Source organism: Ascaphus truei, chromosome 2 (assembly GCF_040206685.1).
Source record: "Ascaphus truei isolate aAscTru1 chromosome 2, aAscTru1.hap1, whole genome shotgun sequence".
Lineage (NCBI taxonomy): Eukaryota > Metazoa > Chordata > Amphibia > Anura > Ascaphidae > Ascaphus > Ascaphus truei.
In genome coordinates this window covers 33,495,610-33,639,788 of record NC_134484.1, presented here as the reverse complement: position 1 = coordinate 33,639,788, position 144,179 = coordinate 33,495,610, and the positions used below count along the sequence as shown (strand labels likewise).

Genomic DNA, 144,179 nt, shown 5'->3' with positions numbered 1-144,179 from the left:
AGTGGTATTCAAGATAATTCAAGATCAGGACAATCCTCTTGATACCCCTTTATAGTATTATTGCCACTGAAGACCTTCAAAAATATTTAGAACCTCAATCTTTGAGATAAGAGGGTAGGAATATCACATATTCTTGTAAAAAATAATCAAGATATCCAGACACATTTGATGTAAGAGAATAAATACCTGAGATGATTTGCCTCCCAGGAGGTTTTTGTACATTTTTATTGATATTAGGTTAAAATATATATATATTGGTTATCAACAGATGCAGCGGACGTTATTCGAACATTTCCCGGATCCGTTTTCGTAAAGTCTGTTGTATTCCACCCGGGATTCACTCGCTATTCTTGGCGACCGCTTGCGTTAACGCAATCTTTCCAATCACACCTGTGTTTAGTGTTGTTGATTTCTTTGAATTTCCAGAATTCTGATTTGTTTGGGTGCAGTTCGTCACGTATCCACCAGGTGGCACAATGAATCCCTTTTGTGCTATAGCACAGTTACTGTATTGTACAATGTATCAATTTGCAGGTGTTTAAAACCCAGTTAAAAAGAGAGTCCACCACATTGATCCATTGTTAAATGACCTTGGTCGCTGAAGATGCTGAAGATGTTATAAAATGTAGGTATTTTCATAATTTAAGTATCTAAGCACAATGTTGGGTACATTATTCTCAATTGCTATGCCCGCACAATTGCCAAATAGACCGAACCTGTACACTCAACATCATGCCAAGTCTTTATTCAAAACCGAACGTCTGTTACGCATATCTAATATTTTCTGCAATTAATGCTGGAACAGATAAGAAGGCGACTTTAGCAGAGATATATCATCATATCATTGAGAACTACGATTTTTTCAAATTTTCACCTAACTATTGTGGGTGGAAGCATTTGATAATGCAAACGTTAGCTAATGAGGATTGTTTTTTTCGCACTGCCCCTCCTGAGGGAGATAGCAGGGGTTATTTGTCTGTGCTCCCAGGTTTTGCCAGTATGTTTGCTGATGGCAACTTCAAAAGGAGTAAGGTCGGGTTTAATCCATTTAGAATTCGTGTTTCTCGAACCCGCAATGTACCAACCCCAGCTTGCCAATACGATTGCAATAGCTGTATGACCGTCACTGAAAACCTAGTGAATGCGCCTGATTACAATCCTTGCTCAGCATTCAATAACAGTACCTTTAATATAAGGCTAACATTGAAACAGGTTATTGTCAGTACCATACTTACCTGAACTATACTTACTGTACTTACCTTAGTACAGTACAGTACTGTTAAAGCAGTAAATATGCTACAACAAAAATTCAGTTATCAAATGAGTTTATTTCAGGTGCACACAGCGGAGACAGCTTCAAAACAAAAAGCTCTCTCCCAGATAATACGGTATGAGATACATTTATACCCTAAAAACTAAAGCTCCACCCCTTTATGGGGGGGATTGCGCGTCGCTAAATATGACATCATTTTGTATTACATAACAATACTAAAACTGATGTATGTTTGTAATACATAACAAATTATGTAAGTGTGCGTCAACTAAAATGAAATAGGGGGTCCTGCACTAAGCTCCGTTAATTTTTCTAAGTCCAACATTGCTCGTTCGTTACCCTGTTTGCATTAAATTCTGCCCTTAAGCGGGATGCACTAAGCTACGTATCCTTAGCGTACGCGAAAGTTGCGTTCAACAGAACACGTCAGCTCAAGGTAGACGCAAAAAAAGCTGTACTTGGCGGATGGCATCAGATGCTGTTGGAGGCCTTCAAGGTACGTGAGCTTCCTGTTACCCTGGGAGTCGGAGGGCCACCGCTTGTAATGGTAAGTAATATATTGAATGTTTGTAAATGTCTCTTTTTACAGGTTTCTTCATTGGATGTGTTTTTTGATTTTTTTGGGGAGGCACATCGACTGATAATATATTAATCTGTACCACTTTAGGGTACAGATGAATACATTATTATGACAATATTTGGGGGGCATTTGTGGCTTGGTATTGCTGTTGGTTTTTTTAATTTCAATTTCTTTTGTGGATGTGATTGGTTTTTTTTCCTGCTTAATGGTAATAAAATGTTTGCGATTGGTGTTCGTTTGTTGTTAATGTTATACTGTATTATGTTAGCTAATGCGTTTTATGGTTATTTCAGATATTGTTTGAATTTATTTCTTTGTCTTTAAATGTTTACATTCATTAATTTTGTAGTAATTCATTGGTTTGATTGGTTAGTGTTACTATTCATTTTGAGTTGGTTTAGGAATTAATTGGTTTCATTGGTTAATGGTTTAATGAATTCATTGTTGATGTTGTTACTGCTTGTATTCATTGGATTAGCTGGCTACTGTTTTTATTTATTTTATTTAGGTATGCTATTGCATTGTTTAATAATGGGCAAATAATCTATTATCCATATCTGGATACTAGTAATTTTGCACATTATTGTACTGTATGTGTTAGGGCGGAGAGGGGGGGGGGATTGTGTATTGATGTTTGTTAAATCTTTTTTTAATATACATGTGTTTCATAGTGTAGATGTGCAAGGGGTCTCCGGAGCTGAACCGCATTGGTTTCAGGTCCGAGGACCCCCTAATTCAGGAGATACAGGCCCCGTTATGGGGTGCTGGCATCCCCTTCACTTTCAAGCGTCCGCGTCACGTGACCGGGACATTGAAATTCTGCAGGGGATACCGGCATCCAATTGCGGGCCTGTATCTCCTGAAGTACGGTGTCCTCGGACCTGAAACCAATGCTGTTCAGCTCCGGAGACCCCCTGCTCATATACAGTACACTATTATTCAAATGTATTTATTTAGTGTATGATCGCCTGTAACAGCCTTGCATGGAGATGGCAAATCTCCATGCAAATGTTACAAGTGGCTTTATTTCTAGCAGCTAGCATACGTGAAGTTTAAGAACGCTAGCAGGGGGAAAAAAAGCAACACGTACGCTGTGGGTGTTTTGAGCACGTATGTTAAAAAATAGGCTCAAGGCCTTGGTGAATCGCGTCCCCGGCCTCACTTTTTAACGGACGTGCTTTTTTTGAACATCAGAACGCAAACCCATTGAGCTTTGTGCATAGCCCCCATAATCTTGTAATACATAACAAAAAATGAAATGATACATACTTTCTTAAGGGGTTGAATGTGAGAAATGATTTCTATCTCTGAGTCCACCAGACACTCGAATGCTGAGAAGTTGGTTCTAATTCTGATCTCACTTCTCAAGACTTTACCTAGCTCTTAAATATGAGACATCTTCTCTAATTCTAATTTCACTCCTCAAGGCTGTATGCCCCCTCCCTCCTTCTGCAGCTTGGCTGGCCAGAGCTGGTAAACATTGTGAGCGAAAAATCTTTTAACCCACTATAACTTTCATGCAGCTTTCATACAGACAGAAGACAAAATGGATGACACAAACACAGCACATTACAACATAAATGACAGAAAAGGAATAGAACAATAACAAGATGGCTGACAAAAATAGTAAGACAAAATGGCTGCTTAGACCTTAATGCTGTTTACGTCAGACCCTCTAATGTCTCAACTTCATCAGTCCCTCCTCTGATTCTTTAAAACATTGTTTTTTGAGAATTATTGGCATGATTTTAGTCCAGATACACGTTGGGAGGCACAGATTGTATTTTGTGGTGCTCCATCATCTGATAATGCTTGAGGGTATAGGACAGTGCAAGAGGGTGCCTGCCAAATGTAATCATAGTTTTGTATGGCGTTGCGGCCAATTTCTTTTCCAGAGTTAGGACACTGTACTTGGCATCTTCTTTCTTTAAGGGACTGCTGTAAAGCTGTAAATTGGATCTGCAAACAATGGCATCATGTCTGCAGAGGGGGTAGCACATTTGTGGATCATAACATGACACAAACATAGATGACAACGAGTATCACAAGCACACATATACCTCATTCAAAAATTTCGCTCCCAGTGATCCTACCAATCCATCAAGTCCCAAAGGGTCCCAATCTGTGTCACCTTTCTTTCTAAGTCTTCCTTGAATTTCTTGTATTATGTCTAACTCAAACTGTACCTTGCCACTCTGATCTTGGATGAAAACACAACATTGTTCTTTAATTAGGGCACATACACCTCCTTTTGATGTCTAAAATATAATCTAAAGCCTTTCTGTTTTGTAAGTCCATAAGCCTGCTCTGGACTTGTTCTTGGTTTAGTGATGCAATGGCTGTAGTGGTGTAATTGAGCACATAATAATAATAATAATAATAATAATAATAATAATAATAATAATAATAATAATAATGATAATAATAATAATAATAACAACAATAATAATAATAATAATAATAATAATAGTAATAGTAATAGTAATAGTAATAATATTAATAATAATAATAATAATAATAATAATAATAATAATAATAATATAATAGCATGTTCTTGTATAGCGCTGCTAGTTGTAAGCAGCGCTTTACAGAGACATTATGCAGGCACAGTCCCTGCCCCGTACAGCTTATAATCTATGTTATCTAACACGTCTGTTAATGTATTAAGCCTGTCATATAGTAACCCAACTCTTACATTTGGAAATAAACTATCCCATAATTGTTCTTTCTGTAAACTACTTTTCAGCCCTGAAATATTTGGTGTTTTTCTCTTGTTTCTGGTTGTTGGAGGCACTTGACCCATAAATGATTGGTGTTGCTAGTGTGTAAAAATGGATACACAAAATGCCAAAACATTATTTGATGCAAGTAACCTTTCTGCTGCTAGCTAAAGAAAATGGCATCTATCTCTACCATCATATATTTTGAGAATTAGCACAACATTCTATTACTGAGAATTGAGGGGGGTTGGTATCTGTGGAAGTGAATGCATGATCATCACCCCTGCACGCATCATATACATCATTCACTCAGAAAATCAGAACAAAAAATGTCTGCGATGGTCAATATGGCTGACTTATGATCCTTTCCTTGTGGCTGACACAAGCCCCTTGGTGACCCCCTCCTCTCGGTGGGGGTGCAACACACTTCTGGATCAAAGTTTTGCTGCACATGACACATACATAGAGAGTGATGAGTACTGCCAAAACACATACAAGAGCATTCACAAGCCTCACTTCCAGGGAACTAATGGACTTTGTGATGTTTGTGGGTGAGATGGTGCTTAGTGTAGTGTTACCTTGACTATGGTGATAGATATCTGCGATGTATAAGGAACACAGGCAGGTGAGAATTGCTGACAAGGCTCCGCAGAGCACTCCCATGACAATCTTGTCATCTCTCTGTGGGTTATACCTTTGCAGACCCAATGGTGCATACATCTTAAAATTCTAACTTAAACACACTCTAAAAGAATTAAAATATTGAGTCCTTGAAACAAAAATGAAATGTTCTGATAAGACCGGGCCTCAACCTGGTATCTTATTTTCCTCGTGGGTTAATGGTCAGGGTGTTTAATATTACCCTTCAAAACGTTAACTTGATGCAGCTGTGCTTTAGGTGACTTTGGTCTTTGGTGGAGCAGGAATAAGTTTTAAGTGAGCCACGTGGATCCAGGAAGAAATCTCTGAAATCTATGAAATGTTCTGATAAGACCGGGCTTCAGCCTGGTATCTTATTTTCCTCGTGGGTTAATGGTCAGGGTGTTTAATATTACCCTTCAAAACGTTAACTTGATGCAGCTGTGCATTAGGTGACTTTGGTCTTTGGTGGAGCTGGAATAAGTTTAATGTGAGCCACGAGGATCCAGGAAGAAATTGCTTTTACTGTCTAGACACTTAAAGTAGACTATACCTAAAATTCTAAAGGTCATTGATACTGTAAACTGTACAGAATACAGTACAGTATTTACAAAATACAGTATAAAGCTAGAAAATGAAAGTGTTTGCTACTATTTAGATACACCAACAGCAGTAGTGCTACTACTGTCTAGCACAGGGGTGCGCAAACTAGGGGGTGCGCCCCCCAGGGGGTGAGATTTGTCTGGTGGTGTGGGCGGTTGCATAGGTCCCACGCTCTTCCCCCAGGCATTTAAATTAAATGCCAGGGATCACATAAAGCCTTGGTAACAAGAAAACGTACTGGGATTCAGACGTTGTGACGTACCTCCATGACAACGCGGCCTCAAATGATGCCGCGGGGTCATGTGACGTGACGTCACAGGCATCAAATGATGCCGTGGGTCACGTGACCCCGGAGCGTCATCTGATGTAAGTAGGGAGGGGATTGGTAACCGTGGTCACAGCACTCCACACAACCAACGCTTGAAAAAGTAAAAAACTTTATTTAAATGCTACAGTGAGCATACAAGCACCACTCTGACGCGTTTCGTCTGTAGAAAGACTTTTTCAAAGAGTGAATATCCCCACAAATACCGGAACTTATATAGGAAATGACGCATGTCATAGGTACCTCCCTAATTGGCAAGGTCCTCCCTTTAAACTGTAATATAAAAGTCAAACGTCATTCCCTTAAAGGAACCAGGTATTTAAACCCCACATATACTATTAAAAAATGCATAAATTACACGGATTACATAAACTAGGATTAAAAACAAAGAATTAGTAATGCTCACTGATATATATAATCAAATAATACATGAACAACATAGAAACAGACTTATTATTACTTACAGAAAAAGAGAATGATGTGGAACCACTGTCTCTGATTACCAATTAATTGTATCATATAATTATGCCATATGCACCACATATTATTGCACATATGTGCCAAGATTATAAAGTCTATAGTGTAGTATCATACCAAATGCAATATAGCGGATACAATATATGCAAATAGAAGTCCATACAAACATTAGTAGTCAGATGGCAATACATAATTATGACTGTAATGGCAAAATACACCCCGACACTCCCCATCCGCTCAGACAGCCAGGAAGTGTTTGAGTTCCCACTCCTGGTTGATACCGAGCGGGTGAAGAGTGCGTAAGGTGTATATCCAGTACATTTCACGCCGATTAAGCTTGCCTTCCCTATCTCCTCCCCGTACGCCTTGGGAGATGTGTTCAAGGGCCATGAATGAAAAATTTGCAATACCACCCCCACTACATCTCGTGAAGTGTCGGGGTACAGTATGTGTATCATCTTTCTTTTTTATAAAGCGGATGTGTTCAGCGATACGGGTCTTCAAGGTTCTTTTTGTGCGGCCCACATACCGCATAGAGCACCCGCACTGTAACAAGTAAATAGTAAAGGTAGTGTTGCAATTGTGCACAAATGATGATAGCTTTATTGCACAGTCAAAAGAATTAACAAATAGATTCCTGGCAAGAGGGTATACACCAAAAAAATATCCAGGATGCGTTTGAATCAGCTGAGTCTATGGACAGATCAGTATTCTCTGTGAAGAAAAAGAAAAAAAGAAATAATGTATCTTTAACATATGGCGACGAATGCCCATTATTTATTAGCACATATAGCTGCCAGGCGCAAAATATACGCAATATAATTAACAAACATTGGGCTACATTAGCCTTGGATAAGGATTTAACACAATTTGTAAAGAATGGCCCTAAGTTTACATATCGTAAGGCTCAGACATGGGGGTCACATCTGTCTCCCAGTTTATTTCACACAACATCTAAGTATACAAATATACGGGGGATACCCAAAGGTTTTTACTCATGTGGGAATTGCTCGATGTGCAAGTATGCATGCAATACTAAGGTTATAAAATATGAGGATGACAAAAAGAGTCATGTTATAAAAACATTTTTGAATTGCAATACTACCTTTACTATCTACCTGTTGCAGTGCGGGTGCTCTATGCGGTATGTGGGCCGCACAAAAAGAACCTTGAAGACCCGTATCGCTGAACACGTCTGCTTTATAAAAAGGAAAGATGATACACATCCTGTACCCCGACACTTCACGAGATGTAGTGGGGGTGGTATTGCAAATTTTTCATTCATGGCCCTTGAACACATCTCCCAAGGCGTACGGGGAGGAGATAGGGAAGGCACGCTTAATCGGCGTGAAATGTACTGGATATACACCTTACGCACTCTTCACCCGCTCGGTATCAACCAGGAGTGGGAACTCAAACACTTCCTGGCTGTCTGAGCGGATGGGGAGTGTCGGGGTGTATTTTGCCATTACAGTCATAATTATGTATTGCCATCTGACTACTAATGTTTGTATGGACTTCTATTTGCATATATTGTATCCGCTATATTGCATTTGGTATGATACTACACTATAGACTTTATAATCTTGGCACATATGTGCAATAATATGTGGTGCATATGGCATAATTATATGATACAATTAATTGGTAATCAGAGACAGTGGTTCCACATCATTCTCTTTTTCTGTAAGTAATAATAAGTCTGTTTCTATGTTGTTCATGTATTATTTGATTATATATATCAGTGAGCATTACTAATTCTTTGTTTTTAATCCTAGTTTATGTAATCCGTGTAATTTATGCATTTTTTAATAGTATATGTGGGGTTTAAATACCTGGTTCCTTTAAGGGAATGACGTTTGACTTTTATATTACAGTTTAAAGGGAGGACCTTGCCAATTAGGGAGGTACCTATGACATGCGTCATTTCCTATATAAGTTCCGGTATTTGTGGGGATATTCACTCTTTGAAAAAGTCTTTCTACAGACGAAACGCGTCAGAGTGGTGCTTGTATGCTCACTGTAGCATTTAAATAAAGTTTTTTACTTTTTCAAGCGTTGGTTGTGTGGAGTGCTGTGACCACGGTTACCAATCCCCTCCCTACTTACGTCACTTCCGGATAGGAGCACACCGACACCACGAGGAAGCAAAGATGGCCACCGGAGCATTCTGAGCAGCTTGCAGACCGGGTATCGTGAGTAACGAATTACACACTTAAAGCCATATTTTTATCAGGCAGCTTTGAGGCTAAACGGCACCGGTTTTTGACTTACCTCGGGGTCTTTTCTTTGAAGAGGCTCCGCTGTATCTCTAAGGATTGACCAGCCCACTGCTTGTATCATCATTGCTTTTCCTCCATCAATACTGCATAAGTTATTATTTTAGTGGTGTCAGCTCCAAAATATATTGGAAGATTGCAGATTCTGTACCTTTCTGTGGTTTGGAGACTCGGTACTCCAAGGGTTAATACCCATATGTTCCCGTCATCTGATGTAGCTGCAGTTAGGAGGGGGGCGAGAATCTGGAGTAGCCCAGACAGGGGGCGCAGCAGGAAAAGTTTGTGCTCCCCTGGTCTAACAGATACAGTATCTAGCGAAATGTGATGACACATATCCGTTTCAACAAGGTTCCAATTTGCCATACACGCATGCCCAGTAATATGATGACATGCATATGCGTTTCAAAAGGTTCCAATTAGCCATGCACGCATGCGCAGAATTGTGATGACATGCATATGCATTTCAGAAAGGTTCCAATTTGAGAAACACTCATTCACGGAATACATATTTTACATTCGGAAGAAGAGGCAATGTTGTATTGTTCTATTATTATTTTTCCCTTTATTATCCTGTCCAATAAAAAATTGTTCATTCTTTAAATATAATTTTGTGTGTTCATGTTTTTATGGTTACAACAAGGTTACAATTTGAGAAATATATAATTAATTTGCGGAAAACATATTTCACATACTGTACGGCAGAAGAGGGTGGCGATGTTGAATTCTTGTATTTTTGGCTAAGGACAGAGGTTAGTAAAGAGCTGCTCACCTATTAAACCGGAGGTCCTTAAAAAGGTAGGTGCAATGGGGGTCAGTACATATGTGAGAGAGAGTGAACGAAGAAGTTTAAAGGTACCCCTATGGATGCACTCTATACCAGGCGTATATGTTTCTTAGGCTATAAGGTAAAATCCCTTATACCAGAAACTAAAAGGGAAAGCGGCGCAAAAAACAATAACGTTTTAATACATATTAAATTATTACACTCAAATGGATAAAATGGGTATGAACTAAACCCCTTGGAGGAGCGATAGGAGTCAGAATGGGGAATTGGGTATATCAATGTAGTCACTAATGTCTGAGATTAACCCCTTCCACTCCTGCGTATTATTAGAACATATGCTGCTCATGGGTTAAACACATATCTTATGCATATTCAGTAACCAGCGTCAAGCAAAGGAATGATAGGATAGCAGTGTCATATATAGTGGTATACAATATTTATCAGCGGTATCTAAGTACTTGTAAGTGTCGCTTTGTATACATATATATCACAGTCTATGCTAATGACGCAAAGGAATGATAATAGTGTCTTATATAGCAGTATACAATGTTTATCAGCGGTATCTAAATACTATTAAGTGTCGCTTTGTATACATATATAGCACAGTCTATGCTAATGACAAGATGTCAAATTGTTGAACCGTATCCGTTAATTCAATCATAGCCCTTCCCTCATAAGTGTGTGAATACACGGGTGGTGGCTGTAAGGCAAGCCAGTGTATAATAGATGCTGTTTAGTAACAGCTTCCCAGTGCCGTGCCAGAATCTAAATACACAGCTGCGCACCAGTCAGGCGGCTGTAGTGTTATAATCAACAGCGCTGTATGTTGGTAAAAGGCCAAAAGCTTCCGACACTGAGATGTGAGAGGGGAAGGGAGAGAGAGCAGGCTACGGCGAGCCCTTGAGCGGATAGAGAGAGGCATACGACCCGTTCTAGCGTCTGGTACAGTCCTCACGGTCGCTCCTTCGGTGACGTCAACCTCGTGACGTCAGCAACACTCGACACGTGTTTCGCGCATGTGACGCGCTTCTTCAGGGGGAGGAGTCTGCCCTTCCTATTCGGTAACTGGTGTTTATAGTGGAATGTGGACTCCTATTTGTCCGTGAATCCTTATGACGTTTGCCTATATGCTGCTAATAGCAGACTTAACCCTGTCTGATCGGGTTAGTATCTGGAAACTGATAGTTTCAGGACTGATAAAGATTATTTGTAATTATAAATTCCTCATATATTAAAGCTAAAATTCCCAAATGGCTGCACATAAGTCTGACGAAATATGTGATATGTTCAGTGGAAAACCTCATACGACATGGATATGTATAGGTGTAGGAATGCATGATCTAATTATAGAGATCCGCCCATAAGGTCAATACGGATCTTGATAGATTTAATATACTTGATAATGTTAGACTGGAGATCTTATAACAATATACTAAATATATCACAGTGGATTACTTGAAAGGTCACATGGTTAATAATTGTGGTGATCATTGTAGAAATGTGTACATGTAGGAGTGTGTGGCCCACTTACGGTGATCCGCCCCTAAGGTCAATACGGATCTTGGCTTGTCTTAAATGCTGTATACCAAAACCCCCAGATATAAGAAGATGGCTATATTGGGAACAGTAAGTGCACATGCTATCGGATGGATGTGTGTACTGGCGTATATATGTTTACCTCGTGCTCTTTTCATAAACGTAGGCAATACGGATCGATACGGATCTTAACTTGTCTATGATACTATATACCAATACCCCCCAATGTAGGAGAATGGCTGTATTGAGAGCAATAAATACACATTATATCAAATGGATATATGTACTGGCGTATATATATATATGCCTTGTACCGTTTATAGTTGGAAGTTAATAGTGAAACAGTAGTTGTTAGCATAGGTTTATCGTAAAAACGCGGAGTACATGAATCCCTCATTCAGTCCTGAGGGTGACTGGGTCTGGAGGAGGTATATCCACCGACATTCACGCTGCAGCAGGATTTTATCCCAGTCACCCCCTCGAGGACTGGGGGGTACATGTTCAATTGCTGAAAAGGTCATGGCTTGTTGGTTACCCTCATGGCATTCAGTGATGTGTCTAGCAATGGGTGTATCAACAAGATTTCTCACATTGCCCAGATGTTCCAGTACACGTACTTTGAATGGTCGGTGGGTTTTACCCACGTACCTCATTCCGCATGTACATGTCATCAAGTATATGATCCCGCAAGTCTGACAGTTCATGAAATCGTTTATGATGTAATTAGTTGTACCATTTCTGTTCATGAATGATTTGATACTCTGCATATAGGGACAAGCTTTGCATCTTGTGCATTTAAAGAAACCCTTTGGTTTGTCTCCTAACCAGGTTTTCTTAGATTCGGATTGAAAGTGACTACGTACATGTCGATCTTTCACATTTCTGCTACGTCTGCAGCACATACTTGGTGTTTTAGGAAGTATTTTCTCAAGGTCAGTATCCTCCAGCAGGATATGCCAGAACTGGTTCAAGATACGTCTCACTTCCTGCCATTGGCTGCTATATTTGCTGCTATATTTGGTGTTATCTTCGTGTGTTGCTTTATTTTGTACAAGTAGTTCTGTTCCCTTTTAGTTTCTGGTATAAGGGATTTTACCTTATAGCCTAAGAAACATATACGCCTGGTATAGAGTGCATCCATAGGGGTACCTTTGAACTTCTTCGTTCACTCTCTCTCACATTTTTTGCTAAGGAGCATGTATACTGTATGAACACATAACGTTCATAACGTTATTCTTTAAATTACAATTACACACACTTGAAGGACTGTACAGCAATTAAAGACACGTTGAATTGCAATTACAGTACATCTTGAAGACAACAACTCGCGATCGCCCACTTCAGTTTCTCAATGGAATTGCAGATAACGCTAAAATGCTATTTTCTGCACTCGATCAAAACACTACTAATCTTGCGTCTTAACGCGGGTATATCTCGAGAAATTAAGCTCCATCACCCGGTAAGCAAAGGGATCCAATGCGTCAAATGTTCGAATAACGGCCGCTGCATCTGCAGGATGTCTATTGCACAAAATAGTGATTTGGGCTTGATCAAGAATTCCCAAATCTCTACCTTCTTTCTACTAAACTTCTAATTCTGATAAATATTGTCTTATCTGATCACTTTTGAATAGGGCATAAGTAGCCCTATCATTGAGTATTCTTGATGCTTCCTCCAAGTCATATTCTCTTGTCATAATGACTGTAAAGTACTTCCTCCCTTGTGAGCTTATTTCACTGTAATTTCTTTGGGATCCTCTTGTTGTTTTAATAATACATATTCTTTCTGATGAAGATTAGATCTAGACTTATTATCTTTAGTGGAAAGTTTCTCAAAATCATCAAACACTAAACTATGAAAAATTAGCAAAACATTCCCCCTGTCATAATAATTGTAAAACTTTAATTTGTTTTTTAAAATGAGTATGTCTAAAATCTTCTGTTTCTATTTGAGTGTAAGCCAGGGGTTATTTTGTGGCTCCATATTCCTTTAAAAAAAATATATATTTTGCATGTTAAATTCGTTAGGAATTTGTTAGCATCAATAAACAACTTAAATGTATTATGTATTATGTGTTTATCTGAATCTTTTTGGGGGGGATTTTCTCGCTCCTCTAATATTGTAACAAGCTTGGTCGTACATGACAAGATTGCAGAAAAAGGATGCAGGATTAGAAAAAAGTGGATCCAAATTTCCACTTTGCACATTCCTTATTTGTGTTTAAAGAATTAAATTCATATGGATTGGGATACGTTTTAATGCTGAATTAGAGAGCGATTTTATTGAATCACACTACAGCACCCTGTAGTTATTCCCACCACAACATGAAGTATAAACCCAACAACCCCTCTCTCTCTGAACTGTAACTACAGTTCTATGCAATTCACAAACATCTTATTTCAATTGAACTTTTACGTCTCTATTATTTTATATGCACAAAAATATTGTGAAACAAATCAGTTAAAATATTTAAAAAAGTGAATTAATGCATGTCATTTTTTAATGCATTATAAAACTGTACAATTTTTTGTGCAAGATGTACAGTAGTGGAATCCTTGGCCACATTCTCCACCGAGATGTGAATTATAAGCTGTTATGTATTTTTGGTCATATTTAATTATTTGGTTAATATCAGAAGGAAAAAAACAGTTTTAGTGCTGCGTGAACAAATTATTCCATGACTATTGAGTGAAATATCATATCTCTTTATATCATTGAATGATTTAAGTTTAAATATATCTGGAGAAATTAAGGAAAAATATTTGTTTTTGTTTCAATTCCCAGTTGTTTAATCATTGTCGAGAGTAATAAATATTTATCTTCAATGGCGATTGGCAATAAAATCATGTCTTTAGGCAATGTCAGTAATTAGAAAGTAGTTAGACTGTCCACAGACAGAACCAATGTAGAATTTTTTTAAGTACCACACAGTTTTTCAATGCAGACAATTTCGATTTTTAAAAGCAAGATAGCTGAGGCCACAGACATAGTGCGCGCCTGTCGCCTGAGTGGTGCCTTGTGGCACTTGATTTTTCATGCGACGGAGAGGCATGGCCATGATGTCACCAGGCTGGTTCGCTCTCATTGGTGGAAACGCTCACGTTACGTGGCCGTGATGTGGTAATCGCACGAAACATCAAATTTTTTTGCCGGTTCAAAATCCTGCCGCGCTTGTGCACGCATCACATATCATAAAGCATGGCTGGACTGGTGCACGTACATGAATTTGTCCGTGCTGCACGCACAATTGCGCACGTCGTTGCATGCACTATATCCGAGGCCTAATAGTGTAGATTTTTTATGTTTTTAGCTCTATATTGCTACAAAAGAAGGCATTTTTTATTTTACCATTTCTGCAAAAATATATTTTGGATACAAGTTGGAAAAAAAAAAGAGACGAAAACAGAACTGTGAAAAATAACATTTATTACAGTATATGAAACATAAACAGAAGTGAGTTTCCCCAAAACATAAAACCCCAGAGCGGGTACAATAAATAAACCAAAGTGATGTGTTTAACAGAGCTTATGGAGAAGAGGATGGAAGAGACATCACAAGGTTCTCGAGGGAAAGACCGGACTCGTCGTCAATTTGTGTGTGCTGGAAGCCTCAACAAAAGTCTCTGTTACTGTCAGAAACAAATCAGGTGAGGTTAATGAAAATTATGAAATAGCAGGGAGCAAAGGTGACACTGAAATCAGAGTTTCAAAGAAACAGTTCCCAAAAAATCTCAAATCAATGCTACTACCTGCAAACTCTAAAACAGGCCTATTTTTCACAGCAACCTGTTCCACAGTCACACCCTGAACATGCGCAGGAGCAGACGGTTTCGGAAGCAAGCATGTTCAAACCGGCCCAGTACTACGCATTCTGTACTCTGGCTCCTGGTACCAACAGGAATAGTTGCTGGTACATCAACCACTGCTAAGGCTCTTCTGCCCGCACTGCCAACTGAGCCTAAAACACTTGTTGAATCTGACCTCAGTCTCACAGGAAAGGCATAGTGATGTTGAGAGACCATCCTGTCCTTGGTGCCAAGGCTGCCATTCATAATAATATTTTTTTTTTAAAATGGAATAAATGCAAAAATAAGAAAATAATATATATATCATTTTTTTTTGCTTTTTACAGGTATATATTTTATTTCAAATAGTTTTTATTCGTTTGCCGCATAGTACAGATCAGACATTGGAGCTCCAACAATACTACCGAGCGAACATTCTTATACATTGAGTAGCAATAATATCAATGGAATACTATAAAATAATCATACAAACACTCTTAGCTATGTACTTAGCTTCTTGTTATGATTAAGTTGCAGATGATTAGACATTAAATTCACTTTAATACAGTTACTGTTGGAGGCTAGGTTCTATCAGGGTGATTTATACACTATATTGCGGGGTAATAAGAACAAAGAAGAAGAACACAGGAAGAAAGAGGAGAGAGGACAACCAAGAAGGACGTAGGGAGGAGGTGGAGGGAGGGGGGGGAGGAAAGGGGACCTCCTCCTCCCCACGACTGTTTCGATTTTCTGTATGACCGTTTTGTATTACATTTAGTGCCCCAGCCAAGGATCCCATGTTTTATAAATTTCAGCTGTAGAGTATCTTTGGAACGCAGTAATTTTTCCCCCCGCATCACCTCGGTTATTCTTTTTTCTACAGTTCACCTAGAGGGGGGCAATCTGCTTCCAGGAAACCCCCACGGCGCATCTAGCCGCCGTCAGTATAAATGGTACTAGCCTCGTCATAGGACGGCTGATATCTGCAAATGGTTTTGCCAGAAGAAAAGTGAAAGGGTCTATGGGCATTGAAAGATCTGTTACATCTTTAATAATAGTTTGGTTCGTGGTCCAATATTTCCGAATCGCTGGACATGACCACCAAATGTGTATGTATTTATGTCTTTATTTATATAGCACCATTAATGTACATAGCGCTGACATACCATGTCACCTCTTTGTCCACATCCCTTCCAGCACAGGTCTGATGTTGCCGGGTGGATCGGCTTCAGACGACTTGGGCTGAGAAACAAGTGATATAGAATTTGTAAATATTTTCTTTGATAGTTGTACAAATAGAGGTCTTTGCGGCAAACTCCCAAAATCTTCCCAGTCATCTCTATCGATTTCCAGATTTACTGTAGAACGACTGCCATTTGAGCATATACTGTAGTTGTGATCAGGGGTGTCCCCTGCGGCCTCCATACCTACATATATTTATGTGATCAGGCCTTTATGGTAAGTACCTCGTCTACAAAATACTTCCAAATTTGAGAGAGGGGGTGATTCTAATTTTGGGGACATTTTTTTCAGATAGTGCCGAATCTATAAGTATTTAAACATTGAGAGATCTGGGATCTTATATCTGGTTTGTAGCTCCTGAAAACGAAGGACTTTCCCGTTATGTAATAAGTCGGCAATTGTCTTAATATTTTAAACTTTGAATTGATCAAATTGTTTGGTAGAAAATACAATTTTAAAAGATTAGAACAAAACAAAACACTTTTTTGAGTGTTGTGTGTTCCACTCTGTCTCTGTATATTTCTCTCTTTCTCACACTCCCTGCTGCTGTTTCACCCTTTCCTCTCTCAAATGGTTCTGCAGATAGGTGGGCATGGATGGGGGCCACGTTGCATAATGTAGCTACGTTTTTGATTTTTACTGATGGCTTAATCTGCCCGCTGGTTTAAAAAAAGTCCTACTGTGGATTAATCCGTCGTACTTTTTTCTTACAAAGCGATGAAAGATTAGAAATAAACACATTCCATGGAATGGATTTATGTTAAGCTTGACATGGGGTTATTTTAAATCCCCATAATCGAGCCATGTATGGAGATTTTAAATAATCCGTGCAAATTGAAGCTGGAACAATTCCTCTGCAGATTTTGAATGGAGATCCCGGGAAATTAAGGAAAACAGATTTGGACTGATTTGCCCATCTCTACATGTGGCACACAGATAATAGCAGCAGTATCTTATCTCTTTAGCCCAGATTACCAAAACTGTGCTACAGTACGCTTTAGAACAGCTTTACGCTTATTCATATGAATTGGACCTCTGGCATGCTAAAGCTTAGCATCCTTTTTGTGGATCTAGGCTATTGAATGTACAAGCCAGAAATGGTCTTGTGGTTTAACATTAAGATCACATTCACCAGTCAGGGTTAAAATCAAGTTTGGAAAATAGCACACAGATAATAGCAACTCTATCTTATCTCTATTTGACTGCAACAGACAAGAATTGTCTGGAGGTTTAACTACAGCATCATATTCACCAGTTTGGGATACAAATTAAGTTTGGCAATGGGCACACTTATAACAAGTGTACTGTATACGGGGCTAGCAGACCATAGTACCATCTTGCCTCTGGGGTAATTTACTAGACACATATTTATTTTTTGTTTAACTTACCAAAAATAAAAACTGACTGTATCTGTATGCTGTGACAGTGATTCAATGCATCAGTTGGTTTTGCTCACACTGCTAGAGCTGTTGTTCTTAATAACAGAGGTTGTGTGGGTTCTGTACCTGTTAGGTCTGACACCATACCCCATTCCTAATAATGTGGCTTAGACTTGTTAACAAAAAACACTTTGTGCGCTGTGGCCTGGCTGCAAGAAGCCAATAGAATCCAATCCAGCATTTTGCAGAGTTTTCTTTATTTTAGTTTCAATTCTGTATGTGCCTGGCAAATAGACCAGTGAATATTTTTGCCCCTGGCCATGGTGGAGCTATTTAAAAGCTCAAGACAAGATAGGCTTGTGGAACTTTTTTTAATTTGAAATTGTGCTGCCAGTTGTAGGAGTGAAGAGCTTGTTCAGTTTGGTGGGTAGCTTGCCCAGAAAGTATTTGAAGGCATGAAAGGAAAAATCAGCTTTGCGCCTAGACTTAAGTGATGGCCAATTTAGTTCTTTGAGCATTTCACAGTGATGTGTGTTGTAGTTATATTGCAACTGCTAGACAGAGCTAATAGCGCTAAACAATGAAAATCAATGAAAAACGCCCGCGGCGCCTAAAATGGCCGGAACACGGCCTCATCTGCACGCAAGTTTAAATTTCGCGCCGAAACTGCCGCAGGAGGCTAAAGGTGGCCGCCACTGTAGTGACAGGGCTAAGATGATAATAGATTTGGTTCTGATCTGTAGCGCCATCATTGGCAGCTTTAGAAATTTAGCCTTGATCCCAAATACCATTTTTACAGTTTTGCTTGTGTTTAAAAACTTTTTTTTTTGGGAACTCTAGTTTTCAAGTCTCGAAAAAAAAGTATGTGTCCAAGGTCAGAGAGGAAAGGGCTGTGTGCATATAAGATTATGTCATCCACATACATGTGCATTGAAGCTCCCTTACAAGCTATAGGTACAGTAGATAATTGATGAAGACTAAAAAGAGTAGGGGCCCCTGAACAGAGCCTTTCAGGACACCCCAGTTGATATCCAAGGGGTTGGAGTTAGAACCTGAGATAGACACATGTTGAGATCTACCTTATAGGTAGGAGTGAAACCAGTTTAAAGTATGTTCCCCTATTTTAGAGCACTGAAGTTTGTTTAGCAAGCTAACAGGATCAACAGCATCAAAAGCCTTTGCAAAATCTAGGAATATTGCACAAGTGAGTGGTCTCAGTTCCATTCCACATTGGATCTCATTGCAAAATTTTTGGAAGGTAGTTACTGTGGAGTATTTTGGGTTAAAGCCAGATTGGAGTTGGCTAAGAAAATGTGTCTTGGTATAGTAATTGCTTAATTGGGAGTGGACATATTTTCCATGACTTGGGATAGTATTGGGAGAAGAGAGATTGGCCTGCAGTTTGAAACAGTGTTTTTGTCCCCACTTTTGAAGATTGGGACAACTCTGGCAGTTTTCAAGGTCTTAGGGATATGGCCTGCAGACAAAATAGAGTTGGTTAGGGAAGCAAGTGGTATGGCAATTGCTGGGACACCGAGTCATAATGTAGGAACTTTTATTGCAGTAGGTAAGGTCCACATTGGCTATTTAGTTTTAATTTGAGGAGCACTTGTGTAATCTCCTCTTCAGATACTGAGACAAATTGAACATTTTGGGCAGTGTTGAGACAGAGCTTCATGTTTGTAGTTCAGGTTGTGCTTTGCTAATAGGGAAGTAGAACACCGCACAGTATTCGTTGAATGTGTTTGCAATGTCAGTGGGATTTGTCAGAGTAATATCATCCTTTGATTTTAGATGGTTGTTGATGGCTAGAAATCTGCAATATATTGTTGATGACCATCCAAAAGTTAGCTGGGTTTGATGTACAGTATTCTGGTGAAGATTGTCAGAGTTATAATGGGCCGTTGTGTGTATTGTTTACCTTGTGCATGTATTCCACAGACAACTGTAGTTATTAAGATCCTTGGTAGTGTCAGTTGCTTTGTAGCTTTTCCACAAGGCATCCCTAAAATGGTAAAGCGCAACATGGTCGGTAGTAACCCATGGAAAATGGAACCCCCATACTCTTATTCTGTATGGTGGAGTATGGGTATCACAGTGTTTTATGAACTCTGTGCGGAAATAATAAAGTGCAGAATCGGGGTCAGGTGCCAAATCAATTCTGTACAAAGAGCAATTGGTAAGATCAGCCAGAAACTGTTGTTGGTTAAAGTTTCTAAATGTTCACGTGAGTAGAACTTTAGGGCTTGATTTGGGTGATCAATGTTACGCTGGTACTGCCCGCAGACCAGACCCGTCCCTTCTACTGAGGTGAGGAACGTATATGGGCACGCACCCGCAGCAAAAGGAGCGTGTCCGGAGTGTGGTGATTTTGGCGTTGCCAGGCCAGGTGACGTTTAGCTAGCAATACTTGCCGGTACCGGTGTAGAAGTGCCATCGTCGTTGCCATTTTAGCCAAGGTCAGGGATTAGAGAATTCCGGAAGGTCGTTGTCCAAGCAGGGGTCGAGAGCCAGAGAAGGACCTCCGCCAAGCCAAGTCGTAACCTGAGTGAATGAGAGAGAGAATGCCAGAATAGTGATCCTAGTGGAAACTATGTCGAGCAATGACTGAATGGCAGGACAGGCAATATAAAGCGTGGCTGACCAATAGGAAGAGGAGGCAGGCCTGGAGGAGTGCATGGAGCTGTCCTGGATAGGCTGTCCAAAGGAGGATACAGGTGAGCAGTCTTTATGCCTGATTGATCCTTGTGTGTGTGTTGGGGGCGGAGCCTCACTGCAGGAGCAGTGAATAAATTAAGAGAGTCCTGCGTGTGCTCTGTAACAGAGACGGGCGCGCGCTCGTAAACGGTAGCAGCCGCATGAGAGAGGGAAGATCCCGCAGGAGCGCGAGAATGCAGAGGACGGCGGGGAACCCCCAGAGCCGCCGGAGGTAAGTGACGCCAGCGAGGAGCGCGCGCCACGGCAGCGGGGGTTAATGAAGGTGAGGAGGGACCAGGGCGCGGGTGCCGCGATCCCAGAGTCCTCACAATCTGATTTTCTTTACACAGTACACTATTGCATGGTCACTGAAAATGGGAGTTACTGTAGGAAACAACAGAATTGGATTCTGTTGGGACTAGAGGATAGATTCCAGTTTAGCAAGGAATGGTTGTGAGATTTTAGGTTTATCCGTGTGGGTTGGGAAATTAGTTGGGTTAGGTTTAGTGACTTGAGTTGTGTCTGGATTTTGTTGTTTTTATGGTCATACCAATTGATGTTGAAATCCCCAAACTAACAGCTCACACTTCCCATTCAGAAAGGAAATTGAGACAAGAAACTGAGTGACATCAGTCAGGAATTGTAGTGAGGCTTTAGGGGGGCAGCAGATGCCAGCAAAAAGAATGGGCTCAGAGAAAGGGAGGCAAAGTTTGCCAACCAGGATTTCAAAGGAGGGTGGGCTTGGGGGACAATTTAGCAGCATAAATTGTAAGGAATCTTCAATATAAAGTAACACCTCTGCTCCTCTCTTTAACCTACAGTAGCTTTCCTAGATATAGAGCATCCGTGAATGCCAATATTTGCATAATGGGTTTTAGGAGTTATCCTTGTTTCTGTGAAAATTATGGCTGTGGGTTTATTCATAAGCCACCATACTGTACCCTTAGATCATCAAGTTTGGGCAACAAGCTACTGTATAGATATTAATATGGGCGACAGATAGTCCTTTTTGGAACTTGAAAGGGTTATTCTCAAGGGCATTGGACATAGTTGGAAAGGGAGGGCCTGGGTTCAGTTAAATATCCCCTGCAAGAGAATAACAGTATAAATAAACATCTGGGTAATGGTTTGCAGGCTGTAAGTTTGTGATGTTTGCCATTTGAATGATTGTGCTTGGTGTACCGGTTTTCGGAGCTCTCCATCAACATTCAGTAGATAGTGTATGGCTTTGAGTGGTCCAAGGTGTATGATGATATTGGATGTGGGCCTGGAAGGCGGAGTTTGTAGTGGATAGAGAGAGTAACATTTCCTTGAGGCCATAGTAAATAGCAGACTTGAGGTAAGTAACAGGTTCATTATTACAATGTTAGGTATCTTTGTATGAATCTGTGGTAATTCCATATTGTGAGTGTATTGAGCAAACAGCAGAAGTGTGCCTTTTACCTGCCGCTGAAAGTGTGCAGCATTTGCAATACTAGGGTCTGTTCAGGGATTGCAGAGGGATTTGGGGGATGGGAGATGCAGTTGTGTGCAGACAAGTGTTGGGAGAGACTGTAGTAAATAAAATGTACAGGGGGTTTAATTGTGCAGGCTAACTAGCATGGAATAATATTGTACTGTGGTCAAACAAGCTCACCGTTTTCTGCTTTGTAACATCCTTGTGTAGAAGAATTTGCTGAAGGATCCAATTCCCAGTTCACCTCTTGTCCAACTACATATTTAGTTAAAGATTCTTACTACAGTCTAACTACATATTCACTTACAGATTCTCACTTTAAGATGCTATGCTATCCCTGCTATGCATCAGTTGACTGCTTTGAAATTTCAATATTTAAACAGTCACATGACTTCACCCCCCAAAAAGATCTGCCTGTTACTGGCTGGCCAATTAACAGATAATGCAATTAACAATCAAGTTTTCTTACCCTACTATACCCGAGATCACAAATACTCAAAGGAGCAATCCATGCAATATCTTATATGTGTTTAAAAAAAAAAATCAGTTCTATAATATTAGATTATACTTTCTGCATATTTGTTTTTAAATTCCTCTCTTAAGGCCAATTTTAATGAGTTTTAATATGCTGAGGATCGATTGATTTCTATAGCAGGTTTAAGCCCACCTTCCCAGCACTGCAAGTTCTTTGCAACCCTTTCCTATTTGTGATAATTTGTTGCAAATGTTCACAGCAGTTTGAGCTGCACACTGTAACAATGGTTCAATGTTACCTCAGTAATATCAGGATACAGTGTAGCTGCTGAGTTGCACTGACAGAAGAATTGATTGAAACTGAAAGGTGGTGATTACGTGAGCCCTGGGAAGCAGGATCTTTTCTGATCGATCGCAGGATAATGAATCGATCGGCAGCTTAGGAAATTCATTTCAATCAAGGTAATCAAAGGCTGCATATATGAAAAAAAAATATATTATTTTATAAGTGCCACGTGGACTGCCTCTTTAAAGGATGTATTTAGTATTACCAATTAAGGCAAACGAAGCAGCCTTACAATATCACTGTTTTACGGGAATAAATATTTGCTGCAGTATTATTATTCAAATAAATTCCAATTATTATTCATGAAATAGTCATTGTTTTTTTTTTTCATTTATATTTTTGAATATGAAGTCCATGAAGGATCAGCTGAAAGCTATTTTTCTTGGTCCATTGAACAAGTGTCATTTTGGTTAATGTTTCCAATCTCCAGGCTGTACTTCGTTATGAGGGATGTTTTAACACCGAAAAGAAAGTCATGCAAATTGATCTTTGGAGTATAACTGATTAATAAAGCAAAACATGTTTCATCAAATGCTTAATTTAGAAAACAGCTTTCATTTAGAGATGTGCATAACTACTAAATATTGGACTTTCGCTGCTTGTGAAACTTTATACGAAACATCAACATCAACTGAAGCTTTAAGCATATTCTCAATAGTTATCAACATACCTGTTTAGTTTGGCAATACATTGACAAATTATTGGCAAATGTTGATGTTTCGTATAAAGTTTCACAAGCAGCGAAAGTCCAATATGTACAGTATAACTTTGCATCATAATTTAACGGGTTGTGTCAGCTCATCATTTTTCTATTGTAATTTGTCACTTGTCTGTGACTGTTATTAATATGTCAATAACAAATTGAGATTTTGTTCCGTCAGATTACTCTGTTCATCCGATAGATATTCTTGCTGGAACTTGTGTAACATTTATTACATGCCGTCAATCAGAAGTGAGAGCAGATTAACTTTTTAAAAAGTGTCAAATGAGGGAAATATTGTGCTCTAATATATAAAGTAATCATCTTACTGTATGTAAAGAAAATACTTGCAAAATGGTAAATACATGCATGAATAAAAATATTATTGACAATGGCAGCTTCAATAATCTATTATACTAAAAAATAAATGATGCTTATTTACCCATGGCCTGCTTTATCATCACAAAGATCTTCACAGAGAAGGGTCATAATAAGGTACCACTGAATATTGCACTTATTATGTATTTATACAAAATCATAACATTACATACTGCACTGTATATATTTTATTTTGTGTTACTTGTTACCGTACAGTACAGTATGTGCAATCCATTATTGTTCCTTCATTATGATTGCTTCTAATTTGCTGCAAAAAAGAAACCTTTCCACACAATCTTCTAAGTATAATACATTTTTATGTTCATGTTACCTTACGTGAAACATTTTTACCTACATCGGCCATCACACTGTAGGTAGCATATTTATATTTGTGCAGGTATGTTCTGTGCAATTGTCACTAAAGGATCTCTGAACACTCAATTAGTCAATACACAGGTTGGGCCACCGACAGGGGGGTAGAGTTGGGACAGTGTCCCAGGCCCAGAGGCTGGAAGATCAACTTCTGCGACCAACTGCTGACCTTTATTTGCCGGCTCTTCTGAGCTGCTGCCTGCCTCTTCCAATGCCGTCCTCTCTCTCCCGCCAGTACGTGCCGGAAGCTGGGTGGAGCTGGAAGTCAGTCCCAGCATTTGGCACACACCGGTGGGAGAGAGAGGCAGGCCCTGCGTGGGAAGAGACAGGAAGCAGCAGCAAGGAGCTGCTATCAAAGGTAAGTGGTAATTGTATTTGTGGGGGTGGTGGTGGTAATTGTATTTGGGGGGGGTTGTAATTGCATTTAAGGGGGTAGGGGTAATTGTATCTGGGGTAGTGATTATTGTTTCTGGGGGTGGGTTATTGCACCTGGGGGTGGGGTGGTAGTGTTGCTTGTATCTGGGGGGTGTAGTGGTGTTTATATCTTATGGGGGGCTATGTCTTGGAGGGTGTGTAATGCTGTTTGTATTCTGGGGGTAGTGGTGTTTGTATCGGGGGGTAATGATGTCTGTTTTTGGGGGGTAATGGTATTGTATTTGGGGGGTGCGTAGTGGTTTCTGGATTTGGGGGGGTAGTGTTATTTTGTATTTTGAGGTGTGGTGTATATTGGGGGTTGTAATTATAGTGTGGGAGGATTGTATTGGTATTGGGGAGAATTGTGTGTGTGGCCAGAAGAGGAGCGGGAAACAAGTGTGAGGAGGGGGGACTGAGGGAGCGGAATTGAGTGAGAGGAGGTAATTAAATGAGAGGAGAGAGGGTGTGTAAGAGAAGGAGGGGAGACTGATTGAGGAAGAGAGGGCTTGCCAGTCCGCTGGCACAGGAGGGTGGGAGAAACTCTAGTTCTGGGTCCCAGGAAATCTGTCGGCAGCCCTGTACACAGTTCAGTGGATAGTTGTGAAATTCTGGCATACCAGCTCTGGAAACACTTCAAGTAACTTAGTAATTCCCCCAGTAATTAGAGGGTAATATCTCTATTTTACCAGTCATTCACATTAGGCATTCTCAGACACAACAGTTCGCAGTCACATCTGAAATACGTAACGGGCAGAATGTCACTGAAGTGGATTAGAACCACCAATATCATAGGCTCTATGTAAAGTAAATATCAGGTACAGGCAAGACAGAAGACATCTTTCCCAGGGCCCAGGACTAAAGTTTCTACTGCCACCCCCCACCCCCCAGTGTCATCAGCCTTGTGAGGCGCCCTCTATCTCTCACACCCACATCTGTCCCTTGCCTCTTAGCCTCTCCCTACCCCTTTTCCCCCACCTGTCTCTCTCCCTCATGCCCTTGCATCTCCCACACCTCCACCTCTCTCTCCTTCTCTTTCCCACACCCCTACCTCTCCTCCCTCCCCCAAAACAAATAATACCCCCCCCCCATACAAATAATATTTCCACAATAGACATAATAACCCTCCCATCCATACATAACCCTTTTTTACCTTACCTTAAGGGGAGGCCTCCGGTGCTGCTCGGATTAATTGGGCCGAACTTCTGGGTGGGCTCAACTTCTGGCATGTGTGTGATGGTGGGGCCTACATAGTGGTTTAGGCCGCAGCACAGGAAAAAGGCCCACTGTAGGGAGGGAGAGCTGGGGCCAGCCAGCTAGGCCTCCTGCAGTTACCAGGCCTGAGACAGCGTCCCAGCTCTACCCCCTGTCATCGGCCCTGGGTTGAGCTAGTGGTCTAAACACAATGAATGGCACAAATGAAAGGCTAATACTATACTTATAGTTATAATATACTATAACCTTGCCCTTCTGCAGCTTCCTTCTGCTGCTGCCACCATTGCTGTACTGTGTTGTTTAGGGCATTTTCAAGGAGTCACCTCTTCTGGGATTTGAGCTTTATACTGCCCTCCTCACTGGAGTCGGCTTCTCTCTTTCCTCCTCTTTCATGACACTATGATATACAAAATATCTCAAGAGCAAGGGCAGGAATATCTGCAAGGCATGGTTGCTGCTGACATTCGTGTGCTTAAAAGGTTAATTAAAACAGATGAAAATATACAAATGCAGTGCTATCTAAGTTCTTGTTGGGCAAGCTGCTGATGAATGGATCCCAACTGCAGCCTGATCGCAGCTACCCCACGCCCAAAAGCCTAGTAATGCTGGTTGTCTTGAAGGGATTAATGTAGCAGGGTCCCTGCTTCTCAATGGGACTCCCGCTGCATTATCCTACCAGGTCACCACCAGCCTAAGAGCTGCGCAGAGAGATCAAAGAGAAGCAGTCCCTCTGTGTCTCTCCCACACAGCTCTTACAGCAGATCGCACTATTTGTATTATTATTTTTAGTACATAGGATTGAAGCAGGGGATCTCCGGAGCTAAACAGCAGTAATTTCAGGTTCGGGGATCCCTGCTTCCCATGGTACTGGCCTCTGTATATAACTAAGATCAAGCTTATTGGGCTACTGAGTTTTGAGTAATTACAAATTAGATGCCGCTGTATTTTGTACATTGATTGTACCATGCAATAATTTCTATGGACACCTGGTATTTCGGCAAAGCCTTTCTGTTTGCTACAAGGCGTTATTTAATGTGTGCCGACAGCTTCCAAACGTGACCCCTGACAAAGCGTGTAGTGTACAGTAGTGCAAAACGCATAGAGGTCACGTGAGGCTTTCTGGCAAACTCTCTCATTGGCTGGTGGAGAGTACCCAGGAACTTTGGGCTGGCGTTCCATCAGCTGTCGAAGATTGCGGTATGGACACAACAACAGCAGATCATGGCAGTAGCCATGCTTCCACTATCTGGTTAGCACATCCCCCTTTGTGTTTTTTTTTATTGTATTGTACTATTCACTTTATGTTTTACTATAAGTATTTAGTTGATTGTTTTAGTACACATCACCTATATGTTTTATTGTCATAAAACATTATTGTTTGTGTGTCATTGTGTTTTTAACTGTTTTATTATTGGTATTTTTTATTTCAAGATCACAGTATTTACCATTTACCATTTCGCTCTCAAATCACACTTTCCTCCTTTTCCACATGCACAATATACAGTACGCTAAGAGAGAGAGCAAACCCCGCATCCACAAGAGTGATAAGGGTAACTAAATACTGACTGCAATAATATAGATACTTAATAGAGTAGTATGTCAGTGGTGCTACATGGGCCTAGTAATGTCTAAACAAAAGAAGAGAAAGGAGCCCAAAATTATAGCACTCTAGTATACCATATGAATTTACAAAAATACACAATTTATTTATTAACTGTCACAGAACAAATGTAAAAGAAAGCATAGAATATTTAAAATCAGGCTTAGATCCCCTGTACGTAAAACATAGCAATCGCTCGCTAGCATGCAAATCAATTAAGACACAATACAGTATCTCAAATGAGAAAATCACAACCATATAGGGTCTCAAGCAAAGGGGGAGGTTATACTACAGATTTAACTCATAGCTGCAGTATGGAGGAAATAGCTATAACCAACATATCAAATCACCCACTACACAATTCACGGGAAATGATATATACAGTAGTCCCTGGAAGGCTGAACACAGCTATACAACAATCAAAGCTGTGGGTGAAGGACTAGGTTAAGCACACTCCAGAAACTATCTAACATGAAACACATTCCACCTAAGCATAAAAAACACAGTGTCAATGAAAAGGCATGGAGCAACTGCTCAAAGTATAATTACGTGTCCCTAAGAGGGGACAGACCAGGGGATCCTGCCTACAGCACCCACTCCACAATATACAGTACATGCACAACTATTATACACTCTTGGACTCCAAAAAATAATTGTAGATCAGTATTGCTTGACTTGTGGAAGAAAGCATTTCTCTTCAAAATGTATATTTTCTGTGTCCCAATACAACAGATACTATCTGCTATTGAATTCCCCACTTTTTATGCAAGTCCCTGAGAATTAAAAACATTCCAGAAAACAAAATGACCCATGAGTCTATAATGTATTCATTTCCACAGCCTTCTTATCAGATTATTGTCTTAAGCGTATCACAGGTCAATACATCTGCAGTATTTTATTAACCCGATCTAATTCAACAAGTTATTTTTTCAGTGCTGTACGCTTAAGTCTTAATGTATTTTCCCCTATTCACTTATCATCATAATGTATTTTCACTTTTTTCCCATTTACAGAAATAGGTTCTTTGTATTATGAATGACATTGATCAACGAGTTTGTCATTGTTAATGCATTCATAATGCCCATATCATAAGTGACAGGTTGTTACAATGTTACAGTACTGTTTAATGTAATTGTCACATGCTTGTTTGAAGTCACATTCTGCTCATCAAAAATGTATCCATTAAAATAAAATAAAAGTTCTCAATGATGTCTTCATATCTGCTTTGCTTGACATAAGTTTGAGAAGGTTTAGTATTCAGAAGCTACTGTAATTTGTAATCATACAGTATGACTTATCGGTTGAAGATCTAAATCCTTTTGTAGTTTTACCATAAAAATATGTTTTATTTTCACATATTTACTATCCTAGCTTTATTCATGCATTTTACACCTCCGTTTTTTACGCTTGTTCTAATAAAATATTTTTTTTATTCTTCACCTGACCCACTCTCTTTGGCTGTGCACCATTATCTGTTTTTTTTGGTTTGGTTTTGTTATTCATGCATGACATTGTTGCATGGGAATTATGAGTATATTAGGTGTGTGTGGGTGTGTGTATGTGTGTGTGTGTGTGTGTGTGTGTGTGTGTGTGTGTGTGTGTGTGTGTGTGTGTGTGTGTGTGTGTGTGTGTGTGTGTGTGTGTGTGTGTGTGTGTGTGTGTGTGTGTGTGTGTGTGTGTGTGTCTGTGTGTCCAATAAAGAATATCCCATGTCTTAGACAGGTCTGCAACCATACCCTGCCTTTCAACCATTATCACCTACAATACAGTGCTTCCTCCTCAGCAAGGGATTCTGGGAAATGACACCCACCTTAACTTTAAATGTATATGGTAAACCTACCCGGCCTAGAAATATTGCAAAGCAAATATAGCCTGGAGCTCCCGTGGCTCCTGGAGACCCCCCTCCCCTTGGTGAGCTCTTTTGCGGGTGCCGAAAACCCCGACGGCTACTTCCAAGGGTGGGGGCTGGAGCAGGGAGCAGCGCGGCTTTTCCTGCCTGCGGCCGGTTGCCGGGGACGCGATCGGGCCGTTGCTAAAGCCGCGATCGCGTCTCTAAGGTCCCGGCGGCCGCACGAGCAGGGCGCCGCCATTAGGATGCAGGTTGCGCATGCGCAGGGACGCGTAGGCGCAGGGAAAGCCCCGAGAGTAGGGATAGCTCGCGCAAGAGCTCAGAGAAGGGGCAGGCAGCCCGGGAAAGCTTGCGCACGCGCAGGGCAGGGGAGAGAAAGCCCGCGAACCCCTAGCCTACCAGGGAAGGCTCTGAGCTGGGACTACATATCCCATGAGCCTCTGTATGCCCCACGTGACACCAGGGAGCCAATAGGGCTTAGGGAGCTCCTGGGGAAAGAGATACATTTGGCGGGCTTACAGCAGTCAGAGCCAGCAGTCAGAGTGAGCAGGCAGAACACGTTAGCTGGCAGTCAGAAAAGTCAGAGAAGTGAGAGACCGGAGCAGCCCAAGGAAGGAGGTAGGGTACAGGAGTGGTGGACTCGCTGTACTAGGCCAGCACCCCCTGGGCTGAGGTAGCTTAGACTCTGAGATAGAGAGAGAGAGTGTTGCCAGGAATTACTCCAGAGAGAGGGACCCTGCCACTCAGGTTAACCAGTTGGAGCAGGGGATAGAGAGGGAAGGCAGGGCGCGGGGAGCGAGTACAGCTCCTGCGGCCCTATAGGAACCCACACCCCAGATAGGCCCCAACTCCCCAAGGTAGTGGGATAATTTCTGAGGGAGGCCCAAGATAGGGACGCTGCCCTTAGTTTAGAGTGCTGCCTTGTCAGGGCTGACAGGCAGGCACCTAGTTGACAGCACGTTGGCTGTCAGCATTAGTGAGGCTGTAGGGACGTGGGTAGTTAGGGGAGTGGGACAGGTCCTAACCCCTTCAGGCCCATAGGAGTTTCCCAAGCCACCTCAGGTTGCTGCACCATAGGGATGGCCTATAGTGTAGCACGTGCCCCTTAGGAAGGTAGGGACACAGTGAAGGTGGCTGTTCCGTGAAGCGGTTGGACCCACGTTGGGGTCCACAGAGACTGTTCCGGAATGGGACCGCTCGAACGGTCCACGTGCAAGGAGGATCAGAAGGAGGCATCGCCCGACTGATCCTTTGCAAAGCCAGTTGCTGACTCGAGTACCGGAGTGCTGCGGCAGGTCTCTGAATCATAAGTGCACCACCGGGCCCTTAGCTTAACTGTTACTGCGCAGTCACCCATTGACTCTCTGCAAGAGTGCGGGACATTGGGTGGGGTTTCTCTGGACACTGGGTGGGTTCACTTGGTGTTGGGGAAGCGTCCTGCGTAACGCAGTAGCTGTCTCCTCTAGAGAGGGACACAGGTTAGGTTATATCAATGTTATGCATGTGTTTGGTATTACATGTTAGTAAAGTCCTTAGTTGTTATCATCATTGTGTATGTGTTTATTGAGATTGTCCTGCGAGGAACCACTCCCCCTCTGGTGGGAGCCATCGCAGGTGGAGGCGCTGCATCGTTCGTTATTGTAAGTATTATCCCTAGTGTAATTGCCCCAGGTTTCCCCGTGGCGGAAGCTCAGCTCTCCTGTGAGCCAACAGGTATGCACCACACCGAGTAACAATATATGTTCCTGCACCCACACAGTAGAATCTGCGGTTGGGGGGGGGGGATAAACCCGTTACACAAGTATAAACCAACCTCACACTAATGAGACCCATTAAGGTTGAAACATGTCTGTGTGTGGTTTGCCTTACTTTGCTAGTCCCATGCTGTGCTGAAAAGCTGTGTGAACAGCGATGCATTTGCTTATATGGGCTCCATGTGAATGATGTTCCAGGCAAAAGGTGACACATTGTGTGCTCATTTGCATGTCATTTCCCAGAATCCCTTGCTGCAGTGGGAGCACTGTATGCTTGGTGATAATGGTTAAAGGGCAGGGTTGCAGACCTGTCTAAGACATGTGAATGTGCTCATAAGTGATATTCTTTATTGGCTATATGCTAACGGTGGAGGTTTTCTGTCGCCTTTTTCACCCATCAAAACATAAAATGTATATATGTGTGTATATATATATATATATATATATATATATATATATATATATATATATATATATATATATATACACACACACACATGCACACAGTACTGCCAAACATTATTAAAGTGCAAATATTAAAATGTACCAAAGATAACCTTTACAATGTCTGGGGTTATTATTGCTGGCTTCCAATGAATCTCCACAAAACAAGTAGTGAAATTTCCATCTAGTCCAGAGCTGGAAGTAGGAATTTTACTGGAGAAGAGAAGAATCCTTACTACATTTCTTCTGTACAGTAGGCATTGAAAGGTTAAATATGTGGTCTAAAAACACATCTGGTACATGCTAAATTTGCATCCTGGACACATTTCATGGGTGATCATGCATGAAACAGCTGTATCTGCTGGAAATAAATGAACATGAATCTAAACTATTTTGATTAATGTAAAATGTACCCATTTTTTTGTAAAGCACAGATATTCCCATTTAAAATGGGATCATCTGGCTGAAAAATTATCTTCAATTGGCACAAGGTTTTCCTGTTTATCTCTATATTGTTTAATGCTAATAATTTAAATCGTGTTTCTGCAATACACTTTGCAGAATAGCGGATCGGGTCGACAGATTGTTGGGGGGGGGGGGGCTGGGATTGACCCAGCAGTCTTGGTACACGTTGGCACCAATGACAAAGTTAGAGAAAGATGGAGGGTCCTAAAAAATGATTACAGGGATCTAGGCCAAAAGCTTAACGCAAGGACCTCCAAGGTAGTATTTTCTGAAATACTATCAGTGCCATGCGCTACCACAGGGAGACAGTCAGAGATCAGGGAGGTTAATGCATGGCTTAGAAAGTGGTGCAGGAAGGAGGGGTTTGGGGTTTTTAGAGCACTGGGACTCCTTTTCTGAGAGGTGCCATCTATATTCTAGGGACGGATTGCACCTCAATGAAGAGGCATCTTCTGTGCTAGGGGGGAGAATACTAAAAAGGTTGGAGGATATTTTAAACTAGGATGGAGGGGGGAGGGGAATGAAACAGATAATGAACTAAATGGAATAGATGAGGATACAAGGTGGTATGGAGGTAGAATGGGGGCAAGTGCGAGTTTGACAAGCAGTGAGACACCCATAGTAAATACAGATAATACTAGAAAACTTCTAAAGACTAAACCAAGTGGGAGCACAAAGGAAGGAGCAGATAAGATAATAGTACAGGCTGAAAAAAACTTAAATGTATGCTTGCTAATGCAAGAAGCCTGACAGATAAAATGGGGGAGCTTGAATTAATAGCTTGTCCTGTTTGTCCTGCATGTTGGTTTTTTGCATACTGCACTATGATATGTTTTCTTTGTCTGTTTTTTCTTCCATGCACATATATATGGAGTCCAATCATTGAAGACAAGCTGTGAAGATACTACTGCAGCCATCTACTATTCTAAGACTCTTTCAGTGCTGGACATTAGTATCACCTTGGACTAATTGGCGCCGGTCTGTATTGTTTATTATTTGAATTAATAGCTGCCAGGGAGCAGTATGATATCATAGGCATTACTGAAACATGGTGGGATGAAACTCATGACTGGACAGTTAATTTAGAGGGTTATTCTCTTTTTCGGAAGGATCGAACAAATAGAAGGGGAGGTGGAGTATGTTTATATGTTAAACTGGATCTAAAACCTATTATAAGGGATGATGTCTATGAAGGGAATGATGAAAATGTAGAGACTTTGTGGTTAGAAATTAGCAGTGGAGGTAAAAGTATAAAGAAAATGTTTGTGGGAATATGCTATAAACCACCAAATATCTGTGAGATTGAGGAAGCTAAAATACTTTTACAAATGGAGAAGCCATCAAAACTGGGTCATGTTTGCATAATGGGATTTTAATTATCCAGACATAGACTGGGGCAATGAGATTAGCGTTACAACAAAAGGAAACAGGTTTTTGGGGGTGCTTAAAGACAATTATATGACCCAAATTATTGAGGAACCAACCAGGAGAGGGGCAGTTCTGGATTTGGTCAAATCAAACAATGTAGAAGTAATAACAAATATTCAAGTCCTGGAACATTTGGGTAACAGTGATCATAACATGGTCTCATTTGAAATAACTAATCAAAAAACAGATTACTTCGGTTCAACAAAGACTTTAAAATTTAGAAAGGCAGATTTTAATAAACTGATGTCTAATCTAGTAGTAATACAATGGGATGATGTTTTTGCAGGGAAAAATGTAGAAGATAAATGGACAGTCATTAAAACATTGTTAGAAAAGCACACTTATCAGTGTATACCCTTGGGTAATAAGTATAAAAGAAATAAGTCAAAACCAATGTGGCTAAATAAACAGGTAGGGGAGGAAATGGACAAGAAGAGGAAGGCGTTTAAATGCTTTAAGTCAGAAGGGACAGAGACATCGTATCAGAATAATAAGGAATGCAACAAAAATTGCAAAAGGGCAATCAAATTAGCAAAAATGGATAATGAAAAAAGGATTGCAATAGAAAGTAAGGTCAACCCTAAAAAGTTCTTTAAGTACCTTAATAACAAAAAAATGAGAAAAGAAAATATAGGACCCTTTCAGTGTGAGATGGGCAGGCAGATTATTGGAGATAAGGAAAAACATGAGGTATTAAACAAATTCTTTGCCTCTGTGTTTACAAGGCAAGAATCAAGTTCAATAGTAGTGCCGCAGGAGGAAGCCACAACCTCCATATTAATGAACAATTGGTTAACTGAGGAACAAGTTCATAAGCCACTTGAAAAAATTAAAGTAAATAAGGCACCTGGCCCCGATGGCATACATACAAGAGTTCTCAAGGAGTAAAGCTCAGTAATAACAAAACCATTATATTTAATATTCAAGGACTCCATTTCCACAGGCTCATACCACAAGATTGGCGTAAAGCAGATGTGGTGCCTATATTTAAAAAGGGAGCTAGATCACAACCGGGAAATTACAGACCTGTAAGCCTGACTTCAATAGTAGGGAAACTACTTGAAGGTTTAATACGGATAATATTCAGGAATACCTAATGGAAAACAAAATTATTAGTAATAGTCAGCATGGATTTATGAAGGATAGATCTTGCCAAACTAACCTTATTTGTTTCTTTGAGGAGGTAAGTAGGAATTTAAACCAGGGTAAAACAGTTAATGTGGTCTACTTAGATTTTGCAAAGGCTTTTGATACGGTTTCACACAAGAGGTTGGTGTACAAAATAAAGAAAATTGGACTCAGTACTAGTATATGCACCTGGATTGAAAACTGGTTAAAGGACAGACAACAGAGGGTTGTCATAAATGGAACTTTTTCAGGTTGGGCTAAAGTCGTGAGTGGAGTACCTCAGGGATCGGTACTGGGACCCTCTGCTTTTTAACTTGTTTATTAATGACCTTGAGGTTGGGATCGAGAGCAAAGTCTCCATCTTTGCAGATGATACTAAATTGTGTAAAGGTAATAGAATCAGAGCAGGATATAATTTCTCTTCAGAAAGACTTGGAGAGACTGGAAACGTGGGCAGGTAAATGGCAAATGAGGTTTAATACAGATAAATGTAAGGTTATGCATTTGGGATGCAAGAATAAAAAGGCGACTTACAAATTAAATGGAGATATATTGGGGGAATCCTTGATGGAGAAGGATTTAGGAGTGCTTGTAGACAGCAGGCTTAGCAATAGTGCCCAATGTCATGTAGTAGCTGCAAAGGCAAACAAGATCTTATCTTGCATCAAACGGGCAATGAATGAAAGGGAAGTAAACATAATTATGCCCCTTTACAAAGCATTAGTAAGACCACACCTTGAATATGGAGTACAATTTTGGGCACCAATCCTAAGAAAAGACATTATGGAACTAGAGAGAGTGCAGAGAAGAGCCTCCAAATCAATAAAGGGGATGGACATTCTAATTTATGAGGAGAGGCTAGCTAAATTAGATTTATTTACATTAGAAAAGAGGCATCTAATAGGGGATATGATAACTATATGCAAATATATTCAGGGACAATACAAGGAGCTTTCAAAAGAACTATTCATCCCACGGGCAGTACAAAGGACTCGGGGCCATCCCTTAAGGTTGGAGGAAAGGAAATTTCACCAGCAACAAAGGAAAGAGTTCTTTACAGTAAGGGCAGTTAAAATGTGGAATTCATTACCCATGGAGACTGTGATGGCAGATACAATAGATTTGTTCAAAAAAAGGTTGGACATCTTTTTAGATGGGAAAGGTATACAGGGATATACCAAATATGTATACATGGGAAGGATGATGATCTAGGGATTAATCCGATTGCCAATTCTTGGAGTCAGGAAGAAATGCATTTTCCCCCCTTTTTTGTTTGCCTTCCTCTAGATCAATAAGTAAGTATAGATATAGGATTAAGTATCTGTTGTCTAAATTTAGCATAGGTTGAACTTGATGGACCTACGTCTTTTTTCAACCTCATCTACTATGTAACTATGTAACTTTTTAACTGTAGATACAATTTCTCAAGAATATAACGCCGGAATGCTTTTCCTGGTGATAGTTGACTAAAATATTTGAATATAACTTAAACATTGTCATTTTTTCAGGGACCTGTTCCTAATTCCTACTTTGTCCAATTGTAAATTTGCATTCAATTATTTTTTAACCTTTATACCAGGCATCAAATGTCACTTGTTTACATATGTTTATCTTCCTGTAATGTTTGTTGTAGATCTTGAATTTCTATTTAAGGTTTTCCAACCAAGGATGGTAGGTGGGTGTTATATAACGACTGGTGCTTTTTCTGTGAATATAATAGATATATTATGAATAAAGAAGGGCAAAACTTCCCCATAAGGTCACAAAATTAGTTTACACCCATTTTAGGGAAATAAAGCTGTGACCTACAGAAGTGAAAATGTTTTTAGGGTGAAGACCTTAGCAAAAAGTGGATAGGTGTTTGTATATGGAGATGGAAAACAGAAAGAGAACAGTGTCCCAAAATAACACGGCATGGAGTTAAAAATCTTCAGCAGGAGAAGTGTCTGGTCTTAGAGTTTGGCTACATTCATAAACATACTACACCGACACACTTTATTCGAGCAAATACCCGGTATGTACCTGGCAGATACCTGGAATGCGCCGCTCCTCACCTCTGACAAGCCCCGTTGCGTTTGCCTTCCCAGCCTGGGTTCATGCCTGGCTGATGGGCGGCTGATCTGTTAAATGATAATGATTAGGATTTAATAGGCTGCAATGCTTCGCGTGTCTACCAGATGGCATAAATTCATGAATTGTAATGCAGTATATATATATGTACTGTGCAGTATTGCAGCCAGCGGGAATAAAATGCTTCAATCCCTGCCGGAAAATAACTCAATGCACTCGGGCAGAAAACAGTCACAAACCTCAATACACCCGGGTATACCCGAATTCGTGGGACTAGCCGAGCTCGAATAAAGTGTGTCGCCAGTGTATACTCTAGGAACAGTCAAGAAAAAGACAGCACTCAATCTTAGAGCAAGCATACCATTCACAATTCGTAGCTTCTTCCGGATTTATATTGGTGATGCAAAAAGTTACCTTTATTCAGTAAAGGAACATACCACAAAGCAAGTGACATTTCAGGCCCATACACAGCTTTTCATCCGGTAAGTGTGACTAACAAGTGAACAACAGTGAAGCTTATATACCCCTCCGCCACAGTACATAATATATATACAGCTCAATCCCATTATAGCGTGGTCCACTATAACGGGGATCCGCTTATAACACGGTCTGTGCGTGGCTCCCGATTTAAAAACATTTCCAAGGGTTTTTTATTATTATTATTATTATTTTATATAATAATTTATAAATGATAAAATAAATAAAATAATTTATAAATTATACATTATAATTAAAATAAAAAAAATAATTTTACCATACCATTCAGGAATAGAACCCATGACCCTACATACACTGATAGCAATTCTCTATCTGCTACACCATAGGATTGGTGTGATGTCATTGACTCTATAAATGAACTTAACTTTGACTGCACAGTACTGAAAGTGTGTGTGTGTGTGTCACACACGTTGACGCAGCCTGATGAAGCAGAGAGAGGAGAGAGCTGCAGATGCCGGGTAAGTCCTCACATGGTGGCCATTTTGCAATCCCGGTTATAACGCGGTCTCTTTATGTGGACCCCGAGCACCGCGTTATAATGGGGTTCAGCTGTACTGTATATGTATAGGCATTCTTCAACCTCTCTATCATATATACACTCACCACAGCATCACATGCAGAACAACAGACAGTCCTGTCTGCGAACGATCTGAAGGTGGTCATACTCAAAGGTAATTTAAGAAAACTGAAATACAAATGTATGCAACTGTGCGGGACACTTAGTGGTGGCCTAAACCGAGACCGCAGCTTCCTGAGTGACTATTCTGAAACAAGAGAACTCTCTTCCCATGAGTGCTAAAAGACATGTCTATACATACTGCGCTATATGAATGCACACACAGATGTCTCTTACACATTGTCATGAGGGAGACTCCTTGAGCGGGTAGGGCCTCTATGGACAGAGCAGGCAAAGATTGTTTGGGTCGGCAACAGGAGGGCAGGGACTGAGACCAGGGATCAGGGATCAAACAGGAACAAACCAGATTACCAGCAAGTGCCTTTAATATAAGTACAGGATTCCAAACAGAACAGTTAGAGGAACAGAAGCTGCAGCAAAAGCATGGGCAAAGGCATTCAGTCTGACACAAAATAAAGGCAAAGGACAAACAGGATGCAGGAACTATAAGGACAGCAAACAGGCTAGATTATATTATTACTAGTAAAAGTGAGCAGGGCTGATATCATAATAAGTAGCCTGCTGAAACAAGCCTAGAAAAAGGCAGATTGTATCACAGGGGACAACAAGGAACATTACTGATATCATCAGTAGGCTAGCCATAGAAGCCCAGAGAGGAGTTAAGCCTCTCCTAAAACATGAGTCATCCAAGTGGGAGGCAAAAGAGCTGCTGTCGCCTGTGTCATGGGAGAACAGGACTATCACACCAGGGATCAATTCACCAGACAGAAAAACAGAGCTAATAAAAATGTATTTATTGGGAAAAGAAATATCCACAACTATTTACACACACACGCACGCACGCACGCACGCACACACACACTCACACACACACTTACAACTGGGAAACTGGGGTTACCCTGTAGACATGGGTGAATGAACCTCCCAAAAGAGATTTCCCCTGTTCTTTCTTCCTGCAGAATCATCTGCAGCTTCTCCCAGTTACTCACAGCTTCTTTCCAGCTGCCTCAGCTAAAGAAATCTGAGCTCACAGCTAAAGTTGAGCTGAACATATCTGATCTAGCTAGGGGTCTCCCTCCTCCCAGGTGTTTGCAATATGACCCAGCCCTGATTGGTGGGTGGAAATGCAACAACAAACACAGTTACATGCAAAGAGTTCCTTAGAAAAGCACAGACCAATTTGCAACATTCCAGCTGAACATAACATTAGCCCCTGGTTCCTGAAGTGCTGGAACTAGGTTTACAATACAGATTAGATAGATAGATAGACAAACATAATTCATATTTATTACTGACAGGTATGGGTAATGGCAGGCTTGACCTTTATTAAAAGCAGTCACATTTACCCCTACCGTCACAGCTTGTACGAGGTGAGTCCTGCCAGGAATCAGCAGAGACAGAATTGTGAGTGCGAAGTAACAACTGGTAATCCTATACAGTAGTTATATTTATATGATGAGTATCTCAGCCAATTAACAAAGGTTGAACTCAATAGACATATAGTATACATTTTACAACCTCAACCTCAGCCAGGTAGGCTGAATAGCTTTGGGGAAAATGTGTGTGGACAGAGCCCTGTTAAGCCCTGTATATGTAATGGGCTCACCTACTATCCTAATTCTGGTGCCGTAGTACTGTAGCTTGTTGTAGTGGTTCTTAAATCCTAGACGCAGAGGATAGGGTATGCAAATGCCAGTGAACTCAAGGAACCCAGCCAAAAGTGGACAACAACTGTTGTATTTGTTGTACATTTTATACCATTTTCCCTTCCATTTTATACAGATGTAGCTGCCTGTTCTCTACTGCATCACAGGATAAAAGCGTGGCCATCTTACCGAAAACTTAGTGAGATGGTCCACAGCAGGCTGTAATGGCCCATCGGATTAACACAGCGGGGGTCCCTGCGTTTGAATTGGACATGCGCTGTGTGAATCCTACTGGGTTCCACCTGTCTGTAATAGACGGGCATTAAGAGATAAATAGGTAGCTACATCTGTATTTAAAACATTAAGCATTTTAATATACCAGTTTCTGAGTCTGTTTTGTACAAGTAGGGCGAGACGAGCTCACGGTGTCTGTCAGGCATGCTTTACCATTAGGTCAAACAGGGAAAAGGGCAAGTCTGGTACATCATGAAAGCCTCTGCTGCTGTAGTAAGATGTGGTTCATGAGAGCTGCTTCCTTGAAATTGTATTCCCTCGCTTCTAATTTAATCTGAAGTGAAAATAAGTTGTCACTTTTCCTAAAAGCTGGATAGCTTTAACCTTTGTTGTTTGGTGATGGATGTGGTTACAGTATAATACTGTCTGTTTTTGAGTTTATTGGCCTAGACTTATGGTAATCATACTGATATAGCTATAAAAAAATGACTTGCAGTATCTTGATTTTTTTTTTTAACTCCTACCTGATTATACTGTTCAGAGGAAACTTACATTTGCAAGAAATACACTTTAATAAGATGAATAATAATGAAGAATAATATATGCACTACATATTCATTAAATCACATAGACATGTTATTGAGTTTCTACAGAATATGATAATAATTGTTTTTTTTTTTAATAGCACTGCTAGTGCATGTTGTGCTGTACAGAAATTTCAGGTACATTTCCCCGCCCCATAGAGCTTTTTGGTGCCTGAGGCATAGGGAGATAAAGTGATTTGCCCAAGTTTACAAGGAACTGACACCAGGATTTGAGCCAGGCTCCCCTGCTTCAAACTCGGTGTCACTGTTCTCAGTCAGTCTCTTTACTCACTGAGCTGCTCCTTCAGAATGCAAATTAGATCTTGAAATTCAAGATTCCATTCTGTTGTGCTTAGTTATTCCACACGACTGGTCAATTCTACATTTTTAAAGAATTCACATATAGAAAATAATAATAAATTCAATGAAATACAGCATTTTAGGGAGGTTTTAACAAAGTCTTAATACAAAAGTGAACGTTAAACAGATAATAGCATAATCCATAGAGGCATTGTTACCCTTTTGAATTTGTACTAAATATAGGAAAGAAGAGATTCTGTCAGTTTATTCCATGTATTAAATAATTTCTGTCTTTATTGCTTCACTTAAGAACATGATCCTTGTTTGCGTGTCTCCATCAAAATGAATAATTTATTGTTATCATGATGCTGTGGTTTCTTAATGTTTGCCCAGTGTAGCATAATTGACTTACTGACAGCACGTCATTTGATATAAATTACTTGGGATATGTTTGTATATATTTGTTACCTCAAAAGGGAATTGTCTGTGGTTATTCTGCCTTCTCTGTATAATAAAACTGTTTACAAAAAAAGAAAATGTGTCTTCCGCACCATGCTGTACATAAATAATCAATCAAAAAACGTGTGATGTGTGAAATATTCGCAGCACTCTGTGACTAATGCGAGATTGACCATTGTTTTAGAGCAAATTTTTGTTGACAGAGAAAGTCCTAGTTAGTAGAGTAGCAATTGACTTACATACAGTATCTACCAAAATAAAAAATCTCATTACAACATTTGGAGAGATACTACAGTATTTTTGTGAATACACTTGAGATACCTGGTAAATATGCCTATTTGCATGTTTAAATGTTATTATTTATAAATCACGATAGATCCATCAATAGCAATATCAAATATGACCATACATTCGATCTAAAATAAAACTAACTGAATACTGTATGCTGGAATGGATTTATCTCAGACAACATAAATCGACCCAGCATATTCATTAGTTTTGGCATACGATTAAATAAATGCTGCTGGAAAACAAAACACATTTCTGCCTCAAATTCGGATTTGGGTCCCTCCTCACACTCCTGACCATCTGATGGCCCCCCTGTGACTTGCTGGGGGCTCAAAGGCCTTTGATAGGGGGGTAGGGAACCTCCACTTCAAATATGGCATCTCAAAAATACCCCACTCTGCAGAAGCTGTAGGGAAGCTGTAGGGAAGCTGTCTGAGGCTTCCTGTTTGGCATTGGCCCTGTCTTCTCGGACACCGGGGTCCAAATCAGCAGAGGAAGCAGGGACAGGAGGACACACAGAACAGAATGGGATATTTGGTTGTGGCCATCTCGCCATGACCTAGTCCCCGCCAGCATAAGGTGACCATATTTTGAACTTGACAAACTGGGACAGAATACAACATCCTTTATTAGTCATCACTCACGCACCCAAAGGTAAAGTTTATGTGTGTATGTGTGGTTTGTTTCTTGGGGGGGGGCTGTGTGTATGATTCTTGGGGGTTATTGTGAAAATAGGGCCATTAAAATGTCCGCCAAGCTGGTGGCCAATGTATAGATATACTGTACATAGCAGCCGTTATTGAACCCACTAGCGAGTTTCAGCGTGACACACCCAATCCACCACTAGGAGCAGACACCACTTAATAACATTAGATGTGTGATAATAAGGGGAGGCTTCCAAGCTTTTGAACCTTTTAGCATGCACCAGCGGCTGAAATACCGCCTGCTATATCTGTAAATAGACAATGTTAGCATTTTCATAAACATCGAAGCTACATATCACTTGAAAATTTGTCATGTTGCTCATTCGGATGTAACCGTCCAGATTATGAAGTAAAGTATATTTGATAAAATTATTGTGTGAATAAAATGGCCACAAGAATGCTAGCCAATTGAAACAGGCAATATTAGAATTTGCATTAACATTGAAGCTAGATATTTCTGAAACAAGTGGAGCCAAGTCCCCTTGAACTATCATCCCCTGACACCGGTTAACCTGTAAGTCCCCATAATGTGTGTGGCAGTAGGGGCATGATTCCTATGGGGTCTGCTCTACGTTCAGTGTGTATTGTTTTATTGTTTGGCAGGCATGAACAATAAAGTTAAGAGCATACTGTCATTGAAATAAGGGGGGCCTATGACAAGAATAAGCCAGCTAACTAGCCACTCCCCACAGGAAGGAGGGGGGTGCTCTTCCCTATAGTGTAGAGTAAGGGGAGGAGGAGAGAGTTCTTGTGCTAACCTCTAAGGAGTGAGGAGTGCTTCTGGAAGAAAAGCCAGGGTATGCAGACCTTGAAAAGAGAGTCTTCTACTAGAGAAGTGAGGCCTAGTCCTTGATGGGACAGGGCATCGGTGCGCAAACTGGTGGGCGCACCTCCAGGGGGGGTGCAGGCGGTTACAGAGGCCCCACACTCTTCCCCACGGCATTTAAATTAAATGCCGGGGGAGGTGTGAGGCCCCTGTAACTCACTTACCTGCTACCAGCCGGGTCTTTGGCGATGCATTGCCATGGCAACGCGGCGTCAAATGACACGTGGGGTCACGTGGCATGATGTCAAATGACCCGCGACGTCATTTGATGCCGAGCAATCGGGAGAGGTGGCGCGAACGTTGCGGCTCCCAGGAAGGGGGCCGCAGCTCAAAAAGTTTGCACACTGCTGGGATAGGGTACAGTGATAAAAAATCCAGCAAATGTACTTCGTTACTGAATTAACCTCATTCATACCAGCACCTGGTGTAGTCTTTGAAGCATGAATAGTTAAAGAAGAGGAAGTGTCCATTGGTTCATCCTGAACCCTCAGGATCCTCTTGAACTGGAGGCACTGACCACTAAAGAATCATCGTGAACCTGTCCTGATGTCCTCCCCACACCATCGCAGAGATCTTCTGCCTCCTGTTTACCTCATAGGTATGAACAGCAGCTACAGAACACATTGGTAGCAGTACATTTCCCAGAGAGGGGGGAGAAAGAGGGCTACACAAGTGTAGCCTAGTGCCCCTGGCTATACCCTTTCCTTTGGCCCTAACACTATAAGTCATGATAAGAACAGGCAGTGTTGGGGTTAAACTTCTGCACAGGGCCTAGCTTGCAGTTGCAACCTGGATAGATACAATTTTAGCCAATCCAGGTGCAGGCCTAATGGCAGTTTGGATTGTCATGCTTGGAGGGTTCTGATTGGATCACATGCCAGTGGTGTGATGCCTGTCCGTACCTGGACCTGTCCAAGTTCTTACTATGTTCAATGCATGATGGCAAATGCTTAGAAAATATTAAGCATAATTTTAGCAAAAAATGTAAATGGTGAAATTGATGTAATTCTAATTGTTGTGATGTTATTGTTACGTCGGTGCTGCCCGCAGACCAGACCCGTACCCTGAGCTGAAGGGGGAAGTGGTAATACACGCACCCGCAGCAAAGGGAGCATGTCCGGAGTGTGGTATGAAGCGTTGCCAGGCCAGGTGTAATAAGGTAGACAATACTTGCCGGTACCAGTTGTAGAGATAGAGTGAAGGATGCCTCGCCGAAGTCAGGGAGTGGAGAGTGGAGATAGGTCATTGTCCAAGCCGTGTTCAAGGGGTTACCAGAGTGAGCGTTGTCCAAGGAGTGCCGAGATCAAGAGCCAGAGGGGGTTGTCGTACAAGCCGCGTCAGAACCTGTTAAAACACTGAGAGAACCCAGAAGTACTTCCATACAGAGACTATGTCGATCAAAGACTGAGAGCAAAGAGGAGCTAGATAAAGCAGGAAGGTCCAATTAGGAACGGAGGCGGGACAGGAAGAGCTACAGGGAGACACTGCAGATTGGTGCAGGCATAACAGGCCAGGTGAGTCTTGTTGGTAACCTGAGTATGCCCGTGGAGTGTGCGGGAGCGGAGCCTGAGGTCCAGGGGACGGGAAGAAGAGTGTGCAGACTGAGCGTGCTCCGTAACTCGTGTACGCGTGTGAAACGAGCCAGTGGATGGTGCAGGTGTGTGTGCAGGTGTGCGTGCAGGAGGGCGTGGGCGCGCCCGGCGCTGAGCAGAGGAATCGCCGAGGGGAGTGATCCCGCGACGGCGGCAGGAGCGAGGAGCCATGGAGGCCGGTAATGAAGGTTTGTTTTGTGTGTCCAGGGACTCCCTGCGGGAAGGGGTGCTTTGTGTGGGGAACGTGGAGAACGCCGATTCCTGACAGTACCCCCCTCTTCAGGAACGGCCTCAGGACGATCAAAGAACTGTTTCTCTGGAAACTTTTTCCTGAAGGACATAAGAAGGGCCTGGGCATGAATGTCCTTTGAAGGTACCAGGATCTCTCTTCAGGGCCAAAGCCCTTCTACTGCACCAAGAACTGGAGCTGACCCCTGGATAGGCGAGAATCCAAAAGAGAGTGAACTTCATATTCCTCGTTATTTTGTACAGTAATGGGATCCGGTTTACGAGTCTGATCCGGAAAGAAGTGACTGGAGATAAATGTTTTAAGAGGGACACATGAAAGACATTGGGAATCTTCATACTGGGTGGTAGTTGGAGCCGGAATGCCACGGGATTGATTTGTTCGCAAATAGGGAAGGGACCCAGGAACTTAGGTGCCAGTTTAGGAGATTGTACCTTGAGGTGGATATTCTTAGAGGAGAGCCATACCAAATCCCCTGGTTTGTAACTGGGCGCCGAACAACGACGACGATCGGCCTGTAGTTTCGATCTGCGGGAGGAGTTGAGAAGGGTAGACTGAATCCTGGACCATGCGGTTTGGAGGGAAGAAATGCGTTCATCTACGGCTGGTACTCCAGAAGGGATGTTGGGGATGGGAAGACAGGGAGGATGGAACCCATAATTTATAAAGAAGGGTGACTCCCGGGTGGACTCGTTTTTGGCAGAATTGACGGCATATTCTGCCCAAGAGAGTGTTACGATTGTGCTCGCCACAAACCAGGACCGGACCGCGGAGCTGAGGTGGGGTTATATAATCACCGACCTTAGTCCGCGCAGACTGATCCGGAGTGCGCAGTTCGTAGTCGTACGTAGCAGGGTCAGGATTGGAGAAGGCAGCATCGTCGTTATTCAAGCAGGAGTTCGACAACAGGTAGTCAGGAGTTCCCCGCTTCAGCTTAGCAGTGTGAGCGCGGGAGTGGCCTCTTCGTGAGGAGCGGCCTCGGCCAATGACGCCGGTCTCAGAAGGAGGAGACAGCAGGCTGGCCGAAGTACACCGCAGGGCAGCGTCGGGAAACCAACGCTTCAGCACAGAAGTCAGGAAAAGGCCCCCGCATGGGATTAGCAGGCGGCCTCAGAAAACAACGCTTCAGCAGAAAAGTCAGGAACGGGCCTCCGCATGGAACTAGCAGGCGGCCACAGGAAACAATGCTTCAGCAGAGAACTCAGCAACGGGCCCCCGCATGGAACTAGCAGGCAGCCTTAGGAACTAGGAACTAGGGATAAGAACTAGAGAAGTCAGTACACCAGGATACAAGCCAGAGCGGCTTGTGGCAGAGACTGTAACGTCCAGGGTAGGAATTATGCTCGGCACTGTTTCAGGGCCAACACCCAGGGTATAAAGGGCGGAGATCCAATCACAGGAGGAGGGTGTGTGAGCATTCCTCCAATGATAGGGCACAGAGCAGAAGCTGCAATGAGAGACAGCACATGTGCCATTAATTGCCAGAGGAAGCTTGCAACTGCAGATGTCTGCAAGGCTATAGTAAAAGCCATGAGTGGATTCCTTACAGAGAGGAGTTGAGCCCAATCATCCTGGAAATCGGATATGAAACATCTCAGGTACTTCTCCAGGGATTGATTGATTCTCTCCGTTTGTCCATTGGACTGAGGATGATAGGCGGAAGAGAAAGAAAAAGAGATGCCCAATCTCTTCGTGAAAGCTCTCCAAAATTTGGATACGAACTGAGAACCTCTGTCAGAAACAATGGACGAAGGGATCCCATGAATCCGGAAAATCTGCTCCGTAAAAATATCAGCAAGGGTGGGGGAGGTGGGTAATACTTTAAGTGGAATGAAATGGGACATTTTCGAGAACCTGTCCACGACCACCAAGATAGTGTTCATTCTTCTGGACCTGGGCGACTCCACGTTGAAGTCCATTGAAATGTGGGACCCGGGGCGTCGGGAACTGGAAGGGGTAACAGAAAACCCTGAGGCTTTTGACGGAGAGAATTGCTTTGAACGCACGTGGGGCAGGCGCGGGTAAACTCCAAAATATCTTGAGACATCCGTGGTCACCAGAAATTCCAACGTATGAGATAAGTAGTCTTCTTAAAACCTGGATGACCTGCAGATTTAGAGGAGTGACCCCAAGACAGGACCTCTGGAACAAATTTGGAAGGTACAAAGAGTTTGTTGTCGGGAACGAGCAAGTCCTTGGGAATGCGTCCTTGGGAGTGCAAAATCTTGTCAAGATTCTTGAAAGAAGACGTGGCGAGAATCCTCTCATGTGGAAGGATAGTCTCCAAAGATTCCTCTGGCCTCTCTTCAGAAGAATGTATACGGGAGAGTGCGCCTGCCTTTACGTTCTTGGTCCCGGGGATATACACTGGCGACACACTTTATTCGAGCTTGGCTAGTCCCACGAATTCGGGTATACCCGGGTGTATTGAGGTTTGTGACTGTTTTCTGCCCGAGTGCATTGAGTTATTTTCCAAGCAGGGATTGAAGCATTTTATTCCCGCTGGCTGCAATACTGCACAGTATATATATATATACTGCATTACAATTCATGAATTTATGCCATCTGGTAGACACGCGAAGCATTGCAGCCTATTAAATCCTAATAATTATCATTTAACAGATCAGCCGCCCATCAGCCAGGCATGAACCCAGGCTGGGAAGGCAAATGCAACGGGGCTTGTTAGAGGTGAGGAGTGGCGCATTCCAGGTATCTGCCAAGTACATACCGGGTATTTGCTCGAATAAAGTGTGTCGGTGCAGTAGGAAAGGTGAAATTCGAATCGAGAAAAAAAAAGAGCCCAACGAGCCTGTCGTGGACCAAGGCGTGGACCAAGGCGTCGAGCGTTCTCTATATAAAGAAGGTTCTTGTGGTCCATGAGAATAGTAAACAGCTCTTTAGACCCCTCCAGCAGGTGTCTCCCCTCTTGAAGAGCCATCTTCACGGCCAGAAGTTCCCTGTTACCCACGTCATAGTTCCTCTTTGGCAGACGAGAATTTTTTGGAAAAATATGCACAGGGATGTAACTTATCTTGGGTCGTGGGTCTCTGAGAAAGAACGGCACCAGCGCCGCAATCAGAAGCGTCAACCTCCAGGACGAAGGGAAGTTCAATGTTGGGATGACGGAGAATAGGTGCGGATATAAAGGCTTCCTTGAGTGTCTCGAAGGTGGAGATGGCTCCTTTTTTGGTGAGCGCAGCAAGGGGTGCCACAATGGTGGAAAAACTCTGTATAAACTTACGATAATAATTAGCGAACCCTAAAAAACGTTGTATGGCCTTGAGAGAGTTGGGTCTTGGCCATTCAGTGACTGCTTGAAGTTTACCGGAGTCCATCATAAAGCCCTCATCGGAAATGATGTACCCCAGGAACGGAGTAGAGGTCTGATGAAAAGTGCACTTCTCCAGTTTGGCGTACAAATGGTGTTCACGGAGACGGGAAAGGACGTAGGAGGTGTGGCGTATATGGTCCTGGAGATCTTTGGAAAAAATCAGGATATCATCCAAGTATACAATAACAAAAATATTGAGTACCTTACGAAAGACGTCGTTGATGAAATCCTGGAAGACAGCGGGAGCATTACATAAGCCGAAAGGCATTACCAGATATTCGTAGTGTCCACTACGCGTGTTGAAGGCCGTCTTCCATTCATCCCCCTTCCTGATGCGCACCAAGTTATAGGCACCACGCAGATCCAACTTGGAAAAAATCTTGGCCCCCTGTAATTTATCGAACAGTTCGGTAATAAGGGGAAGGGGTAACGATTTTTAATAGTTATGTGGTTTAAACCCCTGTAGTCGATGCAAGGCCTCAACGACCCGTCCTTTTTCTTGACGAAGAAAAACCCAGCCCCTGCTGGGGAATTGGAGTGACGAATAAAGCCTTTCTTGAGATTCTCCTGGATATATTCATCCATAGCTTGAGATTCTGGTAATGACAAGGGGTAGGTCTTGGACTTGGGTAGGGAGTAACCTGGAACTAGGTCGATCGGACAATCGTATGTCCTGTGTGGCGGCAAGAGGTCTGACTGTACCTTATTGAAAACGTCCCGGAATTTATGGTAAACGGAAGGTAGAATAACTTCGGGAACAGAGGTATTGGCCAGCAGTTGATGAGTCTCGCCCTGACCTTGGCCTCCAGGAAATGGGAGCAGAGGAAGTCCAGACAATGAGAGGATTGTTAAGCTGAAGCCAAGGAAGACCAAGGGTGATGAGTATCCCAGGAGCGTGAATGGCATCGAGAACTAAGGTCTCCTTGTGTACTGTAGATGTGAGGACAGAAGCAAAGGAGCCATCTCTAAGGAGATGTGGGCCGGGGTAAGAGGACGTCCATTGATACCGACGAGTGCGATGGGAACCTTCTTTCTCACGAGTGGTATGCGGTTTAACCTGGCGAATTCAAGATCCACGAAGTTTCCTCCAGCTCCTGAGTCAATGAAAGCGGCGGTAGAAGTCTTGAACTTATCACCTGAAAGGGAGACTGGAAATGTAAGTTTCTTAGGGAGTTCACCTTTAGAAAGGGGACGTGGAGACATTACACCCAGAGAGAGCCCCTCTGTACTCAGTGGGTGTTCCCGTTTCCCGGACGCAGTGGACACTCCCGAACCAGATGTTCCATGGATCCGCAGTAGAAACACAATCCCTCGGCGTGGCGGAACTGCAGTATCGGTGTGCGGATGCGTTGTACCCCCAATTGCATTGGCTCTGGCAACTCCAGTGCAGGACAAAGAGATATGGTAGCACTTGGGGGAGCAGGAGTGTTGCTGGGAGTACTGCAGAACGGAACTTGAAAGTTATGGAAGCGAGTGCGCTGACGCTCAGAGCAAGAGAGATCGTCCTTGATGGGATCTGCCAGGCCTTGCCAGAATACGGAGACGAGAGCCTCTTGTCCCCAGTTAGTCTCGGCTGCTAGAGTCCGGAATTCCACAGCATACTGTGTCACCATTCGCCGTTCCCTGAGTGATCTGGAGGAGAGAAAAAGATGCCATCTCCCGACGAGCGGGAGAATCGAATACTTGTTGAAACTCGGCTTTAAATGCCGGGTAATCTTGGGTAACGTCAGAACGTCGCTCCCAAACCGGGGAAGCCCAAACCAGGGCGCTGCCAGTGAGGCCTGCCTACTTACCAGGATTACTGCCAGCATGAGAAAGATATGTACACCATTTTTACACTTGCCTACATATAAAAACATTATTTACATAAGAAAATGTATGAGATGACTACTAGTTATGTGTACATCTGTGTCTCCCCAAAGGCGGGCGCCTTATGGGGTTCCCCAAGAGCGGCTCCCCTCTACACAGAACCACTGTGCTAGGGGTTAATGTCTGCTTTTGCTTGTACTATGTGGAATGTCAACTTAACCCACTGGAATGTTAATGAGCCAGGAAGACAAAGGACTTTGAATCCACAGTGGCATCAATCTGAACCCCTTCAGTGTACATCGGTGTTGCCCCAAAGACGGAAAGCCTTTGGTGCAATTAAATAGCAGCTGAAGGGTGTGAGCTGTCTGCTGATGGTCGCTGGTGTTTGGTGATGTTAAAGCTTCTATATTTAAATCTGAAACTCACCAGGCCTTTTATCACTTGTACCCAATTTTCCAACTCTATCCGTCCATGAAATGTCTGTGAATTGACCGTTTAATGTAACCATCTATTGTTACATTATAGCTCTGTGCCCAGGAGGTAAAACATTTATTAAATAAATGTGTTGACCATAACAAGAGTATTTTTCTAACTGTATTTTTGAAAAGTATTAGAAAATAGATAGTAATAATAATGTCTTGCAATTTAAGAATCAATTTGTGGCAAAACAGTGCACCACATATATTAATTCAGTAAATAACATGAACATTGGATTGCAATGTTTTTCCTAAGCATATTTGTGGCATCGTTTTGTCACCAGTTTCATAGATCCTATATTTTATATTCAGAAACCTCCTAAGGCCAATGTCAACATAGAAAATGCTAAGATATGTTTTGAAATAGACTAAGGTGTACAATGACCCCAAGCATTCTATTCAACATTCTATGTTTCCAGCTATATATTTTGGGAACTCTATATGTTATAACAAATGCATTAACACTGAAAGAAGAACGTTAACCCCTTAAATACCTATGACTTCCATACATTAACCATAGACGTCCCAGCAGGGTCACTTCATACATTTGCTCCTAATTTTTCCCTACGTAAAGAGGGAAATCATGTAAATTAAATCTATCATCCATGAATTTTGGATTTTCCCTTTTTAATGGAATATCATCAGTTATCTGCTGCACAACATCAATCACATACTGTATGGATGCATGTACTGTAGCAGTGAATTTATGAATACATAGTCATGCTATATGTTCAAACTCTGCCTATTGTTTAGCTTTTGCATAGAATAAGCCAAGTGGTAAAGTAGCCTGTAGTGCAAGACTCTTCAACTTGGAGACTTTAAAGTGGCTCGCAGACTTCTGACTTTCTTTGGCCTCTGTCCCTGATAAGGAGGCAGCAGGAGGCATACTAAATGCTCATCAGAACTTCACCCTTTACCCTCCAATCAGTTGCTTCCTGCCATTTGGCCTTTAAATATTGTCCATTTAAGCTTAAGACTAGTTCTGTAGCAACAGAGACTGCTCTTATCTCTATTGCTGCAAACATTGTTAAAGCTACAGCTCAGTTAGAGGGTTATTGCTCATATTGGCCATTATAGTGGGGTATTCTGTTATATGCTGCATTATCACTGCCATTATATCCTATTGAAATGCTGTGATATTATGGGGGCTATGCACTAAGCAGTGAGCTTTTGCGTATGTGTATACATTTTGTGATCATACTTAAAAAAATGAAGCCAAACGTGGGATTCACTAACAAGTGAAGTGCATTTTGTTCAGGCCGATCACAAAACTGCTGTATCGTGTGGCCTGTGAATGGGAATTCTACAGCACGATAGCTGATAGAAAAAAAAGCCGCCTGTAAGAGCTGCATGGAGACGCTGCGTCTCCATGCACGGCTCTTACAGGCGATCGTACAGTAACATTATTAATTTTAATACTAGTGTACATGTGCAGGGGGTCTCCTGAGCTGAACCGCATTGGTTTCAGCCTCGGGGACCCCCTACTTCATGATATACAGGCCCCATTATGGGGTGCCGGAATCCCCAGTGCTTTTAAAGCTTCCGCGTCACGTGACCAGGGGATTTAAATCCAGCAGGGGGATACTGGCAACCCATAACGAGGCCTGGATCTCATGAAGTAGGGGGTCCCCGAGGCTGAAACCAATGTGGTTCAGCTCAGGAGACCCCCTGCACATGTACACTAGAATCAAAACACACATAACAATAAAAAAATATTCATTACCATAGCGGATAGCTGCTATGGTAATGAAGCTGCTTTAATTTAATTATTATTATTTGTGTACTGGAGCAGGGGGTCTCCTGAGATGAACCACATTGATTTCAGCCTCTGGGACCCCCTGCTTCCCGAGTTACAGGCCCAGGTATGGAATGCCGGTATCTCCATTATTTAAATGTCCCACGTCATGTGACGCGGATGCTTTAAAAATGGCGGCGACACTGGCATCCGATGCCCCATCTAAAAGGTAAGGAAAAGGTGAAGACATCTAAAGGTAAGGAAACAAATGTTTTTTTCATTGTATTTGCATTGGTACTGGATTTTTATTTAATGCCCATTCATTGCCACTGTATGTATGTATGTCTCTTTATGAATATATATATAAATACAGGGACAAGCAATGGTTGTTTTGCCAAATGCTTGCTTTTACAGTATGTATTTTAAATGTATTTTAAATGTATTTTGCTTATTTGTTTAGAAATGTTTGGCCTAATTATTTTTTTATTTTATTTAGTACAATGGCATTTTTAGTAGTGTTTTAAATTGTTTATTTCAGTGGCTTCTTTTTTTTATTTTGATTTTGTCTGATGGTGTTTTAATTGGGCTTTCATTTATTTATTGATGTGTTTTGTTTGGTTATGCAGTGCTCTTGCTTCCAAAAAGACCTTGAAGATGGTCAGCTCTCCCCCTTGCAGCTCTTGTATGTGGAGGTGTTCCCCTCCTCCACAGAGTACCCCGCATGTGGTGGCTAGATGTGCTGGCTCTAGCAAAGTCAGTAATCCAGCGACCCGCACTAAGCACTAGGCACTCTCTGGCAGAATAACCCAACCGGCACAGCACATGAGGTGCAACATGGGGCAGTAACAGGATGGAATAGTCCTACCAGTACACGTTTCAGTCACACGTGACCTTCATCAGGTAACCATAACGGGGCCTGTATCTCATGAAGTAGGGGGTCCACGAGGCCGAAACCAATGCGGTTCAGCTCAGGAGACCCCAATCACATGTACACTATTATTAAAATCTATATTTTTACTGTGCGATCACCTGTAAGAACCGTTCATGGAGACGCAGCGTCTCCATGCAACTCTTACAGGCGGCTTTTTTTTCTATCAGCTATCCTGCATTACAAGTTTAAGCACGATAGCAGGGGGGAAAAAACCAGCTTGCGTGATATAGCAGTTTTGTGATCTGCCTTAACAAAATGCACTTCACTTGTTAGTGAATCCCGCCTCTGGCTTCATTTTTTTAAGTATGGACACAAAATGCGAACGCAAAAGCTCACTGTTTAGTGCATAGCCCCCTTAGTGTTATAACACAATATTCTGCAGTACCAGTATTTAAAAATAAAATTGTGGCTACATCTGTATATAAATACAATTGTACATATGTACATACAGAAGAGAGGAGTGGGAGGATATTAATTAGAGCACCCTCCAGAAGACGTTGAGACAAGGGGTAGAGAGAAGCCCTGATTAGGTGCTAGATGCAGTAATAGTATCACCTGCTACTTCAAACCTAGGAAAGAGAGACAGAGCAATATATTTCTCATCCTCTTCCAGTGTCTCTCACTGCCCCCACTTCCATATATTTCACTGCTCCTGCTCCAATATCTCTCACTGAACCACTCTCATGCCACCTACTGATCTCTGCTCATGTTTCCCATGGTTCCTCCCTTCATGTCCCCCACTGCCCCCACTCCCATTTCACCCCACCTCCCATGCTTCTCATTGTACCTTTCTGTCATATCCCTGTCCATGTGTAACAGGCCCCCCTCCAATATCTCCCACTGCTGATCCCCAATGCTCTGATAGCCCCTTCATGACTTTATCATACCACTCATGCCTACCACTGCCCCAACATTTTAGCTAAAATTATATTTAATACTGAACCCACTGAAACTTGTTGGAGAGTACTGCCATAGTATATGCAGTTGTAAATAATGTACAGTAAATACAGTCACTGAAATAAACTACAGTTAACAATTGCAAGCAAAGTGTTTTGAGAATTGCTGTACCTTTGACTTCTATTACCCCTTGTTCTTGTATGGTAAATATTCCCCACATATTTCAAGTATAATGAACAGCTCCCCTATGGAAATCATTAATAACAGCGCATGGCTGATAATAAGCGACTCAGAATTCCAATTGTAATATGGGAAGTGGAAGCAATTTGTTGAAACACTCACAATAGGAGATTTACAAAGGATTTCAATGTATTTAAAGAATTACCTGAAAATCTACCTTTTCCATTGTATAAATCATCAAGTTGAAAGCTTCCTTCGCATCTACGATTATAATCTGATTGTTTGGATCTTTAAAAAATCTGTAAGTATTTATTTTCCTCATATTTTCAATGTAACCCTTTAAGTAACAAAGATGTTAAATGGTGATACTGCAGTAGTTGATGGTGTTATAAGACAATTATCTCTACACTAGGGAAATCAATTTAAAATATTCAATGATTTTTACACATTTACCAAATAGTACAATTGTTTTTTTAAGTCTCTCTTTGAAGTTTTCGAATGCTGTAAGGTATAGATGTAGCAAAGTTTGGAGCGTTATTACAGATGTAGCAAAGTTTGGAGCGTTATGGTGAGATATTCTGCATGAATATATGTGCATGCAATGTATTGTATATAATGTATACCCTGTTCATTTATGTAACTGTATTTGTAACCATGTATTATTTGTCATATTAACTATGTCCAGGACATACTTGAAAACGAGAGGTAAATCTCAATGTATTACTTCCTGGTAAAACATTTTATAAATAAATAAAATAAATAAATACATAATAATGCAATAAATTAACACACATTCCCAGCTAGCTCCCACACCCACAAAATCATGAATATATATTTATGTCAACAAGAGAGCTACTGAGCGTGACAATTGTATATAACAAGGGTTCACAGCGTAGTGTAGGACCTGCATTAATATGGTTATACCTTGACGTTGGTATGCAGGCTTACGACGCTTTGGCCAAAGGGTTTAACTAAATAACCAAGTATTTAATATTATAATTGAAGTATTTAACTTTATACTTTTTACAATATATGTTTTGTCAATGGGATGTAGCATTGGGCACCACTGTCTCTTGTTATATACAATTGCCTTGCTCAGTAGCTCTCTTGTTGACATAAATATATATTCATGATGTGGTGGGTGTGGGAGTTTGAGCTAGCTGGGAATGTGTGTTAATCAATTTCTGACTGGTAGCAGTTGTTTGAAGGCTGGTGGCACCTTCCCCCAGAGCTCACTCCTCCTCCTTCACCTTTTTAACTTGGGAGGTCTTTTCATTTTGCTGCAGGAACAGGACCTATAATGGTCATTCCCTTTTCACAGAGGTAAAAGGAAGGGTTCTGCATAGGCCCTGTTTTCCTGTGTGTAGCTGTGCTGGAGCCTGCTTCTTTTCCACTCAGAGCTCCCAGGCAATTGCTGAAGAATCAGGTTGTATTCTTTCTTTTTTTCTTCTTTCTTTTTTGGTATACTTTGGTGTGGATCAGTGGGGGAGTATACTGTGAGTATACAGTGGTTTTTGTAGAGGGTTCGGGTGGTTTTTTCAGGTTTAAAAACCGTTTTTGTTTTCACCCAGAGGCTGCTGTATTTCAACCCAGCAAAGCTGCAATTTGGCTGGCAGGAATTGCAGTCTCAACCCCTCTCCCCTCCCCCACCTCTGGTTGTTTTTTACTTCCAGTTTTCACTTTAATTTAAGCCTGATTTCTTTCTTTTTCATTTTCAATTGAGAGCTCTGTGTCTTACTTTAAAACCTTCTTTTTTTGTGTGTGGTTTCTTGTAAGAGAGAGAGTTAAATAATTAAGGGGAGAAAGAGAAGATTACAGCAGGTTTTAAAAGCTGTTTTCATTCCCTCCCTGTGCAGAGAGATAGTTAATTGGTTCTAAAAGAGACAGTTACCTCTCTGCATCTCTCTCCCTAAGCACTATTTCATCCCCTTACTTAGAGGCTTATTTCATCATGCCTGGGGGGAATAGGACTAGTGCAGCAACAGGGGCCACACCTGGACATCGGACTCCAAAAACTGGGGCCCCTAGGAGCAATAACCACAGCCCTAGGCCTGGTACTTCCTGTGCCCTGGCTACACCTCCCCCAGCTCCTGTTGTCAGTTTAACCCCTGCAGTCCCAGTTCCAATTTGGGCGCAGGTGGTAGCTGCAGGCGTTGACCCCAGTAATAACAATGCTGGGGCCACGCCCTGTCTGAGCAGGAAGCTTGGGGTGAGGTGCCCAATGTCACCTGGCCTTAGCATGGAGATTTATGTTAGGGCTGTGGCAGACATTGTGGGTCCCTCTGCTGTGGTGGCGGCCAGCAAGATGTACGGGAGAGGCATTTTCTTCCTCCGTACGCTGGCTGCCACTCACAACCTGGTGCAGAAAGGCATCAGTGTAGGGGAAACCTACATCCCTGTAGAACCCATGGAGGGGTTAGGCACTAGAATTATTCTCTCCAATGTGCCCCCCTTCATCCCAGATAGCCTCATGCGGCTGCACCTGCAAGTCCTGGGAGACATTAAGTCTCCCATAACAAAAATTCCGCTGGGCTGCAGGGATAGAGCGCTGAGGCACGTGCTCTCATTTAGGCGGCAGGTACAAGTGCTGCTGCCGGGGAGCACAGAATCTGTGGAGGGTTCTTTTAGGATGCCCTACGAGGGCATAATGTACACAGTGTTCTATGGCACGGAGGGAATTAGATGTTATCTGTGCAAGGAGCTGGGGCACACTCGTAGGAGTTGCCCCAAAGGGAACAGAGGACCTATCCCAACTCCTACACCCACCCCTCCCTCTGCCAAGACACCCCGTACCACTGTGCCCACCACAGCGGGGCCCTCAGGGGCCCAGGTCCCTCCTGGGACCACAAGAGATGTCGCTGTCCCATCTGGAACAGTGACTTCTGCACCTCTCCCTGGAGAGCGGAGAGAAGGAGAGAGGGTCGGCCTGGAGCGACCACCCTCTGTTATCACTGTCTCCCCCCAGGGGGAAATACCCTGTTCCGCTGCGCCCACCGCGGTGGAGCCCTTGGGGGCCCAGCCCCCCCCCCTGGGACCACAGCAGATGTCGCTGCCCCATCTCGGGCGGTGACATCTGCACCTCTCCCCCAAAGAGAGGGAGAAAGGAAGCCCTTGAGGGCCCAGGCCCCCCCTGGGACCACAGAAGATGTCACTGGCTCATCTCAAACAGTGACATCTGAACCTCTCCCCAAAGAACAGAGGGAGAAGGGAAAGACCTCAAGGGCCCAGGTCCCCCCTGGGATCACAGAAGATGTCACTGCCTCAACTCAAACAGTGACATCTGAACCTATCCCCCCTACAAAGAGGGAGAAAGGGAAAGTCACCCCACAACAGTCACCCTCTGTTGTCGCTGTCCCCCCCCCAAGGACACCTTACCCCCAATTTAAGCACCGTACAGAGTGTGGGGGAGCAGGAGGAAGCTCCTATTATGGAGGTAGCGGCACTCTCTCCTGGGGAATCAATCCCCAGAAAGAGCAAAATTAAAACAAATAAGAGGGTGATTGAGGAGGTAGAGGAGGGTGAACCATATTACGTTTACCCTCTGAAATCTCTGAAGCGGAACGTAACCTCAGTTCCGCAAAAGGTGGTCCTGTCCGGCCCACTGGTTACGATTAGCCAGTGTAAACCGGATCCTACACACGTACAGCCCCCCCCCCCTCGAATTTCTGGAGGGAATACAACTGAAGGTACCCGGCGTCTTTGGGGTGGAAGGCAAAAATGCTCAGCAGCATGAGGCCTTGCCCATAGATATAGACGTTGGGGTGCCTCTCAACGCCCCTCCCGGTTGGAGAGCATCCCCAGGAGAATTGTGCTTCTTTGAATTTGCCTTGCCGAATGCACCTATCTTTGGAGCCAGTCAAGATCCCCCTCCGGCTGTACTGCCGTCGAGTGTCGCACCTGAGGCGGAGTCAGGTTTTGCGTCACCAGAAGTAGGGGATGGTCTAGGGCTGACCCCCATGGTTGAGGATGGAGGGGGGGAGGCAGGTGTAGGTAGGGATGCTTTAGTGAGCACTTCGGATTTCAACTGGAGGCTATCTGACGTGAGCCCTTTTGGTGGGGAGTTTTGGTCTTTGTCAAAGATGACTGCCAGGCTAGACTCTCTCCTTGGGGTGCCTACAGAAGAGTGCCCTCCCGTGATTGAGGCGGATGCCCCTAACATTCCGTTTACTTACACGGCGATAGAGGAGACCAGGAGGGTAATGGGTACCTTTTTTGTTCAAAAGGTCACTCCAGAAACCGCTGCCTCTGCCATGCCGCCACCAGATACCCCTGAACATCCTACCCCGTGGTTGGAAGTGGAGGATTTAGTGGACCCCCTCGTGGAAACACCGAAGGGGGAACCCACTCTAGGACTAAGAGAGACCCCCGCAGGGGAGGGTGAGGGTCTTGAGCCTTTCAGTCAAGAGGAGCTTAGGGAGTTGGGGCTCAGTGAGGAGTCTTCTGGCACCGTGGAGTCAGTGGACTCTTTGACCCCTGTTATCCCTGCCCAGGAGCTAGATGCTTTCCTAGAGGATACCCTCCACAAGCATAAAAACTTGAAGGTGAAGTTGGCCCTTGAGAAGTGGAAAGATGCCTCGGTCATTCTCCATTCTCTCGGAGCTTACATCAGGCCAACCACAAGGCCAAAATCTCTGGGGCTATCCATATTCGTGTCCTGAAGTTTGAAAAAGTGATGTGAGACCACGTAAAGGCTTCTCGGGGTATAGTACCCTGAGCACCTGTGGGGAAACAAAAAACTCCTGATTACCAATGGCGTTAAGCATCGGTACGCTAAATGTTAGCGGCTGAAAGGATGGGTTTCGCAGGTTCAAGGTACTCTCCTTTTTGCAGAAGGGGAAGTATTCTGTGAGTTTCCTGCAGGAAACCCATACCACTCCAGAGGCTGAAGCCAGCTGGCATTTGGAGTGGCGAGGCAGTGTCTTCTTCAGCCATCTCACTTCAACATCTAGTGGGGTGGTGACCCTGTTCTCTGAGTCTTTTCAACCAGAACTTCTGCTTGCCAAAGCTGTTGTTCCAGGTCACCTATTGCATATCAGGGTCCGACACAAGGACTACACGTTTAATTTCCTGAACGTGTATGCTCCTGCCACCGGACCCCTGAGAAGGCAGTTCTTCATCAGAATGTCTGAATACCTGGAGACAGTCGACGCGGACGAATACGTGGTGCTCGGGGGTGATTTTAACTGTACCCTCGAGGCTCGGAAGGACTGGAATGGTCAGGAGCCACACCCGTGTTCTGCGTCGGCCTTGCGGGAGGTCATCACCCGCTACTCCTTGGTAGACGTCTGGCGAGAACAACATCCTGAGGCATCCACTGAGTTCACCCATGTTAGGGTGTTTAGGGGTGAACGGATGTCCTGGTCCCGGATCGACAGGCTGTATATTTCCAGCCACAGCCTGTCGCGAGCCCAGTCCAGTGCCATTAGGCTGGCGCCGTTTTCGGACCACAATTGTGCGTCCGTGACGGTGACGCTGCTACCTGCAGAACCTTCGGCCGCTTATTGGCATTTCAACAATACGTTGTTGGAGGACAAGGGGTTTGCGACGTCTGTCCGAGACTTTTGGATGGCCTGGAGAGGTTGCAGGTCAGACTTTGCCCCGTTAGAGCAGTGGTGGGACGTGGGCAAGGTTCATCTGCGCCTCGTATGTCAGGAGTACACCAGAGGTGCCAGCGGGCGGTGCGATGCTGAGATCGAGGCCCTCAGGGAGGAGGTGCTCGATCTCGAGAAGCGGCTGTCTGTGGCGGGAGACCAATACCTGCAGAGTATGTACGTGGAGAGGAAGTGCGCTCTCCGGGACTTGGAAGATCGGAGAGCTCGGGGGGCATATGTGCGATCCCGCATCAACTTCCTTCGAGAGATTGGTCGCGCCTCTTCTACACACTGGAGAAAAAGAGGGGAAACCGTAGACATATCACATGCCTGTTGGCAGAGGACAGTACCCCTCTGACTGACCTGGAGAGCATCCGGGACAGAACCCGGAGATTCTATGTAGATCTTTTCTCTCCGGAGTCCATCCAGCCAGATAAATGCTGGGTCTTATGGGAGGGGCTTCCCACGGTCGGTGAGGATGGAAGGGAGCAGCTTGAGTTACCTTTGACTCTGGCTGAGCTCTCTGAAGCCCTCAGTCTCATGTCCCGCGGAAAAGCGCCGGGGCTTGACGGGCTGACTGTGGAGTTCTTCCGGTTTTTCTGGGAGATGCTGGGACCTGATTTCACCGAGGTCCTAGCCGAAGCCCTGGAGATCGGTGAGATGCCACTTTCGTGTCGGCGGACAATACTGTCTTTGCTGCCGAAGGGGGATCTCCGTCAGATCTCTAATTGGCGACCGGTCTCACTGCTCAGCACGGACTATAAGATTGTAGCCAAAGCGCTTTTGCTGAGGCTCAAGTCCATGCTGGCAGAGGTGATTCACCCCGACCAGTCCTATACGTTCCCGGGCCGGAGCATTCATGACAACATTTTTCTGGTCCGGGACCTGATCCACTACGCGCAGAGGACTGGTCTATCACTCGCCTTCCTGTCCCTAGATCAGGAGAAGGCGTTTGACAGAGTGGATCACCGTTACCTTATGCAGACCCTGCGGGCGTTTGGCTTCGGCCCACAATTTGTGGGCTTTCTCCAGATGCTGTACGCTTCTGCAGAGTGTCTGGTGAAGATTAACTGATTTCCCTGACGGCACCTTTTGTGTTTGGTCGGGGAGTGCGTCAAGGGTGCCCCCTGTCTGGGCAACTGTACGCGCTGGCCATTGAGCCCTTCCTCTGCCTACTGAAGAATAGGCTTACCGGGCTGGTGCTGCGGGAGCCCGACATGCGGGTAGTCCTGTCGGCTTATGCCGATGATGTGCTCCTCATGGCCCATGACCTAGATGATCTAGAGCGGGCACAGGAGTGTCAAGAGGTCTACACCGCGGCCTCTTCTGCTCGGATCAACTGGTCCAAGTGCTCCGGCATCTTGGTGGGTCCCTTACAGGTGGACTCTTTGCCCCCCACATTTCGTAATATCTCGTGGGGGAGTGATACTCTCAAATATCTGTGTGTCTACCTGTCTGCTGCGGAAGACCCAGCCCCAGAAAACTTCAGTGATCTTGAAGAACGGGTCATTGCTCATCTGGGGTCATGGGTGTATCTGTCGAGAATGCTTTCCCTTAGGGGAAGAACCCTGGTGATCAATCAGCTGGTGGCCAGTCAGCTTTGGCACCGGCTGATAGCCATGGGTCCGACCCCCAAATTTATCAACAAGATCCAGAGGAAGTTGATGGATTTTCTCTGGATGGGGAAGCATTGGGTCTCTGCGGGAGTTGCGTGTCTCCCTTTGGAGGAGGGTGGACAGGGAGTGGTGTGTGTCCGCTCCCAGTTACACACTTTCCGCCTCCAATACCTGCAGAGATGCCTATTCGCAGATCCGTCTCTGCAGTGGTGCCAGCTGGCAACCTTTTTCTTTCGCCAGCTGCGCAATATGAGGTATGACCGGCAACTTTTTTTCATCAGGCCCGAGGGTTTAGGTAGAAACCTCTCGGAGCTGCCGGCATACTATCGGGTCTTACTGAAGGCCTGGAAACTGGTCTCCGCGACCAGGAAGGAACAGGCGGTGGGGGTTGATTTCCTCGCCGAGCCCTTGCTGTATAATCCAGCAGTGGGGGCTCGGATGTTGGATTCACCCTCTATTTGCCGCCGGCTAATCCTGGCGAGGGTGACCAGAGTCGGGGATCTCCTGTACTATGAGCGGCGGGATTGGGTAGGGGCAGAGGTGCTCGCGCCCCGTATGGAGCTGCGTAGTGCCCGCGTCCCTCGTCGTTTGATCCAGGTGATTAAAGGTGCCATACACCCCGACTCCCGCACCTTCATTGAGGGGGTATTGCAGACCGGAGAGCCTTGTCATCCTATCAACTTCGGCTCTCCGGATCTTTGCGTGGAACCAAGGTCACGGCAACCCCCTCGGGCTCTTCTCTCCCCCAACCTCAGCAAGTTGGCGGAAATGTCCCCGGCATGTTTCCGCGGCATGCCGAGAAAAGTCCTGTATTCTCTGGTGCTCCATATAGTGCATTACCTCGCCCTTGTCACCCGCCCAGACACCATCTGGAGGCGGGTATTCCCAGCGAACGAGGACGAGAGACCCCGGTGGAAGGAACTCTATTCATCTTTGGTTCCACGTCCGGCCGGGGATTTGAGTTGGAGGGTCCTCCACGGAGCACTGAGCACAGGAGAGTATTTGGCACACTTCACGGACTCCCCCGCCACCTGTCCCTTCTGTGGCGAGCGGGAGTCCGTATATCACATTTATTTGAGTTGTGCCAGACTGCAGCCCCTCTTTTCCTTCTTGAGGAGGTTACTCCTGCAGTTCTGGTTGCACTTCTCACCTCATCTTTTTATTTTTGGGTGCCCAGTGTCCCGGGACAATAAGCCTAGGGATCTCCTGGTCAACCTGCTCCTGGCATTGGCTAAGGTAGCCATTTGTAAAACCAGGAAGTAGTGTTTGGAGGGGGGGTCCCGACAAACATCGTGGTCATGTTCTGGGCGCTGGTGCACTCCCGTATTCGTGCAGAGTACTCGTACGCCGAGTCTACTGGGAAGGTGTCAGAGTTTGCCTCCCAGTGGGCATTAGGTGGGGTGCTTTGCTCGGTATCCACCAATCAGGGTTCTTCAGACTTAACCCTTCTGTTTTAAGTGCACTTCATCAGTGCACTTGTTGGGTTCATTTAATTTTTGTTTGACTGGTTTATCTTTGTTCTACTTGGTAACAAGTAGAATTGCTGTTCAACTGAATTGGCCGGCTCCGCCGGCCAATCAGTTTCAAACCAGATCAAAATAGATCCCCTCTTACAGAGGTAAAGGGAAGGGTTCACAGTGTAATGTAGGACCTGCATTAATTTGGTTATACCATGGCGTTGGTATGCAGGCTTATGACGCTTTGGCCAAAGGGTTAACTAAATAACCAAGTATTTAATATTATAATTGAAGTATTTTACTTTATACTTTTTACCATATATGTTTTGTCAATGGGATGTAGCATTGGGCAACCCCTGTCTCTTGAATAATGCAATATTCTGCATTAGCAGTGGGTGTAATATCGATTTAGTTATATGTACTGTATGTGTTATCTGAATTGTCATCAAGTTATCATAACTTTAATTATTAAATGTTATTTTAATGATAGCCTTTGAGTGTGCTCCAAAGGGAATCTCTTGAGGGTCTTCTCCCTTTTCACCACCCCTCCCCCATCTGTGTACAACTATTATGGTTTGATGCAATATAATTGATATATTTGGGTAGCCATATTATTTATTTTTACTTTACAATGTCGTACCACTAACATCAAGGGCAAGATTGTCAAACCCCACAGTATATAGGCACATCACAGACATATATTGCAACACTCCATATATCACGTCTGTTGTGTAGGAAGGCAAACAGTGCCACAACGCATCAGTGTAGCAACACCATAGCAACACCATAGCAACCTGATGTGGCTAAACAGACAGGGCAGAGAAAAACTATACGTTAGAGTGGCTCAAAGAAGCATGACAATAGGCAGAAAGGGACAAGAGGTGTGCTAACATCCCTCGGGGCATAGCTTGCTTACAAGAGGTGTGGCATACATGGAAAGCGCTTCAGAGCAGAGCTGATATCAATGGGCTTTTCCAGCAATACAAATTCTGCAGAGGATCTGTGAATCAAAGTGGGTCTGGCAAGTAACAGCCAAAGATCTCTTAAGTTTCAGGGGAAGGCCTAGAAATCAACGTAGGCATAGAAAAGGGTAGGCTGTGGGACAGCTTCAGGGCTGTGTAAATTCTAAGACTGCATTTACAGTCAGTGCGTATGGCCCACTGGGGTTACTATCCTTAAAGCTAGTAAGGGGGGGTCCTCTTTTCTCCTAATTCCAGCTCTGATCACATGATCAACGGTCATCGGATGCTACAACCTCTCCCCTCTGTATCGGGCTGGCATCCCAAACCTCAGTGCTCAACAGCAGGTCTGCTTAAGGTCACCAAAATTCTAGAACTGCCCCTGGTGAGAACCTAGTAGAAAATAGAGACCCAAGTTTCTATTAATTTGATAAAACAGCTGTAAAAGTGTGTGTTACATTTGCTACTTAAAGGTACTAGTGTATATAGACATTGGTGAAGTCAAATGCTTCTGTAGGCTCTGGAGGATTGAGGCTTTTAGAGAGGATGGTATGTGTTTTACTTCCAGGAAGTTCTGAAGTTAGGAACCAAAATAGTCCCCCTGTTACAGTAGGTGTTGCAGAGGCCCACTTCTCCTGGAGTTATGGAGACGATTGAAATGCATTTGTCATTAAGGCATCATTTGCTTCAACGAGCCTAGAACATATTGTATAATTTTAGCCATTTTTAGGAAAACTATTAAATGTAAACTTTGAGCTTACAGTAGTTCTTTGTTCTTAATTCTGCGTACGTTATCTTCCTAGTGCACATTGTATAAGATGTCTATATAGATCGAGCTATCTTTCTCAGGGCAGCTTTGCGGGGACGATGAGACCCACTGGCAGCCACTGGCAATCCATGTTTGTTAATAGGCTTCCTTTTCTCCCCACTGCGAGGAAATGCCATGGTTAGATTTCCATGGTGTTCACTAGCAGCTCAGACATCAACTATGGTAACATTTGTAAATGTTATACTATTTATTTATATAGATAATTTTGGCTTAAAATGTAACCTTACTGTAGGCAGGTCCCAATGGGTCCCTCATGGTTCCCTACCTCCCGTTGTGGCTGCGGAGGTGCAGGGTGTGCTCGGCGAGTGTGCGTAGTTGCAGTGGAGGCTGGAGAGGCGAACGGATCGCCGAAGGCTCCCGGCGGATCCCTTTGCACGCCGCCGCCATGTTACATATGTCGCGCATGCGCAGTATACTTCACACATGCGCTTCGCACAAGTGCCACCAGTAGTTGTGGTGGCCATCTTGGGACAACTCACGCATGCACAGTGTAAGCGCAAGTGGTGGCCATTAGGGAAATAGCACCGCAGGGGAACTACAAGTCCTATAATTCCCAGCGGCTATGAGTCAGAAGGCTAAGCTTAGCCAATCGCAAAGCCGGATTCCCCTGCTCCCTGATATTGATACTTTGCGTGCGCTAGGAGCACGCCAGTTGGAGCTGGGACATCAGAGGGTAAAGGTGTAGGTGCAGGATGTCAGTAGGCACCTGCACTAGGCCAGAGACCCCCTGTTAGGCCCCAGCTAGGCCCCAACTCCCACGTAGCTTGTGGCTACTATAGGTACAAGTCCATTAGATAGGGACACTGCCCCGCTTAGCATCATTTGTGTCAGGGACACAGCAAAATGCCGCGCAGCAATTGCGGCCTGTGGTCTGGGACCAGACCACCACCGAAAGACACAGAGACTATCAACATGGTGGGACACTCCAACCGGATACCACCCCACGTGGAGGCGGACGCCATCGCGGACAACATCAGTGGATCAGCGGATCCCTTATCTTCAGTTGGTGCTACTGGGTGTGAATGGGTATACCACCATTCTACAAGTGCACCAACAGTAACCCGCGGTTGTGGGCAGAACTGTCACGCACACTTTGGGTGGGTTGACTCTGTGGACATCAGGGTGGTTGGGTGCCCAAGGGCACCTCAGTACTTTGTGGTAAACCCCACCAGGTTGTGAAATGGTGTTGGGGAGCACGGTGTGGGTTTATGACCCTGCGACGCCTGAGTGGTTCTGTTATCATCGTTAGTATTCTTACGCGTTCAGTAAGCTTGTTGTACCATACCAGTGTGTATTACTTATATAGTGTCCGGCATGGGTAATCCAACACTGTTAGGATCCCGCACAGGTGGAGGCCCTGTCACCAGACGGATCAGGTACACCCCAGGCTCCCAGCAGCTGAGGTTCAGGCCTCCTGTGAGCCACAGGTAACGCACCACACACAGTAGCCGCCATATCTCCCAGAGGGTGGGGGAAAGTGTGCTACATTACATTAATTCATAGCTTTGCATGGTTGTCAGACTAATTACAGCATTTTTTCTCATTGAACCAAAGGTCACTTATTAGTGTGATTCTGATGCTAATGAAATATGTTATAAAGGACATGCTGAAATACACAATATTTCAGTCGCTTTAACTACCCATTTATCAGAACTGACTTCATATTTCTCTGACCTTAGCTAGTTAACAAATTGCACAATTTAACAATTTAATAAATATTAAATAATTGAGATTACTAATGTACTGTAATGAGGTATTCTCAATAGGTCAATATGCTTGTGCAATGTCATTTTTTACTATATTCGTTTGATCATTATTCATGTTAAAATGTATGCCCATTCCCATAAATCAAAGAGTAGGCTGAAAACAGAGATCTAGTTTTCAAGTACGTTTCCCTGTGCCATTATGCTTTTCTTATTATTAAAGAACATATTAAAACATCATTATGTACTGTATGTTTCTGTAAGATGCCATCATTATTACAGTCCATGGCACGGAAAAGGGAGTGCGTCTATCATGCTATTTAATTTGGTTGGAGCACGTCTCCAGTTGCAATAACACTGGCTACATATGTAGTTTAATAAGGTTGTAATGGTGCAGCTGTTTCTTTTGGAGGCATGTGCTTAGCCTGTTAAACACAACCCAGGGTTTTTATTATTTATTAAGGTCCCTATTCTATAAACTGCAATAATGCCATTGAAGTTTAACAAATAAGGAACTAAGGCCTTGATACATCAAACTACATTCAAATTGAGGTGATATCGCACCCAGTCAAAAATAAATACCAGATCTTTCAGCAACTTCATGATTAATGTCATCAATATTGGGGTACCAATTTACAGGATGTTATATTTTACCTGTAGACATGATGCAGGAATTAACGCAACTGTTAATAACGCATTTATTTCTACATCGCAATCACATTATTCATTATTCACAACTTCTGCAATATCTATTATTACAGAGCCCTATGGTAGAAATAACATTAAAGCATTTGATGCCTGTGGCTTCCAAGGTATATCACAATACTACATGCATCAAAAGGGTTAATACACACACAATAAAAACAGATAAACCGGCGCCTTAATACACACACAATCTACACTACCTACCCCAACAAACCAACCTCCCTTCCAGACAAATGACAAATAGCCCATTTGGCTAATTGGGCCTTTGGCCATCAAAAAAGCAGAAAAAATACATGCATTAAAAAAATTACTTGGTTGACTAAATCTGTTATATCATCTTAAAGAAAGACCACATCAAGCAATTGAATTGGTTGATCTACCATGTGTTACAGTGACATCTTTTGTGATGGCCATGTACCCTATAAAAGGTCTGGGCTCTCGCAAAAGTCCGGAAATGTTCAACTGGGCCACATATGCTGGTGAAGAATAGAGCTGAAGAAAGAAGATGGCTTTTAAGAAGAAAAGAAGAAAAGAAAAAAAAGAAGAAATACTCACCAAAGAAGATTCTCTCAAGTAACAGAGGATTGAGGGCGTCGGTTCAAGTTGAGGATCCCATGGCACAGGCCACAGATGGCCTTGGATTACAAATAGGCCATCGGGCCTTGGATTATATATATGGCTGCATTTTATTTGTTGTTTATGCCATCGGGTTTTGGATAATATTTTATTGCTTTTATTTTTTGTTTAAGCCACCTGGCCTTGGCTTGCTTTATGGTTATGTTTTTATGCTTGGGCATCAACCCTTTATTTGATTGCTTCCAGGGTGGCTTCAGCCCTGAAGATGAGGATGGCTTTCATGCAGGATGGGGTAAGTAAAAGAAATGGATGTACTTGTCTGAATCCGTTCCATGGATTTTCCTGGCCCAATCCGATTTGTAGAATAATACTTACCTTATATACCTGGGAAATATGCAAGGTATATTTAAATGACTTGCATCCCGCACTTTTTTAAATGGTTTCCATACTAACGACATTATTGGCAAGTCTAAGGTATCTTAGTTGTGAGGTACTGGTGTCAGGCCCAACATAATTAGAACCCACCACCTGTGTTATTCCTGTTTACCTTGTCAGGAAGATGCTGCAGCAGGAATCCTGGCGGTGAGTCGTAAGAACGTTTTCAGAGTCGGAGTTTGACTGGAGTAATGTGCTTGGCTGTATCCGAGAATCTCACTCGATTCCCGGATCCCACTCTTGGGCTGTGCCAGATCTCCGGAACCCCGATACATAGACACATTCTGTAAAGACTTTCTCCAGCAAACCCACTCTGAACCTTACAGCCTAGAAATCTCCCGGTCCCAGCACCTCAGAAAAGGCAAAAACACACATCATTCTTTATTGTCGCATAATTTGCACACAGTCACAGTAATGCATTTAGGACATATGGGTCAAAGAGCTGACACTCTAGGACCTCAACACATGGATCAGGGATAACCAAGTGGGCTGAACCTTTACTAGTGAGCCTGGTTAACCCCTTTACCATCACAATACCATGTCTCTGGAAATCAAACATAGATCACTCATATCATGCCACCAATCGTTATGGTCCTTTTCTGCAAGCCTTAAACATATTCAGAAACATTTTCAGTGATTTCATCAATCCATGATTTTAGACCTATGAACAAGTTAAGTCATTTGAACCTTTAGAACATGTTATCTCATTGAGAGAGATAAGGGAGGTGATAGCATTTTGTATACATGTAATCTCCTTTAAGTATGTTTGTTCTTTCAACACATGATAAATACTGTATGTCTCAATCCTTTACCTCCTCAGCACATTATATTCCTGATGTGATGCCTCTGGTACTGTTTCATACTGTACCTGTGTCACATCCATGCTTGATATTAATTTATCTGGATGACATGACTGTTTTTCAACATACTCCCACAGGGCGCAATGTGTAAAACGCAACATCCCATACAAAGAATTTCTGATACATTTTCTTGCTCTAATCCCCCCAAAATCTAGCCATGGTAGAATCCCAATTATGATTTATAGCAGTATGTTTTGCCAAATTAGTAGTGTCATTCAAATATAATGTAGTACTGCATATAATTAACCCATTAAGGGATAACAGTCCCAACCTAGAGGGGCTACACTCTCCCATTGCTTAAAAGACTAGTATTAAAGCATAGTAAAATCACATTTAACAGGATAATTACGCACAAATAACAATCTTAAAAGATAACATTATTATTGATATAATACATTATGAATTCAACATCATTATTAACAGCAGTTTACTGTACTGAGCTCTGAACTCAGAGAGATATATTTAAGAATAGTGTGTAGGATCTGGCTCGCCCATTAATCTTCCTCTACCATCCAATACCTCAATGTGATGTACCCTCTTGGTCACTATGCTATTTACATACTTAACTTTGTACTGTAGATACTACATCCCAGGTGTCAGATTTGTATTAACATCTCCACACACTCCTCTCTAGAGATGAGTAAGGCATGTCTATTGGCAGTAATGTACGCTGTCACTGCATTACTCACATGCTAAACTGCTCCACAACATCCATGACCTCTTTTGGAACATATGGATAATTATAGCAAACAAGTCTCACTTACTCTGTAATGGATCCCACTCTCTCCCAGGTTTTGGTGACTTTAGTTACATTGGTGGGGTTTCTCTGGGAGTACCCAACAAAGTGGCTCCTCCTGTACTGGTTCAGCTACTCTGGTCGTGTCTTGTACTTCTGCACTGAAGAATAGTTCATCAGGTAATAAGTCCATGAATGAGTGGAAGGCCTCAATCTCCTCTGGAGTTAAGGGGCTCTGCCATCCCCAGACAATGTTGTCCTCAATTGCCACTGCCATTAGTGTAAACATATTATAAATTACATAAGCTCCAAAAGCTGAACCCCCAAGACTTTCATCAGTGCATTCTCAGGGATATTAGGGCTCAATGTCTCCCATGCTCCAGCTTCACCAGAGCAGTCACTATTCTTTCCTCTAGTCAAGGCCTCTCTGGTGCATGCTAGGATAGCAGACACGTCCACAAAGGACATCTGCATCCAATGATCTCATAGGTCATCAGCTCTGGATTGTATGCCCTTGGCCATCTGCTGAAGATCCAATGAACTCGAGCATCTCAACCCTCACTGGAATTTTATTGTGAGAGTCTCTCATTGCTCTGCTTGGCCATCATCAGATAAGTTACTCAACCCTTTGGTTTATCCTCTACATAGATGATTTTAGACTGACTGATGAATTTGTCGGTCTTTAGCATACTTTACAGAGATGTCAGCCATGGAGGGGACTAGAATGTCCCCAGGGAATGATGCTTTTTGATTCCTCAGCCCCGATGAGCATAACCTGCTCATTGATGTTTGATTGCATGTCAAATTCAGTTTGATGGAGGAGCTCAAGTTAGAAAATATATTGGCCACTGTGAAAGACAGTACAATTGATTCAGGTCTTTCTCTCAGGAGATCATCTCTAACCAGGAACGAGACCCCAGAATCCTAACCTCCAGCATCTCGGGTTCAGCACTCCTCTGGGTCCTTACAGTTTTGCACAACTTTTGTGTATGGACAGTCCATGCTTTCTTGAAACCTTGCACAGCTTTGCAAAAAAAAGTCTCTAAAGCGGGACATTTTTCAAAAAGCTAGCAAAAATGGCACAAATTATAAAAATGCTCCAAAATGTCTCCGTACAATAGTTATCGCTACAGAACCAGACTTCTTACTCAGGTACTCCTAAGAGCCTGTACCAGAGGGGACTCTATGCTTGTAAGAGATGCAGTAGTGGGCAGGTTGTCCCAGTTTATAAACCCACAAAGGAACCTTTTAATAATATATACCTTGCTTCACACCACTTTTTTCCCATCTTCTTTAATCCCAATTCCTGGGGATTCTCCTGGTGTAGAAATACTGGGGACCCCTTCACTAGGTCAAGGTAGGCATTGCTTCCCCCTTCCCCTTCTTCCTTCCCCCCCCCCCCCTTCCCATTTCAGGCTCTGGAGGGAACTCACAATTCCTATCTCGCTTGCTTTGAGGTTGTGAAAAGAAAATATGAATTGTTACTGTAGAAGCAATTTAGCCATTTACGTTTTTTGGAGCTACTAGAATAAGGCAAGTTTGCAATAAATGTGAGTTTGGTCAGTCCGCATGGATTGCACAACAACCAAACAATGGATGGCGCTCTGACACTCCCTTATAGCTTTCCAGTGAAAATCAATTAAATAAAACATGCAGGTGCTATATAAACGTGAATAATTATATATCAACTTATCTTTGGGACTTAATGTCGATATTGAGTTAGGTGTGTTCCTTTAGAGTGATTTACATTTTGTGGATGGAATTTCAAGTTCATTTTATTCAATTCTACGGGGCCTATTCTATAAGCCTTCATAAAAAAATATGCTGGGCCATTTAAAACGTCTGTATTTTGAGCGTTGCTATCACGGTATTCAGAAAGCCTTGATTACCTGTGATAGCAAAATTCCCAAAACGGCGAGTAGCCAGTGACGTGAAGATCAGCGTTTCGAAAGCTTCCGCCTGACGAAGAAGTAATTCGAAACGCGTAGGGTGGTCCCTGATACTCGGCTGCTGTTTGAGAGCCCACTCACTGTTTTATGCCTTACACCTTCTGCAGGAAGCGTTCTGAAGCTGGCCCTTGTGCATCACTGCATGGTCGTGAAACATCATCTTGGACGTTTTCTCAGCTACACCGGAGTGTCTAGCAACTACCCAGAAGGTCTCCAGCATTACAGATGAGAGGGGATACTCTCCAATATGTCCACTGCGCATTACCACTTTCCATCTGGTAAGTGGTTATTCCACTTACAGCAGCTGTGGTCTCTATGCGACATTTCACTTATGGATATTTTATATATATTTTAAATTTGTGTTTTAATAAATGTCACTCATTTGTGCTATTCACCTGCCAGCTTCCATTAGTATTGTAAATCTTGATAGTTCGTTGTATTGTGTAGTGTTTGTTTATTATAGTTAGTTTTTCTGTTACAGTTACAGTGTACGCTATGTTTTGTGTTTGTTTTTATTTTTGATATATTTGATCTCATTATATACGGAACACCTCCAGGATCTTGGCTGATTTCTTCAGGCGGGTTGTATACTAATTTATTTATTTATACATTTTTTATTTTTCTTATCACTGTTTATATTGCAGTTATTATTGCTATATATTACATTTAGCTTCTTAGGGCGCCAGAAATATATTTTTTCCACTATTGTCACTTTTCTCTGACCAGGTGGTCAGAGTTCTATTTCAGGCAGCCGCCTGATATCTTATATTTAAGATTATCTAGGCCCTTTTTTTTTCATTTACTATTACACATACTTTTTTTATTATTAATACTTTATTTTATATTCTTTAGAATTAGCGCTACCTATCTGTTTTTTTCTGTTTTCTATTTAATGTTATATTTTCTATTTCTGTTTATTGTTTGGATTAAATTGTTTATAATTTGGATGGCTTGTTTTTAGTACATTTTAGGATTGTTTGGCGTTTTTAATTATTTATTTCTTTTGTTGGCTACAGGTTTTAATTTATGTGTTGGCTAGTGGTTTTATACATTAATTGATTTGTTGGTTAGTGCTTTTATTGATGTATTTTATTGGTTGGCTAGTGCTTTTATTTAATAAATTGATTGGTTGGCTGGTGCTTTTATGTATTTAAATTGCTGAAGATTCAGTTGGAAACAGGAGCACAGGCGAGATCCATATAAAAGAATTAAGAATTCAAGGGCAAATTTAAATGAAAAATGTATTCCAAATGAGCTCACAATGGCGGTGAAGAAACGCACCTACACGTTTCATCCACAAGGACTTTATAGGATAAATGTATCACCTTGATAAAGTCCTTCTGGATGAAACGCTTAGGTGTGTTTCTTCACCACCATTGTACTGCTGCGGCCGAGTTTATTCGAGCATTTGCCCGTTCTCGGCCGCAGCAGTAACCTGGCGCGCGCCAGAGGGTGCCGGGCGCGCGCCGAAGACACGGAGGAGCGCCCTCCGATCGGGGCTTTCTCCCTGCCGGGTCCGCCGGGTCCCCCGGAACCCCCTGCTGCCGTCCCCCACATCACGGGACACCAGGGCTCCCTCGGGGAGCCCTGGACACGCATGCAGGGGGCGCAGGCACCCGATGACGCGTGACCGCGCGTCGATGACGCGCGGCACGCCGAGGGAGTGCGGCTAGCATGCCGGGGCATCCCCAGGCTTGCGGAGCTAGCCGCACTCAAATAAAATGTGCCGCCTCTGTAAGCTGATTTGGAATACATTTTTCATTTAAATTAGGCGTTTTAGTTCTTTTATTCTTCTGGTGTTTAGGTGCTTGGGTATTTCTTTTATTGTTGTGTCTTTTTGGTACTCTTGTTTTTTTTTAGGTTGCCCATTGACTGCTACAGTGACTTATCATGTCCTTATTATATGGGCATGACGTACCACTGTGCCAATCAATGGGTAGAAGGTGGGGATAGTTGCCTCAGGGCAGGTAGCGTGGAAAGGGGTTAACTCCTTAATTACTTTAGCGGTTACTAATCCCTAAGGTGATTAAGGGGTTAGGGGCCATTATATTGTATTTATTATTGTTGTTTTCCTGCCAACAGAGGATATGGACGCTGAGGATGGTGATGAGGATGACCGTCAACCTGGCAGGGGTAAGTAGAAGTTTTATTTATGTTATGCTGGTTGGATAATGTTTTATTTTGAATGGGAAAATTAGCTATTCTCCATATCTGGATAATAGTATTTTTGCCCATTACTGTACTGAATGTGTTGCGGGATTGTTGGGGGTAAAGGAGGTGGGTAATAGGGTTGTTGTGTTTTTTAATGTTTATTGTGCTTAGAGGGATTGGGTGAAGGGTGAGTTGCCTCAAGGGTGGGTGGTTAGGCCTACTGGGTGGGTAGTGGGAGTGGTTAACCCCTTCATTACCATAGCGGTTCCCACCACTATGGTAGTGAAGGGGTTAGCCACTCCTGCAACCTTACCTGCAGGTCTAACTATCCACCCTGGGACAACTACCCCCTTTATCCATCCCCTCTGCCCCAATAAACAGGCTATTCAAATTTAACTCCTGCATTGCCTTAGTGGCTAGCCGCTAGGGTAATGAAGCTGTTTTTATTTAAATTTTAATACTAGCGTGCGTGAGCAGGGTGTCTGTGGAGCAGAACCACATTGATTTAAAGTCTGGGGATCCCCTGCTTCCTGAAATACAGGCCCCGTTATGGGGTGCCGTTATCCCCATGCAATGTTTAAATGTCCCGCGTCACGTGACTGGGACATTTAAACCGATAGGAGATACAGGCACCCTGTATCTTGGGAAGCAGGGGTTCCCGGAACTGAAATTAATGCAGTTCTGATCCGGAGACCACCTGCTCACGCACACTAGTATAACATTTTTAATAAAAACACTGCGATCGCCTGTGAGAGCTGTGCAGGAAGAGGCGGGGCTCCCTGTGCAGATCAGATTGAGAGAAAATTGCACGGGGAGAACTTAGAAAAAAATCTCAGATGACTTTGCTGCTTCACCGAACGGTTTTTGCATTCCCCTGCCGCATGGTTTGAGAGGGTTTCAGATTCTTTCTGAATACCGTGATAACTCAATGGACAAACTGTTTGGCGGGAACATGTAAAACCTTGCGATGTAGCAGCAAACTCATCAAACCTACTAGAATAGACCCCAAAGAGTTAGTAATGTAAAGTAACCATTGTCTCATGAAGCCCAGAATTCCCACCCCTCCCCCCCAGGAGGCCCCTAGATACTCACTGCATCTAATCCACATCAGAGAAGACCTATTCAACTCAATCCATCAGGGCCCAGACCTCCCAGACAATTATAACAAGCTCCAAATCTTCTCTGATTTATCACCCCTGACTCTATCTAAACGAGGAAGCCTAAAAAATATACCAGCTATTCTCAGGGGGAACAAAATCCCATATAGATGGAGATTTCCCTTTTTAAGATGATTATAATGAAAAATTAAACCCACGCACCCATCAAAACATCATATGGGAGTAGATGTTTGCTTAGCCAATGGGACCTGATACCTAAAGAAGGTTAGAGGGGGATACTCCAGCCGAAGCCCCAAAGGATTTGTTTGCACTGGAGTCGTCCACACCAGCCCTAGAGGAGGAACGTTCCTTTGACAAAATTGATGACCCCCTTAACTTGTGGGTGTCCTGAAGGCTCTGAATAACTCTATGATTTCACAGCTGATTTCACAGCCTTTGACTCACTATTCTGTGTTCCTCAGGCCCTGAGTCTTCCCACCAGTGTCATACATACTGGTCCTTTCGCAGGAATACTCTTGCCATGGTCCCTGTATGTTCCTCTCACACTGATTTGCTCTCTCCGTCCGCACTACCCTCTGCATCCTGGCTATCCCCATGCTCTCTCTCCCTCCTCTCCTGCTCATCTCCCTTCCCGTGTGTACAGTTTCCTCCACTGACTCTCCAGTGCTCCCAATTTGCAGGAAGAAGGCCTGAACACCCCCCTCCTTCCCTACCCCCATCACCACACACACAAATGGGCTTAATATGGCTTATAGAGCTTTTGCCCATTTGTGATGCTTAAAAAAAAGAAAAATAACATTCAAATATAAAACAAAAAAATAGTAGCCAATACATCCATTGATTGCCACTTTGATTATCTATGCCCTCAACAGGGGGTAGGGGGACACAGTAAGATTGTCAATCAATTGGCACCCTAAAAAAATTCACAATGAAATAAAATACAATCAATGTGTTTCTTACCCTTGCCGGGATGAAGATTCATCCTCCTCAACCAACTGCGGCACCGACAACTCTTAACCCACAAAGCAATGATCCTCTGTTGCTTGAAGAGGAGTCACCGGTGAATAAATCTTCTTTCCTTTTAATATTCTTCCTTGTTTAAATACTCCTTTTGAAAAGGTCCAGGAGGAGATGTTGCAATGCCGTCTTCTTTTTATTATCATGCCCATTGATTGCCCCCCATTGAGGGCATAGATAACCACAATGGAATAATTCACTAGTGTTTGTTTTAATTATATTGTAATTTGATTGTACTGTATTTTATTGTATTGAGGTGAAGGGGGTAGTTAGCGGCTAGCCACTAAGGTGATGAAAATAGTTTACTTTTATTTTTATTACATACACATAGTATTGAAGCAGGGGGTCTTTGGAATGGAACCGTTTAACATTAATTTCAGGTACGGGTACCCCCTGCTTCCTGAGGTATAGGTCTCCGTATTGGTTGCCGGTATGTCCTGCAAGTTTAAATGTGCTGGTCAAGTGAACCGTGACCCGGGACATTTAAACTTTCAGGAGACACCGATACCCGATATGGAGGCCTGTAACTTGGGAAACAGGGGTCCCCAGACCTGAAATTAATACGGTTCAACTTCGGAGACCCCCTGCTTCAATTCTATGTAATAAAAATAAAATAAAAAAGTGCATTCGCCTGTTCATTGGGTATCTTTTTGTGATCTTCTCTTGATCATTTGGCTACATACTGTATTATAAACAGAATTACTGTAAGAATGTTATTTAAATTGAGAGGCTCTCCAGTTACTGTATATCTCTGGAAATTATGATAGCTCCTGGGAAACCTGGAGCTGTTGGATTAACTCCACATACTCCTAATTATTTATGAATGTAAACAATCATGTACTTTTCCCCTTGACTTGCAAAATGTATATAGTTTACTAGGTGGATCCTATTTCTTGTACTTGTATTTTCTAGTAATGTGTTTAACCAGATGAACTGACTGTAATTGTACCCTCTCCCTTCCCCTCCTATTTTTCTCCTTTCTGTACCCAATCCCTACATTATTTATTATTATTATTATTATGATTATTATTATTAAGAAAAAGTTCAAATAAAAACTAATAAAAAAAATCCCAGTCATTTTGTAATTTAATTTTTTGAAAAACACTTTTATTCAAACATGAAAAAAAGTGTGTACATCAAAAGTACAGAATAGGCAGACTTAACCTAAACGTTTTAGAATCCTAAATTAGTAGTAGTGTAGTTTTTCTAAATGTGTGGTACAGTACATGAAATTCCATATACCCTGGGGCCTTTCCATTCTTCATGGCTTTGATTACCTTTGCCACTTCTTCAGAGAATGTGCATGGTCCATAATTGGTGGTTCCTTCTCTCTAGTCCTCTGCTTGATTATGCCCAGTGCTATCTGTGTTATGGCACAATTGCATGTACAAATCTCTTACTGTTGATTCATTGTCATGTTTTACTGCAATAATTTTCCTCTTCACAATCGTATGCTGCAGCTTCATCTTCTTTCTGCTTTTGCTATCTTCAACAGTCTTTTCAACATTTTCTTACTGTACATCTTCAGTAATATGCTTGCGAATTGTCTTGCACAACATTGCATATTAAATTCTTGTTCTTGCATCTTGGAATTGTTTCCTTTCTTGTCGTTGCCTCAAACTGCTTTGACTCATTTGATATTTTCTTATCCTGCTTTTTTGTTAGCGATTCTTCCGGTATTTTTCTGCCCTTTCAACTATAATCAAGTTCTTCATAATCGTTTGTTAACGTGTTCTCGCGCATTTTGAGCAGTCTGAAGCGATTTTTCAGTACTCTCTGTTTCTCTGTAAATTCTCTGCCGTTATTCTTCAGGTTCTTTGATGTTGATTGTTCTTGTCTTCTTTTTAATCAGTTATCTTCCTTCCTTCTTTGAATTCAATTGTTCGGTGATCGCTCCTTGAGTCAAAATAGTGAAGGAATGAGTAGTCTTCAATCATTATAACAATTGTATTATGTGACTTTTAGGTTAGATAAGTCCAGGTATTGGCAAGCAGGCGTTCCTATTGAATATAACAAAAGACAAAAAGCCTCAGTGCTACATCAAATATGATAAATCATATACTGTAGTTACATACTTATCTGTTTTTCTTCTCATAAGTGAGGGTCATTTAGTTCAAATCTTTGGCCAAAGCATTTTAAGATTGCAAACGTGGTGTGGTTTGCCAGCTTAAAATGCGTTGGCCAAAGAATTTAATACACTTACCTCCGCTACAGTGGGTGACATTGCAACAGTCAGGGAGGTTGCGCTGGTGGGTGGACAGGCGAGCCGATCTCCGGGAGCTTTGCGTGCACCTGGCTAGTTGGGGCACCATCTTGGATTGCGTGCGCATGCGCAGAGCAGCAGTAGAAGAAGCTCTGGATGGGGAATTACAACCCCCAGCAGCCCCGGGGCTGCAGTCACATGCAGCGCAACAGCCAATAGGGCTGCAGCTTTCCCTGCTGTGGGATAGAGATACATTTTGCACGCTGCAGCCACGCCAGTCAGAGCTGTGACACCAGAAGGGTAGAGTGTGCATGTGCATGGTGTCAGTGACCCCTGCACTAGGCCAGAGACCCCCTTAGGCCCCAACTCACTAAAGCTTGTGAATACAAAACTAACTAAAAAAAACTCTCTACCAGCGCTTGATCCAAGTGATAGACTAATTGGTGTGATAACAACAATTGAGTGATTACAATGTGATTACATATGCAGCCAAGGGGGCAATAAACAATGGATTGTTCAAATCCAATACCATACAGATACAAATACAAAAAATGTCCCCGGCGCAAAGTGTGGTGATGATAATTACAGTACCATATCGAAAGACAGTCCTGTTTGAAAAGTCAGTCCTGGTAGTAGAATGATTCATCAACAATGTGAGGTAGATTTTCCTCTAGGCGTGTTCCCTTATGTTGTCTGCAATAACAGATAAAGAAAACACACCATTGCGCAGTATACAGACTCAATTGCCCCAACCTGAAGAGGAAAATCCCTACTTACAGGATATTTTCTTGTTCATTCGGGGGAGAGAATCTGTTCTTTGGCTCTCTTCCTCCACCTTGATCTCCACGGGCCCCTCGTGGTTCCTAAGGTGGCTCTCTTCAACTCGGTCTGCGTCGTCCCAGTAGCAGCATACACCGCAACAACCGTGGTTGGAGAAAATTAAAAGACAGCCTAGTGTACTCCGCAAATTTTATTTAACAATGTTAAAAAGCAGCGATGTTACACTCACATTTTGCGAGGGCAAACATGCCGCTCAAGAATGCCGTCCACAGCCTGTGTCCACTCGATGGTGTGTTGTTCACGACGTCGCGCGCCAACCGATGACGTCAGCGGCGCAGCGCCCGAAGTTCTCCCCACACCACGAGATGCAACGCAGCTGACAGCTTACAACGTGCACTGTACTAGGCTCCTCCTCTCTACGCGTTTCGTGACGCTACGTCACTTCCTCAGGAGTCGCCGCTGACGTCATCGGTTGGCGCGCGACGTCGTAAACAACACACCATCGAGTGGACACAGGCTGCGGACGGCATTCTTGAGCGGCATGTTTGCCCTCGCAAAATGTGAATGTAACATCGCTGCTTTTTAACATTGTTAAATAAAATTTGCGGAGTACACTAGGCTGTCTTTCAATTTTCTCCAACCACGGTTGTTGCGGTCTATGCTGCTACTGGGACGACGCAGACCGAGTTGAAGAGAGCCACCTTAGGAACCACGAGGGGCCCGTGGAGATCAAGGTGGAGGAAGAGAGCCAAAGAACAGATTCTCTCCCCCGAATGAACAAGAAAATATCCTGTAAGTAGGGATTTTCCTCTTCAGGTTGGGGCAATTGAGTCTGTATACTGCGCAATGGTGTGGTTTCTTTATCTGTTATTGCAGACAACATAAGGGAACACGCCTAGAGGAAAATCTACCTCACATTGTTGATGAATCATTCTACTACCAGGACTGACTTTTCAAACAGGACTGTCTTTCGATATGGTACTGTAATTATCATCACCACACTTTGCGCCGGGGACATTTTTTGTATTTGTATCACTACAGCTTGTGGTGGCTGCAGGGACAGGCCCATCAGTTAGGGATTCTGCCCCTGTAGAACCAGCATAGGGACACAGCCAGGACACAGCTTCATCCTGGCCTTTGCTGGTCTGGGACCAGACCAGCAGCTATCTATAAGAGACTGTCTTCAGTGTGGGACCCTCCAGCTGGATACCACCAATGCAGAGGCGGACTCATCGCTGACAACAACCATCGCTGGATCAGTGGATACTTTCGTCTGCCGTGGCGTTACTTGGTGTGGGACCACCCGGAAGGTACTTCACCTCATCAAGTGACCCAACTATACACCTTAGTGGGGCAGCATTGTCTCACACACTGGGGTGGGTGGCTTCTGTGGACTCCAGGGTTGTTGGGTGCCCAGGGCCCTAGGTACTTTGGAGACTGCATATCAAGTGTTGGACACAAAGGCTGTTGGAGGGTACGGTCGTGTGTAACTGAGTGGTTGTGGTATATATATATACTGTATGTTCATTATTTCATTCATGCAGTAAACTGTTGCTTTTACCATTGAGTGTGTTTATTGCATGGGGTCCCGTAACAGGTTTATCCCACACAGTAGGATCCTGTATAAGTGGAGGCATTACCAAGAGACAATTCAGGTACAATCCAGGCTCCCAGCAGCAGAGGCTCAGGCCTCTTGTGAGCCGCAGGTAAAGCAACACAGTAGCCACCATAACTCCCAGCATGTGGGGGAAAGTGTGCTACAGAATATAAACAGATAAGTATTTAACAATATAATTTGTCCTATTGGATGTAGCAGTGAGGCTTTTTATCCTTTTTTAGATTACATGAGTGTCACGGAAGACCAGGTTTATCAACACATTTATACCAGGATCATATGATTTAGCAAAACAAGAAGGTAAAATAAATTGTAATTTATTTCAGGAAAAGACAAACACATAATGTAACACAATTTACACTAAAAATACACTTACTTTGGAAATCTGGGGTAACACAAACTACTGTACCTTTCCTAGTTGTAGGGGCTTATGACCAAACGTACCCTAGTAACCATTGCAAAACAAACAGCAAAATAATCCAGGCAGCTTTTCCATCAAGTAGCCTCTTCCTGCTGGAGACTTGTAACGGGACACTTAGCCTCTGAGAATCTTAGATGACTTACTCAGAGCTTGGAATTCTTGGAACACATATTGAATCACCCCTCTGGGATGGTGACTAAATGTCTTATACACTTGGAACAGGCAGTCCCACAGCTTGCCCACCAACCCCCGGTGTGGGAATTTCATCACTGACCAATTACACACTTTGCCAGGTTTGTGAAAGCTGGCACCCATGGCTTCAGAAAAGTAAGAGGGCATGTGCGCAGATCGCCATCTTGCTCATTTACTATTCTAAATGTACCCCTTCCTGGGGTGGACAAGAGTTCACCTTTGATCCCGAGATGAAAAGACCCTGCCTTATGTTACATGTTAAAAGTAAAACATATTTTATTAAAACACTGATGTTTAATAAAACATACTTCTATAAACGCTTCTGTTAAAATATGCTACAGCCTTTTGGTGTATTGAGGTAGAGTGTAAGCTAACCTGTTTCCTTTACACTAGCCTGTATCCCTTACACCAGGCCTACACAACTCGTAAAGTGAGAAGGTCCGAACTGCTCCAAGGAGAAAAAAAATTGGGCCGCACGGGTAAAATCATCATCATCATCATCTCTCATCCAGCACCTATCATCATCATCATCATCATCATCATCTCTCCTCCAGCACCTCTCATCATCCTCAGATATCTCCCCCAGCACCCCTCATCATCATCCACATATCACCACCAGCACCCTTCATTATCATCCTCATATCTCCCCCAGAACCCATCACTATCAACCTTTGCGATACTCCCCATCTATCTCTCATACCCCCATCTCTCCCCCTCACCCACACACATAATACTCCCCCTCCACATCAAACACATCAAACACACAATAACCCCCTACACACCACACACCCCACCCCCCCTGCACCTCACATCATTCTCCCCCCATGCACCTCACATCACTCTCCCCCCTGCACCTCACAGAACTCCCCCCCATGAACCTCACAGAACTCTCCCCCCTGCACCTCACATCACTCTCCCCCCCTGCACCTCACATCACATTCCCCCTCTGCACCTCACATCACTCTTCCCCCCCTGCACCTCACATCACTCTCCCCCCTGTACCTCACATCACTCCCCCCTCCTGCAACTCACATCCCTCTCCCCCCCCTGCAACTCACATCCCTCTCCCCCCCCTGCAACTCACATCTCTCCCCCCCCCTGCAACTCACATCACTCTCCCCCCTGCAACTCACATCACTCTCCCCACCCCTGCAACTCACACCACTCTCCCCCCCTGCAACTCACACCTCTCCTCCCCTGCAACTCACACCACTCTCCCTCCCTGCAACTCATACCACTCTCTCCCCCCCCCCCCTGCAACTCACACCACTCTCCCCTCACAAGGAAAACAGAGTCGGGCCCCAAAGCCCATATCAGCAGCCCCCAACAGCAGCCCCCCACAGCCCATAGCAGCAGCCCCCCAGCCCATTTCAGCAGCTCCCCCAGCCCATTCCATTTCAGCAGGCCCCCCCAGCCCCTTCCATTTCAGCAGCCCCCCCAGCCCATTCCAAGTCAGCAGCCCCCCACCCATGTCAGCAGCCCCCCACCCCCCTCCGATGTCAGCAGCCCCCCACCCATGTCAGCAGCCCCTCACCCCTCTCCCATGTCAGCAGCCCCCCTCCCATGTCAGCAGCCCCCCTCCCATGTCAGTAGCCCACCAACCCCCTCCCATGTCAGCAGCCCCCCTCCCCATGCTTACCTGGTGACGGTGGCAGCAGTGGTGGCGGGGGCGGTGGCGGCAGGGAAGTGTGAGGGAAGCGCGAGGGATGCGCGCTCTAGCAGCAGACCCGGAAGTTACGGGTCGCGCTACACTGCTAGAGCGCATCCCCGTGCTGGAGGAGGGAGGAGGCTAGGGTAGAGCACGCACAGACACTGCTGGAGCGCGCTCCTACTGGAGCGTGTCCGTCTTTCCCAACCAGGGAAGGGGGATAAAGAAGGGGGGGTTGAAGGGGGTCCATCGCGGGCCGCAAGGGGTGCCCCAGCAGGCCGCATGCGGCCCGTATGTTTTGGAGCCCTGCCTTACACAATGCAAGACAACACATGCGCAATACACGGGTCCAAGAGCTAACACTCTAAGACCCCAAAACACAGTTCAGGGGCAACCAAGTGGGCTTAACCTTTATTAGTGAGCCTGGTTACACCCTCACCATCACAATGAGGTCACAGACTGAGTAGCACTCCTTTTTGACACAATATATAATACAGCAGGTGTGGTGGGTTTTGGTTCTGAGCTTACAGGGGCTGTGTGTGTTTGTTCATATTGAATACCAGTTCCTCATCCATATGGAAGAGATTGAGAAATGATTCATTCATGCTTATCATGCACACTACTCACGGTAATGTCAGCAATGTTACAGCTGAGCTTTATTTGCCTTGACAGTTTCTATTTTTATATTGAAGCAAAACTACCACATGGTTTTTGAATTTTATATCCTCAGAAAAAAATATATCAGTGATTTTGTTTTGACATGCAGTAGTATTCGACTGGTGGAATATAGCTGAACATATAACATTTACAGCTGCAGCGGCCGTTATTGTAAAACTTTACGGCGCCGATTTCATGTGCTCTGCTGTATTCCACGCGGCATTAATGCGGCCAATCGCCCCAGGCACCCGCGCTTATCGCGATTGCTTTGTTGAATTTCATGGATTCTGTTTCTTTGGGTGCAATGAAATTAATGAATCGCAATGTGTACAGTACTGTGCTACTGTGCCAATTTCAGGTGTTTAAAAACCAGAACTCTAAAATGCAATTTTCTGCACTCGCCACACTCGCGTCTTAAGGCTGTAAAGTTGGAAAACATCATGCGCCATGACAGGGGTATTCCGAGCGGTACACCGGGCAAAGTTTTAGACTAACGGCCGCTGTAGCTGTACATTGTAAAATGTTCCAGTACCTGACTGCCCTAGCATCTAAAGGAGAACATTCTTATTCTAGTAAAAGGCAGTAACTGGACCAACATTTTTTAAGCACTCACATTCCAGGTATTTTGGACAAAGCTGATGACAGGGCAAATAAGTGTTATAAATATAAACAAGCCGTACATTGGCAGCTACTTTACCATGTGTGAACATTATATAAAAAGGCAGAAACATGAATGTCAGATGGTTAACTCTTTCTCCTGCTTCACAAACAATGTTGACAAATAATATTTAGAACATTTAGCGCATTCATTTATATTAAATGGTTATTTTAATCATCATAATTAGGAATTTACATAGTATATACTGTTGTATAATTAATACAATAAACCCACAAATCTCCTAGATTTCATATCTTTGTTGTGATGACATTGCGTGCATACGGAGCCAGATTACAGCCATGGATTGTGGGGGGGAGTTGGGTGGGGTGGGGGGTGGGGGGAGGGGGGCAACAGATATAGATAATCCCCAGCTGCAGGGAAAGCAGCCAGTTGATTAATATGCAGTCACTTCAGCTGTCACCTTCCCCTCGGCTGCGATGAAATGCAACTTAAATTGGTTACATCTGCATGTCCACAATGTAAAAAATTAATTGTCAACACAATATTATGTTCCTTTCATGTGTGCTTATTTTTTTTTATAGATTCACTATTTAAAGTGAGGAATCATTTTTCTACAGTAGGTAAACCAAACCTCAAAAAGGTTTTAAAATGTTAATTCTATGGTTGGTCAATGAGGTACTAAAGGTCAGTATGAGGCATTGCTTTCCAAAATGTAAGATAAGAAAAAGATTCCCTTATTGATTCCATTGCATTGGCTGCAACTATAGCACGGAAACGTTATTAGAACCTTAAAGATGTACTGTAGTAAAGAGTTTTGCTGTTGAAGTTGATTCATGTGCATGAGAGTGTGCCCATGTATTGTGATATGAACTGGTCCGATGAAGGCCAGTATACATTGAAACGTTGTTTGGCTATATGCACCAATGTGATTCAATAAACAGCAAGTATTTTTTCACTAATCCTGGAGTGCGTGGATATGTATTTTTCCATTGAGTGAATGTTCTTAAAAGATGACTGTATGTCTCATTCTTTGGCACCCAACATCCTTAATTAGCAGTCCCTGTTACAGAGAAGGAGGGCATCAAGAACCAATTTCATATTATTGTGATATAAACTGGAAGATACAGGACATGATTCACGCATATTCATTCTCTTTCTGTGTGCTGAATTTCAGAGAGCTGGTAAATACAGGATTTGTCTTTGAACAACCTGTGGACCAAAATGACTTTGTGAAAAAAAAAAAAAAAAACAACGTCTTACAGCAATACGTCTCCTGCAGTTACCTCTAAATGTATACATTCCCTTATGACTGAGCAAAGTTTTCATTTGTGTCAATTCACAAATTAGTTATTTGAGTTTCTTACATCTAGCACGGAGTCAAGGAGGTTAACGCCCCCCTTCTGGTAGATTGAATTGCCACACGATATTGATGCACATTTTGATACATATCTTCTAACTGCTCCAAAACAACACCCCAAATCTCTGACACAAGCGGAGCAAAACAGACAAACTGTAAAACATTGATACACTGGTGCAAAAATTACACGATTGCAATTTGCATTATTTTGGGAGCAATGCTTCAAATGTTATCCCATTGTGATGCTTGATACATATCTTCCTATGTCTACAAGGAACATCAAGAACATTTACTGTAGCCCCAAATGCACTTTTTACAATTATTTTATGTATCAATGATCATCTCTATACTTTATAACAACAAAATCCTCACAAATCAGACAGATGTTCACCATTTGTATTTGCATGAAACATTAAAATATGAAATCGGGAGTTGATACAGAAAGAAGCAAAGGTCTAATTAAAATGTACCATAGAAAACTGCTTCATTTTAATAACACATTTCAAGTTATTGTTCCTAAAAAAAATAAAACTAAACTCATTACTTTTGCACAGTAATATAATGACATTTTATTAGGTAAATAAAGCTTAAAGAAGCACATTTTGGAAACTGGGTTGAGGTTATAACATCTTCTTTTATCCTTTAATAACTCTGAAATTTTAACAAACAGAAATAGGAATTCACTGCCCTATTTTTCCTAATCCTCTTGTTTACAGAGAAGCAGCCTAAGAGAGGGATCAAGATTAAAACATAGGAAACAAGATAAGTGTGGTTGGATAAGCCTTAGAAATATTAGTTTTTTGTCTTTGAACTCTTCTAACTACAGTGGGGCTCAATTAATACAGGATTACCAACCTCATTTCATTCTAGTCCTACTACAGTCTGAATGAAAACCAGAACTTCTAGTACTTAACTGCATGGTTCATGTTGCACAGAAGCACTTTTGCGAAGAACAAGAGTCAAGACTGTATATTAGCAATTTGAATCTAATGGTACTTGGTTTAAATGAACTAAAGATGAGCCAATACAAATCCCAAGCAGTTTGCCAAGTGGATTCTGTTCAGTGTCATTTGGAGCTTTATATGTGTCTAATATCATAAATACCTCTTAAGGCTGCGCTTATAGTGCCCGCGACGGCAACGCGATGTCGCTCCAAAACAATTGACTCAATCGCCAGTGCTTGTAGTAAGCGTGATGGCGACGGAGCGATGTCGCGACCAAAAATTTGGAAGTGTGACTGGCTGTAAACCAATCAATGACCCTGTCGCTAGTGTCGTCGCTGAAAGTTAAATTATAACTTTCGCGGGTGGCAACGATTTTATGGATTAAGTACAAGAAGACACAAAAATTGACAGATTATATATTGTCATAAAATTATACCATAGATTAATATTAATGTTCCATTAGTTTGTGACTTGAAGTTTTTTTTTTTTTTTTTGGAGCGCCTCAAGAACACAGCCCTAGGTGTTCTAAGCCAGGGGTGCACAAATTGGGCTGCGTGAAATTTTCTGGGGGGGGGGCGCGTTGCTAACAGAGGCCCCGCGCTCTTCCCCACAACATTTAAATGAAATGCTGGGGGAGCACGCGAGGCCCATGTGACTCCCTTTTACCTTGTCTCCGGCGGCTTCTGGAGACGCGTCGCAATGACAACGCGGCTTCGAATGACACAACGGGGTCAAATGGCCACGCGTTGCTATGGCAAGGTGATGTCACATGGCGTCATGACATCAAACGATACAGGAGAAAAGGTAAAAGGGGGCGCGATCAGGGGGGAGAGCAGGCAGGGGGGCACAGACAAAAAAGTTTGCGCACGCCTGCTGAAAGCAAACACAAGGAATACAACCTGGAAGCACAATAAAGTAAAATAAAGTATGCTCAACGCATTTCTCCCTACACAGAGGGTTTCCTCAGGAGAAGTAACTACGTATTATAAAATATGGTGCATTCTGCTCATCAATACGATGTTAATGTAATTGCAGGATGCCGGAATAAATATTATATTTCATTTAGGATTATTGAATAGTGTAAATCTTTGGAACATATGTTGTATACTCTATTCAAAATAGTTATTTGAAATATTATACAGTATAATGTTTTAAAGCTTATCAGTATGCAATAAGTTACTTCAAATTCTCTTGTCTAAAAAAGTATTCAGCAGCATAAATATAAATTACAGATGTACTCTAGCAGCCATACTGTACTGGTTAATGCATAAGGAGCCATCAAAAAATGTGATAATATTATGTGTGTAGTACAATTGTTTAAATATAGAGGTGCGTGTACTGTTGTGTTAGGCCTTGTCCCCACTGCATGCGGCTGCACGTGCAGCAGCGTGTGCGCCGCGTGAACAAGATACGACCCTCTATGGGGCTTACCCCAGTCACTACCTGCACGCACCTGCAGAAAGTGTGATGTGCAACCGCATTTTGAGAAGAGAAGTATTTTCTTTTTCGTGCGGTGACGGCATCACGTGGTTTCCTGTTAACCTAATGAGAGCAAAGATGTTTTAAAGCTAATCAGAGTGAAGTAAATTTCAAGCAATGAGAGAGGATTTTACTTCATGGGCATGCTCCCTCGTCGCGTTTCCCATCGGAGAAGTGAGTACTGTAGGTGACTCCACTGAACTCAGCTTTTATGTGTGAAAGCGCCGCCATGCGCTCTGATGCGGGCGTGCACGTGCTCACTGGGGCTGTAGCTTTAAATATTATGATAGCGTGCTCACTGGGGCCTTAGCCTTAAATATTATGATAGCATTAAAACTACCTACTGTACAGTATGTGCGAATGTGCAAACCAAATTTCCAATGACATTTGAACCGCGTACCAACATTTTATGGCAGTTTGAACGTTAAAATGTTAAGCGGAGTTTGCTAAATCTCAAATTTATTACAATCCGTAGATGATTTTTGTGTTAAACCCGCTGTAAAAGGTCCTTATTTCTCTTTCAATCGATTAACCCAGCACCACAGAACTCAGCATTCTGGTCTCAGAACATAAAAAGAAATGTTTAGTTGGAAGATAAATATTCACATACAGAAATAGTACAAAATAGTGATGATGTTCAAATAAGTTATAATATCCTCAAAGATGGTTGCATACAGTAGTTTACTGTTCCTGAGTGGAATTCTTGTATTTGATATTAGTATCATGAAGTTGAAGCTTTTCTCCACCTTCTTGTATCCTTCTGGTGTTATCCCTCTGTCCTCCTCCTGGTGTAACCCCTCTGCCCTCCTAGCTACCCAGCTAGATATTTATTCTGATAATATCCTTTAGTCAGCTTTTTCTATCTAATTCTATTACCAGATAAGGTCCTTCAGCTTCAAACTGATGTCACATCTTTAAAACCAGAGACAGAACATGAAACACAGACAGAGCTCAGTGCACATCCAGTGAAACTTACACACGGCACAGTGCCTAATTATATATGTATAGATATCTATTAAATAAAATGGTCTTTTAGTTTAACATTTTGGCCAAAGTGATGTAAGCCCCTGAGCCACTACACGGCAGACCACATCTCAAGGGTCCCTAACACTAATATAAATTCTTAATAACCTGTGCATTACCAGGAAGAATGATTTATAATAAATCTGTCAAAATTAGTTGTATAGTTCTAAGTCTGATTGAAGCTTTTATTAACCTGTACATTACGAGGAAAAGCACTCTGTATTAGATTTGTCACAACCATACTGCAAGCAGGCAAGTTCCCTTGAGAGTGGGAGATGCTATAGCATAGACATAGAACTATGCAACTAATTTTGACAGATTTATTATAAATCATTCTTCCTGGTAAAGCCAGGCAGCCAAAGGGTGTGAGCCATTCGCTGATGTTTGGTGATGTTAAAGCATCTCAATTTCAATCTGAAACTCACCAGGCCTTTATCCCCTGTACCCAATTTTCCAACTCTATCTGTCCATGAAATGTCTGTAAATTGACTGTATTACCTCTGTTCTTTTAATGTAACCATGTATTGTTATAACTCTATACCCAGGACATACTTGAACACGAGAGGTAACTCTCAATGTATTACTTCATGGTAAAACATTTTTATAATTAAATAAATCTATCAGAAAGAACCATTGCAAATCAGACAACATCAAACTGTATACCCTGTATTTGGCTTTTTATCTTCTTACCGGATTCATACATATTACAACACTGTATAATAATATCGCTGATTTGGATTTCTTACACCCGCTTTCGAATGTTGGGGCGTTCTAATTTCATCACACACCTCCAACTTCCTCCTGGTATTTATTCAATTCTTTCACATAACATTGTACTTTTCACAGAGAAGGAAGGGTGTGTGGTACTGGTGGCTAGTTAAGGGACATGGTTAGTCTGGGGGTAGACAGGCAGGGACCATTAAGGAGGGAGTAGGAGTAGGTAAAGGAGCTGACAGTCAGGCAGAGAGAGAAAGAGGTGGACTTTTTTTTTGGTTATAGAGAGGAGTGGTGGTGATGCTCACCCCCTCTTCCCTGTGAGACTGAGGAGGGATTTTTCATTCGATTCAATTAACATTGAAGCAGGTAAAACCGCTAGAGCAGCAGTAGATGTACCAGTTATATTGTAGACGTCATTTCTTTATTGATCTAATTCTTGGGGTGACAGTGTTACATAGTTACATAGTTACATAGTAGATGAGGTTGAAAAAAGACGTACGTTCATCAAGTTCAACCTATGCTAAATATAGACAACAGATACTTTATCCTATATCTATACTTACTTATTAATCCAGAGGAAAGCAAACAAAAAACCCCAGTGCCTTATCATCCAATGATGTCTCATAAGGGGAAAATAAATTCCTTCCTGACTCCAAGAATTGGCAATCGAATTAATCCCTGGATCAACATCCTTCCCATGTATACTTATTTGGTATATCCCTGTATACCTTTCCCATCTAAAAAGATGCCCAACCTTTTTTAGAACAAATCTATTGTTTCTGCCATCACAGTCTCCATGGGTAATGAATTCCACATTATAACTGCCTTTACTGTAAAGAACCCCTTTCTTTGTTGCTGGTGAAAACTCCTTTCCTCCAAACTTAAGGGATGGCCCGAGTCCTTTGTACTGCCCGTGTGATGAATAGTTATTTTGAAAGCTCCTTGTACTGTCCCCGAATATATTTGTATATAGTTATCATAACCCCTCTTAGACGCCTCTTTTCCAATGTAAACAAATCTAATTTAGCTAGCCTCTCCACATAAGTTAGATTGTCCATCCCCTTTATTAATTTGGTGGCTCTTCTCTGCACTCTCTCTAGTTCCATAATGTCTTTTCTAAGAAGTGGTGCCCACAATTGTACTCCATATTCAAGGTGTGGTCTTACTAATGCTTTGTAAAGGGGCATAATTATGTTTACTTCCCTTCCATCCATTGCCCGTTTGATGCAAGATAAGATCTTGATTGCCTTTGTAGCTACTGCATGACTTTGGGCACTATTACTAAGCCTGATATCTACAAACACTCCTAAATCCTTCTCCATCAAGGATTCCCCCAAGATATCCCCATTTAATTTGTAAGTCGCCTTTTTATTCTTGCATCCCAAATACATAATCTTAGGCTAAGGCCTGCTCCCTCAGTCAGCGCGCCCGCACTGCAGAGAGGCTGGGCGCTGACAGACACAGACCGTGATATGCGGTTTGTAGGGAGCCGGGAGCCATAGAGGGAGGGGGGCGGGAGTGGGAGGGAGGGGGCGGGCTCCGATTGTGGTGCCGTCCACCCCCCCACACACATACATATACACACACACACACACATACACAAATACACACATATACACACACACTTTAGTAACATGCAGCTCCTTCCCTGCTCCCTGCCCAAGGCGCCTCCCACCTAGCTCCTTCCCTCCCCTCCTCCCCATTGGCTGACTCGCGTACCACGTGACGCGTCAAAGCCGAAATTCACAAGATTTTGCAGCATCGGCCGGCTGACGCGTCACAGTATGTAGTCAGCCCTGTCGGAAGGAGGCAGCGGGGGCAGGGACCACTTGGACAAGGGTCTGATGGTTCGCAACCTTACATTTATCTGTATTAAACCTCATCTGCCATTTACCTGCCCACGTTTCCAGTCTCTCCAAGTCCTTCTGAAGGGAAATTACATCCTGCTCTGATTCTATTACCTTACACAATTTAGTATCATCAGCAAAGATGGAGAATTTGCTCTCGATCCCAACCTCAAGGTAATTAATAAACAAGTTAAAAAGCAGGGGTCCCAGTACCGATCCCTGAGGTACTCCACTCACGACTTTAGCCCAACCTGAAAAAGTTCCATTTATGACAACCCTCTGTTGTCTGTCCTTTAACCAGTTTTCAATCCAGGTGCATATATTATTACTGAGTCCAATTTTCTTTATTTTGTACACCAATCTCTTGTGTGAAACCGTATCAAAAGCCTTTGCAAAATCTAAGTAGACCACATCAACTGCATTACCTTGGTATACATTACTACTTACCTCCTCAATGAAACAAATAAGGTTAGTTTGGCATGATCTATCCTTCATAAATCCATGCTGACTATTACTAATAATTTTGTTTTCCATTAGGTATTCCTGAATATTATCCCGTATTAAACCTTCAAGTAGTTTCCCCACTATTGAAGTCAGGCTTACAGGTCTGTAATTTCCCGGTTGTGATCTAGCTCCCTTTTTAAATATAGGTACCACATCTGCTTTACGCCAATCTTGTGGTATTGAATGGAAACAAAAAACAGTACAAAACGCAAATAGTGAAGTAAATTAAAATATTATTGCATAATAAAATAGGGATAAATATTCTGCGTACATCAGAAAGCTAGGACATAAACATTGAGTGTGCACAGCACACGAGTTACCAATTAGCAGGTAAGGGATCAGGAGTCAGGAACTGGTATCTCTGGCAGGCATCTCAGGTTACAGCTGTGGGATTCCTCCTTCACATGAATACCTGAAATGATATAGTAGCCTCTGTAGAAACCTTCCCTCTGGTCAGATGGTACACGGAGTGTCCAAAAGTTCTGTAACCGATATTCACACGGCGGTAGTCCCCAGATTGAACAGTGAGGGGGATTCCAACCATCCAGAGTATGCTCAGACACCGGCACAGTCAGAGCCGGGAGTAATCACTCTTACAGCTGTAGCTTCAGTTCGAAATGCCGTTGCTCCGTCATGGTGCGCTGTATAGTGACGTCACAGCCGCGGCTCAAAACACCAAAGCACAGGGATGGAAAAGAGTCTCGGAAATGCCCAATAGCTAGGATATAACAGCAAAAACCTACTACACATACAGTAGGTAAAAATTAGATCCTACGCGTTTCGTAGTATAACACTACTTCATCAGGGAATAAAAGTGTCATTTCCCAGAGGCATTATATATATAATTATATAGATCGCTGCACAGGATACCCCAGTGCTTAGAAAAAAATATTCTCTATGTCTTTATGTACAGAATTAAAATCAGTTATAAAAGCCACATTCACATTGGTGTTAGTTAAAGTCTGAGTCTTGTTACTTCTATTTTTATTTTCACTAGGAATCAGCATTCTGTTTCGATCCATATTGCGTACCCTATCAATTTCTTTTTCGAGCAATTCCCTAGGATAACCCCTCTCTCTGAATCTATGGAGAAGCTTATTGGCCTGATCATATTTTTTCTAAGCACTGGGGTATCCTGTGCAGCGATCCAACTCTGGGGCCACATTTAAGCAAGAAACCACGGTTTATATACAGGAGGGCTAAAAATCTTAAAAACTTGTTAGCACCAAGCGATATACATCCAACCCCTGACAAGATATTGCAAAGAGGTTGGTTGGGTATTAAACCCAAAGGGAACCATGTTTGTGGTAAATGCTCAATATGTAAGTATTTACACCCAGATAAGAATAGAATTATATCTAAGATAACCAATGAGATTTTCCCATTGATGACTTCATTCTATGTACTTCTATGTTTATTGTTTACCTATTGGAATGTGCATGCGGTTATCAGTATGTTGGCAGGACTAAGCGTAGTCTTAAAGTACGTGTACAGAAATATTAAAAATGGCTTTGATAAGCATAGTGTGTCTCGGCATTTTCTGACCCACCACAATAAAGATCCCTCTGGTTTAACTTTTAAGGGAATTCAGCAGATACCGTGTAACAGGAGGGGAGGTGATAGGGTTAAAATCCTCTCATCTAGAGAAACATACTGGATTCATAAATTAGAGACACTGTTCCCGAAAGGGTTAAATAAGGATGTGGATATTTGGGCTTTGTACTGAATAATACCTCTTGATTTGCTAGAAATATGTAAAAAAAAATCCCTTTCCCACTATTTGTGTTGATACTTCTATGTCAGTTTCAATATATGCTAATGATGTGTTTCTTTTATTGCAGATTACTTTTAATCATATTTTTTGTAATTCAAGTTTCTTTGTATTTTAAGTTTCATTGGTAATAGTAATAAAGTTGTTGTTCTATTGTTGTATTTCATTTCTCCAGTCATTTTGACTGCTGCCCTACCCACTTGATTGGCAATTTTGTGCTAATTAGCTGACCAATGGGGTGGACATGAGAGGTATATAATGCCTCTGGGAAATGACACTTTTATTCCCTGATGAAGTAGTGTTATACTACGAAACGCGTAGGATCTAATTTTTACCTATGTGTAGTAGGTTTTTGCTGTTATATCCTAGCTATTGGGCATTTTCGAGACTCTTTTCCATCCCTGTGCTTTGGTGTTTTGAGCCGCGACTGTGACGTCACTATACAGCGCACCACGACGGAGCGACGGCATTTCGAACTGAAGCTACTGCTGTAAGAGTGATTACTCCCGGCTGTGGCTGTGCCGGTGTCTGAGCACACTCTGGATGGTTGGAATCCCCCTCACTGTTCAATCTGGGGACTACCGCCGTGTGAATATCGGTTACAGAACTTTTGGACACTCCGTGTACCATATGACCAGTGGGAAGGTTCCTACAGAGGCTACTATATCGTTTCCGGGTATTCATGTGAAACCAGAGAAACCAGAGATACCAGTTCCTGACTCCTGATCCCTTACCTGCTGATTGGTAACTCGTGTGCTGTTCACACTCAATGTTTATGTCCTAGCTTTCTGATGTACGCAGAATATTTATCCCTATTTTATTATGCAATAATATTTTAATTTACTTCACTATTTGCGTTTTGCGCTGTTTTTTTGTTTCCATTTCTCCAGTGTTTAGGGGGGTGCCGAGCCACCCCCTTGTTTATAGCTGCAGACGCCATATTTATCACACATCACGGTTATGTACAATATTTTTATCACACTGTGGTATTATGTGGTTTAACTATTTAGTTTAAATTAGAAGGGTTTATGATATTATACACTTGTATTTGATCACTGTTATCACCCCTAGTGGTTATTTAGTTGCGCACTTTAAATTCTTTTCACTCGTGGTATTGAGCCTGTGGAAATGGCGTCCTTGAATATAAAATATAATGGTTTAGCTATTACTGAGCTTAACTCCTTTAGAACTCTTGGATGTATGCCATCGGGGCCAGGTGCCTTATTTACTTTAATGTTTGCTGTTGTTAGTTTGCCCAAGAGGTATCGAGAGAGAGTGCAGTCTTTCCAGCTATACTTGTATAGGTTGAATATAGACTAATATTACAATCTTAATATCTTTCGTAATCTAGTATTTTATTTGCCCTTAGTTATACAGTGTTATATTTTACAGTTTAATTAGTACATCTTTGTACACCTGTACAACAAGTATTGATAATTTTGGGTGACCCTACTTCATACAGCACTAGAGATTGGCGTAACCGCCCAAATCTGTTTCCTGGATTTTCTCGCCTTTTCTCTCTAAAATCTATTGCGTGGTGTAAAATCCTCGGATGGATTTGTTCAGTTTTAATCCGCGCTGATTCATCAAAATCCGTCATTAGATACAATCCGTTGACAGATTTGTAGAATCCATGCCAAGGATTCAGGAATCCATTCAGGGATTCTTAAGAATGGATTGCTGAATCCGCGGATTGGATTCTGCAAATTCGTCCAAGGGTTGTGGAATCGTGGAGTGTTTTGGTAATAATAATAAAAAATCTGCAAAAGGCGAATTGCCCTTTTTGAGATTGATCCGTGGAAATCCGTGAACCAAAGGAACTGGCCAATCCGCTTCGTATCCAAATCCGCCCACAAAAATTCTCCCATCTCTATACAGCCCTAGTGTTACTGTATAAATAATTAGTATTGCACATTTCCAAAAGTAATTGGATATTTGGAAGTTACCGCATTATTCTATATTTGGATATTTGGAACGTTACCGCATTATTCTATATTTGGATATTTGGAAAGTTACCGCATTATTCTATACTTGGATATTTGGAAAGTTACCGCATTATTCTATATTTGGATATTTGGAAAGTTACCGCATTATTCTATATTTGGATATTTGGAACGTTACCGCATTTTTCTATATTTGGATATTTGGAACGTTACCGCATTATTCTATATTTGGATATTTGGAACGTTACCGCATTATTCTATATTTGGATATTTGGAACGTTACCGCATTATTCTATATTTGATTTTGCACACAGTTTGCGCAATCTGTCAAATTACATTTGTACTGCATTGTCATTTATTGATAATTTTAGGATACCCTAATTCATTAACCACTAGTTTTTACGGTTTTTATACCCAAGAGTAGAGAGGGGTGAACCAGTCCCAGACTTCCTTAAAGGATTTCCATACCAACTATATAGAGTTTTTAAGCCTAAGGCACCAACTTAATGACTGGAATAGTGTCAGACCCAACAGGTCTAGAACCCACAACTACTGCTTTTCTAGAGAGCAGCTGTAGCAGTTCAAGCTAAACCAAACAGTGCACAGCATATCTCCCAGCTGGGTACCTCAGGCATGCTCCTTTTACAGGTCTCTTTCCCACCTTTCTCTCTCTCTCTCCCTCCTTCTCCTTTTTGAGACTGATGTGCAGACCAAAGTAACTGGACTGAGGGCAAAGGGAAGCAGACATTGTGTTCTGAGGGGTATGAATTGTACAGTACACTGGCGACACACTTTATTCGAGCACGGCTAGTCCCGCGAATTCGGGTATACTCGGGTGTATTCAGGTTTCTGATATTTTTCAGCCAGAGTGCATTGCGTTATTTTCCGGCAGGAATTTAAGCTTTTTATTCCGGCTGGTTACAATACTGCAATGCCGTCAAAATACACATGGTGGCGCTTGCGAGCTATTCTCTGTGAAGCCGTCCCCTATAATGAATTGTAATGCAGTATACAGTATATATATATATACAGTACTGTATAACAACAACCCCTGTAAGCCCTAACATACAGTACTGTACAGTACTGTACTGTACTGTATATGCACATACATAAATGATACTACTGTATGGGCGGCGGGGGCGAGATGTGTTTGCAGCAGAGAGAGATCCGCTGCTCTCTCTCTGCGCAAACATCCACACATTAAAAATTATTTGAAATACATTTTTATTGATAGTGTAGATGTGCAGGGGGTCTCCGGAGCTGAACCGCGTTGGTTTTAGGTCTGGGGACCCCGTGCCCCCCGAGATACAGGCCCCTTTAGGGGGTGCCGGTATCCAGCTCTGCGTTAAAAGCCCCGATCACGTGACCGCGGCCTGTAAACCAAGCAGAGCAGAGGGATACCGGCACCCCCTAAAGGGGCCTGTATCTCGGGGGGCACGGGGTCCCCAGACCTGAAACCTGTGCGCTTCTGCTCTGGAGACCCTCTGCACATGTACAGTATCAATAAAACACATACAATATACAGTATAAATAAACACTCGTTCTTTACCTTAGCGTCTATGCGCTATGGTAAAGAAGCATTATTTTAATAATATTGTAAAGTGAGCAGGGGGTTCCCTGAGCCAGAAATTAATGATTAATGCTCAGGGAACCCCCCCCCCCCTGCTCCTGATCAATATTATTAAAAATACGGAAAATGCTGCGTCATTACTATAGCGGATAGCCGCTAAGGCAATGAAGGGGTTAACCCACCGTGCCCGCTTTATTGTGTGTAGTGGGGATGGGTGAGGGGGGTATTTGGCCCTTGGTGTGAGTTTAGGACTTGCGGGAGGGGGGGGGGGGGTTGCGGGTGCACTTAACCCCTTCACGATCGTAGCAGTTAATACCGCTACGGTCATGAAGGGGTTAAGCCCTCCCGCTACCCCACCCCCCCCCCCCCGCAAGCCCTCCCCAACCATCGTTGGGGCGAATACCCCATTCACCCACCCCCGCTAAACACAATAAAAAATAATCACACACAGCATCCCCGCAATAAATAAATAAATAAATAAATACAAATAAATACATTTGAAATACATTTTTATTGATAGTGTAGATGTGCAGGGGGTCTCTGGAGCTGAACCGCGTTGGTTTTAGGTCTGGGGACCCCGTGCCCCCCGAGATACAGGCCCCTTTAGGGGGTGCCGGTATCCAGCTCTGCGTTAAAAGCCCCGATCACGTGACCGCGGCCTGTAAACCAAGCAGAGCAGAGGGATACCGGCACCCCCTAAAGGGGCCTGTATCTCGGGGGGCACGGGGTCCCCAGACCTGAAACCTGTGCGCTTCTGCTCTGGAGACCCTCTGCACATGTACACTATCAATAAAAATGTATTTCAAATGTATTTATTGTCATTTATTTATTTATTTATTTATATTTATTTATTCATTGTGCTGCTGCTGCAAGTCGTAAACTCACACCAAGGGCCAAACACCCCCCTCACCCCCAATAAAAAAAATTCACGCACAGCAGCCCCACAATTAATAAATAAATCTAAATAAATAAATAAAATCTATGTAAAACCCCCTCCCCTATTCTCGCTTTTAAAACGCCCTGCCTTCTCTCTAATCTATGTAAAAAACCCTCCCCCTATCCCCCTATTGTGTGTGTGCGTTAAGCTTCCCTGCAAGCTATGTAAAAAAACCTCCCCCTATTGTGTGTGTGTTTAAATCTGCCTGGCCTGTGTTTCTGAGTGCTGAGTGCTCTGCGTTTAAAGGTCCCGATCACGTGATCGCGGCCTGTAAACCAAGCAGAGCAGAGGGATACCGGCACCCCCTAAAGGGGCCTGTATCTCGGGGGGCACGGGGTCCCCAGACCTGAAACCTGTGCGCTTCAGCTCCGGAGACCCCCTGCACATGTACACTATCAATAAAAATGTATTTCAAATGTATTTATTGTCATTTATTTATTTATTTATTTATATTTATTTATTCATTGTGCTGCTGCTGCAAGTCGTAAACTCACACCAAGGGCCAAACACCCCCCTCACCCCCAATAAAAAAAATTCACGCACAGCAGCCCCACAATTAATAAATAAATCTAAATAAATAAATAAAATCTATGTAAAACCCCCTCCCCTATTCTCGCTTTTAAAACGCCCTGCCTTCTCTCTAATCTATGTAAAAAACCCTCCCCCTATCCCCCTATTGTGTGTGTGCGTTAAGCTTCCCTGCAAGCTATGTAAAAAAACCTCCCCCTATTGTGTGTGTGTTTAAATCTGCCTGGCCTGTGTTTCTGAGTGCTGAGTGCTCTGCGTTTAAAGGTCCCGATCACGTGATCGCGGCCTGTAAACCAAGCAGAGCAGAGGGATACCGGCACCCCCTAAAGGGGCCTGTATCTCGGGGGGCACGGGGTCCCCAGACCTGAAACCTGTGCGCTTCAGCTCCGGAGACCCCCTGCACATGTACACTATCAATAAAAATGTATTTCAAATGTATTTATTGTCATTTATTTATTTATTTATTTATATTTATTTATTCATTGTGCTGCTGCTGCAAGTCGTAAACTCACACCAAGGGCCAAACACCCCCCTCACCCCCAATAAAAAAAATTCACGCACAGCAGCCCCACAATTAATAAATAAATCTAAATAAATAAATAAAATCTATGTAAAACCCCCTCCCCTATTCTCGCTTTTAAAACGCCCTGCCTTCTCTCTAATCTATGTAAAAAACCCTCCCCCTATCCCCCTATTGTGTGTGTGCGTTAAGCTTCCCTGCAAGCTATGTAAAAAAACCTCCCCCTATTGTGTGTGTGTTTAAATCTGCCTGGCCTGTGTTTCTGAGTGCTGAGTGCTCTGCGTTTAAAGGTCCCGATCACGTGATCGCGGCCTGTAAACCAAGCAGAGCAGAGGGATACCGGCACCCCCTAAAGGGGCCTGTATCTCGGGGGGCACGGGGTCCCCAGACCTGAAACCTGTGCGCTTCAGCTCCGGAGACCCCCTGCACATGTACACTATCAATAAAAATGTATTTCAAATGTATTTATTGTCATTTATTTATTTATTTATTTATATTTATTTATTCATTGTGCTGCTGCTGCAAGTCGTAAACTCACACCAAGGGCCAAACACCCCCCTCACCCCCAATAAAAAAAATTCACGCACAGCAGCCCCACAATTAATAAATAAATCTAAATAAATAAATAAAATCTATGTAAAACCCCCTCCCCTATTCTCGCTTTTAAAACGCCCTGCCTTCTCTCTAATCTATGTAAAAAACCCTCCCCCTATCCCCCTATTGTGTGTGTGCGTTAAGCTTCCCTGCAAGCTATGTAAAAAAACCTCCCCCTATTGTGTGTGTGTTTAAATCTGCCTGGCCTGTGTTTCTGAGTGCTGAGTGCTCTGCGTTTAAAGGTCCCGATCACGTGATCGCGGCCTGTAAACCAAGCAGAGCAGAGGGATACCGGCACCCCCTAAAGGGGCCTGTATCTCGGGGGGCACGGGGTCCCCAGACCTGAAACCTGTGCGCTTCAGCTCCGGAGACCCCCTGCACATGTACACTATCAATAAAAATGTATTTCAAATGTATTTATTGTCATTTATTTATTTATTTATTTATATTTATTTATTCATTGTGCTGCTGCTGCAAGTCGTAAACTCACACCAAGGGCCAAACACCCCCCTCACCCCCAATAAAAAAAATTCACGCACAGCAGCCCCACAATTAATAAATAAATCTAAATAAATAAATAAAATCTATGTAAAACCCCCTCCCCTATTCTCGCTTTTAAAACGCCCTGCCTTCTCTCTAATCTATGTAAAAAACCCTCCCCCTATCCCCCTATTGTGTGTGTGCGTTAAGCTTCCCTGCAAGCTATGTAAAAAAACCTCCCCCTATTGTGTGTGTGTTTAAATCTGCCTGGCCTGTGTTTCTGAGTGCTGAGTGCTCTGCGTTTAAAGGTCCCGATCACGTGATCGCGGCCTGTAAACCAAGCAGAGCAGAGGGATACCGGCACCCCCTAAAGGGGCCTGTATCTCGGGGGGCACGGGGTCCCCAGACCTGAAACCTGTGCGCTTCAGCTCCGGAGACCCCCTGCACATGTACACTATCAATAAAAATGTATTTCAAATGTATTTATTGTCATTTATTTATTTATTTATTTATATTTATTTATTCATTGTGCTGCTGCTGCAAGTCGTAAACTCACACCAAGGGCCAAACACCCCCCTCACCCCCAATAAAAAAAATTCACGCACAGCAGCCCCACAATTAATAAATAAATCTAAATAAATAAATAAAATCTATGTAAAACCCCCTCCCCTATTCTCGCTTTTAAAACGCCCTGCCTTCTCTCTAATCTATGTAAAAAACCCTCCCCCTATCCCCCTATTGTGTGTGTGCGTTAAGCTTCCCTGCAAGCTATGTAAAAAAACCTCCCCCTATTGTGTGTGTGTTTAAATCTGCCTGGCCTGTGTTTCTGAGTGCTGAGTGCTCTGCGTTTAAAGGTCCCGATCACGTGATCGCGGCCTGTAAACCAAGCAGAGCAGAGGGATACCGGCACCCCCTAAAGGGGCCTGTATCTCGGGGGGCACGGGGTCCCCAGACCTGAAACCTGTGCGCTTCAGCTCCGGAGACCCCCTGCACATGTACACTATCAATAAAAATGTATTTCAAATGTATTTATTGTCATTTATTTATTTATTTATTTATATTTATTTATTCATTGTGCTGCTGCTGCAAGTCGTAAACTCACACCAAGGGCCAAACACCCCCCTCACCCCCAATAAAAAAAATTCACGCACAGCAGCCCCACAATTAATAAATAAATCTAAATAAATAAATAAAATCTATGTAAAACCCCCTCCCCTATTCTCGCTTTTAAAACGCCCTGCCTTCTCTCTAATCTATGTAAAAAACCCTCCCCCTATCCCCCTATTGTGTGTGTGCGTTAAGCTTCCCTGCAAGCTATGTAAAAAAACCTCCCCCTATTGTGTGTGTGTTTAAATCTGCCTGGCCTGTGTTTCTGAGTGCTGAGTGCTCTGCGTTTAAAGGTCCCGATCACGTGATCGCGGCCTGTAAACCAAGCAGAGCAGAGGGATACCGGCACCCCCTAAAGGGGCCTGTATCTCGGGGGGCACGGGGTCCCCAGACCTGAAACCTGTGCGCTTCAGCTCCGGAGACCCCCTGCACATGTACACTATCAATAAAAATGTATTTCAAATGTATTTATTGTCATTTATTTATTTATTTATTTATATTTATTTATTCATTGTGCTGCTGCTGCAAGTCGTAAACTCACACCAAGGGCCAAACACCCCCCTCACCCCCAATAAAAAAAATTCACGCACAGCAGCCCCACAATTAATAAATAAATCTAAATAAATAAATAAAATCTATGTAAAACCCCCTCCCCTATTCTCGCTTTTAAAACGCCCTGCCTTCTCTCTAATCTATGTAAAAAACCCTCCCCCTATCCCCCTATTGTGTGTGTGCGTTAAGCTTCCCTGCAAGCTATGTAAAAAAACCTCCCCCTATTGTGTGTGTGTTTAAATCTGCCTGGCCTGTGTTTCTGAGTGCTGAGTGCTCTGCGTTTAAAGGTCCCGATCACGTGATCGCGGCCTGTAAACCAAGCAGAGCAGAGGGATACCGGCACCCCCTAAAGGGGCCTGTATCTCGGGGGGCACGGGGTCCCCAGACCTGAAACCTGTGCGCTTCAGCTCCGGAGACCCCCTGCACATGTACACTATCAATAAAAATGTATTTCAAATGTATTTATTGTCATTTATTTATTTATTTATTTATATTTATTTATTCATTGTGCTGCTGCTGCAAGTCGTAAACTCACACCAAGGGCCAAACACCCCCCTCACCCCCAATAAAAAAAATTCACGCACAGCAGCCCCACAATTAATAAATAAATCTAAATAAATAAATAAAATCTATGTAAAACCCCCTCCCCTATTCTCGCTTTTAAAACGCCCTGCCTTCTCTCTAATCTATGTAAAACCCCCTCCCCCTATTCTCGCTTTTAAAACGCCCTGCCTTCTCTCTAATCTATGTAAAAAACCCTCCCCCTATCCCCCTATTGTGTGTGTGCGTTAAGCTTCCCTGCAAGCTATGTAAAAAAACCTCCCCCTATTGTGTGTGTGTTTAAATCTGCCTGGCCTGTGTTTCTGAGTGCTGAGTGCTCTGCGTTTAAAGGTCCCGATCACGTGATCGCGGCCTGTAAACCAAGCAGAGCAGAGGGATACCGGCACCCCCTAAAGGGGCCTGTATCTCGGGGGGCACGGGGTCCCCAGACCTGAAACCTGTGCGCTTCTGCTCCGGAGACCCCCTGCACATGTACACTATCAATAAAAATGTATTTCAAATGTATTTATTTTTCATTTATTTATTTATTTATTTATATTTATTTATTCATTGTGCTGCTGCTGCAAGTCGTAAACTCACACCAAGGGCCAAACACCCCCCTCACCCCCAATAAAAAAAATTCACGCACAGCAGCCCCACAATTAATAAATAAATCTAAATAAATAAATAAAGACATGAAGAGAAATAAATATATACTGTACAGTATATACTTTGTATATATATATACACTGTATATATATATATATATATATATATATATATATATATATATATATATATATATATATACAGTATACATATATACACTGTGTATATATATATATATATATCATACAGCTATATATATATATATATATATATATATATATATATATATATACATACTGTATGTGAGTGAAAAGAGAAAAAAGTAACCCGTATGGGAGCACTCAGGTATGCAATTGATATATTTGTTTATTTATTTGACACAGTGCAAAAAGGGATGAATAAACAGTACAGTACATGATTTAAAAACACTTAAAAAAGAGGCAAGGACCCTTAAACACTAATGAACAGCACTAGGGAACGACACACACTGTCAACCCTAAACATGAAAAGGATAGTGACTCAAAAAACACTAGGGAGAATCAAAGTGAATCACAATAGGTTACTGGGTTTAAAGGCACCTACAGTATACAACGCTAAGGATAATGCACACTACACACCAAAAGGTAGACTTGTCAAAGTATAAATGACAGTCTCAAAGCATCACACATCTGCATTAGCATACAGTAATATAACCAATGCCTAAAGCACAAATCATGTGTAGGAAAGGTGGTAAGGTGGAATGAAATCCCTAGATGTGTAGAGCAATGAAGTTAATGAATAGCATACAGTATACAGTAAAACATAACATTACAATCCACACAGTACATTGCATTTACAGTACATTGTATACTGTAAATGATGCATAGCATTAAATCTATGCACCATATACAGTACTGTACATTCTGCAAATGAATGTTAACAATATAATTGCAAGCTACTCTACCAGTAAATACTGTACAAACACTTCCAAACAAGTCAACTTAACTACAGTATTTTAACCAAGCAAGTAAACCAAAATCAATATATACTGTAAGTAACAACCAGAAAAGACAATTTAAAAACAAACTAACCCTTACAATACCAAGGATTACATCTATCTAATTGTAAAAAACCTTATACATTATACACAGCAGCATTGTTTAAAAACCCCTTCCCCCCTAATGTTTGTGTTAAGCAGATTACACTGAAGGGAGAGAGATATAAAGGCCTAAAGCCCCTTCCCCCCTAATGTTTCTGTTAAGCAGATTACACTGAAGGGAGAGAGATATAAAGGCCTAAAGCCTTACCTGCATTGGTAAACCCTCCCTGCATTGGTAAACCCTCCCTGCATTGATGTCGTGTAGTGTACAGTATGTAAATGTGGGGAGGAGGGGGGCCCAATGTGCATAATGTACTGTGAGGTCTAACCACCCTCACCCCCTACCCACATACTGTACCGTTACCCCCCCCCCCCCATCCTGGCCATGGCCCCTCACGCACAGCAGCTCCACAATTAATAAATAAATATAAATAAATACATGAAGAGAAATAAATATATACTTTATATATAAATGTGAGTTTATAAATAAAATAAAGAATATTATTTCTAGGGGCCCTAGAACAGAAGTTCCCACGCCAATTTCGCGCTCATTGCTCTTTTTTTGCTCTTTTTTTACAATGTTGCTGGTCTTGCGGCTTTGCAGTATGCAAGCAAAAAAGCGCAGTGTATGAAGTCTGGGTGAGCGCTTTCCACATTTGATGCCTACGGCACCTTCCCATTTCTACACACTTCAATACCTGCACAGTTGGTAGCGCTTTCCATCCCAGCTACCATTCTGGATATTCACCTCTCACAGGCCATTCTTGCCCGAGTCTGTCCTATCAGACAGGGGCATTAACCTGTATCCACACCACCTGGACAATTTCTCTCTGTCAGAGACTTGTGCTATTTATTTTATATATTTTTGTGTAATTATTCATGCAAATTTATGCTCATTTCATATGTGGTTTTCAACATAAAGTGGCTGCTGGGCCTGATCCTAACTCATACAGTATACAGTAGCGCTTCCCTGTTTGTTTGTTTATTGCAAGCAAAAAGCAGTTTGTAGTACTGAGTGTGAGATAAATTACTGTATTTATCAGTGTTGATCAAAGAGAGTTGATCAGAAGGATTCCCCTTATATACAGTACGTAGAATTAATAAAATTGTATTATTTTCCGATATCCGCAGTGATTCTGGTCAACCTGACAGATTTTTAGTAATACAGTATACTGTACTGCAAGACCATGTGTTGTCTACCTTTTACTACAGTATACTGTACTGTATGAATGACAATAGAGTGCTGTATACTTTATAAGGGGAATCCTTCTGATCAACTCTCTTTGATCAATACTGATAAATACAGTATCATATTTATACCCCTTTAGCACCTGTCGTTCCATCCTATGCACCCATTTACTGTACAATGGTGATTGCGGTCGTATTCACGTACTTTATGTGAGATAAATTAACCAGTTCTTTTATTGCTGAAGTCGCCACAAAATACTTTTATTTACAAATACAGTACAATACAATGGTGAAACTTTTCAAGTTAACAGCAATTCAAAACATCAACACACAATAATACATACTTTACAGTACTGTACAGTATACTGTACTAGTATATTTGGGCCTTGTCTTTGGGGGTTTATTCATGCAATTATTAGGGTGACCTGGCGTTGGAAATACTGACACAGTACAATCCTACAGCTACACCACCCACCCCCTCCCTTAGAGTTTTTAATCCCTCCCTGGCCAAGCATCAATCGTCTGGCTAATCCAATCCAAGCCATTGTTTTGTTAATCTGGCCCTGGGCTGTTCAGAACAGCCACTGCTTCTAAATTACTGAAAATATACAGGATAAATATACAGTGATGTGAAATAATCCTTTCTGTGTGTCTGAGAGTGTTGAAAGTCACCAGGTCCTCATCTAGTAGAGTACATTCTCGAATACCTTTAGAATAAAAATACAGTATATATAAATATACAGTATAAATATTGCACAGTATACTGTAATGTTAAATAACCCATCCTGTTCTTTTTCCCTTCATACTGTAACAGTATCCTCATTGTGTCTGCGGTACAGTAGTTCATTGAGAGAGGAGAGGTTTTGTGTACATCATTACTGCTGTTTATATACTGTACATTTGACTGCACAAGCAGATTTGACGAACACAAGGCCCCCCCTCCCCTCTGGTGCACCCTTTTTCCTGGAACGACAAGAAAACAAAAACTTTGTTCAGTTACTGTACTGTACTGTATGTGCGTACTGTATTATGGTAGACCTACTGTACAGTAGGTGGCTGGTGCAGCTTTCTCTGGAAAGAAAAAATGGAGCAGTTAGTAGGCAGTTACTGTAGTATGTCAAACTAGTCTACTGTACTGTATACTGGAACTACTGTAAACTCTGACTATTGGGAAAGCTAAAATCTGTGCCATACTTACCTGTATCATAGTGTACCTACTGTACAATACTACAGCACTGTACTACTTTCCTGATGCTTGTCCATTGCGCGCGATGACAATGGGCAACACAGTGGCAATATGGTCTATATATTTATTGCATCGTTCCTCGGTGAGTACATCGTTCCAAAAACTCATTATGGCTTTATACAACTTGTCCTTCTTGGAGGGTTTCGCCACTTTACGGATGTGGTCCTTCAGCTGATGCCAGACCATTTCGATCGGATTGAAGTCTGGCGATCTGTGATTGGAAAGAAAGGACAATTAGTTTAAGAGATACAGTACACAGTAAAAACAGTGGGGAACATATAAATGGGACACGGTCTACTACACTTACTCCGCTGGCGTCTTCACCCAGTTGATGCCGCGCTCAAGGATATGCGCCGTCGACGCGGTGTGCTTGGGATCATTGTCCTGGTAAAAGCGATGACCATTGGGAAAGTCTTGTGTGATGTATCGCACTATCACGGGCACAATGTTGTCTTGGAAGAAATCTTTATTCATGATTCCTATAGCAAGAAAAGAAAAGTGCTCAATAGTACAGTACAGTGCATACGGTAAGGCAACACTAGTCAAGTACAGTGCATTAGGCGGCATTATATTTGAGAAATTGTACCTTCAAAGACGACAATGCATCCCGGTCCACGCCTAGAGATGGCACCCCACACATGCAGCTTCACAGGGTGTTTTGGCCGTGGCTTCAAAGTTATGCGGCCTTTTTTGTGGAACGCAAATCTTGCAAATCTCTCCAGCGACACAGTAGACTCATCAGTGAAGATGTAAATGGGGAAGACCAGGCGCTTACCTTTAGTAGCAGATAGTGGTGACACCAATCAGTGTGGTTACTCTCTTTTGTTGCAGAGTTATTCCTATGTTCCCTTCTGCTTCAACCCCTAGAAGGGATAATCCAAAACCCTTATGAAAACGTGAGAAAAAATGGAATAGGGGGAGCGAGGGATCAGTGGACATAAACCAATACAGTCAACGACGATAAAATAAACATATAATAAATATCCAGAGTGATGGGGTTGGGACAGGAACTAAAAGATCGTAATACAATGGAGTATTGTAGATACTTACACGGCCGTGTGTAAGTACAATCCAAAAGAGGTATCTTTATGATGGAATATTGACCCCTCCACAAATGAGTGCGGGGGGATCATAGAGGGTGTCTATATACTAAGGTAAATACTCACACGGCCCAGTGTGAGTAAGGGTACAGGGCAGATGTCTTTAAGATGTAGTCAGTCTATCCAGGGTAGTTGCTGGTCAATTACATCAGGTTCTGCACATTTGTGGCTAAAGCTGATCTGTAGTTCTTTCTTGCTTATATTCAGCAATGTGACTATCAATAAAATCATATAGTATCCCCTGGCTCCTCCGTGTAGTTCGGTCTCGCAGTGACCCGCTCCGGCCCCGCGTCCGGGGTGCAGATAGCTTGAACTGATCCGCCCGGCTGCAGATACTGCTGAAGAGACTTTCTACGGAAGCCTCCGTGGGACAAAACAGGAACAGGTTTCGAGCAACGCGTTTCGCCGATTGGACGGCTTCCTCAGGCTCATAAAATGACTAGTGGTGGGTCCCATGAGCATTTATAGACCCACCGAGCTAATTGATTAATTAGTTTGTGATGTTTGCACAGTTGCCTTCAATAAGAATCATTCAATTGATTCTTGTTCTCCATCTCGTGGCTAGTTTTTACATAGCATTGCTAATGTGTCCATTTAATACAGGGTTTATTTGCTTTCGGTGCTACTCTCTCCCTTCAATCGCACCTTTGTGCCTTACAATGTTTAACTCATTGGTTTAACCCTCTAGGTGCCCTTACACTAGTTGGTAATTCATGATGGTCCCCATAATAATTTTTCAACATGGTCATTAAATTAAAAACTGATTTCCCTTCATCATTTGAGTTCAGTCAAACATATTAAAAACAATTTAAGTCTATAGTTTATACAATCAATTTTGAAAAAATTAAAAACAGTTTTATACAATCGCTTTAAAACCTCTCACATATTCTATTTGATGATGTTCTTTAGAAAATCCATATCTAGCTATTAATAGGATCTAGTCCATGTTCCTTACTAAAACCTTGTTGGTTAAAAACTGAGGTAGTGGACTCTTTTAAAATTCATTGAATATATAACTCTAAAAATGCACGTATTAAACACAAAATTTGGAAGAAAAGGGGAGAAATGGATAGGGGGGGGGGAAGAGAAGGAGAGGGATTCGTAAATTAGGGAAGGGGGAGGGGAGGGGAGGGAAACAAAGAAAAACATTGGTAAATGAATCTCATAAATTGTCACAAAATATATATTTAAAATTTGTTTGAATTTGGAAAGGATCTAGGGGATGTAGTCAAACTCGCTCTATATCCTAATGTTGCGAATATCATTCCGGCTTATATAAACGCCGAGATATCCAAGTCAACATTCAGGCCCCTTGGTGCTAGAGTTTTAAGTTGGTATATCCAAAACGTTTCTCTTTGTCTCAATCGTTTAAGCCTATCTCCCCCTCTCCAATTTTCGTTGACTAGCTCTATTCCTCTATAGAGCAGGCCGGATGGATCTCCCCCATGCGCCTGATTGAAGTGTACAGGTACACTATGTGTTGTCAGGCCTCTTCTGATATTGCCTATGTGCTCCAGTATGCGGACTCTAAGACTTCTTGAGGTCCGTCCCACATACTGGAGTCCACACGGGCATACAAGTAAATACACCACAAATGTGGTCCTACAGTTGATAAAATGTTTAGTTTTAAAAACCTCTTTGGTGACATTGGAGCTGAAACCCAGTGTCTCCTTATCTGCTTGCTTGCAGGCCTTGCAATCAAAGCATTTAAAAAAACCAATCGGTTTTGGTAACCAGCTTACTATCTGTGTTTTCTCTTCTTTTCTAAATGTGCTTGGAACTAGCTTACTTTTAATGTTGTCCGCTTTCTTAAAAATGACCCTGGGTACCTCTGGTAGGTGCTCCTTTAAAACAGCATCTTTGCACAGAACATGCCAGTGCTTTGTTAAAATTCTTTTAATAGTATGAGCCTCGTCATTGAATTTTGTGACAAAGGGTACTATATAATCTGCTTTCTCTGTCTTTTGTTTGGGCACTAGTAGTTCATCCTTACTTAGATGTGCTGCTCTAGAGATAGCCTTTTGGATTACGTCTGGTTTATAATTTCTCTCCTCAAACTTTGTTTTCAATATTCCTACCTGTTCCTCAAATGTCTCCAAGTCTGAGCAATTGCGTCTAATACGTCGGAATTGTCCGTATGGTATATTCTTAAGCCATTTTTGGTGGTGGCAACTATTGTTTAGGAGAAAATTATTAGCATCAACTTCCTTAAAAAATGTTTTAGTTTTTATTGTATTTTCTTCAACGTATATGGTTAAATCAAGGAAGTTGATGCTATCAGTACTTGTCTCCGACGTGAATGTGAGATTTACTTCATTCTTATTAATGTGCTCTAGAAAGAGGTCGAGATCTTCATTGCTTCCTTCCCAGATGATGAGCACGTCATCGATATATCTCTTCCACAGGACCAGATTTGCTCCAAAGGGATTGCCAGCCCAAACATTCTGTTCCTCCCAATGTGCCATAAAAATGTTGGCATAACTAGGAGCAAATCTGGTCCCCATTGCGGTGCCACACTTTTGCAGGAACATCGATCCATCAAACCAGAACAGATTATGATTTAGAATAAACTCTATTCCTTTAATTAGAAAGCGTTTCTGCTCTTGTGGGATTAGGGGGTCTTTTTCAAGGGCTGTCGCTACCGCTGTGCACCCATCTATGTGTCTTATTGAAGTGTACAACGATGTGACGTCACAGGTTACTAGTCTATAATTTTCCTGCCATTGTATAGTGGATAGGGTATTAAGAACCTGTAACGTGTCCCTTAGGTATGATTTTGCATTTGTGGCATATTTCTGCAGGTACAGGTCTACGTACTCCGAGAAGTTTTGGGTCAAAGACCCTATGCCCGAAATAATGGGCCTACCTGGAGGTTGCTGGCGGTTTTTATGAATCTTGGGCAGGAAGTAAAAAACCGGTCTGATTGGATCGGTTTTTAACAAGTAAGAGAACTCCTTCTCCCCCAAGATTCCTATGTTCTTGGCCTCGTCTAGAATGGTTGTGAGTTCCTCTTTGTAGGCCGCTGAGGGATCCTGTGCTAGCTTCTCGTAAGTGGATGTGTCACTTAGAATGCGTTGTGATTCAGAATAGTAATAGCTAGTATCCATTACCACAACACCCCCTCCCTTATCTGCTGGCTTTATCGTGATGCTAGTGTCATCTGTGAGGGTTTTAAGTGCCTTTCTTTCCTCACTATTCATGTTTCCTCTATGTTTGCTTTCTTTTTTGGTTAGTTCTTCAAAGTCGTCCATGATCAATTTGTTAAAGACCTCTAAGTATTGGCCCTTAAAATGGCTCGGATAGAAGCTTGATTTGTTTCTCAAGTTTGAGTGTACAAAATTATCCTGTTCGGGTGAGTCAACAATGTCGGTACCTGTTACCGGTACTGCTTGGCCTCCTGCTTGACTCGTTATACTTTTGTTTAGGAAGAAGCGTTTGATAGTCAACTGACGTAGGTATTTCTGAGCATCTATGAACAGATCGAACCCACTCGGACCTCGTGAAGGTGCGAAGTTCAACCCCTTAGCTAAGACTCTTGTCTGAGACTCATCTAGGGTTTTGGAGCTAAGGTTAAAGACACTGCTTAGTGTGCTGTTCTTTTCCCTACATTTCCTTCTTCCCCTTTTCCCTCTCTGCCTCTTTTCTTTCCTTTCCCCTCTGATGTCCCTGGTACCCCCAGATCGTCTAGGCATGAGAACCTGTTCTGTGTCTCTGCTGGCGTCTGGGGGGTCTGGTCTAAAAAAGATACCCCTGCCTTACTTCTATCTATTCTTTCCCAAATGGGGCTCTTGCGTGTGGTCTGATCGTCCCTCTTCTCTCCCTGCCCCCTTCTCTCCCTTCTATCTTCATATCTCTCTCTGGATCTTTCCTCTCTTGATCTTCTGGGGGATCTGTCTCTCCTGAGGGAACGTTCACGTCTTGGAGAGCGATCTCGTCTAGGTGAGTAATCTCGTCGGTCTCTCCAATGATCCCTCGGGTGTCTGTACTCCCTATTTTGGTACTGTTGTTCATACCTTGGTCTATAATAGTAATCTGTATGTTTTTTATCTGGCTCCCTTCTGTGCTCTCTTTCTGATCTTGTGGTTTCCCCCGATTTATGGTTCGTATTTGGATATTTATCTGTATTCTTTCCTTTATTCTGGTACTCGGGTTTTGAGGCTACTACTTCTATCTCTTTCCTTACTTTCATTTCCTCTCTACTTTTAGAGGCTGGGGCTTTAATGATTTTACTTGGACTTTTTTTAAGGGGGTAAAGCGATACTTTCATATCTTTCCCTTTCATAGAGTTACTTCTGTCCCTTTTGTTCTGTTCTCTGGTTGCAGACTTATCCCACTTCCTCTGTCTCCCTTCTCGGTAATCCTCCTCATCTCGTATGAATTTTTTATTTTTATTGATGAGGATATTTCTCTCCAGGGTGTCTAACTCATCGGATAGTTTCTTATTGCGTATATTAAAGGATGGGCAATCCATAAGTGGCTCTAATGTGGTCTTCACTGCATTAATTTCAGAGTCTAAGTTTTTTAGGGTTATGTCGTGATGCGATATTAGCAAATTCATCAGATCGATGCTGCAAGTGTCAAGTATTTTCTCCCACATACATGCATGTTCGATCTCTGATAGTTCAAATGAAGCTGGCTTATTTACCCTAAGGCCTCTCGGAACTCTTTTAACTCTAAGGTATTCCTCTAGGTAGGAACGGTCTAGAAGAATACGTAGTTCTTTCTTCATTAATTTATCCAATTTTTCGAATTCCGTCTTCACTATGTCTACAACATTAACTTCTTCCTTGATGCTTAGCTTACTCTCCATATCATTACTCCTGAGTGCCCTTTTTTCAAATACACTCTGTACAGTAATGACTGGTTCTAGATCTATGGGGGTGGTTATTTCTTCTACCACCTCCATTTCTGCCATAGTCAGATCTGGGACTAAAGGGTAGCAGCCACCGGTACTGATGATTTGGGAATGTGTAAATGGGGAAGACCAGGCGCTTACCTTTAGTAGCAGATAGTGGTGACACCAATCAGTGTGGTTACTCTCTTTTGTTGCAGAGTTATTCCTATGTTCCCTTCTGCTTCAACCCCTAGAAGGGATAATCCAAAACCCTTATGAAAACGTGAGAAAAAATGGAATAGGGGGAGCGAGGGATCAGTGGACATAAACCAATACAGTCAACGACGATAAAATAAACATATAATAAATATCCAGAGTGATGGGGTTGGGACAGGAACTAAAAGATCGTAATACAATGGAGTATTGTAGATACTTACACGGAGGGGTCAATATTCCATCATAAAGATACCTCTTTTGGATTGTACTTACACACGGCCGTGTAAGTATCTACAATACTCCATTGTATTACGATCTTTTAGTTCCTGTCCCAACCCCATCACTCTGGATATTTATTATATGTTTATTTTATCGTCGTTGACTGTATTGGTTTATGTCCACTGATCCCTCGCTCCCCCTATTCCATTTTTTCTCACGTTTTCATAAGGGTTTTGGATTATCCCTTCTAGGGGTTGAAGCAGAAGGGAACATAGGAATAACTCTGCAACAAAAGAGAGTAACCACACTGATTGGTGTCACCACTATCTGCTACTAAAGGTAAGCGCCTGGTCTTCCCCATTTACACATTCCCAAATCATCCGTACCGGTGGCTGCTACCCTTTAGTCCCAGATCTGACTATGGCAGAAATGGAGGTGGTAGAAGAAATAACCACCCCCATAGATCTAGAACCAGTCATTACTGTACAGAGTGTATTTGAAAAAAGGGCACTCAGGAGTAATGATATGGAGAGTAAGCTAAGCATCAAGGAAGAAGTTAATGTTGTAGACATAGTGAAGACGGAATTCGAAAAATTGGATAAATTAATGAAGAAAGAACTACGTATTCTTCTAGACCGTTCCTACCTAGAGGAATACCTTAGAGTTAAAAGAGTTCCGAGAGGCCTTAGGGTAAATAAGCCAGCTTCATTTGAACTATCAGAGATCGAACATGCATGTATGTGGGAGAAAATACTTGACACTTGCAGCATCGATCTGATGAATTTGCTAATATCGCATCACGACATAACCCTAAAAAACTTAGACTCTGAAATTAATGCAGTGAAGACCACATTAGAGCCACTTATGGATTGCCCATCCTTTAATATACGCAATAAGAAACTATCCGATGAGTTAGACACCCTGGAGAGAAATATCCTCATCAATAAAAATAAAAAATTCATACGAGATGAGGAGGATTACCGAGAAGGGAGACAGAGGAAGTGGGATAAGTCTGCAACCAGAGAACAGAACAAAAGGGACAGAAGTAACTCTATGAAAGGGAAAGATATGAAAGTATCGCTTTACCCCCTTAAAAAAAGTCCAAGTAAAATCATTAAAGCCCCAGCCTCTAAAAGTAGAGAGGAAATGAAAGTAAGGAAAGAGATAGAAGTAGTAGCCTCAAAACCCGAGTACCAGAATAAAGGAAAGAATACAGATAAATATCCAAATACGAACCATAAATCGGGGGAAACCACAAGATCAGAAAGAGAGCACAGAAGGGAGCCAGATAAAAAACATACAGATTACTATTATAGACCAAGGTATGAACAACAGTACCAAAATAGGGAGTACAGACACCCGAGGGATCATTGGAGAGACCGACGAGATTACTCACCTAGACGAGATCGCTCTCCAAGACGTGAACGTTCCCTCAGGAGAGACAGATCCCCCAGAAGATCAAGAGAGGAAAGATCCAGAGAGAGATATGAAGATAGAAGGGAGAGAAGGGGGCAGGGAGAGAAGAGGGACGATCAGACCACACGCAAGAGCCCCATTTGGGAAAGAATAGATAGAAGTAAGGCAGGGGTATCTTTTTTAGACCAGACCCCCCAGACGCCAGCAGAGACACAGAACAGGTTCTCATGCCTAGACGATCTGGGGGTACCAGGGACATCAGAGGGGAAAGGAAAGAAAAGAGGCAGAGAGGGAAAAGGGGAAGAAGGAAATGTAGGGAAAAGAACAGCACACTAAGCAGTGTCTTTAACCTTAGCTCCAAAACCCTAGATGAGTCTCAGACAAGAGTCTTAGCTAAGGGGTTGAACTTCGCACCTTCACGAGGTCCGAGTGGGTTCGATCTGTTCATAGATGCTCAGAAATACCTACGTCAGTTGACTATCAAACGCTTCTTCCTAAACAAAAGTATAACGAGTCAAGCAGGAGGCCAAGCAGTACCGGTAACAGGTACCGACATTGTTGACTCACCCGAACAGGATAATTTTGTACACTCAAACTTGAGAAACAAATCAAGCTTCTATCCGAGCCATTTTAAGGGCCAATACTTAGAGGTCTTTAACAAATTGATCATGGACGACTTTGAAGAACTAACCAAAAAAGAAAGCAAACATAGAGGAAACATGAATAGTGAGGAAAGAAAGGCACTTAAAACCCTCACAGATGACACTAGCATCACGATAAAGCCAGCAGATAAGGGAGGGGGTGTTGTGGTAATGGATACTAGCTATTACTATTCTGAATCACAACGCATTCTAAGTGACACATCCACTTACGAGAAGCTAGCACAGGATCCCTCAGCGGCCTACAAAGAGGAACTCACAACCATTCTAGACGAGGCCAAGAACATAGGAATCTTGGGGGAGAAGGAGTTCTCTTACTTGTTAAAAACCGATCCAATCAGACCGGTTTTTTACTTCCTGCCCAAGATTCATAAAAACCGCCAGCAACCTCCAGGTAGGCCCATTATTTCGGGCATAGGGTCTTTGACCCAAAACTTCTCGGAGTACGTAGACCTGTACCTGCAGAAATATGCCACAAATGCAAAATCATACCTAAGGGACACGTTACAGGTTCTTAATACCCTATCCACTATACAATGGCAGGAAAATTATAGACTAGTAACCTGTGACGTCACATCGTTGTACACTTCAATAAGACACATAGATGGGTGCACAGCGGTAGCGACAGCCCTTGAAAAAGACCCCCTAATCCCACAAGAGCAGAAACGCTTTCTAATTAAAGGAATAGAGTTTATTCTAAATCATAATCTGTTCTGGTTTGATGGATCGATGTTCCTGCAAAAGTGTGGCACCGCAATGGGGACCAGATTTGCTCCTAGTTATGCCAACATTTTTATGGCACATTGGGAGGAACAGAATGTTTGGGCTGGCAATCCCTTTGGAGCAAATCTGGTCCTGTGGAAGAGATATATCGATGACGTGCTCATCATCTGGGAAGGAAGCAATGAAGATCTCGACCTCTTTCTAGAGCACATTAATAAGAATGAAGTAAATCTCACATTCACGTCGGAGACAAGTACTGATAGCATCAACTTCCTTGATTTAACCATATACGTTGAAGAAAATACAAAAAAAACTAAAACATTTTTTAAGGAAGTTGATGCTAATAATTTTCTCCTAAACAATAGTTGCCACCACCAAAAATGGCTTAAGAATATACCATACGGACAATTCCGACGTATTAGACGCAATTGCTCAGACTTGGAGACATTTGAGGAACAGGTAGGAATATTGAAAACAAAGTTTGAGGAGAGAAATTATAAACCAGACGTAATCCAAAAGGCTATCTCTAGAGCAGCACATCTAAGTAAGGATGAACTACTAGTGCCCAAACAAAAGACAGAGAAAGCAGATTATATAGTACCCTTTGTCACAAAATTCAATGACGAGGCTCATACTATTAAAAGAATTTTAACAAAGCACTGGCATGTTCTGTGCAAAGATGCTGTTTTAAAGGAGCACCTACCAGAGGTACCCAGGGTCATTTTTAAGAAAGCGGACAACATTAAAAGTAAGCTAGTTCCAGGCACATTTAGAAAAGAAGAGAAAACACAGATAGTAAGCTGGTTACCAAAACCGATTGGTTTTTTTAAATGCTTTGATTGCAAGGCCTGCAAGCAAGCAGATAAGGAGACACTGGGTTTCAGCTCCAATGTCACCAAAGAGGTTTTTAAAACTAAACATTTTATCAACTGTAGGACCACATTTGTGGTGTATTTACTTGTATGCCCGTGTGGACTCCAGTATGTGGGACGGACCTCAAGAAGTCTTAGAGTCCGCATACTGGAGCACATAGGCAATATCAGAAGAGGCCTGACAACACATAGTGTACCTGTACACTTCAATCAGGCGCATGGGGGAGATCCATCCGGCCTGCTCTATAGAGGAATAGAGCTAGTCAACGAAAATTGGAGAGGGGGAGATAGGCTTAAACGATTGAGACAAAGAGAAACGTTTTGGATATACCAACTTAAAACTCTAGCACCAAGGGGCCTGAATGTTGACTTGGATATCTCGGCGTTTATATAAGCCGGAATGATATTCGCAACATTAGGATATAGAGCGAGTTTGACTACATCCCCTAGATCCTTTCCAAATTCAAACAAATTTTAAATATATATTTTGTGACAATTTATGAGATTCATTTACCAATGTTTTTCTTTGTTTCCCTCCCCTCCCCTCCCCCTTCCCTAATTTACGAATCCCTCTCCTTCTCTTCCCCCCCCCCTATCCATTTCTCCCCTTTTCTTCCAAATTTTGTGTTTAATACGTGCATTTTTAGAGTTATATATTCAATGAATTTCAAAAGAGTCCACTACCTCAGTTTTTAACCAACAAGGTTTTAGTAAGGAACATGGACTAGATCCTATTAATAGCTAGATATGGATTTTCTAAAGAACATCATCAAATAGAATATGTGAGAGGTTTTAAAGCGATTGTATAAAACTGTTTTTAATTTTTTCAAAATTGATTGTATAAACTATAGACTTAAATTGTTTTTAATATGTTTGACTGAACTCAAATGATGAAGGGAAATCAGTTTTTAATTTAATGACCATGTTGAAAAATTATTATGGGGACCATCATGAATTACCAACTAGTGTAAGGGCACCTAGAGGGTTAAACCAATGAGTTAAACATTGTAAGGCACAAAGGTGCGATTGAAGGGAGAGAGTAGCACCGAAAGCAAATAAACCCTGTATTAAATGGACACATTAGCAATGCTATGTAAAAACTAGCCACGAGATGGAGAACAAGAATCAATTGAATGATTCTTATTGAAGGCAACTGTGCAAACATCACAAACTAATTAATCAATTAGCTCGGTGGGTCTATAAATGCTCATGGGACCCACCACTAGTCATTTTATGAGCCTGAGGAAGCCGTCCAATCGGCGAAACGCGTTGCTCGAAACCTGTTCCTGTTTTGTCCCACGGAGGCTTCCGTAGAAAGTCTCTTCAGCAGTATCTGCAGCCGGGCGGATCAGTTCAAGCTATCTGCACCCCGGACGCGGGGCCGGAGCGGGTCACTGCGAGACCGAACTACACGGAGGAGCCAGGGGATACTATATGATTTTATTGATAGTCACATTGCTGAATATAAGCAAGAAAGAACTACAGATCAGCTTTAGCCACAAATGTGCAGAACCTGATGTAATTGACCAGCAACTACCCTGGATAGACTGACTACATCTTAAAGACATCTGCCCTGTACCCTTACTCACACTGGGCCGTGTGAGTATTTACCTTAGTATATAGACACCCTCTATGATCCCCCCGCACTCATTTGTGGAGGGGTCAATATTCCATCATAAAGATACCTCTTTTGGATTGTACTTACACACGGCCGTGTAAGTATCTACAATACTCCATTGTATTACGATCTTTTAGTTCCTGTCCCAACCCCATCACTCTGGATATTTATTATATGTTTATTTTATCGTCGTTGACTGTATTGGTTTATGTCCACTGATCCCTCGCTCCCCCTATTCCATTTTTTCTCAATCCTGGAAAGTCTCACCGCTGTCGATCCATGCCTGGGCCTGGAGCACTCTTTTGATTTTGTTTGCGTCCCGTATCATGGGGTACGCTCTGTAATGACAATGAATAAAAAATGTTAGCGTCACAGCGCAGTACAGTTTGCAAAACAACATTTTTACTTTACAGTACAGTACCTCCTGTACTGTCCACTACTAACCTCACACGTCCATATTTCCATCCAATTCTGCGTCTCATCTTCTTTATGCTGCTCTCGGATACAGTCAGATTGTGGTTTTCCTGAAGAGTGTTTTTAACCCTTAATGCGCTCCTCTCATCATTCTCCTCACTTATTCTGTCCACCAGAAGAGTAGTCTCCCTACAATGCAAAGAAATTATATTGTGTTATTAATATGCAGCAATATAAAATGTATATTGTATACTGTACATGTAATGTTGTAATATACAGTAAATATAAATATACAAAAAATGTATACTGCTGTACTATAAATATAAATAGACAAAATATACAGTATACAGTACTGTTGTAATATAATAAATATACTATATAAATACGGTATACTGTTGTTATATCATAATAAATACACATCATATACTGTATATTTCGTTGTAAGATGAATTGCAATATACCAAAAGTGTATACTGCTGCACAAAAAATATAAATTGACCACACATACAGTACACTACAGTATATACTGTTGTAATATAATAAATATACTATATAAATACGGTATACTGTTGTTATATCATAATAAATACACATCATATACTGTATATTTCGTTGTAAGATGAATTGCAATATACCAAAAGTGTATACTGCTGCACAAAAAATATAAATTGACCACACATACAGTACACTACAGTATATACTGTTGTAATATAATAAATATACTATATAAATACGGTATACTGTTGTTATATCATAATAAATACACATCATATACTGTATATTCCGTTGTAAGATGAATTGCAATATACCAAAAGTGTATACTGCTGCACAAAAAATATAAATTGACCACACATACAGTACACTACAGTATATACTGTTGTAATATAATAAATATACTATATAAATACGGTATACTGTTGTTATATCATAATAAATACACATCATATACTGTATATTTCGTTGTAAGATGAATTGCAATATACCAAAAGTGTATACTGCTGCACAAAAAATATAAATTGACCACACATACAGTACACTACAGTATATACTGTTGTAATATAATAAATATACTACTGTATATAAATACGGTATACTGTAGATGTACACTACAGTTTTCTATATTTTTTTTTGGTTAAGTTTTATAAATACAGTATACAGTACTTACGCATTTGTTACCCTTGGTGCCTTTTTGCGGTCTCTGTTTTTTCCTTGTGCATGATAGCACACAGTGCTTGATGGCACAACGAGGCCAGAAGCAGTTAACCAGCGCTGGATATCTGCAATTCGTTGTCCGCTCGTGTACATCTCCTTCATTCTCATGCTGAGATCCTTTGAAATCTTCTTAACAGGCATTGCTGCGAGTAGAAAGAAATACAAACACAAGAATGTGTATTCGATGTTTAGTCGATGTGTATTCAATGTGCAGTGAATCCACAAAATGGATGGTGTATTTATATGTTAATGACTCACATAACAGACCACCCACTTTCAACACCTGTACCTGGCCACCATGCATAAAAGGTTGTACACGTTGCATAGCCCACCACTTGCTGATCTTTATCTGAGCCATTGTCCAGATACTGCATTGTGCCTCCCGCTTACATGGAGCAGCCCCGGTTCTATGGACGAAAGAATCATCTCACCTCTGCTGTGCCTGCCACACTGAAAAAGAGAAAGGCAGTTACCGTTCCCAAGCCAAAGGCAAAGCGACAGGCTAAGGCCAACAAAGAAAACCTTCTGCTGACCCCAAAGGCTAAGGCTTTTAAAACACGTCAGCCTTATTATGTGAAGAAGAAATACGGTACTGTGCTCGGTACGCAAGACGCATGGCAGCCAACTCACCGAATCCGCAGACCACTTGCTCCCATATGCTTCGACGACTCTGCTGTAGCTGTCCCGGAAATCTTCAGCCCGGCTTCTCCACCCCCATCTTCTCCGGTTCCATCTGAAGATGCTGCTGCCTCTGAAATCAACGGGTCACTGTCTCCTTTGCTCTTGGACGACTCTGCTTCTCTCCCGGAAATCCAGCGGTCACCTTCTCCATCCCTCTTCCACCACGCTGCAGCTTCTCCTGTACCGGGCATCCCCAGGTCACCTCTTCCACTCTCCATCGATGCCGCTTCTCTCCAGGGAACCCCCATCTCATCCTCCGTTGCACCCATCCCCCCAGATCTCCAGATGCCATGCACAAGCAGCTCGTTGGACCGGATCCTGAATGGGCTAAGTGTGGATCTCCCCGGGAATTCTAGTGTGCTGGCAAAGCTAGATCTGCTTCTGGAGTCGGTGCTACATATGGAGCAACGGCTGGATCAACGGATGCTACATATGGAGCAACGTATGGATCAACGGATGGACAAGATAGAGGCAGACATAGCGGGCATACATTATTTGCTCGGTGTTAATGCCCCTGTTTCCCCGACGCTGGAGCAGGGGGGTGACATGGATGTGATGCATGGTACCTTCGACCCCCTTCCATCACCAAGCACACCCCCTCCACCAGAAGATACAGTGTACTATGCTATTGAGGAGGACATGACAACCCCATCTAGACCACGCCAGGAGACAACCCGGCGACCACTACCGGAGGAAAGCTTCCTCCCAGACACCCTACCATTGCCCATCGCCTCAAGTACACCCGCTCCCAAAAGACTTCCTACACCCGCTCGCATACAAACAGTGCCCGACATCTCCCTGTGCGATCTGACACCGGCGCTGAGGGAGAAGTATAGGGTGAGGAGTGCTGGTATACCACACAAGTATGCCTTAATCATATTTAAACACCATGTTCCCTACACATTGTACTGCGAGTGGGTGTTCAAAGTGAACTATGATGGGAATCGCCAAAAAAATGCCCTTCCTGCCAATTTAAGGAAAAAGATTGTGGAAGAAATGCAGCGCTATTACCCTGTTACAGATCCTGTAATGAGAGGCGTTAGAGACTGCATTAATGGCGTTTTGCGCCATGCAAGGCATCGGCCATGGCTGGAAAATGGGGAGGACTTTCAGTGAGACCATACTGTAATGTTGTGCTGTACTGTACAGTACATGTTTTACCCTATAGTACCTGCTGTACTTAAACAAAGGATACTGTATGTTGTTGTGTGTTGCACGGTTTTTGTACTGTATTTGTAAATAAAAGTTTTTAGTGGCGACTTCAGCAATAAAAGAACTGGTTACTTTATCTCACACACAGTACTACAAACTGCTTTTTGCTGCCAGACTGCAAACCCGCAAGACCAGCAACATTGTAACAAAAGAGCAATGAGCGCGCAATTGGCGTGGGAACTTCTGTTCTAAGGCCCCTACTGTATAAATAATATTCTTTATTTTATTTATAAACTCACATTTATAAACCCCGTCACCCACCCCCGCTAAACACAATAAAAAATAATCACACACAGCATCCCCGCAATAAATAAATAAATAAATAAATACAAATAAATGCATTTGAAATACATTTTTATTGATAGTGTAGATGTGCAGGGGGTCTCTGGAGCTGAACCGCGTTGGTTTTAGGTCTGGGGACCCCGTGCCCCCCGAGATACAGGCCCCTTTAGGGGGTGCCGGTAGCCCTCTGCTTGGTTTAAAGGTCCGATCACGTGATCGCGGCCTGTAAACCAAGCAGAGCAGAGGGATACCGGCACCCCCTAAAGGGGCCTGTATCTCGGGGGGCACGGGGTCCCCAGACCTGAAACCTGTGCGCTTCTGCTCTGGAGACCCTCTACACTGTGAATAAAACACACACATCATTAAAGAATCATTCTTTAGCTTAGCGGCTATGCGCTATGGTAAAGAAGCAGCATTTCTGTCTTTTTAATAATATTGTAGAGTGAGCAGGGGGTTCCCTGAGACAGAAATCTAATCTCAGGGGACCCCCTGCTCCTGCACAATATTATTAAAAGTTCAGAAACGAGGCTTCATTAGCATAGCGTATAGCCGCTAAGGTAATGAAGGGGTTAACGCATAATAACCAATAAATACATTCAATACACTACCCACTACCCATGGCAACCTCCGCTGCTGTACAGTAAAACAGAGAAAAAAAATAACACTTTCAAAGTAATGTCCCCTAACCCCTTAATCACCATAGCGGTTATTAACCGCTACAGTCATGAAGGGGTTAACCCGCCCTCACCCACCACTTGGGACGCCTACTGTACATACCCTCCCACTCTAACCCCCCACCCCGTGAGGCCTAACCACCCTCAACCCTCACCCACTAACTACCCACAAGGGAGGCCTACCCACATACCGTTGGGGAAACACCCCACCCCCACCCCAGTACCCACAATAAAAACAGTACAATCACCCACAATAAACAGCATTCTATTTATTAAATACATTACCCACCCCCTGTGCCCCCCCCCCATAAATACAAGATTTATTCTTTTACATTCAGGGTCCATAACGTAGCCCCACGCTAGTCCCCGGTGGGCTGGCAGGGCACCTGGACAGACCTACAGTTTACCAGCAGCATTCCACAGGTTCTGGAGGCCTGCTGGTGGATCCTGCCAGCACCATGGCGCCCAGGTGGTCTCCTTGGGTCACCGTGAGCCTCAATTGGGTCCACACGGTAGGCCCAAGGATGTCTGGGAGCCCCGGGTCAAACCCACAGGTGTCTGCAGGGCCTCGGGTGGTTCCCATGGGGGTCTGGGGAACTCACGGGTGCTCACTACGGGTCCGCGGTGCCCCCACAGAAGTGGGACCACACATCATCATCCCCGCACCTACGGCTCGGAGGTGCCCCCACAGAAGTGGGACCACACATCGTCATGCCCGCAGACTACGGGTCCGCGGTGCCCCCACAGAAGTGGGACCACACATCATCATCCCCGCATGTGTCACCCGTGGAACCACCAGCCTGCTACCCTTTAGGATACCCGAGGATTCCCCGCGGGTGGTCTCCAGAGGTCCCACGCAAAACCACGGAAGTAACCCTGAATGTAAAAAAAATAAACCTGGCCTATACATTCAATACATACACCCTCCCCCCCAACACCTACAGTACAATAATGTGCAAAATAACTATTATCCAGATATGGATAATAGATTAATTGCCCATTATTAAAAACATTAACTAGCATATACAAATAAATAAAGTACTACTGACCTCATCAATACGAAGTGTCCGACGCCAGCGCCTTCCTTCTCTTGCCCACACAAAACATAGCCAAAACCAAGCCAATACATTGCAATTACATTCAGATATCAATTAACCCCTTAAACACCTTATCGGATAATAACCGCAAAGGTAATTAAGGGGTTAAGCCACACAGGCACGATACCCACCCTTCACCCATGAATTTGTACTGTGGCTTCATCATGCAACTGTATATATATACTGTATATATATACATACAGAGAGACAGAGAGAAAGAGAGAGAGAGAGATATATACAGTATATATATACACACGTTATATACACACCCATGATAAACCAAATATACAGTACAAATAAATGTAGAAGGGTTATCAAAACCATACTGTTCTACAACCAAACACTTCTCCATACAGACACTACATTAAAAATCAATTTCCTTTAAAAATCCTAACTGATCTCACAATCTACTGTACTGTATATGATCATAAACCAATGAAAAAAGTCACATTCCAAAATGCATAAAATCTATGCACCATACTGTATACATTCTGCAAATTAATCAACGTAAACAAAAATCAATTAGCAATCATTATTTACATCCCTAAACATTTCACACTCAATCATGAACAATGAAACCATTAACAGATTCACGCCTAGAGCAGAACAATTAAGCCTTTGAAAAAAATATAAGTACCGACAAAAATACAACCTTTACAGTACAACCAAGGCTATCTATCCCTGACCTTCCTCAAACACACAATACAATACCAAGGAATAATACATCTATCTAATTTTAAAATACTTTAAACTCACAAAATAATTAAAAACACATCTAATCCAGCTTTTAAAACATCATCATTTCTTACCCTGAATGTATACTGTACAGTATATCTCTCTAGACATATATATTGTACATACATACATACAGTGGCAAGAAATGATATACCACAAAAAAAAAAAAATACACAGGTTAAAAAACCTTTTGAAAAAATTAACAAGTTAAATAAAATACATTTCTTTACTGTAGTTCACTTACCATTACTTGCCCCCACCGACTCCCGTTGCCCAGCTTACTCACGAACCAATCCACGATCAGGAACCCATAAAATAATAAACCATTGAAAATAATAAACATTAAACTAAAAATCCAAACCAATCCACGGGTCTTCTACTTGTAATACACCTTCATCTGTATTCTTCTTTCTTCTATCTCCTTCCGGGCGGGGCAGGGCGTGGTCTTCTTTCCATCATCGGCCACGCCCTTGTCTTTTTTCTTCTCCGGAGGTCCTTCCTCCGCGGCGTCTGGCTGCAAAATGAGACGACATAGGCTTTTAAAGACCTATGACGTCACATTTTGCGTCATGGTTCCCACGGTCCTGATTGGACCGTGAAAACCATGTGTTTTGGCCGATAATAAAAAAATGATGACGTCACTTAAAGGGAATGAAAGCACAGCCAATCAGAATGGCTTTGCTTCAATTGCCTTTAAGATGACGTCATGAAAAGGCACATGGCCGTGCACACATGGTACTAGAGCCAATCAGAGCGTGGGAACTTTATCCCTACTCTGATTGGCTCTGGTATACCATGTGTCAGGGGCTTGGGGGAGAAAGGATGTGACGTCAATGAAAACCTGTCACGTGGTACGGTAGCCAATCAGAGCGTGGGAACTTTATCCTTATTGACGTCACATCCTTTCTCCCCCAAGCCCCTGACACATGGTATACCAGAGCCAATCAGAGTAGGGATAAAGTTCCCACGCTCTGATTGGCTCTAGTACCATGTGTGCACGGCCATGTGCCTTTTCATGACGTCAACTTAAAGGCAATTGAAGCAAAGCCATTCTGATTGGCTGTGCTTTCATTCCCTTTAAGTGACGTCATCATTTTTTTTTTATCGGCCAAAACACATGGTTTTCACGGCCCAATCAGGACCGTGGGAACCATGACGCAAAATGTGACGTCATAGGCCTTTAAAAGCCTATGTCGTCTCATTTTGCAGCCAGACGCCGCGGAGGAAGGACCTCCGGAGAAGGAAAAAGACAAGGGCGTGGCCGATGATGGAAAGAAGACCACGCCCTGCCCCGCCCGGAAGGAGATAGAAGAAAGAAGAATACAGATGAAGGTGTATTACAAGTAGAAGACCCGTGGATTGGTTTGGATTTTTAGTTTAATGTTTATTATTTTCAATGGTTTATTATTTTATGGGTTCCTGATCGTGGATTGGTTCGTGAGTAAGCTGGGCAACGGGAGTCGGTGGGGGCAAGTAATGGTAAGTGAACTACAGTAAAGAAATGTATTTTATTTAACTTGTTAATTTTTTCAAAAGGTTTTTTAACCTGTGTATTTTTTTTTTTTTGTGGTATATCATTTCTTGCCACTGTATGTATGTATGTACAATATATATGTCTAGAGAGATATACTGTACAGTATACATTCAGGGTAAGAAATGATGATGTTTTAAAAGCTGGATTAGATGTGTTTTTAATTATTTTGTGAGTTTAAAGTATTTTAAAATTAGATAGATGTATTATTCCTTGGTATTGTATTGTGTGTTTGAGGAAGGTCAGGGATAGATAGCCTTGGTTGTACTGTAAAGGTTGTATTTTTGTCGGTACTTATATTTTTTTCAAAGGCTTAATTGTTCTGCTCTAGGCGTGAATCTGTTAATGGTTTCATTGTTCATGATTGAGTGTGAAATGTTTAGGGATGTAAATAATGATTGCTAATTGATTTTTGTTTACGTTGATTAATTTGCAGAATGTATACAGTATGGTGCATAGATTTTATGCATTTTGGAATGTGACTTTTTTCATTGGTTTGTGATCATATACAGTACAGTAGATTGTGAGATCAGTTAGGATTTTTAAAGGAAATTGATTTTTAATGTAGTGTCTGTATGGAGAAGTGTTTGGTTGTAGAACAGTATGGTTTTGATAACCCTTCTACATTTATTTGTACTGTATATTTGGTTTATCATGGGTGTGTATATAACGTGTGTATATATATATACTGTATATATCTCTCTCTCTCTCTTTCTCTCTGTCTCTCTGTATGTATATATATACAGTATATATATACAGTTGCATGATGAAGCCGCAGTACAAATTCATGGGTGAAGGGTGGGTATCGTGCCTGTGTGGCTTAACCCCTTAATTACCTTTGCGGTTATTATCCGATAAGGTGTTTAAGGGGTTAATTGATATCTGAATGTAATTGCAATGTATTGGCTTGGTTTTGGCTATGTTTTGTGTGGGCAAGAGAAGGAAGGCGCTGGCGTCGGACACTTCGTATTGATGAGGTCAGTAGTACTTTATTTATTTGTATATGCTAGTTAATGTTTTTAATAATGGGCAATTAATCTATTATCCATATCTGGATAATAGTTATTTTGCACATTATTGTACTGTAGGTGTTGGGGGGGAGGGTGTATGTATTGAATGTATAGGCCAGGTTTATTTTTTTTACATTCAGGGTTACTTCCGTGGTTTTGCGTGGGACCTCTGGAGACCACCCGCGGGGAATCCTCGGGTATCCTAAAGGGTAGCAGGCTGGTGGTTCCACGGGTGACACATGCGGGGATGATGATGTGTGGTCCCACTTCTGTGGGGGCACCGCGGACCCGTAGTCTGCGGGCATGACGATGTGTGGTCCCACTTCTGTGGGGGCACCTCCGAGCCGTAGGTGCGGGGATGATGATGTGTGGTCCCACTTCTGTGGGGGCACCGCGGACCCGTAGTGAGCACCCGTGAGTTCCCCAGACCCCCATGGGAACCACCCGAGGCCCCGCAGACACCTGTGGGTTTGACCCGGGGCTCCCAGACATCCTTGGGCCTACCGTGTGGACCCAATTGAGGCTCACGGTGACCCAAGGAGACCACCTGGGCGCCATGGTGCTGGCAGGATCCACCAGCAGGCCTCCAGAACCTGTGGAATGCTGCTGGTAAACTGTAGGTCTGTCCAGGTGCCCTGCCAGCCCACCGGGGACTAGCGTGGGGCTACGTTATGGACCCTGAATGTAAAAGAATAAATCTTGTATTTATGGGGGGGGGGGCACAGGGGGTGGGTAATGTATTTAATAAATAGAATTCTGTTTATTGTGAGTGATTGTACTGTTTTTATTGTGGGTACTGGGGTGGGGGTGGGGTGTTTCCCCAACGGTATGTGGGTAGGCCTCCATTGTGGGTACTGACTGGGTGGTTAGGCCTCACGGGTGGGGGGGGGGGGTTAGTGTGGGAGGGTATGTAGGCATCCCGAGTGGTGGGTGGGTGAGGGTGGGTTAACCCCTTCATGACTGTAGCGGTTAATAACCGCTATGGTGATTAAGGGGTTAGGGGACATTACTTTGTATGTTTTAATTTTTGTGTCTGTTTTGCAGAAGCGGAGGGGCCATGGCCAGGATGGGGGGGGGGTTAACGGTATGTGGGTAGGGGGTGAGGGTGGTTAGCAATGCAGGGAGGGAGATTTACTGGTAACAGAAACATCTATCTCCCTTCAATGTAATCTGTTTAAAGCCCCCTCCCCCCTAATGTGTGTTTCTGTAAAATCTCTCTCCCTTCAATGTACTGTAATCTGTTTAACAGAAACATTAGGGGGGGAAGGGGCTTTAGGCCTTTATATCTCTCTCCCTTCAGTGTAATCTGCTTAACAGAAACATTAGGGGGGAAGGGGCTTTAGGCCTTTATATCTCTCTCCCTTCAGTGTAATCTGCTTAACACAAACATTAGGGGGGAAGGGGTTTTTAAACAATGCTGCTGTGTATAATGTATAAGGTTTTTTACAATTAGATAGATGTAATCCTTGGTATTGTAAGGGTTAGTTTGTTTTTAAATTGTCTTTTCTGGTTGTTACTTACAGTATATATTGATTTTGGTTTACTTGCTTGGTTAAAATACTGTAGTTAAGTTGACTTGTTTGGAAGTGTTTGTACAGTATTTACTGGTAGAGTAGCTTGCAATTATATTGTTAACATTCATTTGCAGAATGTACAGTACTGTATATGGTGCATAGATTTAATGCTATGCATCATTTACAGTATACAATGTACTGTAAATGCAATGTACTGTGTGGATTGTAATGTTATGTTTTACTGTATACTGTATGCTATTCATTAACTTCATTGCTCTACACATCTAGGGATTTCATTCCACCTTACCACCTTTCCTACACATGATTTGTGCTTTAGGCATTGGTTATATTACTGTATGCTAATGCAGATGTGTGATGCTTTGAGACTGTCATTTATACTTTGACAAGTCTACCTTTTGGTGTGTAGTGTGCATTATCCTTAGCGTTGTATACTGTAGGTGCCTTTAAACCCAGTAACCTATTGTGATTCACTTTGATTCTCCCTAGTGTTTTTTGAGTCACTATCCTTTTCATGTTTAGGGTTGACAGTGTGTGTCGTTCCCTAGTGCTGTTCATTAGTGTTTAAGGGTCCATGCCTCTTTTTTAAGTGTTTTTAAATCATGTACTGTACTGTTTATTCATCCCTTTTTGCACTGTGTCAAATAAATAAACAAATATATCAATTGCATACCTGAGTGCTCCCATACGGGTTACTTTTTTCTCTTTTCACTCACATACAGTATGTATATATATATATATATATATATATATATATATATAGCTGTATGATATATATATATATATATTATATATACACAGTGTATATATGTATACTGTATATATATATATATATATATATATATATATATATATATATATATATATATATATATATACAGTGTATATATATATACAAAGTATATACTGTACAGTATATATTTATTTCTCTTCATGTCTTTATTTATTTATTTAGATTTATTTATTAATTGTGGGGCTGCTGTGCGTGAATTTTTTTTATTGGGGGTGAGGGGGGTGTTTGGCCCTTGGTGTGAGTTTACGACTTGCAGCAGCAGCACAATGAATAAATAAATATAAATAAATAAATAAATAAATAAATGACAATAAATACATTTGAAATACATTTTTATTGATAGTGTACATGTGCAGGGGGTCTCCGGAGCTGAAGCGCACAGGTTTCAGGTCTGGGGACCCCGTGCCCCCCGAGATACAGGCCCCTTTAGGGGGTGCCGGTATCCCTCTGCTCTGCTTGGTTTACAGGCCGCGATCACGTGATCGGGACCTTTAAACGCAGAGCACTCAGCACTCAGAAACACAGGCCAGACAGATTTAAACACACACACAATAGGGGGAGGTTTTTTTACATAGCTTGCAGGGAAGCTTAACGCACACACAATAGGGGGATAGGGGGAGGGTTTTTTACATAGATTAGAGAGAAGGCAGGGCGTTTTAAAAGCGAGAATAGGGGAGGGGGTTTTACATAGATTTTATTTATTTATTTAGATTTATTTATTAATTGTGGGGCTGCTGTGCGTGAATTTTTTTTATTGGGGGTGAGGGGGGTGTTTGGCCCTTGGTGTGAGTTTACGACTTGCAGCAGCAGCACAATGAATAAATATATATAAATAAATAAATAAATAAATAAATGACAATAAATACATTTGAAATACATTTTTATTGATAGTGTACATGTGCAGGGGGTCTCCGGAGCAGAAGCGCACAGGTTTCAGGTCTGGGGACCCCGTGCCCCCCGAGATACAGGCCCCTTTAGGGGGTGCCGGTATCCCTCTGCTCTGCTTGGTTTACAGGCCGCGATCACGTGATCGGACCTTTAAACCAAGCAGAGGGCTACCGGCACCCCCTAAAGGGGCCTGTATCTCGGGGGGCACGGGGTCCCCAGACCTAAAACCAACGCGGTTCAGCTCCAGAGACCCCCTGCACATCTACACTATCAATAAAAATGTATTTCAAATGTATTTATTTGTATTTATTTATTTATTTATTTATTGCGGGGATGCTGTGTGTGATTATTTTTTATTGTGTTTAGCGGGGGTGGGTGAATGGGGTATTCGCCCCAACGATGGTTGGGGAGGGCTTGCGGGGGGGGGGGGGGGGTGGGGTAGCGGGAGGGCTTAACCCCTTCATGACCGTAGCGGTATTAACTGCTACGATCGTGAAGGGGTTAAGTGCACCCGCAACCCCCCCCCCCCTCCCGCAAGTCGTAAACTCACACCAAGGGCCAAATACCCCCCTCACCCATCCCCACTACACACAATAAAGCGGGCACGGTGGGTTAACCCCTTCATTGCCTTAGCGGCTATCCGCTATGGTAATGACGCAGCATTTTCCGTATTTTTAATAATATTGATCAGGAGCAGGGGGGGGGGTTCCCTGAGCATTAATTTCTGGCTCAGGGAACCCCCTGCTCACTGTACAATATTATTAAATCTCTCTCTGCTGCAAACACATCTCGCCCCCAGTATGTGCAGTAATTTACTGAACATGTACTGAAGAATAAATGCATAGTTTTATTTATTCGGGTTTATTACACAGTATACTGTATGGCCGGAAAACATCAGCATACAGTACAATATAATCCATCGAAATCCCCCCATTAGCCGTTTTCTTTTCTGAGGAAAAACAAAATGAAAAGTTTTAATGTACAGTAATGGTCAGCCCCCTAAAGAAGTTCCCAGCCAGCCCCACCAAAATAATACGGCAAAAATACAGTACTCACCATACTGTACAGTATTACTAAATTTCCCATTCAGCTTGCGCTGGCGCCGGCCCACTTCCAGTCCAGCTTTCATCATTTTGCAGAGGGACTAGCCCACCTGTAGTCAGCGGGAAATCGCTTAGGTACATGCAAGCTTCATCAAAACTGGCTGCGAAATCCATCTCAGAGTTGTCACCGACGGCGGGACCATGATGATAAGCTGGTGCTGCTGCTGGTTCTGGTTCTGGTTCTGGCGCATTGCTTGGCAGGGACTGTCGCTTCTTATTTCGTTTTAACACGACCCTTCGCCTTTTGCCGCCTCCATTATCATAGATACGGGAAAAACCCTGTGACACACACCAATACCCTCCAACAAATTGGGGCTCAATACGGTGAAAACAGGGGTCACTACATAACCTTTTCCTTATTGCATGCTTCCACAAATGAGGAGTTGGCGAAAATCTGTAAAAGTCATAATTTTCGATAAAATACTGATAAATTTGAACAACTGTTGCCATCTTATCCTCTGTTGCATTTATAGCGGCCCATATCAAATAAGCATAACTTCTGTCAGGTTTTTGGAACACGGGCTCCACTTGAACACTCATGTCTCTGTAGAATAGTGTAAGTGAAAATGATCTTTGTCTTTATTTAATACATTACTGTATGTAAAGCCTAAATTGATACATTTTTTGCAACTCTTCCTTCAGTCTCAAGGACAAGTTACACAATAGCATACTGTACTGGGATAAAGTAACTTTTTTTTGGAAACGAAACAACTTGCAAAGGCCACACATTACTTAAGTCATGAGTTTATGCCATCTGGTGGACAATCGAAACATCGCAGCCTAGTAAATCATTCTCATTATCATTTAACAGATCAGGCCCCCGTCAGCCAGGCATGAACCGTGGCTGGGAAGGCAAACGCAACGAAGCATGCAAGAGGTGAGCAGCGGCGGATTCCAGGTTTCTGCCAGGTACAAACCAGGCATTTGCTCGAATAAAGTGTGTCGGTGCAGTATGTATCACTCCCCAAACACGCACAGACAACACAAGAAAAAAACACAACCAGACCTTGTAGAAAATTCTCACTACCTTCAAACACCTAAGCCCAATGTGTCTCTCCCTATCTCCGCACACCACTGACACACTTACATTTTCATTATACTGTATGTATACCATTTATTAATCAGCTTTTTTAGGCTACGCATATAGTGCCAGCGACGACAACGTTAGGCTGCGGTCGCTGGAAAAATCAAACAGAGATGACTTCCAGCGATCGCGACCAAGCCATCGCTCCTTCGTGTTGCACTTACTATAAGCGCACGTGACTGTGGCAATGCATTTGTTTTGATGTGACGTTGCATTGCCGGCACTATAAGCGCAGCTTTACATTTGTCACAGACCTACTGTAGTAAATTGGGCTTATACCTCCTTAGACCTGAGTAGAGATTTTGCAAGCAACAAAGTGAGAAAACTAACTGCCCCAAGTGCAGAACATGATCATATTGCATCAACAGACTCCTCCCCTAAATCATCCTAATTTCCCAAATTATGTTGATACAAATGTTCAAAATGTTATCATCAAATAATCAGAAAAAAATTACTTATTTAGAGTGTGCTACTTAGCCTCCAGTAAGCTGAGGCAATTAATTACTACTCTTTTTGACATAATTCATTGCAACCTTCAGGACATACTTTGTGACATTCAGTAGCAAGCTCTCATTTTACTATCTTGAAAAGATTATAATAGATAATGAATATATTTCAGTACAAGAAATACAAGTAAGATCATTTAAAAAAAGACACTGCTACTAAGCAGCAACATTGTGGATCATGTTGGTTCCATGCAATTACCAGGAAAGGGGAAAGGGTAACTATATACAAACCTCTAAGGGTTCAGCACCTTCCTTGCTGGCATTATATACTGTAAGATGGATCTACAAAGAGAGGTTTCAAAGAGGGCATAAATCAAAGGATGAGCTACACGTTGTAACGGCTTATAAAATGAGGCAATATATCATCATTTTAAAAAAGGTATACTGACATTTCAAACTGAGAACATACCACAGAGCAATCACAATGATAAAAGACCTTCTAAAAAACTGGAGAAAAATGAACATTTGGAAAACAGTGTCATTTTTCTTGGAAATAAGAATCATTGATAATCTTGTATTAAAGCTCTTCGAATTTTTAAAGGAGCAATAACCACACACATCTTCAATCTATTCAAATGCTAGCTATATCATGCGGAAGGCTCAAAGGATATAGCAAACTTAAGCAACATTCTGTTTTGCGTTTTTATAATGATGTTCTATCTGCATCATTCCCACTATAAACACCAATTATTTTAAGGCTTCTCCTCTACTATGAAAGACCTTCAGAAACCGCCTTCAAATGCACACAGCACAATCCTTTGACAGACACAATCGTAATAACCCTAAAAGTGTACAGTATATACTGTACTACAAAATAAAGTCTTATTAAATTAGTAATGTGTGAATATCTTCAAATTTGCTTTGTAAATTGGATTTCAATTTGTATCAGTAATTTCTCATTCTTGGTACTTGTGAGTGTTTACACTTCATCTGGAATGCCCAAATGCATGACGTCAAGTGACAGAAGTTGTGCAGATTTCTTCAAATACGCTCTGTGAATTTTTTTCTGGTGAAAACAAATGGCAAATTGTGCCTGGTTTGTGAACTTTAGCAACAATTTCACACATCTGTAAGGAAACCCTTTGCTCTCTCTAGCCATATAAAAAAAAAAAAATTGGGGAATCAAAACCAGAGGCTTACAAAATGCCACAGTTCAAAATATCCTAAAACTTGGATTGAATTTACCAGCAGCAAGCGCAAAGCAACATTTCTGAGGATTTTTCTCCACTGAACACTTTGCAGTCACATTGTAACAAGTATACCCTCTCTCACATTATTACATTCATTTTTGGAGTCGTGACAAAGAGACACACAAAGAAGTGATAGTAAAAAATTATTGGATGAGTGAGTAAAACGTAGATGCCAACAATAGTTTGTGGAGTCTGTGGTTTTTTTTGCCTGTGTTTCTGTTTGTGTATTCTCTCTCCAAAGGCTAAATGCCTTGACTAATTCTGATGGAATTTTGAGTGTACTTTACTACCACCCTAACTTAGATCTGCAAGGAGTTACAACCAAATAAGTGCAGCCCCCATCTCGGAAACATGGTTTTTTTTCTTTTTCTTTAAATGATAAAAAAAAAAACCGGTGCATTTCAGAGACTTCACTTAAATCGTTTCAGAGAAATTAAATATTTTAAATGAAAATAAATTGGTAACCATGGTAACAAACAATGCTGCACAACAACAACCTGTAGATTTACTTTGACATCTAGGTGGCACTGATAAGAAAATGACGGATGAGAAATTGTATTTAACTTATTGTGTGTCAGTGATGTATAAAGAACGATTTATGATTTTTCAAAATTCAAAATATTGAAAATGTTGATTATACACTGTTGTTTCTTGCTAAAAGCTGCTGATTAGGTTCGGCTTGGGATGTTTCAGATCAAACAGAACCCTGGGTGGGAGAGAAAGATTGAGAGCCATGAGAGGGCGATTTCAGTGATGCCAAGGTTGGTGAGTGTGGAGATGAGAGTGAGGTGATTGACAGTGCCCAAAGTTGAAGAGAGGTCGAGAATGATGAGGATTGAGGAGAGTTCAAAGTGGCGAGATTGGGGGAGAAAGTTGTGGATTGTGAGGAGGGAAGTTTCGGTAGAGTGTGATGGACAGAAGCCAGACTGGACAATTGTAATGAGTTAATAGGTGTGAATGAAGGTGGAGAGTTGGTTATGAATTATGTGCTCAAGGAGTTCTGGAGAAGTATGGAAGGAGTAAGATAGGGCAAACGTTGGAGGGAGGGCAGTGTCGAGAGATGTTTTTTTGAGGAGTGGGATGACTACTCTAGTTTTGAAGGAGTCTATGTATTGTCCACTGGATAGGGAGGTGTTTAAGAAAGAGGAGAGATAAGGAAGGAGGAGTGGAGAGGAGGGAGTGTGGAATGGGGTCAGAAGAGGCTGTGGTGGGATAACAGTGTTTGATGATTGAGAGGAGATCATCATCAGAGGTTGAAAAGAAAGAGGCGAAGGACTGTGTAGGGTGGTGGATGGAAGGGGAAGGAGAGGGGGAGCAGTGGGGAAAGAAACACAGATATTGTGCATTTTTTGTGAGAATTAGGAGTCAATGTCCGTGGCTGAAAGAAGGGGAGGGTGGCTTAGGCAAGAGAGATGATGAGGGTCATAGCATATTGAGAACAGTTGACATGGATGAGGTGATAGTGAGCTGATAAGGGTGCTATCACATATTTGTTTTTTGCGATTTGGGATTTGAGGTGTATTGGTGGACGAGGGACTGGAAGGTGGCAAGTCAGGATGGGGAATGTAAAGATTTCAGTGATCTCTCAGCTGTGCGAAGGGAGAGACAGAGTGGTTTGAGTTGTCAGGTGAGCAAGGGTTGAGGTGGCTTTGTGGGGGGATACACAAGATGGAGTGGTGCGATTGAGTTGAGGGTGAAGCATAATGCAGAGTTGAGGGTGGAGAGGGTTCAGTGGGAGAGAGGAAAATTATGTGAGGGGGAGGAATGATGAGGTGAAGGAGGTAAGGGACAAAGATTTTGAGAAGGATTGGATTGGGTTGGGGTAAGGAGGGAGGAGCAGCAGGGAGGGTGATGAAAAGGATGGTGTAGTGGAGGCCGGTGGGACAAGGAGTGTGGAAGGGGACTTGATGTAGCATCTTGCCTTTAAGATAAGGTTGAGGGTGCCTCCGTGTTTGTGGGTGGGGGGAGATTCAGTGATAGAGAGACCAAAGGAGGAGAAGGGGGGGATGAAGGTTTACTTAATATAGGTTACTTAATGATTAATTGCCATACTATATTTTGAGCTCTTATCCAATGACTAGTTGTATTAGCGAATTGAAGGTTCTTATGGATGATGCTCTTGATAGTGATATAGTGAATAAAAATGTATATGTTTTTCTATTTTATTGGTCTCCCCTGTCCCAATTTTCTACCGTTTATGATAAATTCTCTGGGGAGAACATCATTCTAATGTACTGGAGCCTATATAAATATTGTATATTAATAAATATATATCTACTATCAATTCCTTGACTTGTAACCTCACCCATTATGTAGATATTTTTTTGCAGAGATTTGGAACTAACACAGGGTCTCGTATTTTAAAAATATTTGAGGACTATGAGTGTAAGAACAATAACAGTTGGGCCACATGTGATGTGCAGTCCTTATATACATCAATCCAGCATGACAGAGGATTGGAGTCTACTGACACATATCTGTCAGAAAACAATTTTTTATCTGAAATATATAACATTTATATTATTGAAAGTGTCAGATTCATTTTGACACACAATTATGTAACATTTCTGGATATTTTTTACTTACAGACGTGCGGCACCCAATTGGTACCAAATTTGTTACCCATGTATTTATGGGTAGCTGTGAGTTAAATCACATACAGTATGGTTCCTTAAACCATTTGTGGAATGCATTACAGTTCAGAAACATTTTATAGATGACACATATATATGTATATGTAGGACGTGCAGGGTGAACAATATTTGTATACGTTTTTGGAACATTTAATTCAAAATTATCTTAATATTAAAACTTACAGCAAAGTGGGATAGCAAAAGAATAGAATATTTAGATTTGCCACTTGAAAATAATAATTATAATAATAATATTGATCGTCAAGTTGTTACTAAAACTTTCTCAAATAGGTGGATTGTACTAGTTACCTTATAGCTACTAGTAACCATCTCAATAGGTAGATAAGCAAAAACAAAAATACTGTAGGGCGCAAACATTTCTGTTTTCGCCCCCCTGTCTGCTCACCCCCCCCCCCTACTCATGCCCCCCTCCTTAACCAGCTCTCTGGCATTGGTAGCATCCTATGATGTCACAACATCATGTGACGCCACATTGCCATGGCAACGAGTTGCCATTTGAGGCCACATTGTCAAGGTGACGTGTCGGCGAAGAGCTGGCTGAGAGCAGGTAAGAGGGAGTTACAGAGGCCTCGTGCCTCCCCCAGCATTTAATTTAAATGTTGTGGGGAAGAGCGTGGGGCCTCTTTAAATGCTCCGGCACTTCTAGAAAATCCTGTGCCCACCCTGGGGTGTATGCCCCCCCAGTTTGCGCACCGCTGGTCTACAGCAAAAGTTAAAACTGCATACTGTAATAGCAAACAGCAACATTTCAAATCACTATGATCCTTTCTCAAGCCTCAATGGAGACTACTGTATGTTACAAGTTTCTCCCTTATAGCAAAATCAATGTAATACTTCTCCCACTTAAAATAGGTCAGGGTGGGAATTCCAGGGGCAGTTTCCAAAGATGGCTGCTGCTAACTAGAGCTCCGTCTGGGCTTTCTGCTGTCAACCGAGCTATGGAGACAGAAAACAAGGGGAGCGTGAATCAATACATGTATGCAGAATAAAATCCCATAAAATCAAAAGGCAGACTGGATAACAGTGTAGCCAGACTTGCCTAACACCTCAGTGATGCACAAGGGGTAAAACTGAACCACAGTCAATGCACTTCCTGTGGTGTAATCTACACAGGGGTGGGTTAGTGAAAACATCTATATTAAAGACAATATAATTACTCACACGGCCTTGTGTGAGTACAGGATCATCAAAGGTTTCTTTTCCTGTTTGAATCGTGAGGCCTCTTCTTGTCCTCCTGTGTGGCTCTTTCTTGCGTGGGTTTGTTGAATACTCCCCTCGAGTGCCAGTAAAGTGCAGAGAGAGTGGAAGTAAACCACATGGAATTTATTAACATACCGATAACAGTACACTTACATCTAAAACCTCCCATTGGGTGCTGCAAAGTTCGTGGGGCTGGTTACATCAGGGCGCTCTCTGCTTCCGCGTCCGGGCAGCAGTAGTTGGAACACGCAGTTGGAACGCACCCACATTCCCTCACTATGGCAGCCTCCGGGGAAAAAAGTCTTGATGAATTGGAGCTCCTGCAGACCCACCGTGAGGCCAAAGACACCAGCACATCTGATCTATTTGATCTACATGCACATTTTAAACAGAATATCCATGAGTGAGATTCCAATAGTCTCCCATTGTATGTTTTATTTTATTAAATGTTATACGTTATTATACCATGAGTTGTTCTCTTTTCTCTTCCTTGCATCTATGCCAATCATTAATGGACATTCATCCATTTCCCCTTTGGAGCTAAGTATAAATCAGTACTTGGCTAATATATTATAGTAATTGTTCACATTAAGCCTATTATCTAGAATTTATCAAGTACTGCATGTGTTAATTTGATCCATTTAGGGTTTTTATAGCTTGCACTTCATTTCATTAATATTTGTGGAAGGATTTCACTGGATACATACTGTACAGTAGATCCTGTTCTATTGTGTATTCTGGTGCTGTTTTATTATATACACGCACAAGTGGTGTCATTGCATTTAGTAGTTGTGTAGATGTTTTACACCATTTTTATTTTGTTGTTTTTCCCATCACTATTCAACACACCACACTTAGGACAAGCACCAAGGAGGAATTTCTTTCAACACAGTTACCAGAACATATTTACAAGAAGGATTTTGGACAATCCGTGAGTTATCCAGGCTGCAGGACTTCTAACAAGTAAGGTGTTCATTTTTAATTGTATTGGGACATTTATTTGTTTACATATACCAAATCCATTTGTGATTTTTTTTTTTTAATAACTCAAACAATTAAAGGTGATCAGATTAATGATCAAACCCTCTGGTGAGAACTTGTTTCAAAACGTTCCCTCTAAAGCACGTGTTCTCCAACATCCAGGGGGAGCAACAAGGGATCACCCAAAATAGAAAAAGAAACACAATCGTGTAAACAACCTGTGGAGCAGATGATTATTAAAGAGCAAATCTTGGCTTCTATGAATTTCCTACTCACAATGTTTTTATTCAAAAAGGCGTCTTTACAAACTGTGGTGTTCTTTCTTGTTAGAAGTGGTTCTGTGAGAAGATTGCCTCAAGGTAAAGAGATAGAGGAGATCATGGTGCAGATCAATGTTAAAAAAGCTTTAGCTATAAAATGAGTAAGAAATGTACTCACAATTTAGTACATTCTTTAAATTCACATAACAATAAAAAGGAGCATTGTCACCCTGTTGCGATAATGCCCTGGTCCCACCACCTCTGCTGAGATCCACACCTCTGCACTTCTTGGGGTCTCGCACCTAGCATTACTTCAAGTTACATCTGGTAATTTCCTCGCAGAGATGGTGCACGTTCAGCTCCTGGAAAGTCTTATCTGTCGGTTCAATGCATTTCACTCATCCTCAGTTTTGTCTGGACTCAATCCTTTTTTTCTTGAACACAACCTGACAAAGCACGCAGTGCAAAATGCGTAGAGGTCACGAGGGGCTGCGACGTGAGCACTCATTGGTGGTGAGCAAGACCGGCAGTAAGGTGGATACTTCAGCCTGATGGAGCATTTCGGGTCCGGACCTTGGTCATCTTTGCCCCCGGCTGTCATCCAGACCTCCCCGATCCAACTCATCACCCAGATTAGTTGTAAGTTATACTATTGTTTATGTCACTGTATTTCATTTTATTGTATGCTTAGCCCTCTTGTGGGCTATTTTCAGTGTTCGACAAATCACCCAAAAATCTACTCGCCCAACCAAAAAATCTACTCGCCACCTAGCCCCGCCACCAGCCTGACATTAGTCCCGCCCCTAGCCCCTTAAAATTCTACTCGCCACCTAGCCCCGCCCCATGCCTACCATTAGTCCCGCCCCTAGTCCTGAACCTCACTGCACCCGGAAAGAGCGCGAGCTGCGGCGATGTCCCGCTTCCCCCCCAGGGCACACCCATTACCTGGCCTGGGCCCTCCCCGTAGTGGGACCTGCGGACGCTCTGGCCCAACATGATGGGCCCGGCGGCGGATGGCCCAATTGAGGTGGGGTGGCGGATGGCCCGATGGGAGGGGGAGGGCGGATGGCCCGATGGGAGGGGGGGCGGATGGCCCGATGGGAGGGGGGCGGATGGCCCAATGGGAGGGGGGGGGCAGATGGCCCAATGGGAGGAGGGGCAGATGGCCCGATGGGAGGGGGGGCAGATGGCCCGATGGGAGGGGGGGTGGATGGCCTGATGGGAGGGGGGGCAACAGATGGCCCTGCAGGGGCCTGTGGCAGACAGAGGCGCGGAAGGGGCTGGCTGCCGGAAGGGGGAGGAGTGAAAGCACTGATGCGGAGGGAAAGTACTGCTGAGAGGCGGGGGATGAGCGAAGGCACTGCTCAGAGAGCCGGAGGCGGGATAATCTCCCCCTACAACATGAACCCGCCTCCGGCTTTTTTTTTTTTTGTTGTCCAGCGTGAGCGGGGGAAAAACAGCAGCGCGAGCAGGGAAAATTTAAAAAAACAAACACGTGTGCTGCTTGGACCAATAGTTGCTCGCCCAGAGGTTAAATCCACTCGCCCGGGCGTGTAAATGTATAGCATTGTCGAACACTGGCTATTTTATTAAAATCCAATTGCTTCTCCGTGCGCCTGTCTGCTTTTCTTTTTCTTTTCTGTGAGCTCCCTTCTGGGAGCTCACTCTCTCTAGGAGATTGTGGAGTTCTCCTACGCGGACGGCAGCAAGATTCAAAGCAATTTTATTCATCTACTAATTGTGACAGCACAAGCGCGGATCACCATTATTTGTGAAGCTGGTACTAGAGCCGACAGCAGAAGACCACCCAGCTCCAGAATAGTAGCTCCTCTTGAACAACCACGTGAAGCTCCATGTGCAGCCATGATGAGCGTTCCACAGGAGCCCATGCAGCTCTTTCTAGCTCAAGTTATGCATCAGAAAGCAACAGATGTGGAAACTTGCTCTGCTTCACCAAGATGTAGCACAAGTGAATATGAGCTTTCAGGCTCACACAGCACAGTGCAAAATAAGAGCTGCTTTGGATCAAAAAATGACGAGGCAGACAATTAAAATACAAATAGAACGACCACAGGCAGTAAGGCAAATAATGCCCTACTAGGAAAAAATTATATTTATAATCATTTGGGAATCAATATGACTAAGCTATCGTCACAAATACAAAATATTAATGACCTGGTGTGTGGCCTTTTAAATTAAACCATCACGATCTTAAAGCTACAAACAACATGTTCTGTAAGCGAAGAAACACCTCCTATATTAACAGCTACGTAGATCTCCTGCTGGCACCTCTGCTCATCCACAGAGACGGAAGATGCAGCACTCGACACGCTCAGCAGGACCCGATCCCTGCGAAGAGAGGATGTAAATAAACATGGTTATACCACCAATGTTTTTGTTTGTTTGTTTGTGTTCTTGAACAATTTGTTTATAAATAAAATCTTACTTACTACAAAACAGACTTGCTTCTTTGAATTTCCACGCTTAACCCAACATTGTTGAGTGTGTGGGGCTGGTATTGGGCAAAATAGTAATGGAGAATTGGTCATGTACTGTTGTAGGTGGTTGTGGCAGGTTTGGGGTTTGTGCTCCTGGGGTATCTTTGTCTTGTTAACCCTTTGCGGGCCAATTAATTTTCATAAGTGCGCCAGTAGGTCTAATTTAATTTTCGGGGAAAAAAACACATACAGCTTTTTTTTTTGCACAACACACTGCACACTCTCACCGCACACACTCAGCACACTGCGCACACTCACAGCACACTGCACACACTGCACAAAATCACAGCACAATGCACACACTCACAGCACAGTGCACACACTCACAGCACACTGCACACACTGCACACAATGCACACACTGCACACACTGCACACACTGCACACACTCAAAGCACACTGCACACACTCACAGCACACTAAAAACACTCACTGCACACACTCACATCACACACTCACACCACACACACACACACCACACTCAGAGCCCTACCCCCCCTACCTCCGGTGTCAGCTGCTGGGGCATCGTGGGGCTGCCTGCAGGGATCGGTATGGGAATAGGGGGGGTTGGGATCAGTGCAGGGCTGGGGGGATCGGTGCCGGACTGCTGTCGGGGATCGGTGCAGGGCTAGGGGGGGGCGGATCGGTGCAGGGCTGGGGGGGGCGGATCGGTGCAGTGCTGGGGGGGGCGGATCGGTGTATGGTGGGGGGAAAGTTCGGCGCAGGGCTGGGCATGGGCTGTTCAGTGCAGGGCTGGGGGGGAGGATCAGCGCAGGATGGGGGGTGATCGGCACAGGGCTGGGGGAGGTGATCGGTGCAGGGCTGGGGGGGTGATCGGTGCAGGGCTGGGGGGGGGACATCAGTGCGGCTGCTGGGAGAAGTGCAAGGGGAATGCACATCTTCCCCCCTTCTCCCTCCTTCCGATCTGACATTGGACCGCACGTGGCAAACTATTAGTGTCGGATATATTTCAAGATTGGACCGGAAAGTGTTAAATTAACTTAAAGATTAATAAATGTTTGACTAACAATTGTCTAATACACATGAAGTTGGCAAAGTAGGTTAATTAATTAAAAATATTTAGTGCATTAACCCCTTTCATTAGATACTATGGTTAATAAAACATTTTTAATTTAGATATATCGATCGATCGATAGATAGGTAGGTAGATAGATATTAGAAATCCTGATTGTGTGACTAACATAATGGCTGCTTCAGTCAGTGTAACTACTATATATCCCGATGTTACTAAGGTAACATTATCTATTGTTACAGTTTACAGCTCAAGGGCTGTGAATATTGACATCAAATGATCCCAAATAGGAAAGTGTTGCAAAAAGCTTGCACTGCTTTGGAGGTAGGCTAAAACCTGCTATAGAAATCAAAGGGTGTTTTACACATTATTACAAATGTCTTTATTGAATAATAACTGATATATTATATTTTTAAAACAGATACAATGTCATATGTTTTGAAGCTTTAACATTTCTATTGAATCACCTATTCCATGTACGTTTACCTGATTGTGTATATAATTTCCTTTTCATTTGGCAGTACATACATACTGCAGGAAATATAGGGATAATGACAGCTTGAAGTAGGAGATAAAAATTTACTAAAACAAATCAGTTAAGACCATTGCGATCCTTATTGAAAATGGAACAAATGCATATTTTTACTAATCATACTCATCATATCGAAATTTACCAATATGTGGCAGAACCAGTGCACTGCATGCTAGTTTAGCAAAAAGTTACTAATTTGTGGAGATATCTCCATTTTTCGTTATCGATGCTTGATGCATACGGGCCAATGTGCATTGTGAATTCTAAAACAGAAGCAGAAAAAAGGCACACATCCCTTATACAGTAATACCATTTTTTGTTCAATTCTAGCAAAGTTGCATATCAATTTGGTTAAAATGTTGTGCATTGTTAAATTCAAAACCAATGTGAACTTTTGTGGAAATGTGAAAAACGGGAAATTAAGTTAAAAACTCATGAAGCACAGGGAAGACATTTGCCCATCTCTACTTAAAAACTTGAAAGATGAATTGACTTACTGTACCAAAAGGTCTCATAATGGTGCCAAATTATTCTTTATACTGTAAATTAAAGAGAAATACCAATACATCACTTTGTGTGCACTATATTTGTAATATCATAAGTATTAGGACTTCAAAGCATAGCAGAGAGGATAACAGTATTTTCTGATCAGCTAGTTAAATCACAGTTCAATCTTTTTTTAATGACAAAATGATTAATGAAAATGATGTTAAGAATTAAAGGGACTATATAGGACATTGGGGGTTATTTAGTGTACTCTGATAGTGCAGATTGGGGTGCAATTGCACAGAAACTTCCACTGTCTCAGTTTAATTCATTTGCATTATTGATGGAAGAGAAATGTTTTAGTAAATTTAAAATATCATATCTTAAAATAAAGACATAGAAAATGTACACTGTGGATTATAACTATGAGCAATGGGCTAAAAACATTTTTATAGTTAATTGTGTATGATGAAGTCATTCTCATGGCGAAACGCATTGAGTGACACAGACAAAACGTGAAAGCCCCAGTGAAGAGCAAAACCATTCTCTCCTCCATGACATTGAACCTATGGGTTCTAGGAGTTCATGGGCAGTGACACGGGAGTGCATTGGTAGAGAGCGATTCCAGCTCTCCCTGCCGTGAGACTGAATTTTGAGGATGAGATGACAACACAAAAGTGACAAAACCTTTCTCCCCTCCATGAAAGTTAACCTGTGAGTTCTAGGGGTTCGTGGATAGCCAAATGTGAGCACCTTGATACAGTAGAGACAGATTCCAGCTC

General features: G+C 42.6%; 2 long non-coding RNA genes across 2 annotated transcripts in view; one reads left to right on the top strand and one right to left on the bottom strand.

Annotated features, from left to right (window-relative positions):
- Window positions 1-84,258: 84,258 nt before the first annotated feature.
- Window positions 84,259-133,962, bottom strand: LOC142476835 (uncharacterized). The gene is made up of 3 exons (XR_012791994.1): window positions 132,796-133,962; window positions 87,374-87,462; window positions 84,259-85,701 (listed from the first exon to the last, which is right to left on the bottom strand). It is a non-coding gene; the product is annotated as an uncharacterized LOC142476835 (long non-coding RNA).
- Window positions 133,963-136,891: 2,929 nt separating this feature from the next.
- LOC142488481 (uncharacterized) overlaps window positions 136,892-144,179 on the top strand; it is a 33,590-nt gene continuing 26,302 nt past the window's right edge. Inside the window, exons 1-2 of the long non-coding RNA XR_012799426.1 lie at window positions 136,892-136,955; window positions 138,467-138,571. This is a non-coding gene — a long non-coding RNA (uncharacterized LOC142488481). The remainder of the gene's footprint in view (window positions 136,956-138,466; window positions 138,572-144,179) is intronic.